Source organism: Chamaea fasciata, unplaced genomic scaffold (assembly GCF_029207755.1).
Source record: "Chamaea fasciata isolate MVZ Bird 193981 ecotype frontalis unplaced genomic scaffold, bChaFas1.0.hap1 SCAF_6, whole genome shotgun sequence".
NCBI lineage: Eukaryota > Metazoa > Chordata > Aves > Passeriformes > Sylviidae > Chamaea > Chamaea fasciata.
Window position 1 is genome coordinate 28,722,306 of NW_027094091.1, and position 144,179 is coordinate 28,866,484.

General features: G+C 35.6%; 1 protein-coding gene across 2 annotated transcripts; it reads left to right on the top strand.

Annotated features, from left to right (window-relative positions):
* The first annotated feature begins 1,982 nt into the window (after positions 1–1,982).
* TUSC3 (tumor suppressor candidate 3) lies at positions 1,983–108,089 on the top strand. 2 transcript variants are annotated; one of them, XM_066184966.1, is made up of 10 exons: positions 1,983–2,121; positions 39,070–39,239; positions 46,988–47,105; positions 49,447–49,587; positions 50,161–50,301; positions 57,569–57,658; positions 86,218–86,281; positions 97,609–97,683; positions 99,988–100,078; positions 107,431–108,089. In XM_066184966.1, the coding sequence occupies exons 1-10, from the start codon at positions 1,996–1,998 to the stop codon at positions 107,444–107,446; spliced, it is 1,032 nt and encodes a 343-aa protein (XP_066041063.1). In that variant the 5' UTR covers positions 1,983–1,995; the 3' UTR covers positions 107,447–108,089. The 2 variants fall into 2 exon arrangements, with proteins under 2 accessions (XP_066041063.1, XP_066041064.1); XM_066184967.1 differs by lacking the exon at positions 107,431–108,089 and having other exon boundaries at positions 97,609–97,706; positions 99,988–100,071.
* Positions 108,090–144,179: the final 36,090 nt, after the last annotated feature.

Here is a 144,179-nt window from a genome sequence, read left to right on the forward strand (position 1 = left end):
AGCACTGCACTTCTTTCCAGGCTTATACTCCTTTCTCTATCATTCCTTGAGGAAAGAATAAAGAGATGTCTTCCTTTCACTTAAGGCTTTCCTTACCAAGTCCATGTTCATACACACTATGGTGCAGCACCTATGGTTGCACATGGAATCTTTGAGGTTCGTTCTATCAGCATAGACTTCAGATACCTCAGAGTATTACACGTGTGGGAAAACACTTTGCAGTTACAGGTTCCCTGGATCACTTTTTGCATGCAAGTACATCCTGGTTACTGCATCAATTGTGTGAAGACTTCTTTATCTAGTGAACTAGATTAAAACAGCCAGGCTATGAAAGTACTGGTCTATATGAAACTCTGAACAGAAAAGAAATAAAACAAAACTTTCCATGTTGCTGTTTCCTGCTTAAGGTGTGGACTTCAGGTGATTGAAAATTGAGATTACTGATTAAAAAAAAAATGTAAGAAATTCAACAGAAATGAAGCTGTGTCAAATAAGTTTTGTAGTCTTTTCAAGGAATGAAGAGCTCCCAGTTGCTTTCATGTTCTCAGAAGTTTTAATGCTTTTTTCATACAGTGACAGTGTGAAAGGTCCAGGGTTTATTAGGCTCAAGAGTTTTTTCAAACAAGGTCCCACTGAAAACATCTTTGGATTTAGCAAGAGTGGCCTGAGATTTTCTAATGAAATGTTATTTTTAGCACACTAATTAGCATATGCCTCTTTTGTTCCAGTGCAAAGTTTCCATTGAGTTTTTATCTCCTACCTAAATAAAGACAAGGAAAAAAAAAAGGGGTTTTAAAATCACACAGTTCTGATCAGTACAAATATCCTGTTTCTTTAGAGCAGATGTCTTAGAAGTCTCTGTAATCCAATATCATGGTTGCATACCATTTTGTGGTTACTATTATCGCCCAACAATAGTCAGAATCTGATGGATGTGGACAACAAATGGTCTGAACTCTCTTGAACTTATTAAGTGTTTGGTAGATTATTTGAATACATTCCACTATTCCTAGGGATAGATGTAACTTCTGAACAACGTGTTGCAAATATAACCAAAGAGAAAAAAAATAAAAAAGACCTATTTAATTTTTAACTTCTCAGTGCTCAGATGTCAGCTGTGTCATCAGGGTAGCATCTGATATTATGATAATAACACCTAAAAATTCTCTGCCCAAAAAAATGAAATACTTTTAAATATGTTCTTGGGACCTCAGCTTTCTATTTCATTGTCGTGTTTTATTATAAAATGCATAAAAATTTCTAATGATACAGCAAGATCTCCAAATAAATGAACAGTTCTGCTTTCTGAGTCTTCAACACAGCTGTGTGCAAGTAACTAATGTAGCATAAAGAGTGTTCTTGGAATGCTAGGGAGAAAAAAAAGAGAAGTATTTACTCATTAATTTAACATTACCTATGCTGTGCACTGCAGTGTGCACTTTCAAGAAATACACAATCACTGATTTGAGGACTGTATCATGAAGCAGAACATCAATTTACAGCTGCACAGTTAATACTCTGGGAATTAAATTCGAATTAATTGTTTCAGCATATTGCATTAGTAATATTTTCTGCAAAGATGGTTTTGTGTGTGCATAATGAAATCTGAAAAGTGTGTGCGCATAAACCTGTAAGAAGGAAGTCTTTCTAGTTTGGGTCGGGTTTTGGTGGGTTTTTTTGGTGTTTTGTCTTGTTTGGCTTTACAGTCTCTATTCACTGTGTGCTGCAGGCAGCCGAGAGCTGGGAGCAGCAGTGAAGCAGCAGTGAGCCCGAGCGGGCAGAACCATCGGGTGGGCAAAACCCGCCGGGCCGGGCCGGGCCGGGCCGGGCCGATCGCCAGCGCTGCCCGCGGCACCGTCGCAGAGCCGAGCGCGATCCTCCCCCGCCACAGAACTACATTTCCCAGGCGGCGCCGCGCCGCGGGGCGCTGCGATTGGCCGGGCGCGGGCCGGCTCAGCGTGGCGGTGCGGCAGGTGCCGCCGGCGGGGGCGGAACATGGCGCTGGGTGCCGGGGTAGCGCGGCGGCTGTCGCACCTGCCGGCCGGGGGCTGCCTCCCTCTGTTGCTGCTGCTCCTGCTCCTCCTCTGCGGACAGCTCGGGGGAGGACAGAAAAAGAAGGAGGTAGAGACGTTCGCTTCTTTCGCCATCGCGCCCGGCCGGGGGTGCCCCGTCGCGCTGCGTCCCTGTCTGGAGTCCCCGTCTGGAGTCCCCGTGTCCCCGTCCGCCCGGCGCCCCCCGCCCGGCCTCCCCCGCGCCCCGCCGGCCCCTCTCCCTCGCCAGCCCCGAGCGGGGGCGCCCCTGGGGCGGGAGGCGCCGGGCAGCCGCTGCCCCTGCCCTGCCCGGGAGGTGATGGCCGGCGGCGTCTCCAGGGCAGCGGGGGCGCAGGGGCGCAACGCCGGGATCGCGGTCCCCAGCGGGCTGTACCTGCCCAGGCCCGTGCCCTGCGCTGTCGTGGGCCTTGAAATCGCAGCCTGTGAGCCAAGAGGGGCACGGGCCCCGTCCTGCGCCCGGCAGGGCTGGGCTGCCCGCTGCGGCGGGCCGGGGGGGCCTGGCAGGCAAACGGGGCGAGGAGATCGAAGTTGAACCCCATGTTTGTGGTGCCAGCTGAAGGAAATGCTCAGAGTTAATAACTAGATGTAAAGCGATGGCGGCGGTCGTGTGTGTGAGTGCAGGTGTAGGTGTAGGATACTCGAAGTATCCTCCGAGTAAGAGAAATGTGGAGGAAGGAGCAGTTTTAATTCAGACTCATATTAACAGCTTATCTTCACCGACTTTTGTATTTAAATAGGGAAATGTGCAAAAATATGTACTGTACACGCTTGCCTTTTCCAGATTTTAGTGCTGCTAGAGCTGGCTACGCTTCTCGTCCTAGGTCGCCTTAGATTCCAGGCCAGGCTTTTGCATACCGAGTGCAAAAGACCCAGACCCAGTAGTGTCTTTACAGTTTCACTGTAATTTCCTTTATGGGAGGAGTTAGCATTTAACCAAACTCTAGAGTTTTGTAATTTTGGGGATTTTTTGGGGGGTTTTGGGGATTTTGTTTGTTTGTTTTGTTTTGGTTGTTGTTGTTGTTGTGGGTTATTGTCTTTTTGTTTGTTTTTAAAATATCTGTTAGTGTTGTGGGGAGGACTTAAGTTTTGTGGTGGTGGAGGAGAAGGAAGGAACAGTTTTTATAGCTGAATCTTTCTCTGAACTAGCAGTTCAGACAAAGAGAACGATGGTCAAAATTTCTGGGTTTTGCTTGGTTTGTTTTTCTTTAAAGAACTATGTAGTTTATTCAGGCTTATAGGCCAAAGACGTAAAACAACAGGGATGTCTTCCCACTGGTGTCCAGTGACAAAAGTGGAAGGAATGGCTTAAATCTACTTCAGTGGGAGTTCAGATACGATATTAGGAAAGAGATCCTAAGAGAGAGTGGTTGGGCACACAACAGGGTACCCAGGGAACTGGTCATTGCCCCAAGCCTGTAGGTGTTCAGGAGACTTATGGACAATGTTTTTGTGCATATGGTTTGACTTTTAGATTGCCCTGTGTGGAGTTGGGAGTTGGATTCAATATCCCTTCCAAATCATGATGTCCCTTCCAACTCACAATATTCTATGATTTTACAAGGCCGAAGTTAGTATGTAAAATTCTTATTTAAATATCTAAATTATGGTCTGACTGTGGTTTTACCAAGATAAGTAATCTCATCATTGAAATAAATCTCTTGGGCATCATAGTGAAAAATGAACACCTTCACTCTAGGAATTAATTGTCTTTTCCAATCTTTCTGGAATGAGTAAGCAGTAAATGTGTTGCCCTTCTGCTGCTATAATTAGCTTCTTTTCAAAACTTTAACTTATTAGGTTTTCTTAATAAAATGTGTTTAATGTTTGACACTTGATTCTCTCTTGCTGTGATGTGCTGGCACTGCAACTTTTGTTGACACTTTCATGTAGAGTGCCAGCTGTGCTACCAAGAGAGCTGAAATGATCTTTCTTTTAAGTGAAATCCTTTCCCTAAGAAGTAAATAATGGCAAATTAAAATGGATATGTGCAACTACTTTTTAGAAAGTTTCCCAGTCGTGCTGTGGAGGTGGTACGTAAAAGGATGGAAGCACTTTTTTGTCCACCTGTTTAGTATTACAGTTCAAGCAGTTATTTCTCCTCTGTAAAACTTGTTATTCAGTGTTTTCCTTTTTAAGTGATTTAAACTAACACATCCCAGTCTTCTGTTTCTTCTTGCTTCCATTTTTCATTCCTGTTTAATATTTTGGATTTAACACAACGGACTGCTCATACAGACAAACCCTTGGCGTTACGTAGACATAGCGTATCTATGACTGCATCTTTACAGAAACTAATGCAATATTGTCAGTGCTTGCTTCACTTTAAATGCAGACTTAAAATAAAGTGTAACTTGGTTTTTATCAGTTTTATACATTGTGTGTGTCTGTGTTGTAACTGTTAGAGCTAATGTCTGACTCTTCTTGCCCTACAATGTTAAAAGCTGTAGTAGTTTACCCAATATATGTAACGAGGAAAACATCTGTATGTGAAGAATGAAATCTCTGCTTACAGCAAGTAGTTTGGAAATAACATTTTAAAACTGTTCTGAGGAAATTTATGTGAATTGAAAGAGTGCAGAATCTTGTGCTGGGGGACATTCCTGTTCACACCACTGTCCAGAAGCACAGTCGTAACAGGTAAAGGTGATGAAAGTTCAATGTGTAAAGTGAACCGAAGATGTTCTATACAAAGACTGGCAAGATTGACACAGCTGGTTTTTTTGGAAGTTAGAAAAATGGTTGAACACACAGTGACTGCTTCAAAGTGAACACTGCAAGAGAAAAGCTAATGCAGTAGGCTTGAAATGTGTATCTCATGAGATAAAAGAAACTCACATCTCTGTTTCGTCTTTTCTCTATGTTTTGCATGTGCCTTTGTGTGTGACATCATTGTCCAGAAGGAGAGGTAAAGGGCTAGAGAGTAGAAACTGCTTTCCAAATCAAATAAAAGAAAACCCCAAACCTTGATTACTTGAAAAGTGCTTCAAAATTAGAAGAGCTTCAGATGTTTGAGTTAAATCTTAAGAAAGGAAAGTATTTTTGGTGAAAACAATGATTTTATTATTTCATTAATTTATCTTTTCAAGTGTTGACTACATAGAAAAGTGTGCATAAAGTCTGGGTGGTTGGAGGTGTCTGGATCAGTTGTATGAGCTTGGAACGGTGAAGATGCCTTTGCAGGCAGGAGAGGACAGAGTTAAGATGTTAGTTGTTTCTGAAGGACTTGATGCTAGCAGAGAAAATAACCAGGAAAACTGGAAAATATTGTTACAAATTTCTGTGTTGATTGTGAAATACTGCATTAAAGCTGTGTTTAGAAAATATGCAAGTTCTTAAATTGCTAAAATACATTGTCCTATACAGTAAATTATTCTTAATGATAACTAAAGAAACTGTCTTCTCTGGCAAATGACTGAGAAGTGCTAGGGTTGGTTTTAAATTTGATTAAATCTGCAAGAACTTAAAGAACTATTTGAAAATAGATTTGAATTAGTAGATTATTAGTCATCTGGTTTCATGGAAGCTATTTTTAGAATATTTGGGATATTGAATCCAACTCCCAAAGCTCAGCCATACTTGTATTATTTCTGACACATGTATGTTTTGTGCCTGCAGAAGTCTTTAGTGGTGGTGACTCTACAACTTCTGGCTTTTTCTTTCCCCCTAAAGATATAACCTAAATTTCTGTGTTCAAGGCCTACATTTTTGAGCTTGTTATTTCTTGTCCTCATCATGACCATATAGAACAGATTATTGTTTGTTTGGTTGGGTTTTTTTAAATAAATAGAAGCAACTGTGTATTAAGGCTTAAAGTATTAAATATGATAATTTTTCTGACAGAATCTTCAGTCCTGAATGTACTTTTCTGTTTTATTTGAAATACACTGTATTAGATTGACACTATCCCCTTGTTTATGCACCATGTGTTTTCGTTTCCATTTAGGTTTTCCTAATGAGCCTGTTGTGTTAATTCACAGTTATTGATTATTACCATGTTGCAGCCAGAATGGCATCTTCCACTTTAAAATGTCTTTCCCATCTGATTTCTGGTAGTGGTTCACCATAAAGGTAGCAATTCTCACCCATTCAGAGCTTGAGCCAGCAAAACCTGCTGTCCTTGATCTTGCTCCAGAAATTGAAAGAATACTACTTAGTTTCTTACTTTATCTCTTGGTGCTGTTTTCAGTGATCTGTAACATTCTTTTCTTCTGATCAATGTTCTGCATGCATTTTTAATTGAAAGAAACATTAGGAAACATGGTAGACTGAGCAGAGAAGAGGAAAAGAGGAAAAAGGATTTGTGGTGAATGGGGAGTGTTTAGCATATATTCAATTTTGTGTATAGTCTAAGAAATAAATTCTTCCTTTTTCAGGATCTCTGATACTACTTAAAATATATAGTGATCATTAAAACTTATGTTTCTTCTCTTGGTCTATTGAAATTTTATTTAACATTAAACTTGAACATAAAGCCTTCTTGGTCTTGTAATTGTGAAAATTTTGGGTTTGGTCTCCAGACTGTGCAGCACTGCATGCTTTTGCTTTCAACACAGGATGCATGACAGCGTTTGGCAGTTATGGCAATTATTACACACTGCTCTTTAAATACTTTATTAAAAATTGAGATGTAGTAAATGTTGAATCTGTGGAGGGAAACACAGGCCTGACTGTAGATTTGCCTTCAAGCCACTTTGAAGATGTATTTTAAGTGGAGATTTTATATGCATTTGTGGAATTGGACATTTTAACTATTGTTACAGTAGAGAGAGGTTTTTTCAAACAATGCTTAAAGCTTTAAAATTTGTGTTCTTGGTTTGAAGTGAAGTAACAGTTCTAAGCCATGCCTCAAAATGTAAAATTCATTAAATGCAATTCTAAGTGTTTTTCTCTACTCTGTCCTAAAAAGAATGAGGAGAGTAGAGAAAAAAAAGAAGTCTGCAAGAATTCCTTTTTTTCTGCTGTCTTTTTACAACCCCATAAAACATGTATATTCCTCTCTCCTTCTAATTATTTCTAATAATTTCTGATTCTGCAAAAACTTGGTAAAATTGACTAGCAGTTCTAGCTTTATCCAATCTGTATAGAAAACTTCAGTGACTGCATACAGTAAGTGAAATAAAGGATGCTTATGGCAGCCTGATAGCATTTTGTGACTGGATTATTGAAACTTTTCTGTCCCAGATGTCTGTTTGGCATCCTTGCTGTCATAAGACAGATCAGTGACATAATTGATCCTTTCCCCTGTTCTGTTCTATAACCGCTTATACAGCACATCCTGTGCAACCACATGGAAAATACAGATTGCGTCTGCTTGAGTTCTACATGCTCTGGAAAAATCAGTCAGTAAAATTAGAATGGGAAAGCACTGGGTTCTTTGGATATTGGTTTAGGTCTTCAGATTTATTCTCTTAGTTTTTAAAAGTGTTTTTAAGTCACATTTTATTGGCTAAGATAATGGTCAGAACTGAAAAAGGATCTTTACCTGGTATTTGGTTTAGGCCTCGTTCTCTTATTCTAATAAATATGAGGACAGTTAAAATTAAAAAAAAACCAAACCAATGTTTTCTTTTTATCTAATGCTATGAGGTTTTATAAAAAATATATTACCTTCTTCATTGTATATATAAATTGTAATAGCTTTTTTTTGTTTGTTTTTGTTACAACTTTCAATAATGAGGGATTGCCATTAGCCAAATGGAAAGATATTTTATAATGAACCTGAAAACTGCATTTCAGACCGGGAAGCTCATATTTTTATCTGTGATTATCACAAGTCTTTCATATTCTGAGGTATATAAGCAAATAGATACATGTATTGAGTTGATTGCTTCTGTCAAAATTCAATAAAAGGCCTGGCAGTAGTTTGGTTACAAAAAATAGTCCCATGACATGGAAAAGATGTGTACCCTTGCCATTGCAGTGTTCTTCATGAAAACACTCTTCTTCCTGAGTGCTGAAGAAGTGGCAGGACTTGAAGCATTTCTCTGGACAGGCTGTTCTCTCACCTAGTAGGATTTTCTATTAGGATTTTACTTTCTTCTGATGATTATATCTGATAAAGCCATTCTGGAATACCCCAGGTTCACAGTCTCTTCTTAAGCAGTTGCAATCCTTAGCCTAACTATGCCATTCCATTAATTTTTCTCATTCTTTGCTACTGAATCTAAAGCAACTAATTTTTGAATTTCAGATGAACTGGTCATTAAGCTTAACAGAGTTTGGCTGTGTTGCATAGAACATTTTGTATATGAAGTTCATAATGTAAGTGGTAATTACAGTTATGCAGTCCCTCTGGAATGACATTTTGAGCTCACAGAACTGCTCAAGGTTATAGCCTGTAGCATTTGCTGCTTGAATGATAGATTTTCTACTCTGCTTTTACTTTTGCTTTTTTGTAGTTTCAAATCACTATTGCTGTCTTCTTTACTGTTACCAAATTAACATGTTCAGCTGCTTTTGATATTCAGTTGCCTTTAAAAGGCCAGTTATGACAGTCTACTGAGTCTTAGGTATTGACATTTCTATTTAGCTTTTTGGGATTTCGCATGTATTCATGTCTGAGCAATGTAAATGCCTCTTCAACGTAGATTTTTGATCTTGTCAAGCAAAAGTTTAGGTAATACTGTAAAATTCCCATTTATAGTTTATGGTTCATTTCTAGGGTTTGGGTTTTTTAATATAATTTATACTAAGCATTTTTGTCAACTTGGTTGTGAAGTCTTTTGATAATCAGCCTGTTTTTCATGAAAAATAATTGACAGTTGTTCAGGTAGTTAATTAGCTAATTCCCTTTATATTTTCCTATTTTACATACATACACATTCAGGCTTTTTCACGCATTTTTGTTTCTCAGATCTTGTCAGTGGCTGGGATGCATTCTGAATCTAAACTTTAGATTTAGCCTTTAACTCAAAACTTTGCTGTCCTGCAAGAGTCCATTTAGTATAATGAATTGTTATATTGCAGTGGTTTTTCTGCACTATGCTGAGGAATATGGTTATTTTAAAAATAAAGTAGGAGAGGTATTTTTGGTTGGTACTGCTTAAACTTTCCTTGGTAATTGTAGCTGCTTTGTCTTTGGTTCAGCGGTTCAAATTGTTATTTAAAATATTTTGTTCTTTTTACTTCTCTTACTTATCAGGTCCATAGGACCCTCTTCTGTTTTTGGTAGTAAACTGCAGTGAAATGTATATTGCATTTAATCCATAGTTTCAAGATTTACTGGGGTACTGATACATTAAAAGTATGAAACTTAAATTTATTTTTATTTTTAATTCTATAAAGTATTTTAGTGTGAATCTTTGCTTTTCTATAAAAGACATAGCTAGAGATTCATATTCTGGATGGGAGATAAATGTAGGGAGTGAGAAAGCTGAGCAGACAGAATTTTTTGAGATACAGTTCCTTTCCTACTTTGTTTTTTAAAGGTTATCTAACAGGATAAAAAGGGTATTTGAATACGAGTAGAATATGTTTCTGTTTTGACTGACACAGGTAATGCTCTTCTAGATACCCTAGGAGAGTATCAGGTATTGATAGGAGTTGCAGGGCTAGGGCTACATACAGTAAAGGAATAAATTAACTGTATTTACGTATGTGTAGGTGTCTTTCCAAAGAGAGAAATTCAAGCTACAGTTAGGTGAGAGAATTGTAGAGCAAGTTAATTAACAGGAGTAGAGCATGTCATCATAGGTCACAGTATCAAAACTCTGTGTAGTCAGAGATCTTGAACTAGGGAATACAAAATGCTAAAGGATGTTTCTGAAATGTCATAATTCTCCAGAATTTGAATGCTGAAGTCAAACCTGTAAAAGCTGTGCTATTCAGAATATGTGCTGGTAAAGTATTGTGTAGACTTCAGCTACAGGAGTAGAAGGTAGTGGTGATAACTGTACTGATTCTTCTGTGAGGATTATGTACATGATCCTTAAAAATAATAACCAAAAAGCAAAATAATACTATGGTAACTTAATTAGAGTAGTAGGGTTTTTTTGTCATATGGTGATGCATTTAAGGTGATGTGGTTAAGGTGGTATATTACTCTGGTTTCTGTTCAGATCGTGTGAGGTGGTACAAGCGTGCTTGTTGATAATGGTTTACAGTGTACATTTCAAGGGTTTCTGAGGTGTGGGACCTGAATACTTCCACATGGATGAAAGTGATATTGAATGCACTTCCCCCTACTTGAGTCAAACACTGAAACTTAGAGGAGTGCAGAAACTCACAAAGTTTTCAAATGAATCCTTTGTGATGCCTTTTACCAGGATGTTTTCAGATACCGGGTATTTTCAGATGATGCCTGGGGGAACTAATGCACTTGCCACCTTCTTTTTCTGACTCTTAAGTGGGGCTATAACTTGATCTCATGGCCAAGTCTAGCATGTTTAAGTGCAGAGCATTTTCAGAGGCCTAGAGATCATTGAGAATTCTTTCTCATCCATTACTGCTATTTCTGTGCAACTTGAAAGTTGGATGTGAAGTAGAATTACTGCATTGCAGATGCCTGTGGTTGATGAACTTGGTTAGCTTCTATCCTCAGATCTAGTCAGTGAAAAACATAGTTAGCCTCTTGAGCAAACCTCCTTTCTGGTGTAACATTACACATTCTTGTGTCTTAAATGGAAATCCCATCGCGTTTCCTGAACATTGTTTCCTGTTTTTCCTGTGTTTTAGAAAATAAAGAAAACTTGCTGAAATTAACTTCTTTGATAAAGCAGGATTTTTTTTTTTTTTTTATCACTGGGCTGAAGGATAGAAAAAATGTGTGGGAAATAAAAACTATGAAGCCTGGTTCAATGATCAAATGTACCCAGAAGTAAGTGTCCTTAAATCTTTCTGAAATCTGTCAGAGGGTAGAAACTAGTTGTGCGGAGTTATCTAAATTCTATATTATTTTTGCATCACTCTTTGAAATAATTTAGTCATGGTTTGCACTCTTGATAGCTGATGGCTCAGCTCAAAAACATTTCAGTGGAAACTTCTTCGATTTTTCTGTCCTATGCCTGATTTCTGTTAAAGCTTCCAACTGAAATGGAAAGTGAATGGCAGGAATTTCATAGGAATTTCAAGAATGCCAGTCCCAGGAAGTTCAGTCCAAAATTGAAGATGTAGGACTGTTACGCCTCTTACTTGTCCATAGCTGGTGGATTCAGTTAGTGACAATGTGACAACACATTGAGTAGATGAGACAGGAATTGTTATGAAAAGGACAGGAATGGTGCATTAATGCTGAAGTTATTGCATAAATATTCTCGTTCTGTTGTGACATGCTTTTTTTCTAAGATAGGTATGAATGGAAGCTCTTGTCTAAATTTTTTTTCAAATCTCTGTCTATTGATAGCAGTGCACTAACTTGTTTAGTGAGCAATTCATTTAGAAGAAAAGATAAAGTTATCGATATCTGCTAGACAGACTCCAGATATTACAGTTGTTTTTCATTTCCTTTATGCTTTTTTTAGTTTTGGGTGATACTGAAATCAGCCAGAGAATAATCTTTCTAGCACAATTTAAAGTATTAGAAAGCAGGCATTCTTTATTATAGTGCTGAACACATTTGGAGGATTTTTTCTCTTATTGAATGTGTATCATGAAATACTGCAATGGGTTATTTATTCCATCCTGACAACATATAGTCACAACAACATACTTCCAAGCTAATACATAAACATCTCTTTTCCTAGAATAAATTTACATGTCTCTTCCCCTTACTGGAAGTCTTTTTGTGGTCTTAGAGGGTCATCTAAAGGTATTCACTGAGAGCCCCCAAAATTGTAAGTAACCTTGCCTTGAACTTCTCTTAGGGCATGTGCTGTTTTTTCTTGTTACATAACTGCCAAAAAACCCGCTTAGATTCCTCATTATCTGTTTATCCACTGATTCCAGCAACATTTACAATCTACTGTCTACTTTTACATTCTTTTACCTAATTTCCTAGTTACTCTTTAAGCTCTATTTTGCAACTTCAAGGAATCTGAAAATTTCTCCCTGTAGTCTGTCAGGGGCATTGCTAATCATTTTTCACTTCAGATGCATTGTAAGCTTTTTCATTTTTTGTTCACTGTAAGCTGAATAAATCAGTCAATGATGTGAGGGTGTGTGCCTGTATATGCACACACATATATGTACACACATTGATTTGCCCTGGTATAGATGAAATAGCATTTTCCTGGGTGTTGTCATCTGTGGGTTTTTGTCCTGTAACTCCAGGTGCTATGAATAGTCAAAAGGCTTTATCCAGACTTCACGGAGAATGTAGCTTTCAGAGTAAAACTTGAAACTAAAATACCCTCATGTAACTGCATATTGGTTCATGATGCTGCTGACATAATGCAATTTCTTTAAAAGTAATAGTTACCTGAAGTTCTGCTTTAGAACGTAAAGAAGGACAGTCCTCATCTGATTTGGCATCTTGCATTTTAGCCCATTTTAGCCCATTTTGTGCACAGACGCTAAGCTTCTTTAAAGTCATTGTATACTATGAACTTGTAACATTCACAATAGGAGTTAAATTTTCAATTACATGTGGCATCTCAGCCTTTTCTAAAGTAGAATTATGGTTAAAGCATGTCTGGGAAACTGATACAGTGGGAGCAGTTGATATTAATTTGATTTCTGGGAAATTCTATGCTGCTTCACATAGAGTACCCTGAACACTTTGTCTGTCTGTTTCTTTGTGTGCTTGGATCCTCTTAAGATGATCTTCATTATTGCATTAATTCTAAAAGTTCCTGCTCTGAAGTATATCAGTTGTTTTTCCCCTCTAGAGCATTGTTTGCACTCTGAACTGTCCTCTTACACTGACACAGAGGTCTGGAGAACGTCGCAGAATTCACTGTGCCACAGAGGAGTGACAAGAGGGAAGATAATTTTTCTAGCTGAATGATGATCATTTGAAAGAGGAAAGTCCTGGGTTCCCACAGCTATTTATACATTTAATCCAATAACTGTTCAGTGTAAAACATTGTAATCCAATCTGTTGAAGTAGGTTTTCTTGTCCACCATCTGGACATGAATACTGCCTGCCAAACCCGTTGGGAGGGCAGTGAAAGAAGTCAAGGTTACTTTAAAGTAGTGAGGACTTCTCAGGATAACCTCTGCACGCTTGCTTTCTCTGTTTGAGCAGCTATCACCTTCTCAGTTGTAACTTTCTGTCACAGCAGAGGTGGAACTAAGGAACTGAAGGAACTAAGTATAGAGTGCGCTATGTCCAATGCTCAAAGAGCCAGCTCTGGAATATTTAAAGATAGTAGAGGTCTCTATGGGAACATAAAGGTTCCCAAATCTGCATTTTTTTCGGTATTCCTGGCCATTTGGATAGTCCAAGAATGTAACATCCAAGCAAGGAGAGATTCCACAAAACCAAAGTATGTTTTATAAGTACCTGGTGGCAGACAGGAAAAGCTTGTTCAAATTTAGAATTGCCCACTCTGGTTTCTTTTTCTGTTTGCTGTAGACCCAAATTCCTGCTCTGTGTGAATTAATCTGAGTACCTCATTACTTCTACAGATACCAAGGAAAAGAGAGTATAGCACAAGATTATAATGATTTAATCTATAGGTGGTCAAATACCATGTTATTTGACTTTTTTTTTAATGAAATGATAAATGAGAGGAGAGGCACTAAAGCTGATAAATTTTAGTGCAAAATTTTTTTTACTGTAGAAAACCTATTAGCAAGTGAGCTACACTAGAAAGCAATGAAGCATAAAGTCACCCCACTCTAGAATTCTGTTATGTTAGTATCTGAGCTTTAGCCACCTGTGGGGCCATCAGTAGCAGTACTGATGAAGATGGTCCCACTTGTGTAAGAACTGAATATTTCCCTCCTTATCCCCTTCATAAAGTTAGGATAGTTGCGATGACACCTTAGGTGTGTTCATTTTACAAGAGCCATTACAAGTGAGTAATGTTAGATAGGTTGTAAATTCAAGTATGTATTGCACATTCAGATGATGTGTAGAATCATGGAAAATAGAACTTTAATCTTTCATTGCATTTTTTTCTGTCCTACCATATTAAAGTGATATAGGTATGGTTGTGTTAGTGTATTCGTCTATTGGCATTTGTCTTAAGTGATTCAAAATCTAGCTGAGGCTGTTCAATTATAGCAACATCAGTATTTTTGAGCAATGAATGTATTGTGCTGTCATGCAGAACTCATGCTTGCTTGGCTGTGAGGGAGAAAATTACGAGTTCATTAGCTGATACAGCAGCTTTGTTTTCAAAAGTAATTTGATGTCTGTACTTCTCCCAAGTGAAAATGGAACTTTTCCTGAATCTAATGATAGTAAAAATGTTCTGGAGGAAACATGTTTTTATTCAAGTCTTTACACTGAATCTTGACTCTGCAGAAAATTTTTAAAATGTGCTTTAAAATGGGCTTCGAGAGACACTTTTATCTGGTTTCCATCGTTAGAACTATAGTGACTTTTTCTAAGAATGAAAAATGCATAAAATTAGAAATTTGGTTTTGTGTGGATTTTAGAAGCTGATTTCAGAAGGTAAAAGTTTAGACTTCATGATATTATGAGAATGAAATGTAATTTTGGGAAGCACATACTATTTTTATTTTTCTAACATAGACATTAATTCCACCTCCAGTTTCCTCAATATGAGTTATTGAGTTATTCACTATAAGGTACCTAAATTTTTAATGTTCAACATAGAAAACAATGCTGAGTATTAGTGTTTAAACAGCCATTTCTTAACCTATTTAAACCATTAAGTTATGCATTAAAGCTTCCTGACTGTTTGTACAGTCATGATTTAATATTCCACAATGAACTTCTGCTTTAGTCTTACTAATCGCATTTTTTTTATTTAGATAAAAATTATGTGCTGATATCTGTGAATAGTTTTCCCTTAAACTACTCAGAAATAGATCTAAAAGTGTATAGTAATTATTTTATATTAAAGGGATTAAGTGCTTTATCTGCCACTAGAGATTGTCTACCTCCTGTTGAACCACTGAATCCATTCATTAACTTAGCACCATGCTATGTCCTTTCTCTTCTAGTGAAATGCGTACTGGGGAAGTAGTATTCTGATTAAAGGAATTCCTGCTCGGGAAACTGTGATACTTCTGTTTCTTAATGTGTGGGTAACTGGCAAGTGTGCCAGAACCTCATGTGGATGGCTGAGAGAGCTAAAAGGTTTTGTTTCTTGAAAATGCTGCGGTACTAGGCAGGCAGAAGAATGCTGAACTTAGTAGTTCTGTCATATTTATATGTGTGTTTTTGCCTCCTGTGAAACAGAATTTGCTAGGAAACTGACAATAAAGTGACCAATGAATGGATGGCAAAATAAAATAAAACTATGGAGAGTGAATGTCAGAGGTAGCAAAGAATTTATGAATAATGCTTAGCAATCAAGTGACAGTGAAATAATGTGAGGATAGATGAAGATTTCTCTCACAATGACGATGAGTTGTGATGAAAAGTTTGAAGAAAGTATTAGCAGACATAGTACTCTGAAACGTGTATTAAAATAGATGTAGTGGCTGTAATATACAAATTACCTAATTTTTAAAAGTGAAGCTTACACTCAACTAATTGTGATGCCTTCAAGACTTTTTCTACTGCCTGCTTTTCTAACTTTTTAAAATTGTTTGTGAAATCACTTTACTGAAATGTTTTATCATAAGAAAAAGAAGGAAAAGGATGGTTTTGCATATCCTGAAAAGAAAGAAGGAAAAATCAACAGTTTGAACCTGCATCCAAATTTTAGTGATTAAATAGTTGTGTCAAATGAACATTTCTGTGTTACAATTTGTGATTTCTGGCACAAAGAGAAAATGTGAGTTTTCCTTTGCACGAAATAGGATTTTTATTAGTGTCGATGCTTTGCTTTGGACCCTTCACTTTCTGGTCTGATAGTAGCTCGTCCATTAAATTGATCATGTTGCCACTGTTAACCATGTAAAGTGCTGTAAATATTTTTGATTGTCTTTGATAATTATTTTTAATGTCCTAAAATTGTACCTCTCTTTAGAGAGGCAGATTGACTGATATTTGGAGAAAAAATAGTTGAAATAATTTCTTCATCCTGGAAGAGTTGACCTTGAGACCAAAGTGGGCTTTCATTAATTTCATGTGAAGCAATGAACAAGGTACTACTTCCTGAAATTCTTGTAGAAGAAAGGAATTTGCTGTCTTACATTTTCAGCTTGAGAGAGAGACATTGGTAGGACTGCCCCCAATATTAAAGTCATCTTCAGACTTCAGGTATTTGAATTCAGTTGTTAGATATGTAACTGGTTTCCTGTGTAAATTCTTTGGTTGCTTGTTCATTTTATAAACTGTAAAGGTTGGTACTTCCCTTTTTTTTTGCTTTTTCCATTTCATAACAGAGGTATGTACATTGCTTTTTTTTTTTTTTTCTTTTTTTTTTTTTTTTTTTTTTTTTTTTTTTTTTTTGTTATTTTTGAGGTATGGCAGCACAAATTCTTTTTAATTCTTCTTGGAAAAAGTAGTGATCTTTATGTGCTCTGTGCATTTCTTAGTTGCAAATAATGTGTCAAGTTTAATATATTTAGTTTTGGAAAAAAGTGCTGTAAGTGCTCATGATAGGTTTTTTCAATCTGCAAAAGTCTGTTAGACTTAAAAGGATTTATGAAATTTAGTTCCGTATGTTATGATATTTTCTGAATGCATAATAAACTGAATGTATAATAGAAGTCCATCAAATATTTATGGTTGCTCATGGTCAAAAAAACCCAATTTCTGGTGTCTTTTGGAAGCTTTGACAATGGTCTTGAAAAGGTGTGGATGCAACGGTGCGTATTTTTCTAATTTTAGGCAACTCTAGCCATAATGCTCATAAAGAAAAAGCATGATAGTGGGACTGTCTCCTATAATCTCGTGTCCTTCCTCTGATAGGGATTCTGCAGATTTTTGACATTTCTGGTCATCTTCTCAGACAGTTTTTCATTGCCTTTTCACCTGTTTTTTTTTTTTTTTTTTTGCTTTCAAGGTGTAACTTGGTTTTGAAACCCTCTGGGTTTTTATAAAATGCAGATTCACCAGCTGCAAACTCAAGTTGGTACAGGAAAAATTACTTTTTTTCTTCCTGTGACTACATTCATATTCCGTTTAACCTAAAAGTCTCCTTATTTCCTTCCTATATCCCAGGTAGTGGGGTTTTTTTCTTTGTGTATGGATTGATTCCTATAATTTAGTTCCTTTTGTTCTTAGATTTTGTTATTATTTTAGCTTTTTCTGTTTCCTCTAGAAATAGAATATTCACATACATTGATGCAAACTTAAAGCCTGCTCAACTCAGAGAGCAGACTTCTTTCTGGAACATTTGTGGCTGCCCTGGGGAAAGTTTTGCATGTATTTTCTGCCAAAAATTGTTCTCTAGTATGTTCAAAGTCAAATTTCAGACTGCCCATATTTACTTCCTATATTAGGTTGTATGTCTCTTGCCTTCAGTGTAATACTGCATTATTTTTCTTCCAGTCTGTTTATTCATGTTGTAACTCCCAGTGATTCTACTTTTTGTTCATATGGTGGTTTTCCTTCATATGTTTTTGTCATCACACTTCTAAATAGTTGCACACTTCTGTGATTATTTAGATATTTTTCCTTGTAGCCTTTAGTTTAATCTTTTCTACAATATTGTCAAATTTCTTCTCAAGAATTTTGGTATTTTTAAATTTTCCCTTCTTTTTTGATATTCTGCTCTTGGTATGTACAGATCGATTTTTAAAGTATTCACAAAATCTGTTTTCTATCTGTTGTTCTAAGATAGATTGTTACATTTTGCTCTCCTCTAAGGAGAGAGATGAATGAAATGCAAAAGTAGGTTGAGTAAAATTTTGATATCTCTGAAGAGGTCTGTATTGTTTAGACATTTTTCTTTTGTTCTTTCCCATAAAACTCTCTGGATTTCTTTGGAGTGGGAGAGGAAAGCACACTTGTAATCATTATGGTACCTGGAGACAAATGTAGAAAGGAATCAAGGGTTTGATTTCATTATTTGGTACTCATCTTTTCTCTTCTGATTGGTATGATGTTTTCTAAAATCAGAGACCACTTGCACATTTAGTGCTGATATTTATACAAATACATCCTGTCAGGACCCAAATGGGTCAGTTGACAGCATTCAAGAAAGACTAGATCATACTATTTTCTTCTTCCTCCTAGTTGCCATCAGCCTATTTCAGCCACTATTTGAGTTCCTCCCAATTGCTGAGTTGACTGAATTCTGGATTCGTTCCTAATTCAGTTATTTGGCTCACATCAGCTTTCCTTCCAGGTCTCTACCCCTTGTAAGTATAGATATAAATTTAGGAATTCCTTTTTTTATTATTTGTTTTTCAGCTTTTAACTTTTTAAACTTGCCCTTGAATCAGTCATTAATTTGTTTCCAGGCTGATAAATCATTGTTTTAGAAAGTTATCTTGCAGCTCACACTGCAGAAGGAAATATTCAGTTGTTATTTCATGTGATTCAGGTTTTCTCTGTGGAAATCCTACTGATACTGTTCCGATTAGTGTCTTAAGTGTCATGTGCTCTCCTCATGTTTCCAAACACTGCAAAGTAACAGCAAGGATAAATCTTTCAGGTACCCCAATTACTGTTTCTAACCATAAGATACTAAAGGACATACAGTTTTACAGATATTCAACACAGGTTGTTTTTCTGTTGGACCTGACTTTTCTAATCAGGGCACAAAGTGTAGTAGTTCTCAGAGACTCAGCATGATGTTTCTTTTTCTCTGTAACTTCCTTTTGTCTTTGAGATTTAATAAATTCCTTGCTTTTGGCTTGGAGGGCTTCATTGTGACTTGTAGGATTTGAGTTTGCATTTCTTCCCTGAAAATTCAAACTAGGCTGCATGAATTAGCTCTATAAACTCTGCATACTTTGCTACACTTTGAGAAGAAAAATGGAATGATGTGGTGTGAAATGCTATCAGAACAAATCTGATATCTTTTAAATGCTTTTATTCTTCCTCCTTCAGTCCTTACTGCAGTTCCCTGAAATACAAAAGGTTGGTAGTGGATTCTGATCTCATCATGATCACTCTCTGCTCTAATCTTTAAAAGGGGTGATTCTCATTCATTAAGCTCTAATCATTGCCTCTAGTTATCCATCTATTGACAGGAGCCCTCATGGAAGTGATTTTTGTCCTCTTGCTGTGTTCTGTTGCATGAAAATGGTTCAGATGATATCTCTTCCCAGAACAGGAAACCGTGTGCCATATTGTGATAATCAGAAGACATCTTTTCTTTTTTAATTCCCTTCTGAGCAGTGGTTTAAAACGACTTTGTGCTTTGAATATTTTAGAACATCAAATCATCTAAGATCTCAATATAAGATGGGTAAGAATGGCTTAACTCATTCAGTCTGAGTTCACTTAATGCAGTATTTTTTTCTTCTAACAATATCTGCAAATGAGTACCCAGAGAGAGGAAGCTTTACCTTCTTACCAACCTGTAATCTTCCACCCTTCTGTTGTTTTCAGCCCTGGTTTTCTTGAGCCTCATGTTTTCCACTAATGGATCTCCATGAGGAATGCTCAGTTTTGAGTAGTTCATCAGTCCTAGGTTTTGCACCTCTCTTGCCATGCTTTACAGAATGAAGGAATCTACATCTGTAGTTACAACTGCATCAGGAGAGGATTGACAAGTCTTTACAGCTCATGCGTTGTCATTTTATTGATCTTTGTCTTTTCCAAGTATTTTGCTGTCAAAGAAAGTGAGTGCTTTTCATCTCTTCTGCTATCTAGAGAAGTGTTGTTCATTTGACATAGTTCTGAATTTACTGAATAGTCATCGTTCAAAAAACTTTACAGCTGCCTTGCTTCATAGTTAATTTGTTCTTTTACAAGAACCATTTCTGGCTTGAAGTAGATTTTTTTTCCCCCCACTCTTAGCCATGAATAGTGAATAAAGTGAAACTGCCAAATCAGTTATATTCAAACTCATTGCATAATCAGACCTATATTTTGCCATGCAATTGGATTGCAATGATGATTTTACCATCTCTGTTGAGGGAGTTTGTTTACATCTTAATCAGTGTAGTATGGAAACATGTTCTTCACAGTGGGTCAGCATTGTTAAGAGTAATGTTCTCCTTTTTCCACTGTATGCTGCACTAATACTCTACCAAATATTGGCCTCTTTACTGCAGATGCTGAAGAGCCCATTCTCTTACTGAAGCATTTACTTTAATGGTAATTATGTTGATATCTGGACCTATTATTGATGGTGGTCCTAGACTGTGAAGGCAGTTTTAGCTTTCTGGGACTGAGAGTAATAAAGTGACATTGACCTTGGAGTAAATCTTTGATCGTTTGGCCTTTGAATTGGACGTTATCCATTTGACTTAGAAGAGATTGGAATTTGCAGAACTGGACTTGCATGTTACTATTATGATAAGCACGTTTGGTTCTTTCTATATACACAAATAGCTGATAGGGCATATCAGACTTAGTCAGTTTTTCAGATCCTACAAGTTCTATACTGTACATTCTTTGAGCAGGGATTCCTCCCTTCTGTGGATAACTGACACTATGCAAATCGTTCAGTTTCTGATTTGGTGAAAGATCAGAGCTCTTCATTTCTTTCTCAAGTTTTTTTTCCAAGAAACACAACAAATGGATGTATTATTTATAGTCTAGTAGTTTGCATAGTGAAATGACAGAGAGAGCCAGAAGGTATGGGAAGAAGGAAATTTTCAGTGGAAATTGAAGGGGAAAAATAATTAATAATGAAGAGGATGTCTATAAAAGTTACAGAATCTCCATCCTTACAGATTTTAAAAACTCTACTGGACAATGCCCTCAGCAACCCATGGAAACTCCATGATTTGAGGTGAACATTGAATGGGATGACCTCTGCAACATGTAAAATTGTAAAAACATTAAGTATCAAGAATGTATGATTTTTAAAACTTTTTAATTGAAACTGCATTACATCTTGATAAAAGGAACGGTGCTGCAGTGAATAGTCATTAGGTCTTGAAGTAACTAATAACAGATGCTCATTTCACGTGATTGTTTTGTGTGAGATGAGTCTAGAAGTCTTTTTTCAGTGTAATATACTGGTCATCTTCCATCAGTCATTTGGAGAGAGACAAGTAGATTTATGCATGACATGGGTTATTTCCTGTGATTAAAAACTGATGGTGCATTTCTCTATGTTGTACCCACCTGATTGCTGTGTGTGCTTGAGAACAAAATGTGAAGGTCACTTCTACAAGACCGTGCTGGAATACTGTGATGAGGGGGGATGAGAGAAGAATGGCAGCCATTTGCAAATGAATAGCAATTCTAAGCTGATGAGGAGAGGGCAATTTTTGAGTGAAGAAATGAGGAAGTAATTAGCCGATTATATTATTGCATATGCTTATCATACTGGCATGGGATAGACCATCAATAGATAATCATAGCCATTTCTTACATCACTGCTGAAGAACAAAACATGCACTGCAGAGTGATAGACTAGATCCACTGTCTTGTTAATCATTGGGCTTTGGGTATTTGAAAGGTGATTGGATGCACAGATTTTTAGAATATTAGCCAAATGTTTATCAGGGTGCTCAGCACTGAAATTTGGTTCTGACATTATCAGTGCCATTTGTAGGTGTCAGTTAGACCAGATGAATAATGCAAGTCATGCTTTCATAGCTGTTAAATTTTCCTTAACCCAAGGAAATCAACAGTGTGCAGATGTCTAATCAGTCAATTAATTTACAGGGTTTTTATCACAAGCCTCAAAGTTGGGATTAATATTATTTTTTATTTTAGAGCTCATGTGATTTCTCCAGAACTAGTGCAGTTTTTCTGTTCTTTGGAACATTTGAACATTGTTTTGTCCTCTCTCCTCTTCCGTCCTCCTCTGTCCCCTGGGTGACTTAAATATGCTAATATTATTTGAAAGGAATATTTGTTCTTAGGATAATTATATTTGCATGCATGCAGCCATAAGTATTCAGTTCAGTGATCTGTCATATCTATCTTATAATATTTGGTTGTCAAAGAGGTCTAATGAGTTACCTGAAGTAACTGTATTGGATTAAGTATTTCTAGAAATTGCACTTATACTATCACCAGTTTCAACACCAGAGTTCATACTTATATGGTGGTAGCACCACTAGAATGTCATTGGCAACTTTCTCAATGAAGTTAAGCTGCTTTATATGCTATAGTTTGATCAAGAATGAAAATAAGGCTGTCCACTTGCTGAGGGTGGGTAGATTTCATGCTTAATTTCACACAATGATTAAAATAGCAATATTTTAATCAATTACCTGAGGAAGTGATCAGCTGTGGGGTTGATACCAAGTTCTGCAGACTATATTCAGATGCTCTTTAGTACCAAGGTCCCTGCCATGAGAACTAATAGATGGAATTATTGCAAGAAAAGAAATTGGTAGGTAAGCTGAAATCAATTTTTTCCATACTATTAATTTGGGGAGAAATGCTTTAGGGTTTGCAGAAATTTAATAAATATGCACAAGGTGATATTTTGTTTTCCACATCCTTTACATTTATACTGGCTTATTAAAGATTTAATTAAGTTTTCTGAAAAGGGAGAGGGTGCAGTCTTGCAAAAAAATGTAGATGACAGTGTGGGTTCACAATAATTAGGGCTTCGGGGATAAAATAAAGATTCTCTACCGTTAATGAATATTAAGGCAATGGCTGCTTTGAAAACTTGCAAAAATGGCAGTGTTTTACTTACCACATCTGTCTTCTGTTTTTTTCCTAGCCCTAGTCCATCAATATATGTGACAAATTACATATCATTTACTTCTGCAACTATGAATAGTAAACCAACGTTACACAAGATATTTTATTTTACCCTTTTTGTGCATAAGCAATTTTTTTTTTACCGACTTCTTGCTCTTCATTATCCTGCATCTTCTTTGTTGTCCATTCATTTAAATATCAAAAACAAGTATCTCTGGATTAATTTTATTAATATCGTTCTATTGAAAAAGCACATTACAAAGCACGGCAAAACCTGTTTTTTTTAAATCCTTCTTTGAGTCTGTTTTGCTGTTAAGGTTCTAAAATGTCGAGAGTGGTTAGACAAAAATTGTGGCAAAGCAACTGTGGACCATGTTAATCCATGGTTTTCATTAGTCTCTTGTATTCTATGTGTAAAAATGTATAAATAAACAAATGACATGTGTTTTGTCTTCTTTGACTTGTAGCTTCCAAACTCTTGGGGACAAGAACTGTCTCTAATGTGCTTCTTCAGTAACACACAATTAAATTCTGCTCCTTGGTTAGGATTTCTTAGTGCTCTGATTACATAAATAACAGCAATACCAAAAGTATAATTCCTTTGCAAAACTAGCTCAGTGTAAATGGAACTATAATATTATACTTGAATGCTGAACAACATAATTTGGACTATAAATTCTATGTAAGTGTACTATCTAGGAAATAAATTGTTTTGCAGTTCAAAAGGTGTATTCAGTTGCGAGTTCAGTACAGTTGTCTGTTATAGGCTTTTGTCTAACACCTTGAAAATAACTTCTAGTTTATTTCAGCTTTGTAGCACATATTAGAGTATACTGTTCAGCCATATGCTGTACATATGGCAGAAACTTGCTTTCTGTGCCCTTACACCCCTCAGCCATTCTGCAGGTCTGCTTCCCTCCCTCTATCATTGTTGATCCTGTGTTCCTTTTAGGATGTCTCCTGGAAATCTTCCTAGAAGAAGAAATCCAATTTCTTTTCCATTCTCTATTCTCCTCTAAGAGTTTTGGTGGCCCACTCTGCATTCAGTTAGTCAATAGTACTTACCTGTCTGTCTCGTCATTATTTTCCATGGGAAGAGTGGATATTTTCATCACAATGAGTGATAAAAAGGGATAAAGTGAAAAAGGAGCTGTAATATGGACTGTGAGGAATGAGCAGCAGATAGTGGAGCTTGCTCTAAAGGATTTCTACAGTTTATTGAGGAACTGGATTCTCTCTAGGGTAATTTTTCTTTAAAACCTGCAGTGTCTCTGAAAGCATTGGCTTGCCTGTGGTACATAGCTTTTTGCATCAATGTTTTTAAAATATACCCTTTCCTGAAACTTCTTATATTCATTGACATTTTGAGTTTTAATTGTCTGAAAACTGCTTTATTTGCAACTTGCTACTTCTCCCTGATGGTCTGTTTAAGTGCCTTTTAGAAGTATCGGGAGTAAATTTTTCTCATTGGTTAACTCATTGGTTATCTCTGTTCTAAATGGGAACTGTTAATGTGCCTCAAATAGAGTATTTGATTTTGTGTGAATAGGAAGCTTTACTTTAGTGTTACAACTTCTGCTAACTTATCCTGAAGACAGAACTGTGTATCTGCCAATTGACTTAGTCATGCTACAGATTATTTCTCCCAGCACCTTTTACAAGCAGCTGGTAAAAAGCCATCTGGCTCACAAGCCATGTCTGTTCTATATTATGAAATCTTTAAATGCTTCCCTTTCTGCACTCTTATTTGTCTTTTGATCCATTCATTTACATAGTTTTTGACAAAGCAGTACTTTTTTCAGAAAAATACGGTCTCTTCTAACCTTGTACCTCAACAATAAATTATTAGATACTGGGCCAAAACCAGTGAGCCAAACTAATCATAAGTCACTTAGGCAGTCAGATGATTTCAGTCAAGTTGGACTGCGTGTGTAAAGCAACCTGTTTGTGTTCACGGTTAATAATCATCCAGTTTCAGTCCTGAGTATGTAACTCCATGTGTGTACATAGTGCAGAATATTTAACTATGTTATTTTTAATATTTTTGTATTTATTGTGTCCTATATACATTGTTTTGCGGAGCAAATTCAATTCAGTTTAGCTATATTCTTAGAGTGGGAGATAAGGACTTGTGTTCCAGCAAAGTAAATTGGAAAGTAATGCCTCATACTTATTTTTAAATGTGATTCAGACCTAAAACTTTATAGCAAATCATGTTGTGTTCTTGTAAAAGGATAGGTTTCTGTCAAATGGAGATAAAGTGTATTCTCAGCCTTTGTGTCTGTAGGGATTAGGGCAGTAATTGCATCTAATTTCTGGTGATGCTTTCTCCTCCCTGTGGTCACTGATGTATTATTTCACTGAAAATGTTCTGGGAGGAGTTGAAATGTCTGCAGTGGATTTCTTGAACCTGAATGTAATTACTATTACTTTACTCATCTCTAGGCTTGTCATAATGAGAGCTTTTCGTAACTGTTTTCTTTTAAATATAGAGGGAGCAAACTCATTGCATAAGTTGAGAATTTTAGTTAGGGGCGTGCACATATATAATGCAGGGTGACGGAAATTTTGATAGAATGAATAGTACAGTTCTGTAGACAACTGGGTTTTTTAAATGTCCAGTTCTTGAACTGTGAAACCCTGACTCCCTTGAACAACATGGAGTGTAAATTGTGCCAGATGAAAACTGGAATGAGCTGATAAGTACTATCTGCTTTTTCTCCAGCATGTTCTTAAGACTGCAAGAAGTTTCTATGATGAAAATCTCCCAGACTGACTGTATCTAAGGTGGTGCATCCAATGTCAATATTCCTGATCGGCATTTTTCCTTGTGTCATCACCTTGAGGTGATTTACTGTTTGTTCTTGCATGTTCTGTGAATGTTCACCAATTTTGTTCCTAAGCATATTGGCGTACTTTGCACTTACTTATCACGTATAATTGGTTTCAGGGTTATCTAATCTTCCTCTCTATAGCAATTATTCTTTATCTTTTAGAAGATCCACCCTCTTACTGTACTCCAGGGAGCAGGAGGGGAGTAAGCTTATCAAAGATTTTTTTCTTACTTGATCTTTCACTAGTTAACTTGCCTCTTAGATTATCTCTCTATAAATGATTTTGTCTTGTAAAATTGAGAAGTGAACAGATCAGAACCATTCTGTGCTTTTGGGTTAGTTACTGTTTCAGTTTTCCTGGGTTTTCCTTCCAATAGTACCTCTTTTAGCTTAAATCATTGTGCTACTGTAAGAAATAGTAGTGCCAATGTATCCTGTCTTCTAACTGGCAAACATCATTAGTTCTTTATTATGGCCACTGTTGAAGCATTTGTAAGGGAACTAGGGAAGTGTCTGTCTTCGAGTTCCATGGGAGAAAGTGCCGTACTGAAGACCTTCATACTGAAAAAGGAAAGCCTTTGTAGGAAACTATTTCTGTTGATTCCCCAGGCTACAAGTAAACATTTCTGAGGTGCACTTTTTCTTTGCCAAACTGACTTCAAGATCTAGGTTGAATGGGAGTTGAAAGGGGGGAATTCTGGAAGTTGGTGTGCTTAACTAGTGTCTAATATTGACCTTAAAGAATGCAGATATCAAATCTAGAATATTTAAATATAGGATAATATGTTGAATTAGCTATGTTGAATCTTTTTCAGCTAGCTTCAAACCGAGACAGGACAAGAATGTGTGTAAATTTTATTCACATATGAATGCTTTGCCTTTTAAAGATTTTGTAGCCTTGACTTTGGTAATTTTTCAGTGTTATCTCTTTGTGGAGTTATTTGAAATACAAAGATAGTGTTTTCAACCTCAGGATGTCCCTGAGATGCAAATGGTGAGGGCTGGGAAATTATATAGTATATATTAGATATTAGTATATCTAATTTGTTTCCTTAGTACCTGCACTGTTCTGTGGAAATCCACTCATGCACATCAATTAGGCTGACTTGTGGCCTGAGCTGGTACTGTCTCTGTTATGGTCTTACAATGATGAACTTGGGATCTAAAGAGGACTTCAGAATATATCTTTGTGCATTTAGGTAATCAGGAAAAGTGATTCTTGGGAAAATTAGAAGTGTCTCTTTTTCAGCTGGGAAAAAAATAGGGAAAGTGCTTCTCTGATTTATTCTTCTAATTGTTTTCAAAGCAAAGCTCTAGGATATGTCTGTGGAATATCAAATTTTATAATTATGCTTCTTTTCTCCATTAATATTTCTCTTTATTCTGTATCAACAGGCTCCTTAAAATCAACCACAGAAAACAAACTGCCAAATAATTTTTTCTCCCTCTTTTTCTCTGTCCTTAAGCACTCTACACTCCAAAAGTGCAAGTATTCTTTTTGTTTACTTTAACTTTAGATGCAGAATAATCATAGGTATTTACTTGGTCTGTTACAGAATTGAAGCTTTTTATTGACTTGTTTAGGTCTTGAAATTATGTCCCTCTTTAGCAAAAGAATAGTCTAAGGGCGGGTTTTCTTTTTTGTTTGGGTGGTGGAGTTTGTTGTTGTTGTTGTTTGTTTTGCAATGTTTTAAATCTGCAGTAGTTTTTAACCCTGATAGGTCTTATATCAGCCAAGTCTGGAGTTATCGTTTTTACTTAGTGAGAATAGTAATGATATTTTGCGTATTCATTTCTTTTGTCGGTGGTTTAATCCTATGAGTGCTTGGGTTAATGGGTAAAACAGAACATGTGGAATTTTATGGAAGAAATAAAACTTGTATCTGCCTTAGGTAGTTATAAGATGTGTCAGTGCCTTTGGTAGTAACAAGTTTTTCCACTCTAAAGATTAATTATTTTGTCTGCAATTTTCGATTATAATTTTTTAAATTCTTAAATTTTAGACAGACTAGTTTGTGCATAGTTAGATATCTTATTTCAGAAAGTACTTAACTGCCTTGTCACAAGATAGAAAGTGTTAATTACTTATCATCACCACATCTTTCCTCTGACATTACTCTCATAATTAACTTGCTGTAAAGAGGCAAGTGAGAAATTTAATTCTTTTTTGTAGCTTCCCAGTGTACTAATCAGCAAGATACCCTTTTGTATTAACACTAAGGTGCCAGTAAGAAATAGGTACTTGGGAGTCCTCTCAGTAATACCAAATAGACAAATTCATGATGGATGCCTATGTGTATTTTTGGGGTTTGGGCTTTTTTGTTGTTGTTTTTTGTGTTTGTTTTGGTTTTCTGATTGGTGTTTTTGGTTTTGTTTGATTGTGGGGTTTTTCTAATATGTTGGAAGAGAAAGAAGCCAGAGTACTCATACCCAGAATATTTTCGAACTAGATGCTTTATGTATTCCCTGTATGGAGTTAAATAATTGTTCTTTGCTTGTATGGAGAACTCTGCTTATTTGTTGATTTTGTTGAAGGTTACACATTTTTTTCTCAAGTTCTTTTGTGTTATATACTCTCACTTTAAATGTCTGTTATATAATAACAAAGAAAGTTGAAGAACTCTTGTATTCCTTGTTGGAGCAATTTTTAAAAAAGGCAAGCGTTATTCTTAAGGAAATTCTGTCAAAATTATTTCAGTATGCTTGATTGAGCTCAATGTTTTCCTGTTCAAGCAGTTACATTTCTGATTACTGAACAGTGCTTATGTGCCATGCAACAATTGAATTTCTGCCCCTTCCTTCTGGTATGTTTTCACTTACGGAACCAAATCTTCTCTAATTTCTTCTGTATTTACTCTGCATTTTACATTTTAAATGGTTGTTGAATTGATTTGTCCTTAACTTACTTTCTTTTAACAGTAGGTGCTACTGCCCCTTCCCAGTCTTCCTTTATAATCTAATTCACTTTAAATTCTTGATGCTTTCCCTAGCTAGCCTTACATAAGTTTTTTTAATAAAACTTCTTTTTGTTGTCGCAGTTTAGTCATCTATTCTGTACTCCCAGGGACTGGAAGTACAGCATCTATATTTTAACCTGGTGTTTGGAATAACATAGAAAATGAAGAAGAAAGCTAAGAAACCATTTTTTGGTGGGTTTTGTTTTTTGTTTTTTTTTTTTTTTTTTTTGCATTAGCCACAGTTTGGTTGTCTGGGTAATTCTTCAATGTAGCACAGTGCTTAAGGGCTTTGAGGGATTAGTCTCTATGTGGTGATTCCACAGAGAAGAGAGCTGAGTTATCAATGGCTTTGTAAAATGTCTCTCTAGCATGCCTGTTTACAGAGAGCAAAAACGATCCAGATTCTAAAATTAATTTTTTTTTTAATTTTTCAGGGAGAAAATCCAGTAAATACTCTGAACTTCTGTTGCTCTTTTGGCTTTTTGACCTCTTTCAAACTGATTTATTGGTAGCATTCCACCAAAGTCAAAGCAACCTCAAATTTCTGAGGTGAATTACCTCTGTGTGAAATTACTTTCATCATTACTTTATCAGCTTTCAACATAAAATCTTGTCATTCCACAAATATGCAGAGAAATGGGCAGTAAGAGATAGAGGGGGAAAGATGATTGGCAGTATTTCAACTGCAGTTTAGTTTGTGAATTACTTTATCGTGAAACAGGGAAAAAATACACTTTGAACAAAGGAACAGTTTTGTTGGTGTCTGTCCAAGTCACCTTTTCTCTAGATGCTAATTGCTCGGTAAAGTAGAACTTGCTTTACATTCATTAAATAAACAAAAAATAGGATGGAACCACTCTTCAGTAAAGTGATGTCTTTTCATGCACATCCTTTAAAATATCATGCTTTCCACCTAGTGTTCTGAAATTGAAAATGTTCTGAGGAAGGGCTGAGAGAGTTGGGAATGTTTATCCTAGAAAACCAAAAGTTTAGGAGGAGTTACATTGATGTAAATAAATACCTTAAGGGCAAAGTGTAAAGATGACAGTCAGAATCGTTGGTGCCCAGTGACAGGACTGGAGGCAGTGGGCACAAAATGAAACACCAGAGGTTCCATCCGAACATCAGTGAGCACTTCTGTACTGTGAAGATGACGGAGCATTGTTAGCAGGTGCCCAGAGGTTAGGGGTGGCTGGTTGTTTTGTTTGGATGTTGTTGTTACTTGTTTTGGGGTTTTGTTTGGTTTTTGTATCTTTTTTAATTTGTTTTTGTCTCATTTTCTTTCTTTGTTTGTTTTCCCTGAGGAACCTACTGTTTAAGTTACTTGAATTTTTCCTCATTTGGGGTGTATGGGGTCCTAAAGCTACGTTCTCTGGTATGTACAAAACTAGTATGTGAGCAACCTGATCCTGGATTATCAGGTTATTATGGCTTACTGCATAACACTTCCTTTTTTAATAGTTAAAGAGATTCAGCTGGCAAAAATATTTTGCAATAAAGTTGAGAGGGAACAGCTGGTTATATAGCACTGTATGTAGCACATTCAATTTCACATACAGTGCTTGAGAGTAGAAGACCTCATTTTTGCACTTTCAAAGACACTGTGGACTCTAGTTTTAGAATGAAGAAAAAGGAGGAGAAATATCTTTTGTCTTCCTGTTGTGTCAAGCCTTTGCTTTTTAGTACAGAAATACAAGTTCTTAAAATGATCTAGATTAAATAAAGCTGCCTGCTGATTTCAGCAAACACTAAAGAAGTGAAGGGAAGAGTTACTTATTTTTAAACATAAACACAGTGTTAACAATGTGTTGAACAGTCAATATTCTTTGTAGCAAGGGAAGGGCACAAAAAGTATATATTAGTTCCAGAATGGCTTTCAGTAGTTAATTCATAACTCTGCACTGTAAATTGAACCAGGCTGCTGAATGCTCTGAGATGACTCTTGCAGAAAGCTGAACTTAACAAAAAAATACCCTTGGGGTCCAAACACTCAGAATGGCAATATAAATAGCAGCTAGTTTAAAAGGCTGGTATAGCTAAGTTTAATTTTACCTAAAAATCAGAAATATTTTAAAATAGCAGGCCAAATAAGTTGATATTAAACATCTTGATAATTTGTAGCTTTGAGATGTGTTCCTGGATTTAGAAAGAGTTTTGATTTGTGAAAAAATTGTGCATAAAGTTAACTTGATTTATCTGGTTGAAAATCATAAACTTGGCACTCTGAAAGGTATGGCTAAATCCAGTTCCCAGGAATCCAGTAGTTCTGAGTATTGAAAAAAATTATAGTAATTTAGAATTAGGAGTTTGATCATAATGAATTGAAATATATGTGCAGAATTAGTTTTTAACTTTTTGTGCATAATTTTAATATTTAGCTAAAGATTTCCCATCTTTAATCAAGAACTTCTGCAATATTTTTGCTAGGTCACCCTGAATTGTTTTCCACTGAGAATAGATAGAGCTTTTTTAGCCTTTGTGTATAACAAGTACTCTTGGAATCATCCTGGATGTCCTATATTATGCTCTCCTGAGACTAATATCCTTCCAGTATAGAGGTGACCTAAGCAAAATGTACTTTGAGGTTTAGCTGGTGCTTTTGTTGTATAATCTTCTCTCTAATTCGTAATTCAGCCTTTTGATATTTCTCATTGTATAATTAATTACTTCCATGCTTATAAAGAAAAAAAAAGTAAAATAAAATACTAGGGGAAAAGCCTATAGTTGTATAAGGCTTACCTAGGCTTATTTCTGTAAAACTTAAATGGTTTAACTTGTGTTTATTTCATGCAATACAGTAGGTATTATCTTCCCTGAAATAAGCTGTGCTGCTGTTTACAGTACTAGAGTCTTACTCTGTAATTCATGTTGTTGATCTTATACGCTTTATTTAAATCAGATGAACTTTATCTTTTAATGAATGTAAGCTACTATAAAGTTTGTGACAAATTGTGAGGTTTTTTAGAAGTATTAAATACAAAACAGGGTTAATTTCTTGTGTTTTGAAATCAATTGTCAATTTTTGATTGTACTCAATGAAAATTGACAATCTGTAAAACCAACTGGACAAAATACATCCATGTAAACCATTATGCAGGTTATTTTCAATGTTGCATTTTACACAATGTAAAATATTAATGTTAATACTTTTCTAATGTTTAGAATATGACAGCTTCGTGTAATAGGAAATCAACCATATTTTTCTGAAACTGCAAATAGAACAACTTCTGGGCTAAAAAACCACACCAAAAATAAACAAACAAAACCCACAAAAACAAACAAACAAACAAAACCACAAAAAAACCCCACAAACCCCAAACCAAAACACAAGAGTTTTGGTTGTCTGTTCATTTATCTACTCAGCCTTAAAAGGACATTTTTAGGTATAAAGCCACAAAATGTGGGCATTTTACATAAAGATGAAAATCAGTGTTTCATTCCTAAAAGCAAATCCTCAGTCACAGCTAAATGACTTTGAGTCAATGGAGCATATTAAATCAGTCATACTGTGCCAGCTTACATGGCTTCTCAATTATGTTCGGGCAATGGTTTTTTTGACAATAAATAATCTGAGAAGGAATAAAAGTATCCAAACAGATTTCTGTATATCTTAGTGGTTAGTAATATTTGCATTAACTCATGCTCCTCTTTCCTTGCAGAGGGAAATCAGAGGAGAAAACATTTGCTGTACTGATAGTCATTCTCAATTGAAGAATTAGTTTATGAGTGTATGGCTGCAGAATAACTGTTGCTCACCGGAATATTGGGATAGTTAATCCTGGGGTTCTCCATTAGGCCTCGGGTTGTGAATCAGGAAATTACAGTTTGTAACTTTGACATGACTCATGGTTTCTATTGCTATTTAAAGACAAGTTCAAAATAGGGACCAAGTATTTTTTTATACAGCTACTGGTGCTGCTTGCCTTAATTTGAAGAGGAATAAATTTTTTAAAAAGTGAAACATATTTATTTTTTTTTCAGACATACATAATTTTTCCCCCAGGTTTTAGAATAACGTAGAAAATATTAGAAGAGTGAAGATGTAGACAGATCAAAGAAATTACCTTTCTTAGCACTTTCACGTCCATTGGCTATTTGAAATCTTGTTTAGAGACTTATGCAGGAAAGTAGCCTTCTATTTTCCCCCTTAGTATGTAGGAAATATTATATGAAATTATCTAAATATATGCCATTGTTGTGTGTTGAGTTTTACAAATGGTAAAAACATTTTTATGTGTTTTAGGATGCTGATATGTTGATAGCATAAATAAAATTTTTATGCAGGCATCAGGTGACCAAGGGACAGCATAGGAATAAATGCCTGTAAGAACAGTGTGAATGTTGATTCCATCATCTTTCTGCCACCAATTTACTGGGGTCAGTAATTGCATATCTGTGAATGTTTATCAGACACATTTTGAGAAGTTAACTGTCCTTACAACATACTGCTGAATTTTGTTTATTAGTGCAATTAGTTTCTCTGTACTATTATTCTTAGTGTAATTAAAGACTAAAATGGAGACTGTTAAAATAAATTGGAATTTAAGCTACATGCTTTAGATAGGTTTATAAGATACTTTACATGCAGTAACATTGCATTCAGTTGTCCTGAAATAATTGTGTACAGAGCTAGCATTTCTTGGGGATTTGATGCACCTGAGTGAACAAAGCAGAACTTTCATCAAGAGTCGTTTTCATATGGCTTAGCTAGTTTTGGTAAAATAAACACGAAGGAAACATGGAAGTCAAGCCATCTTTTTCTTTTTTTTTTCTGCTTCATTTCAGAAGTACTTTTAAAAAATCTGTAGTTAACTCATGTCCAGTAGCAAATGTAGTATTAAGTTATTAATTAGAAACTCCCTACTTTATTTCTTTCACTACAGAAACTGAAGTTGGAGGTACTGGAGTGCATTTGATTTTTTTATCAGGAAAGTGGAATGGCTCAGTAATAATCAACGCTTCAGCCTTATTAGTAGATTGACTCCCTGGCTAATTTACACATTTCCTAATATAGGTATCTCATGGTACTGCTTTTGATCCAATCTTCCTAGAGCTGAGGTCTTCCAGGTTCACATATTGAGCAGTATTTGGGACCCTATTACATCAGAAAGGCCTGAAATCTCTTCTGAAACCCGAAAGGTACAAAGTGTTAGAGCTGGTGTGCTTCAAAAGGGAAGAGTTTAGTTTGAACACTGAATCATTGAGTAATATTTTTGGGACGTACTTCTTTGCTCTTTTCAAATAGCCTCTTGTGCCTTAAGTTACCTGTGTCAGGTTATTCTAACAGAAGGCAAAGTAAATTAAAGGAAGTCTAAAAAAAAAATCTTGAAACTATCAGGGACATCCACTGGACAGACAGAGCAAGTAGCACGTAGGAAAATATGTGTGATATTTTGGTTTTTGTTATTTGCTACCCCCTGCCTCCAAGAGTCTGTTTTGGGCCAAAAGTAATTTAAAAAATCTGGCCAAGAAAGATTAACAGTCAAGTGAGGCAGCGCAAGGTGATTCTTGTTGTTTATGCTTTGTCTTGTAGGCACTGTGTCTTGGGAGAGTGAATAAATAAAGCTGGGTTTCAGTAGCTAATCTGCTCGTCACAGAGTATGAAAGGGAAGACTTGTAGATGTCAAGCTCTATTGGGTTACGAAGCAGAGAGGAGATATGGGGGATCACTGGGAAGCAGTCCCTAATAGGGAATTGCCTCAGGCGCCGATGCCAGAGGCTTGGCCTACCATCAGCTTTAGTTTCATAACTTGTCACACTTTGCTTTTTGACAGGTAGCTTGGTTGTTTCATGACATCACTGGAAACCAAGATCTGTAATAGACGAAATTTACTTTTTTTATTTTGCGTTCTTTGTGACTCAGTAATAGGGGCAGCTGCTAATGGAAAAATATTTTACTAGCCTTAGGGAAAAGAAACAATTTTTTAGAATTGTTTTCCCAAGCAGTTTTTTATTTCAGTGGGGAGTGCTCATCTGCTTAACAGGATTGAGGAAAAGATGCCAATGACTGTCGCTATTTCAGGAGCAGAGATAATTTTCATAGGTGGTCGCTTTATGAAGTAATCCCATTTTCTAAAAAATGAACAGTTTACTTGTTGTGTAAGAAAATTCCTGGATTTTGGATTTTCTCAGTTAGATTTTTAAGGGTTATTTAGTTTTGTAAAAATGTTGATGTGCCATATATTTTCACTTGTTACAAAATAGTGTAGGAGCAGCAAGTAATGTTATAGTTCTGTTTGTTTACAGAAATTAGCATTCATTTTGTTTCCACCCATAGATCATACATATCCTTTTATTCTGCTTGGGGCATCAGCTAATGTAAATAAGTAAATGATACATGGCTACTTCGTCATCCATTGATTTAATGTGCTCAGTGTTTTTACAGGCTGTTATCTGTTGAGCCTTTTGCAGTTGTTTGCAACATCAAACCCAGAATTTTCTTTGTGCAGGAAGAATTTCCTTTCTCATACTTAGGCTTTGCATTGGTTTTTTGTTCGTTTGTTTTTTGGGTTTTTTTTCCCCCTAGTGTTTCAATTAAGCCCCCTTCACTTATCAGCATAAATCTGGTAAGTGCTCTGAGGAATTCAGTAAACAAATAGGTTTAAACTTATGTAGGGTCTTTCCTTGTAGAGACTGTGGAAGGGAGCAGAAAATGAGAAATCTGGAGTGAAAATGAGGTAGCGTTCCTTGTTTTCTGGATTTGAGTAACAGTTGTGTCTCTGTCATCACAAGATGTGTTTTGTTAGATTTAGCCATTCTCTCCTAGTTCCTAATTTTCTGTTGCAGAAGACTTTTCCCAGGGGGTGGAAAAGGGAGTGGAAAGAGGCAAGTTATTAAAATTTGTATAGGTGTCTAGAATCCTAATGGGAATTCACTTTGGTGGCAGTTCTATGTATGGATTATATGGATGGACAGTAAAGGGTGAAAGAAAACACGTTCAGTTTCAGTATCTTCGCAGCAAGAACAATTTGGAATAGACCATTGTCTTTTCTAACAGTGCTTTCTAGGATATTAGTAAATGATTTTTATTAGGGTAATGTGAAAAATTTTGTCTTTTGGTTCTACATGTTTTTCTGTCAATTTTTCTTCCGTTTTCAATGCTCTTTCGCACAGGAGATAATTTTTGACTTAGGCAGAGCTCATGCTTTTATTCAACAGTATGTTTTTCTGTTTTCTACTGTTTATCTTTAAAAAATAATTTTTTTACAAAAATACTGAAATTAGATTCTGAATTATTAAATCCTTAAGACTGGTCTGGTGGCTTCTGTAAACTTAAAACACTTTGCCCTGCCTGCCTGCCTGCCCACTGACCAATTTCCTGAGTATAGTGTCAGTCAAGTGGGTGCCTTTTTGATCCAAAGCTGAGTTAGACACTTGGAATTTTACAATGTGCCATAATTCCTTAAGACTCAGCTTTAAAGTCAAATGCATGGCTAAATTGCAAACTTTTGCTTCTCAAATTTACTTCTTAGGTTTCATTATTAAATAAAATGAGGAAAAGGTTGCTAACTTACTCAGGAGAATATATTGTGAAAATATTTTGTAAATGACAAAACCAATATCAGACCTTCATCTTTTTCTAAAGACTTATAAGTCAGAAAGACTGCACTCTGAATTCTAGAGTTGTCAGTCCCAAGGTTTCTTCAATCAATTACTTTTTAAAAGAAGTCTTCTGAAATAAAGTGTACAAAAAAGTTGGTAGGATACTGGAGTACAGTCAGTTGCCTAAGAGAAGTGTAGCCTATAGCAGAAATGTTTTATGATGCAAGCCACTATCTGCAGTCTATTTAATAACTTTCTAGTTGAAAAAAAATAGATTTCTTCTGAATCTATTCAGAAGCAGTGAAGCAAGTATATGCATTGTACCTAATGACTACACTCCTGAAATATTAGATTGATTTTACCTAGTGTAGTACACATATAAAGTTAGTTCAGTTACTAGCTTTTTACTTGCACATATAGGAAAAACCAAACAACAAGTGATAAAAGTGATTGAGAATATTATAATGAATATTGCGTAAGAGCTATGTAAAGGTGGGGTTACGTGTGGCTGAATCTAAAGGAGTCAAGACTGTTTTTTATTGGCAACTATCTTCCAAGTCAAACTAGAATTGGGACTTGTCTGAGTAAGATTCTTCCATATAACTGTATTTTATAGAAGCAAATTATTTAGTACTAATACAGCTGGATTTTTTCCCTCTCCTGTTTTTTCTTCTTTCTGTCAAGATCATGCTTTTGCTTTCATACCCTTAATGCTATTTCATGGGTTTCTTTTCTTTTATAAGGCCTATTCTGAAAAGTATTTGTTTTTCTGTACCAAGTAGGATCTTATGCACCATTCCTGTTTTAATATAAAAGTTATGTCTTTTTATTAGTTCCCTCTGGTTTATCATTCTGCTTGATTTATTAAAGGTTTTGGATATACTAGTTCCCATCCTTTTTAGTTCCTTATATTTTATTGTGTATTACTGGCTGGAGTGCCTGATGCAAAAGAAGCGAATCTTTTGAAATCAACAAAGATTTAATTCTGGCACTGCTAATTAAAGGAATCTTACAAATGTGTGGGCATCATTTTTATGTGATTTGCTTTATCGTTCCTTTTAAAGAAAAGAACTTACATATTATCTTCTTGAAGCAAAACCATCAGAAGCATATGTCTTTTAGAAGAAGAAAAATTATAGTTTTAATTGTATCATTGATATTTACATGATAAACAGTGTTGTAACCTCTCCTTCACATTTGTGATTACAAATACCAGCTAAATTCTGAAAATAGGAACAAAAACCTAAAGGATTTTTTTAAATAGGGTCAAGTTAATGCAGGTATTTGAGAACTGTTCATGATCCACACTCATCAAAGCTTCTTTTGAATTCAAACCTTCTGATGACTTGTTGCTAAGGGGCACAAGCCCCTAAGGGGCTCTAATAATTTGAAGGTGGAGGTTCTGATAGGCAAAATATAATTTTTCTTTATCCTTGCAGTTCATTCCTTCCTTCCCTTCATATATCTACTCTCATTCATAGCATTACAGATTTGTCAAAATGTTACTACATGACCTAATTTTTCTACTTCATTCAATTTTTTAAAAAACCCTCAGTAAAGCTACCTTGTCTTCTTCCTCAATTGTTCTTGCACAGTGTTTGGCTTTTATTCTTGCCTTGCCTGTCATCATGCTCTCTTTTCTGAGAGTGTCCCTAATTTCAGTATGTTTTTTAAGCTAGTTTATTCTATCCCTTGTCAGTGGAGCCTGATCAATTTGAAAACCCTTTTACTGATTTGTGTATTTTAACAGAGGTCTTGCATCTTCAAGTTTTCTGAAGTTAGTTTCCTCTTTCTTTGGTGTGCCTTCCTCACTTTCTGTTCCTGTCTGTCTGGCCCCTACTCTGTCCTTCTCACTTTCTCTCAGCACTCAGCTTCTGAGTTGTATATTCCAGTTTCCTTCACTCTTTTTTTTAGTTTTTATTTGATATAGGCAGCTTCCACAGGGCCAGTGAGTGGGGAGGTGAACACTTAAACCAAGATAGATGCATTAATCCTGATATGCTGTATGCAGCAATCCACCTAGAGTGTGATCAGTACAACCTCACTGCACCTAGGTAACTTAGGAAACTAAACTGAGCATGTGTGGAATCAGGCTTACTTGATTTAAAAAAAAAAAAAACAAACAAAAAAAACCAAACCAGCAACAAAACAAACAACAAAAAAACCACTAACAAACCAAAGCAACAACAACAACAACAAAAAACAACCCTAAATAGATTTTCATAGGAATAGTTAGATAAAGAGGGCTATCTTATTAGTATGTCTCATAGCTTCCTTTTAAATCATTCATGTGATGGAATGCTTTCAAGCAAAAGACAATACGCAAGTAGATTTTTCTTATGCGATGGTAGTTCAATCAAAATATTTTGTGCTTCTCAGTCTTGAGACCAGCTTAAAATGTTGATCTCATAATAGAATGTACCTAGATGAGTTTATATGACAGTGCAGACCTGTCTGTAGCAAAATACAAAACCGGAGTGAATTTAAATTCAGTATGATACATTTGTAAGAAATTCTAAACATAGTAACTATTTTTCTCTCTTTATAGGTACATGTGTCTTTCATCTTTATACTCAAGTGACTGACAATATCCTGATGTGGTTTTTACTAAATAGAATAAATACAACATAAGGCTGCATTTTCTAAAACTTCAGTTTTTTAAGTGGAAGTGAAATGATTGCTGTACTGGTAGTTTTTATTTAGGCAGTGATCCTTACTCCTTTGCCTTCGATAGCAACCTGTTTGATTTTACTTTATGTATTCTTTCTGTTTAAGACCACATTAAGTTATTCTTTTAAATACTTAAAAGAATACTCATTGACTACATGAAAGACTAAATTGTGCTATATGCTAAACTCTGCTAGATACAGCTATTTATAACTTCCATCTTGAGTCCAAAGGAGTTTGGAGGGTACAAAGGTAGAATATAGGTACAAAGCACTTAAATTTTAATCTTAAACATTCCTCTTGCTTGTCTTCAATTACAGAATCTTTTGGCTGAGAAAGTGGAGCAGCTGATGGAGTGGAGCTCAAGGCGTTCAGTCATCCGCATGAATGGAGATAAATTCCGAAGATTTGTGAAGGCTCCACCTCGTAACTACTCTGTGATAGTGATGTTCACTGCTCTCCAGCCACAGCGGCAATGCTCTGTTTGCAGGTAATTTATACCTTAGTGACCTTTCTCATCTTCCTTACCTCCGTTTGCAAGTGAACCTTGGAATCAATGTGCAATATGCCAAGTAGGGTTGTTCTTCACATGGGATAGATGCTCACTAGTCAACAAGCTTGTGTGCTTGTTACAGTATCTTTTCAATTGCTTTTAATCTAAATGTCACATTTTAGAATTCTTCCAGGGTTTTTGTTGTTGTTGTTGTTGTTGTTGTCGTTAAATTGCATTTGAATAAAATGTACACAACTGAGGAAGACTTTCTCTTCAAGAAATCAGCTTTATTTTATTATTGGTTAACCATGATCTTTCCAAAGATATTTTGTGACAGAAGTGATTCATTACCCTTTATTAATATGACACTTCACTGATTTCTTCTGTTAAGAGATGCCCAAGGTACTCATGCAGATGTGACTTACCCTCTTATTTCACAGCTTTGGACAGTTCTTACATGCAGGCGCATTTTTCCATGAGGTCTTAGGTATTGTGGAATACTGTCTGTCACAGCAATTTGATGTTTTCTGGTACCTCCATTCTGAATATGTGTTAGAGTGCCTCTGGTTGTCTTCTAAGTTCATGATCTCTCTCTGTAAGTTCTAGTGCAATAAGTTAATCCAAAAATGACTAATGATAGGGAAATAGGGCCAAGGCACTGAAACGTAGATATGCACTTAATTACCTCACTAAATCAGAAACTGTGCTAATAAAATGTTCTTCAGCCAAAATATGCATTAAAAATGACTGTGTTTAGCAATAAATGGGATTATTGAGTAGAGAGCTCTAACCACTATTTAAATAAGGTAGCAAAATATTTTGTAGGACTGAAAAATGTGGCTGTATATGAGGTAATACTATTTCTTGTTTTTAAATACACTAATTTAATCTATATAAAAGGTGGTAAATGTAACAGCTTGTTAGATTTCTGATCTGTTGGAATGTGAAATTTACAACTGAAACTTTAATTTGGGTATCTGTAGTTGTATATGGTTTTTATTAGGTTTTTGGGTTTTATATGTTAATTTTCTGTCACTGAAGTCAGTTGGTCAGTTTTGAGGGAGAGTATATAAATTATTGTCTTTCCACTTCACCCTCTGTATATGAACTGTGAAGCTGGAGGATTAGGTTCAGAAGTTGTCCAATATTCCTAAGTGAAATGAATTTTTAGTTCAGCACTTTCTTTGCTATTTTTTCTTCTTTATGTTGTCATAAAGAGGCTTCAGCATGTTCAGCTTCAGGAGATGACACAGGAGTTGAAAGTTTACCATATTGTTTTATATCGTTCTTTATTTACGCAGTGGGTAAAGCTCCAGGAGATGCACCAAGTTCAGCTTTATAAGCGTCATTGTATTTGTCATTATAATGGTCATGGCAAATTCTGTCTCTGTTCTATGTACAGGTCTTTTGTAGGGTGTGTTAAACAACATAAATATTGCTGTTATTAAGGAAGTTAATTTTGCTTGCAACTGCATTGTTTACTGTAGTGAAAAAGAGCTTGTAAATATCATCTTAGGAAAGACCACACTAGGTATCTTGTACAGAAGCAACTGAAAATCTTTAGGCATAAAATGAAGGAAAAATCAGCATATGACTTTCAGTTGGGTTTGTTTAAATAAATGTGAAGTTGCGATCCACTTGTTCTTGTGAAATAAAAGGAATTTAATGAGGTTGATCATACTGCACATAAAACCATTATCAGGAAAATTGACATTTTCAAATCAATGGCTAATTAATGGACAGGCGCACTGGAAGGATATATAGAACTGAAACGCATGCATTACTTGTTAGCTATCCACTAGCCACTTTGCCTAAGGGAAAAATAGATTTTTTTAACTTAATCTGTAATGTTGTGTGAAGATGCTCTTGTCCAAGATTTAAATTACTGCTACTTGTAAAAATATTGTTGGAATAATTGCATAGAAAAAAAAAAATCAATGTCATATTTCAAATACGAAAAAGCATCTAGTCTGAAACCTTTGAATAACTTTGTCACAAGAATGAGAACTTCTTTCTGTATATAAATTGAGCCTGGTTGGTTTATATACGACAAGACTATTTAAAAAAAAAGGGGTTTGTAAAGTTTTTTTCCTTTTGGTGTCTAGATTTGACACTTCTGTATTTTATCTTTCTATGATATGTGCAGAAAGATGACCAGATTTGTCTCAGAAAATGTAAGGATTTTCTCTGTGTGGCAAGGAGGATGTTTCAACATCAGTCACACAAATCACGTGATTTCTGAAAGCATATGGAAAGCATTTCATCTTAGTGTTAAAATGCTGCATACAAAGAAGTCTTGGGGACTCTAGATATTTAGATAAAGCTTTTGTATGTAAAAAATATCCTTTCAGTTGATCCTGTATGAATCAGTCTAGTTCTAGCACATGAAGGTTTCTGAAAACCAGGAGCTATGTATATGTATTAGTAGAGCCTCTAGTCATGCTTCTAGAGTTTTTTCCAAAGAAATTTTGTCTTTATTCTAAAGTAGAATTTGGAGTAAAACTCTTTTATCTAACTTTGTTGACAAAGAAGTTCCAATTTTCTGATCTAAAAGAGTATTGGAAGCCATCTGATGCCTTCACAACTGTGGTAGTGGTAGCATAAATGTCAGTTTTCCTGTTGTCCCAGTTATTTAAGTTCAATATGACATATCTGGTCTTGGGAAATGATGTAAGAATAACTGATTAGATATTCAATGTGCTTTCGAATGGGGATGGAATGTGTTTCTAATGGCTTAGGATGGGGTTTTTTTCCATGTATGTTTGGAAATGTGTTTGATTAAACTGTTCTGGTTCAAGGAAATTAAACTTAGTTTTAATTGATTTACGTGTTACTGCTCTTCTTTGGGGTATATATTCTTCAAAAGCACGTTGGAAGCAGATACTAAAAGGCCCTTTGATACATTGCGATGATGAATCAGTTTGGATGAGCAGTCAGAAATAATCTCACTCTAAATAGTGACTCCTCAGAATGTAAGACTAGCTTCATTTTCCCTTTGTCCTTGGGTCTTCACTCAACTAGATAGTTTATCTCTGTTACCCAGATCAGTCACGCTACTGAAAAAATTACTTATGTACATAAGAAGGAGAAAAAACCACATTCACTCCGATAAGAATATCATCACAAAGATGAAGGGACTGTTTCTCAGCTTGAACTATGTATTGCATACAGGCAAATGGTAACTACTGGACTAGAATGCATTTTTGGCTGAAAATCTGCTGCCAGCTTCTATGCCTTTCATTTCCTTGCATCTCACAATGTGTTCCCTTATTACCACTGCATTTTTCCAAAGTGGTCAACACCTTTTTACCAGCCAGAATTCAGTGACCCTCCTACCTCACTTGATTATTAGTGTTTTGAATTTCAGCTGCAAAAGGGCTTTAGCTCAAGCCTGCTGATGCTGACTGCTCTTCTTCATCTGCCATTGTTGTATTTAACAACTTCTTTTTTGTTTGTTGCTGTACTATCTGACCACTCCATAAACACATTATATGAAGTCTTTTAGTTTGCTTACTAAGCCCTCCTTCTCTTACCTGACTGGCAGAAACAACCATCTCTGCTTTGAGTACAGGTGCATACGAGAGGAGTTTTGATTGTTACCAAACAATTCACTTTTTTTGTCTGGTTCATTTTTCAAATTCATTGCTGAGGTATTTTCATTTAGAAAGGGATACCTGGGCCAGAGAGATGAGACTGGTCATTGAGCTTTTCTCCAGTAACTGTAGCCCATCAACAAAAGATGCATATTTTGCATTGATTTTTTTTCTTAGTATTCCTTGAAAAGATAAGAGCTCTGTGAGAGGCTAAAGAAGCTGAATTTCAGTGGGTAGGTTCTATACTTTGACCTGTGCCACTAGATTGTTATAAAATAATATACTTTTATTAACATCTACCCTATCAATGAGACCTCCAAGAGAAGGTTTTTTAATTCTGAAAAAAGAGAATTTTTTTTGGTTTCTCTGCTTAAAATGTATCTCAGAAGAGAGATGTTTTCAAGTAGCTGGCACAAGAGTAGGTCAGCAGGAAAGAGAATTGTGACAGTCAAGGAGCATCATCAGAAAGAAGAGACAGGATCCAATGTCTTTCAGGTTTTGCTGGCTGATAAAGAGCAGATAGTGAGAAAATTGTTGACAAGTCTCTTAAATGTAGTGTGAGGGAATAATGGTTTGAACTTTTGTTCAGTGGAGGAACAGGAAATTTGGAACGAGCTGTTGAAAGTTCTACAATTGCTATTCCTGTGCACTTTAGGACCTTGACAGAAATATTAATGAGTCTTGCTTAATGTGGCAGTAATTTTATACTTGGATCATAAGGGACACCTTATTCTTCCTGAGATCACATTTTTTTATTCTTTTACTTTGCAACTTCTACAAAAGAGGACCTAATAGCTTCTTTTCTTCTGCAGAATATTGAAAATTTAATTGGATGGTGTAAATAGAATACCATGGATTTTAGCTTGCTTTCCTCTTTTATAGATATCTAGATTGAAAAACCTGTGTGGTTTTCAATGAGTGTTTACACTCTCCATATTTAGTGAATTTGCTGGACACATTTGTAGTTCTTTCAGTGCTTTTCCTCAAGACATTGAGTCATCCTAAACAAAATCACATAGGCATTCTGAATTTATTGTCTTTTTGACCCTGAGAAGATGTGAAAATATGCATTTAACCCATTTTTCCTTTAGTTTTGGGGAACACCATTCCAAATAAAAGCCAGAAGTTTTATTGGGAGTAAATTGCAGCACTGGTCACAGTTTACTTTAAACAGATGGATAAGAATGTGTAAATAACTTGGTAGTACTTTCTGTGCCAACTGTACCTTTTTAAGTATTGTACATAGTGTGCCAGAAAATAATGCTTTACTGCTTTCTCTCTCAAATAATTCCACACTCTTTTATTATTTTCTTAATATTCAGTTTGTGTTTTCTGTACTATAATGTCAGACCAATAGAATAAAATTAATCTCATTAAATATAGCTCAAGTTATACAAATCTGATTAACTTCTATAGACACACACATAATTAATCTTTTTAAATAAAACTTTTAAGATTTCGTTAGCACCTCTTGAGTAATGGAAGAATTTCTGTAGAGCATTTGCTTAGCAGCTTACTTTCCAGTATATTGAATTTTCTGAGTAAATCTAATAGTACCATTCCCTTTTGATCTGGCCACTATTTTCTGGCAGCTGGTCAATATTACTGTTGTTGTTGTTAGCTCCTGTGTTGCTATTACGATGAAATTTAAAGAGCTGACTATAGCAGCAATAGCATTCAAATTTTCTCCATCTATCAAAAAATCCTGTCAAGCAAATGAGCAGTGCTAGCATTATATTCTGTTGAGTTCAGACTAAGAGTAGTTCTTCGCTTTTATGCCTTTATAGATTTTCGCGTAATTATTCTAGTAATTTTTCATAATTTACATTACTTCCCAGAAACAAGCTGATAGAATGGGTATGAACAAATTCTAAAGATAGATAAAAACTTGACAGTTGACATTGTCAAGTTGATAATTGATAATTGAAGACAGGATTTTTTTTCAGTCAAGTGCTTATGCTTTTTACTGATATTGTGTCTGAAAGGGAATGAACCAGTGCTACAAAAAGTTACTAATGCTTTTCTATCAGAAATTTATCAATTGGAAATGATACAACTGTGTGTAGGATAATCTTCAGTTATGTGTGTGGTAATACTTTAACTTTGTAATCCTGCTGCTCCTCCTTTCACTCTTCACACTCTTCAAGAGCTTCTAGGAAGGTGCATTATAGAATGGTTTGCTATTTTCAGTGTGAGGATGAAATTGTCCTTTGAGTCTGTTACAAAAAAAAAAAAAGGCGCAAAATAATACTTTAAATGTTAACCATTAATTCAAAATAGTTGAAAGATGCAAAATACATGGAGATCAACAAGAACAAGAGTCCTCTCAAATAATGGGGCCATAAGTGGAGTATCTGAATTTCCCAGAAATACGGTTTCATCACAAGTGGAAGGTAGATAAAGAGGAATTGTGGCATCAAGATGAACTGATTTTCATCTTGTTCTTTAGTAAAAATGGCTCAGCCTAAATACAGCAGGTTTAACAGAGGAATGCACTACAGATATTGCTTAAGATTTTGCAGCATTCTTTGATGTTGTCTGACTGCCCTCTTCAGGATGACAATGAATATGTTTGTCTACTTAGTGATAATATCTCTTACTAGAAATAACCAATCTAATGCCTAAATTGCTTCTTTTCTTTTTTTAAATTGCAAACTGCCCATTGAGTAAGGATGTTAAGTAGCAAATTTTACCGAGTCAGGTAATAAGGGTAAAAGTTGAGTTTTACTGTGCTTCATGTTATTTAATTCTTTGCAGGACTAAAATGTCATCAATTTTCATTTTAACTCTTGGTGTTTTACGATTTTTTTTTCATGTACAGTAGATTTCTTAGTACTACACAGCTGTGCTGGTGTTTGTATGTAATATATTTAATGCCTAAGCTTGATCTCAGTGATGGAGAAATGGGGACGGTCTTATGATATCTGTGATCCTGTGGTTCTCTTCTCCTTCTTTTCTCTCATGTCTGTTTAGTGCAGAGTTTCTCTTGAAGCAAACAGATTTTTCCATTTACAACTTTTAAATAGTTCTGCACCATGAAAAACATAGAACTGTTTTTCTAGAAACACTGTTTTGAGAAAAGCTGAGGAACACATTTATTTATACTACTTCTATATCTTACCATATGCAAAGATGAGTTGTCAAGTGGTAAAACCCTGGTTTGGACTCTACAGTGGATGTGATTAACCAGTGATATGGAAATTAGCAAAGGAGTCTGTCTATATCAGAAAGTACTGCAAGCATTCCTTCATTTGGTTTTGGGGTTTTTTTTCCTAACTTTTGTTGGTATAGATTTGTCCTGTGGAATAACCTGTGGTTTTATGGTACTGTGTGTTTAGAGGATGTCTCTGCTAGTATTATTCTCCTGGAATTCCCTTTATCTTTCCCTTCCTCTTAGTGAAGTCAGGGCAAAGATGTTTGTTTTGGTTTGTGTTCTCTTTGGTTTTCTTGGTGGGTTTGTTCCTTGGTTTGTTGGTTTTTATTTGTTGTTTTTGTCATTTTATTTAGGAGGATATTTAGTAGCAAATCACCTTCTAGTGCTGATAGAAAAGATTATATGTTGTACAAAATTTCCACATTTAAAACAACGTCTAGAGAAATAATCTGGAGTTTATTATGCTTCTTACAAGCCTGCTTTTTATTCTGTTAGGATCATTTCCCTAGTGCTTAGCAGTTTCTTTGGCCGCCCCTCTAAGGCTCTGCTATTTTAGGAATATAGATTTTCACAGTTGTGTGTTATTTGTCCCCTAGTTTCAAAATTCCTTATGCGTAGCTTTTTCTAGGAAGTATATCCTGATAGCACACTCAAGAGCCACATAAGCATATCCTTGCATGAATTTGTTAGCAGATTTATTTGATACTTGCCACTCAGACCAGTCCTATTTACTGAGACTTTTAAATATGGAAAACAATACTTTTTCTTAATATCACCTTGGGATTTCTCTTGTATAGTTTAACTTAACACATTCCTAATTTTGGAGATGACAAGTTTGAAGCAAAAAATTGCATAACGAGCTGAAACTTTTTAATTGATAGTGTGGATGTTGAGAGTGATACTGCAAATGTAATTAATATAACCATTAAAGCTGATTATAGGATATTTTTTGCGAGTGAATGACATATGGACATATATTTGTTTCTTTTCCTTAACAGGCAAGCTAATGAGGAATATCAAGTGCTGGCTAATTCATGGCGCTATTCATCTGCTTTTTCAAACAAACTGTTTTTCACAATAGTGGATTATGACGAAGGGGCAGATGTTTTTCAGCAGGTAAATGTTGAATACTGTAAAGCATTTTTAATTTTTAGAGCTACATGTCAATTTGTAAAATAACACAAGATAAATTATTTTCTGTATGTATGTGTGTACCCTTGTTTTGTGTACAATTTCTTGCTGGTTAAAGACACAGCAGTTTCTGTGACATCAGTGAAGACAGGCTCTACTAATAACCACTTATAATATTTTCCTGGTGTAGTTTATAATCTTTGTTTATAGATTGCATTATATATATATATGCAACTTTTTTCTAAGCAACTGTTTAGTCTATTTTTAGAATTAAATACATTGTAAATAACATTTTCTTTTAAAGATTTCCTTTATTTTCTCTCTAGGAGAAAAAAAAACCTCTTTAGTAAAATAGCCTTTTAATTCCTTTAATGTAATACAATATTCTTCAGCTTCAGTAATATTTAGTCTTGAAGTTCTTCATGAAAAAGAGAAGAGGCTGTTTTACATTTTATTTGTTGGCTATGAAGAGTGAAAGTTGGAGAATAATTTAAGGTCTGCTCTGAAATTGAGAAGTCAAGAAAAAAGGCATCCCTTGTAAATGAATACTAAATACTGCTCTTTGATATTTATCCATTGATTGAAGTTAAAAATGCAGATTAGGGGTGAAAAACTTTGAAGTTATTTGTCTGTTTTAAATACCTTTTGGTGGAGTGTGTGACTTAAAATGTTCAGGGGAAAAGATTAATATGTCTTTTTAAAATACTTTAAAAAGTTGAAATAGTGTGTTTAATAAATACTTTTACTTCCAGTTGAAATATTAGAATGCATTGTATAAAAAAATGTTTATTAGTGGCTTAAGATTTTGCTTAATTTTTTTTTTTTTTGGCTTTGAACATTAAAGGCTTTATAACCTATAGATTATATAGACCTTAGAACTTTATATATGTTGTAACCTGCATGGTTATAATAATACAAAATATTTGGTTTGATCTTTCCTTAAGCCAATCTTCTACCAACACATGGTACAAGAGTCCAGTTCAATTTATTCATTGTGCAACAGGGCACAAATTCAGTTTATTTCAAATGGTATGCATTTAAAGTCATGTTTACATTTAGACAGTTAAGCATAAAGGTGTAAGGGAGTTTTTTAAGACGCAGAGTGTTAAGAATAATTTATATTAATTACTATTTAAGGTGGATTTGAGGGAAATGCAGTTCTGACTTTACATTTATGTGTGCAAAGTCATATAATACTGATGCCATAACAAAAAAAACCCAAAAAGTAACGTGATTTTGATTTTTGCGGCTTTTGCCATGTCTATAGAGAAACAATAAAGCAGTTCCAGATCAGCTGCCTCCAAACTGTATATAATGTCTGAATGTTTCTGTATCTTATATTTTTTTTAACTGTTTCACAACATGAAATATTCTAGCCTTTCTTGGAATATTTTTTGTTTCCAAATAATTTCAGAAAAGAAGAGGCCTTTTTTTGGGGTTTTTTTGTTTGGTTTTTTTTTTTGCTTAGATGGAAAATATTTTAATAGTTGGTAATTTCTATTGATAAATTCAATAGAAATTGATTCAGTATAAAGTTTTGCTAATGTGTGAAATTCATTTTTCAGGAACTAAACAGGCTTACTTCTTTTTTTAAAGAGCTCCATATTGCATCACTATTAAGTATTACCCCTGATTTTGTTTATGTTCATTTTCATTTTTTCAAGTGCTTTATTGCATGATTTCTGAGATGACCTGAATACAGAAGAATTTCATATAGTGAAATTACATTTTCTTATACCACCTTGCAAAGCTGAAGTCAAAATTTTAAGTAGCAAATGTATATGTAGATTTGTTTATCACTTTTGAGGATTTTTTTTAATATACTGTGAATAGTTCCAGTGCCATCAACACATGAATTAACAGTAATTTCTAGGGCAAGTAATGTAATTAAAGCTAGTTATCTGATCCTTTTTGTATTCAGAAAAAGCCTAGTCACCAGTGGTTAGTCTCTAGTAGCCAAACAATGTCCAGCTACTTTGCTCCCTTAAAATTATAACTTAATATACTTAAATGGATTGGTTGGGTGCAGGGTCTCTGGAAAGGTTTTACAGTGTGTGAGACCTTTAAAGCATAAGATACTCTTTTATAGAAAAGCTTGTGGGTGAAACATTCTAAATAATTAAAACATCCTGAAGAATCTACTGGAAGGAATGTTCTGAGCACTCTTTTTAGAGGACTGTATATGAGGATGTTTCAAAAAATGTAATGTATGGAGGCAAGTGATATTTTTTTGCTAATTAGATTTGTGTCATTGAGGATATTGTGGTGTTATATTTTGAGGATAGAGTTACTAATTTTTTTCCTGCTGTTTTTCCTGGTTTTGTAGCTGAATATGAACTCTGCTCCGACTTTCATGCATTTTCCCCCGAAGGGTAAACCCAAGAGAGCTGACACATTTGACCTGCAGAGAATCGGATTTGCTGCTGAACAGCTAGCTAAATGGATAGCTGACAGAACAGATGTTCATGTAAGTCTTTCAACAGTTTTAGAAGTTGAAGGTAAATGTATCTTTGTGGTTTGAGACAGGTTGATGATAAATTCCATCTTTCCGTAATAAGTTTTTTTGTCAAGTGAGGGTTCTACAACACATTTTAAAAAAATAACATTTTTGGTACTTGTAAGAACTTCTGCCGTCTGCAGATTATATTCTATTCTTTCTTTGTTAAATTTTATGTAGTCTAATTCTGGATAAAAACAAGCAGTAATAATTAGTTGTTAATAAATGAAATGTGCTTTACAAAAATATGTACAAAACACTTAGATTTGAAGGTAGCTGCTTTTAGTTCAGACACAACCCACCAATCTGTTGAGGAAATAATGTTTCAGAGTTGCGCAGTTCAAAATTAAATATAAACTTTTTTCATAGTTAAAGAAAAGAAAGTACTTATTTTAAAAAGTACTGTTTTTTCTTACAAAAGTAAATTTAGGAAATAGTCTTGCTGACTCTGAAACCAGATTTCAGGTGTTCCATTGTGTTTACATGGAAGATGATCTGCATGTATGCGTTTATTACAATCTGTATTTGCATTTTTCCTTCCAGATCAGAGTGTTCAGGCCTCCTAACTATTCTGGTACAATTGCACTGGCTCTTCTGGTATCTCTTGTTGGCGGCTTGTTATATCTGCGAAGAAATAATCTAGAGTTCATTTACAACAAAACTGGCTGGGCCATGGCAGCTCTGGTATGCAGGTTTTCCTTGCTAATATGCTTTTTATTAATTTCTTATCTTAGCATATATGTTTTCATTATTTACATGGCAAATTAAAAACCATTGCATTAGTACATTGTTTAGAATGATACTGTCAGAAAAAGATCTGTAATCCAGATTTTGGGTCTAATTCTCATAAGAAGTGAGTATCAGTTACTATGAGTGACTCACTGAAAATGAGGAAATTCTCTGATAGCTGCAGTTTTGTATTTGAACTTTTAATATGAAACTATTTCCAGTAATTGTTACTGATGTTTACTGCTGTGGCTCAACTTGCCTTTTTTTGATAAAATCCAAAATGTTGATCAATTGGTTTAGCGTAGATATTGATGTCTATATTGCTTTAGAGTGATGAACTATATCACTTTAGAGTGATAGACTATACCACTTTGGAGTAATGAAAGGTTGAGAAAAAAACAAAGGTTTATATGTTTTTAAGACAGTGATAAAAGATCTGAGCAACAAATAAGAAGAGGGAATTGTTTCCAAAACTGTTTTCAATTGTACTGGTCTTAGCATTCTACTGTTAATCTAAATGAGAATAGGATGATCTAAGTGTTAGCTCTGAGGAAAGACTAGATCTAGCCAAGTCTGTTTGAAATATTAGTTAACTAAATCCTCAAAACCTTAAATAATGAATCTAGCTTTAATTTGCCTAATAGTGTATTGCAGTGTGTTTATTTACATGGTGGTTTTCAAATAACTGAGTAGACTAATGAAAAATGTGGGATGTCCAACTTAGTCAGCTGTCTCTGTTTTAAGCAGGAAACAATATTCAGAGGTGGTCGATGTTATAGTGTATCAACAAGCACTCATTTCTCTGACACCATTGTGACTGACTGGAGAAAAAAAATCTGAGGAGCAGCATCAACCACTTAATTTTCAGGGACATGGCATCAGAAGCATGGATTTCAACACTAGGATAATAATAAAATAGAAGCTACAGAAAGCCCACGTTTTCAACAGAAGTATTGACAATTATTTTGTTCCTTATTGGCAGTTGTTTTTTCAGATGGTGTAGAGCTGAGAAAGCACAAAAGCACTTTTCTAAAAGCTGTAGGTTTGGGGTTTAAATGCTTTTTGGGTCTACTACTAAGTAGCTAGTATTCATTAAACATACTGTAAATATTATTTTTTTAATTTCAACTGAAAAGTTTTTATAGAAATTGTGGCATTCAGTGACTAAAACTAAAGATTACTCTCTTGGGGTTTTTTTGTTTGTTTTTAGAGCATCTCAGTTTGTTTTGAACAGTTTTTATGTTCCCAGACCTTATAAAAAAGGAAAAAAAGTTGGATACTTTTTATTTAAGTGAAAAATGGATGGTGTCACTCTGCCTGATTGAATGATCTGTTACTAGAAATTAGAAGAAAATTTTCAGCATGAAGAGTCTGTGCTGTTTTGACAGAGGATCCCAGAAATGTTAATTTGATAACTCCGGTGATATAAAAACATTGTGTCTCATAGACAATATTTTCAGTAGTGCTCTAGAAGAATATTTAGGAATACAATTTTTAATGATGCATCTAATCGTTTTGGTAGACTTGCAGAAGCAAGACACCAGGTTTCATCTCACATGAAGATTCCAATGCTAGCTCACACAAGACCATTGAATTGGCTTTGCCCTCAGCATTAGATTGCATGACAGCAATATTTGTGGTTTCATCCCCTCACTGAAGCATTGCAGGCTCTGGTAGTATCTTGTATGCCTTAGGCATTTTCACTTGCAATATTGCCCAGAAGACTTTTAGGATGGCAAACCAGGATGACTGAGTCCCAGTACATAATATCCCAAAAGATGTCTCTTGAAATCACATGCAAAATTTATCCCCTAGATTATCGTGGGCTTTAATTCAAATTCTGCTGTTCATCTGTGGATGTTTTTCCCTCTGACATGCCAACACAATGATGATGAAGAACTTCAGTCCTTAAATATTTGCAGACTCTTGTCCTTTTATGCTGATAACAAGAAGCAATTCAGACTCTCCAGGACTCTTCATTTCTTAAGCAGAAAGAAGAAAAGGTCAGATGGTATAAACTAGGCAAGGTTCTAACAGTTTACATAAGGAATTGCTTCATTTTAGACAACTGTAGGTGTGCCGAGAGTTTCTGTTCTGTTGGCTAAACTGTCTTTTGTCAGTGTTTTCCTTCCCAGGCTGTTGTTTTCTACATGTATTTTTCAGTTTTACTTTATGTGTATGTTTCAGATTTGCCTATATACCTGTGGAATCAGGGAAGACAAAATCTATGCTGAGATTAGAAGGCAGCTGCCTTAACTCTGTTGGGCAAAATATGGCAGGTCACTTGAATGAGGAGACCAAGTGTGTGTTTACTGTTCTCATAACAGTTAATGGGCGTGAGAAATGTGTGCTGTGCAGATACACTCCCCAGTACTTACACTGCATAGTACATTCGTCAGTAGGTTTTGGTGCAAAAGAGCTTAGAGGGTTGTTTGGCTACTAATGACTTTTTCAACTCTTTCTGAAAACAAGGATAAAAGAATTAATGTGTTTTATTTGAAGATACACAGAAAAATGAAGGTTTCTCTGTTTGACTAGGTAGGCATCCCAAAAGAACATCAATAAATTTTGATTGTTAATTTCCTTTTCTTCCTACAGTTAGAGGTTTGAAAGATCCGCATTTAAAGATACAAAAATCCATTCTCTTTGCTTGTGTTGTACTCTGTCCTTTAATTGTTTATCTCTTATTGGAGAGTCTCATGACTGATGGATTTAGAGATGGAGTACAGATTTTGTATCATGAGAGCCTTCACTGAGTGCAAAAGCAAGGCTAAACTGGACGAGAAAGGATTACATTTCTTTAAAACAATAATTCTGAAATGGTTAGAATTTACATACACAGAACAATATAGAAATAAAGTGTAGAACTAGCTGTCATGTTCTACATGTCATGTAGAACATGTGTCCCGTTTTTATTGAACCTATGCTGGAATTCAACTATATTCATAAATGAATCTAAAATTTCATTATTTTTCTTACAAAGTGTTTTCCATGTTCTGGGGTCTAAAGTTGGAAAGAAATGTTATTATTGCCTTTGTATAGGAAGGTATAGGAATATAGGAGGAAGCTTCTCTTCAAAATGTATACTAAGTGACTTTTTAAGTCTCTAGCAGTTTAGTTTAATGAACTAGTAGAGTGCTAAACAAAACTTAGGCCTTTGAGAAGGGGATGTATTAAACCCAAATAAATACTTTGCAAAGTTTGCAAGACCAAGAACAGTTGAGAAATTCTGCCTATTTGGCTGTGAAGTTGTGTCTTGCTCGCAGTTCAGTGTTCTTCTGGGATTCTTGTTGCTTAATTTATCTTGTACCTGTTCTTAGAAACCTTGTGATTTGCACACAGATGCACCACAGGTGAGCTTAAAGAAGTCTCGCCTTAGTGAAACTAAGGATGGAAGCCATCAAGGAAGCATCACTTGTAATTTGTTAACAGGGTCCTGCAGCAGATCCATCTACACAGAGTGTACTCACCCAGGGCTGGTAATAGGGGTGGACTGAATTGCCACTGAACAAGTCATTTGGGCATTTGGTCTTGTACCATACTGTGTTATAGCAAATCACTGTTCTTTTTCTTTCTACTACACCAGCCAATATACCAGTATTTCGCTACAGAGCCAAATACTCTGGTTGCTTTTATCATTTAGATGCAGAATACGCTACCTAAATCTGGCTTCTCTTACAAGAGCTTAAACCCTGAAAAAACCCCTGAGCTCCATTGATAAATCAGGTGGCATGTAGCAGTTAGTGCTGTTCTTGGAGTCTGAAAAGGAGAAAGAAAGGAGCAGATGAATGAAAGGTGTGTCTCTAGTATTCCTTTCTGTAGAACTGCTGAAATACAGACTCTGCTATGGAAAAGTGGCATTGTGATCAGGGATAAGTGCTCGAATCTTCTTTACTCCTTTTCATCCTTTGTACTTTGATAAGATCCAAGAAAACTGCAGAAAGGTGCCGTTTCTCTGCTTATGAGAGTAAACATGAACTCATTAACAGGTTGATCATTTGTAGGAATTAATTTGGCAAAGTTTCTAACTGGGAAAAATCAACTCACAATAATGGTTAGTTTGGAAACTTTTAGATCCCATAATATGGGAACCTATGGAAACTATGCCATTTGTAATATTAAGCAGTGTGTATCATCGTGAATTATAGATGCATGCATCTGTTCTACAAATAATGGTGCATATTTTACAAACAGTAGAAGCCTGTAGTTTCCAGTGTTGGGTTTTTTTACACAGATGGTTGTAATTGAAGAATGTAGAGCACAGCAAAATGAGCTTTAATGTGAAGCACTATATGTAGCATACGAAATTCTTGCATAAGGAAAATGATGAAATGCTCTATTCCTAAGATACTTAAAATAGATGAAGATAGGAAAAGAACAGGGGAGAGCCTGGAAAATGTATTTTGCCTGCTGAAAAAGGAATTTTGAAAAACACTATAAAAAGCATTAAGGAAATCATGGCAGATCCAGTGTGGGGTAGACCAAATTAGTTTTTTTGGTCACTAACAGTCTGAACTGAAAGAATATGAAAGATGCCTTCAGATTAAATAACCATACTGTTGAGTCCTTGCTTTTCAGTTATGTTTATACTTGACACTTTCTTCTCCCCACTCTTGTGTCTCCTAGTTACTTTTTGTTAGATATTATACTGTCTCACACTGTGGTACTTAAAGCATTAAACATCTTCAGTAATTTCATTTATCATTTATAAAATATATTACTATATATAAAATGGTGTAGAGTCTTTTTGATCTTCCCATACGGAAGCAGATTTGGCCCTAGAGAATATAAATTATAAACAGTAATTTAAAGCTGAGAAAAATTATTTCTCATGGAAAATGCACTTTTTGAGAGGCACAGTTTGTGTGCTCTATGCATGTTATCTTTCAGTGTTTGACTTTTCAGCTAATTTTTGTCTTTCTAAATATCTTTCACCTCACTTTTGTTACCCATATTTTCAATTTCTACACTTTTGTGTTTTCACATAAGCTACCTATTATGTGATTCATTACCAAAATTGCGGTGTAAGTTTCTCTGCTAAAACAATCTGCAAGGTATAGACATAACTTGTTACTCTTCTCCCAGTGATGTCACTGTATACTCTTCATTTTGTTGCATATTATTTATTAAAACTCAATACATTTACTAGTAATCACTACCACTATGTCTTCATCTGCTATGTTAATTGTTACGCTGTTACATTCCAAATCCTGTTAAAAGCAAAATGAAACACATATTAAAATTAAGAACCTGTTCTTTTTAATTAAAATCATAACACTACAACAAAATGTAATCACACTGTATTTGAAAATGTATCTTTTCTTTCTATTACAAGAGAAGTCTCAATAATAACACCACAATTAAATCGTTTTGCATGCACTTTTTGGTATCTTAGACTTTCTCTCATGGTTACACTTCCACTGCTTCTCTCTGGATCTGGAGATCATTCTATTTGGGGTGATGTGGTTGTATGGTGAGTTGTCAGCATTCCACAGTCTTTGCTGGGAGGACTGTGATGCTGCTTTTTTCCTCCTTGATTTAGGGTCCGCTTGGGGCTATTTCATGCTTTGTGCTAATTCACCAGTCTGCAACAAAATTTTACATCAGAATTTACAGGGTAAATCAAGTTGGTCTTAAATACATTGGATGCTTGTCCTTTGTTTTCTTTGTCGGCTAATACTGTTTTCAACGGGCTCCCATGTCTGTGTTTCTTTATTCACTGTTGCAATATTTATAGGCCTGGGATCTCCAGTGTAATCCTGTGCATCCTTTCTTGTCATTCCATACTGACACATTGTAACCTATGTTTACACTTTGCTGTCTCTGCTGTCATCTCATCACAACTGTACTACATCAATATGTTGGTCCTATCTATTTCATTGTAAACAGAATAGGGGGAAAATAATAATATGCCAATGTAATGTAAACTAGATACAGTCACCTGGTATTTGGAAAAATTGCTGTTTTGGCTAAATAGGTAACCCCCACTCCCCCAAAAGAAACCTATCCAGCGTCAACAGCAAAGACAACCAAACAAAAAAAGCCACCCAAACCCCAAATGAAAACAAAACCCAAAGCCAGGAAAGCCAATACAAGTTTAATAAAGCTTGACAAGATTCAGTAGTAAGGCCTTGTTCATATTTCTACAGGTGGCAATGCTGCATTTACAGGGATACAGAGCTACACTAGCTTGTATTTACTTCACAAACATGTTACTGAATGTTCTTTAAAGAGAACACTAAAGGGTTTTAGTAAACCCCAGATTAGTTAGTCACTGTGGTACGAATTTTTACATTCACGATCCATCTTCCTGTATCTCTGTGATTTTATGATGCTACTGTGAATGTTGAGGTACAGTAAAAATGAGCATGTACATAACTGTACTTAAAATGTAGCATTTGTAGGGATTATCTGTACTGATAAAACAGATATTAGACAATTATATTTAGACAATATGTTTCCAATTTCTCTCACTTGGTAATCAAAACTACTATATTTTCCTCTTTAAAATAGTATTAATGACTCTTGTTTGGCTGGTGTTTGTCATGTATATTCTACAATATGATCTACAAGAATTAAGGTCTGTTTTTACAGCTGTCACACATCCCTAACCTAACTTCACACTTTTTTCTGTAGGGAATTTTCAACCTTTCCAACAAATCAACCATTTTTTTTTTGTCATAGCTAAAATGAATCACACTCATATAGGACGCACCATGAGAATTTCAGAAAATAGGAGAGATTTTTGTTTTTAATACCTGGATTTTTTTCTATTACTTTATATATAAATTCAGACACATGAAAGCAAAGGTGAGCTAAATATTTGTATAGGATTTAGAGGCAGAAGTATTTTCATGGGAGGTTGTATAAGTCTTGGGTACTTGTTGCCAGAACATTTGCAATGAACGCCTTCTATTGCTGCAAATACTTGCTGTCATGTAGATGTGTAAATGTGGCGTATAAATTTAGGATTATTTCAAGTGAGATTTGGAAAATCTGGCTTGAGCTCACTCATTTTTAGAATGGTAGAAGTCATTAAGAATTTTATGAAAGCAACGCATCTGAAGATACTATCCTAAAATTCAAATTGAGGTAGATACTGTGTCTGGTTAGTGAAAAAAAAAAAGGCTTATCTAAAGCAAGAATAACCAGCGGAATGGTTTCCTGTTCAGTCCCTCACAGTAAATTAATGTTAAATTGTTGTTTTTCCTATTTTTTCTAGTGTGTTGTATTTGCTATGACATCTGGTCAGATGTGGAATCACATCCGTGGACCACCGTATGCACATAAAAATCCTCAGAATGGACAAGTGGTGAGTTGGTGATTTTAATTTTATTTTGAGGGGAAATGTGTAGAAAGTCACTTGCTACAGTGAGCCTACAATTGCAAATAATTGCAGTTCCATAGATCTGTATGAAAGTCTGTCAGAGTCTTAAATCTAGTTGCAAGCAGAGTCTGTTCTGGAATTTCAGATCTTTAGAAGGTATCAACATCTCTTATTTGAGCAACGAAATGTATGGTTGTGTTGTTCAAACTTTTCTCTCTGCAGCTCCTAGCTGTAGTGAATGTTTTAGAAATTGTTCCATACCACACAATTCCCGCTGCCCAAAGGTAAATGTAGATACTGTTCTTTTTGTAGGGATGTGCTTCCTCACACAGTGGAAAACAAGTGTTTTGTTTCATCCTTTTAGGCTACACAAACCTTTTTTTATACAAACCTTTGAAGTGTGAAACCTCTTACCTTCCTCTCTCAATCATTTTGGTTAGAAGAGGAGATGCCAAGTATGTTCATGTGCTTTGTACCATTTTCCATCATGTCTGTAACTCTTCCACTAAACTTTACAGAATGCTTTGTTGCTGTATCTCTGTGCTCATTCACTTTAAACTCTTTATCAGCTTTACTAAGTAGTTGCCACTGACTATTGCCAAAATTACCTTTATATCCTGCTACTGCTGCCTTTATACCTCATTTGCTTCTTCCTGCTCACATTTTAGCAAATGTTCATCAGATCTCAGAAGTACAAACTCTATGGCCTGTTGGGAAAGTAAAAATGACCTTGGCTAGCTCCTAACCACTCCTCATTATTTACCACTTTGAAAGCAATTTATTGAGATGGAATCTATGAAACTTGCAGGAAGCTTTTTTTTAATAACTCACAGCCCACTGAGCTGTTTTCAGTTTTGTCCATCACTAGTTAAAGGAAAATATTACATCTTAAAGAAAAGACTTATTTTAAACTCTCTTTGTGTTATATCTTCATTGGAGTAGCAAAAAATAATGATTTGAAATTAATTACTGATCTATGTTTTATCAGGAGTGAGGCAGAATATTGATGTCATAATATGACAGGATTTCATCTGTGAACTTTATTATTCAGAAATAGATTTGATGATACATAAATAATCTCAATAAAATGCTGTTTATGAAAATTTGGAATTTTTCATTACTGCTTTGCAGTATTAAATTTATGACACTTTTCTATGGAGTGACAGAAAGATTAAATATTGTATACGAAAAGCACTTTCTGTGACAAATTAGTTTCTACCTTATCCAATTTTACACATGTTGCCTGTATTAAACCCCTGTTTTGGAAGTATACCCTACATTTAATAATTTTGAAATATTCTTGAATTTGTGCTGGCTTGTCTGCGTTTTCAGAGTGTGAATTCACATCCTCTGTGACTGTAGTGCTACTACTTTGGGAATGTTAGTACACACAACCAAATAATGGAAATAATGGTAAAGATGGTTTTAAATTCTAGATACTAGTCTATTGTACTGCTCAGCATACATTCCTTTCTGGCTTTGATGCATTTTATGACTTCAGGTAAGTTATTTGTGCCTGTGATTTACCTGTCTCTCCTTGTTCATATGTGTCAGTACTCTGACCGCTTTGGAGCTTTGTATGTGACAGTAAGTAAAACCAGTTATATTCTAAGAATTAAAAGAAGAATAAACACAGGATTACCAAGATCCTACTTTAATTAAGCTATCACTGACCAGTATAGTTGTCATTTAAAGCTCTAACTTTTGAAGTTTTAGAAGATCAATAAGTAGGCTATAAATCTTTTCGTATTTTTCATTGTGGTTTGGGTTTTTTCCCTTCAAATAACACTTGAACATTCTCCTGTTTCATTTTTCTAACACTTATCTGTGTTTCTGCGAATTTGAAGCAATAAATGTGCTTATCTAACCTTCTGTGAGATTTATTCAACCATGATAATTCACTGTAACACTTTGTGAATTGTCAGCAACTGCTGTCTTTACATCTGGATGAAACTTAACCCATCACTTGCTTTCCAATGTCTAGCTTTCCAAATTTGCATGGCAATTTTTTGCAAGGATTACTTGTATGTAATACTCTGAAACTTTGTTGACAGTCTTACCACAGAAATTTCTGGTTTCAAGAGGACACATAGAATATTTCACCAAGCTGAATAGTTTAATTATTAGGTTCAAAATTATGGATTCTTAAGTTTTCCTTATTTCACAGAAGTTAATGGTTCAGTTCTATACTAGCCTGATATGCCAGCAGACCTTGAAAATGGTAATACTCTGTCTTCATAAACTGTTCTTTGCCTCAAATATCTCCTATTATATGCTTTGTTCTTGCTGTAATTTTAGATGACACTTAATTTGTTCTTATATTCCCGGGGGTTTTTCAAAAGATGAAAGGACATCTGTTTCCTTTGCTTAGGCAACACTGCTTACTCTTGCCAGTATCTTGTGCATGTAACATCACCAGTTCTTAAAACTTTTGACTTTTGCATTGTGTTTGTGATTACCTGAGCTACTTTAACTGCATGGTTGTACTCTTTGAAGTTTTGAAACCATATTTTTATATTTCTCTGTTGTCCATTCTATAAAGATGGCCTCTCTTATTGTGGTTGTTGTAGGTAGTTCCTTAATTTTCTACGGCTATCAACTAATTTCAGGTTTTGCGTCCACATGGTACAGCATCAATTTTTATGTAGAAAGCAGTAACACAGTGACATTGTTTGCTATTTCAGTTCTCGTTTAGGTTTATAAAACTGTGCTAGTCTTCTGTCTTGGCATGTACTTTATTTCGGTTTTATTTCTCCATCTTTTGCCAAATAATTTTGTTGGGATTGGGCCCTTACTGACTGTGTTAAGCTAAATTCCAAACCTGTTTTGCTGGGACTGAGTGATTATTAAACATTCTGTTGGTGTCTGTGTGTAAAGTCTTGTGAGACTTCTGATTTTTATTCAGAGCTTGATCTGTATAGAGCTGGTGGTGAGAGAAGTAGAAATGGAGAAAGCAATTACATGGGTTTGAGCCTTCTGCAGAGGTAGTTCCACTGCTATTTAATTGACCTAACAGCTACGAATTCTCACTAGATTTTCATCAGCTTTTAAACAAATAGCAGTGTCTAAGAGAGCATTTGTGTATATCTGCCCAGGAGTTAGCTGCCTTTTATTGTTCTTATTATGCATACAAATTCTACAGTTTTTGTTGTGCAATATGCTCAAGATTGCATCTTTAAAATGGTAGGAAGTTTTCTCTAAATGAGAACAGGGAGAAGGACAAGCTTGATCTAAAATTCTGAGTTAACAGGGTTTCCAAAGCTCATAATTTTCTTTCCTTCTCTTAAAAGAAACCATTAGAAGTTAGAAAAGTTTTTCTGGCAGGAGGAAAATATGGTGGTTTATTATCAGATGTTAGGTAGTTTTCCTGCGTAAATTGATGCTTTGTGAAATGGACAATGGTATTATTTGCCACTATGTTAATTGCATTTTTTTTATTGTCTTATATTTAAAAGATCTTTAAAATTCCTTAAGTGCAACACAAGTTGTGTCCTTAGGAAGCAGTTTGTATATTATAAGATCTTTTAGATAGAACACCTTTTATTATCACATTACATATAAATATTTGTTTAACTTTAGATCTTATTCATCATGGTTTTTTCCCATACTTACCTTTTGTAGTGTTATAACCACTGATCTTTACTCACTTTTCTTGCTGATCCAGTTACGGAGTAATCTGTATGTTTCTGAAGTTAAATGAAAAATAAATTTGAGTGCTGGTATAATTTTTTTTCGTTTGTCAATACAAAACAAAGGTAGTCTGAAAAAGTTATGCTAAGAATATTGGGATTTTTAATTTGCACTAGACCTCTACTGCTAAGCAGGATAAAATGTCACTTACCAAGGTTAATTCTTCTGTGGTTTCTGATAGAAATCTAATTAAAATATATGGAATTATTTCTTGAAGCATTTTTAATGAACAACTTACCCTTTCAAGCTCAGTAAGTCACAGTAAATTCATTGTCCTTTGGCCTTCAGCGTATCGGAAGCATGCTTGAAGTACAATTTGCCAAGATTGTCTTTGTAATGCCTGACTTTTCTGAAAGTAGCCATATTGATGGTAGCAGTGCAATACATACAAAAAGTCACTTTACTGTGTGATATGTTACTATGTTTCTCTTGCTTTTGGATAAAAAAGAGTTCATACAGATTATTATCAGTACGTAATGTAAGGTATCCGGATTGGCCTGACTTCTACCACAGCAATGTTTTGGTGCATCTGTTGCCACTAATCACAGCCATAGTACTGTTGAAAATACATCTTAATTCTTTACTGGAATAGCCAATTATTTATAATGGCATGCTGGATTGAAATGAGTAGTGCATTACTTATGAGTGTTTTTAATGAAATAGCTTTCCTGCTGTTTTCAAGGCTGTGAGTCTGTTCAGAAGCTCCAAGAAGTAAAGGGTTTCTAAAGCTTTTAAATTAAATTTCTGTCATTATTTAGTCGAAAAAGTTACCTATTGGCAGCGTAACTCAGTTAAACTCTCAGTTTTTGAGATTGCAAGGGTGATTGTATCTGGCATTCTGTATAACCTGTCTTTCTACATTGACATTAGAAAAGGAAAACCTTACACAATATTTGGTACTCTTTTTTTATTGTGGGTAGATAGTCAGGACAGAAGTGTTGCTGAGATGAGGAATTAGAACCTCTGTGTTCTTAAATGGTAAATTCTGGACACATATATGCCGTAGAAGTTCCCCATAATGTCATTCTGTTGCTGTTATTTTGTCTGAGTAAAGATGAAACATGCTCTCATGAAGTAAACCCAGTTTTCAGACAAGTAATCATGCAGTAAATAGTCTATCATGATAACATTCAATGAAATAAAATAAAAGTTAAATAAGCCTTCCAGATTTTAATTGTTTCTTGTAACAACAGAAATTTTAATTGACTAATTAAATCTACCAATTTGAACTACTACAATAAACACTCCTTACCCGTGCTCCTTGCCTTCCTTTTGCTGAGTGTAAATGTGCTCCTAGAAGCCATTTACTTTCATCTGGAAAAACTATTTTCTGCAGAACAGCTCTTATGTCAGAAATCAGTGAGGCCTCAAATACATGAATTTTTGACGTATCTGAAGATAGAACGATAATGCAATACAATAAAATATACTTCAGGGCAGAAAACCAGAATTGGCACATGGGAATAACTGGTTCATGTTCTTCTGCTACTAACAGAAGAAGAGTCATTTTTGTAAAGCCAGCTTAAATGCCGGGCAGAAGCCTAGTTTTTTCTGTCTTCCTGGACTTTACTGGTTGTGGAGATGTATATGGTAAGAACCTTATCTATTAAAATATTTCTAACTGGAACGTAACCTTGAAGATTGCATAGTCCAGCTCCTTGCTCAGAGGTTGCTCAGGGCTTTGCCTAAGAAAATTTTAAATGCCTCCATGGTTAGAGATTTCCCAACCAATTCCAGTGTTTAACCATCCACGAATTCTTTTATCTTTTCATTTATTTTTATCTTTTGTTTTTAATTTCCCTCAGGAACAGTCAAGGTAAATTTTGTCCTTCTCTTCATTAAAGCTGATTTAGCTGAGTTCTTAATTAGAATTTAACATTGACTTTGATAAAATTTGGACTTAGATCAGTGGTGCAGCTTTTCAGAGCTTCTGACAGCATAGTTTTGCTTAAGTGACACTATGATATCACTACAAAATCCACACTGAAAACAAGAAAATGTTATGCCTGGGGAAGTCTGAGATTTTTCTTTGTATAGATTCTGCACTCTCAATAGAGCCACATAGATGTTCTTCCTGTACTTATTAAGCAGTTGTTTTCTTCTAAAATCCTGCAACTTGGAGACTGGGGAAGGCAGAGGAGAGGAAAAGAACATATTTTCCTATATTGTGCAACACCATCTTTCACTCTTTTGGATGGATTATCTGGTGAATCTTATCTATTCCCTGTAGAAACGTGGTCTATAGTACAAGGGTGCAGATGTTCTTTTTCCTGAAGTAAAATTTCAGTAGTTGGGAATTGTCTTGTGAACTACTAGGAAAGTCTCAAAATATTTTCTATCCTGCAGAGCCTTTTAGAGCTGGTGTGTTTTTATGTTGGTGAGCTCTTGCCTTTCCTTGTAGTTTTGCTAGTTAGCTCTAATGCTGTCATTTCAATGTAACAGATTCACTTCTCCTATGCATGTGAACTGTGTCAGGAGAAGGAACATGCATTTGAGTGTGTTAACGTAAATGAAGCAGCATATTTCAGATAGTCCTTTATGGACTAATTCACCCATAATCTCTGGTTCAGAAAGTTACCTTTTTATTGTCATTATTCATTTTTTAGGGTGTTTTTTTTTAATTGAACATAAGGAACTTTTGGTTGGGTTTATGGGTTTTTGTTTTTTTCTGCAAGGCAGTAATTATTTGCTACTAGATATTTTATTAAATATAAAATTCTTTTTGTACGTTTTCATGGAAACAAAAATTATTCTGACATTTTTTTTTGTCTAGCTTGGTGCCAGCATTAATTCCTTTCTTTGGCTAACCTTTCATGTTAACTGACTGTTCCTGAAGGAAGATACAGTAGAAGACATAAGGACTAAATTAAAAGGTAAAAAAACTAAAAGGTTTTATTTTATATGCAGTCTGTTCTTCTGAGCCTTCAACGGCAAGTGGGGTGATACTATATACCTCACCTATTAGATATCAAATATTTCTGAGTTCCTGGGTATTGAGTATCAATTTATATGTTTCTTGTTTTTCTGTTCTTTTAATCAGTCATAGGACTTTTAAAATATTTTTTTATTTACAGATGCTGCCACACAAATCTCATAATATAGTCAGGAGTAGACACACATATCTGCTTTCATTATTTTCCTTACATATTCTTTTGAAGCATTATAAATATTTTCAAGGTTAATGATGCTGCAACTACTGTTAGTTGTTCCATTGGGTTTGACACTTTAGAGTCCTGTTCTTGGTACTTTCCTTTCTTTTCCCCTCACTTCCTAGCATCAAAACTGCATTAAGATTAAACAGAGTCCGAACCCTGGTAGCTGAGGAATCAGTTCTGACTTCAGCGGGTGTGCTCAGATAGGCAAAATCTATTCCTATACTAAAATTAAAATAGAATAAGCTGGAACTTGGCAGGGTTATACATACGAACAGAATGTGAAAGTAGGTGCTCTGGTAAAGGCAGGAGTTGACTGTTGGGTTCAACTGTTTTTGTAGTTGCTTGGAGCAGAGGAGGAGTTGGTGGTGTTCGTGACTTTTAGAACAGTAGACCTATTCAGAGCAACTGTGAAAATCAAGGAGGAACATGTGTGTATTCATTTTTCTTTTGGCACAGCAATGCTTCAGTAGCAGAAAGAAATTATTTTCTAGCTTTACAAAAAACAATGAGAATCTTCCAGAATCTCGTTTCCTGGCATTTTTGCATTTCACAGATTAATAATTTATTTATCTAATGTTCATTGGTTGGTGTTGTGCTTCTGTTTATTGTAATGATTGTGATTATAAATAAATTTGAATGTATACATATATACTTTTGTCTTCTGGCACCAAGATAGTCACTGTAAAATATACTGGAAATCTGAAAACTATTTTGCAGATTCTATAAAGCTCGTGCTATCAGAAATACCATACAGCATGTTAGTAATATTAAAGCTTTCTGCTCTTCTGTTATGTCCAAAGGACACATTCAAGCTAAACTATTGGGATTCTATTCTAAACTATTGGGTGAAGAGTTTGGTTTATATTCCAATTAACTCTTGCTCCAACGGAGTCCTAGTTAGATCTTGCTCAAGAATAGCTTACATGGCTTGTACATTATAAATGCTTACATTTAGAAGGAGACATTGCTAGATCAATTGTCTTGCTATGTAAGTGGCAAGCAGTGTTTCTCAAAAAAGTCACCAAAATATTTGTGAGGGAATTAATGTTTTCAAACTGCTTTGTCCTTATTCTTGGCGTATGAGGAGGATATAATTTAACTTCTCCCCTAATTTCTGGTCAGCATTCAAAGTTTTTTTATGCCCACACTGTTGAGAAACAAGTTCACAAAAGGAGTAGGCTTTGCACAGGCTTTACAACAAGGAATTTTTTTTGTTTCACACTAGCGTTTAGACACACGCACTTCTGTCAGTCAAAAAGACATTGCAGAATTATAGCCCATCTTAGCAGAGTTTGTTTGTGCATAACACCTGTGATCTGCTCTTTAAAGATTTTAAAGGCATCTTGTGTCAATCTAATATTATGTACCAAAGTGGGTTGAGGAGCAGATTTTATGTGCATCACCTACTCTCAGTATTCAGTACTCACAGAATCAAACTTTCATATCTATTTGAAATACACTGTAGTTCTTTTGTACATGTTTGTACTGCAAAAAAAGGAGGCATTTTTAACTGTTCCCCGTAGAAGTCTATCATTAATATTTAAACCAAAGCTGTTAAAGGCTACGATGCTTTAACTTCAGGTACAGTGCAAATTTAAAAGAGTTCTTAACTGACAGACTTGCAAGTCTAGCTTTTGAGCAGTAAACAAAAGCATGAAATAATCTTTGTGTTTACAGGTCCTGGGGTCATTTAGCATGGCAGAATGCTCTACATGAAATAAAAATAACACTACCATTTAAAAGCAGGAAGTATTAAAAAAAAAAAGTAGAAGGAAAAAGTATGCACTTCTAATATGGGTAAATGGAAGGAAAGAAGAATTTGGTTTATGATTTTTTTTTTAAAGTCAGTGTTCTAAAAAACATTTAAAAAAAATTATTTGCTAGTTCATATTAACCAGAGTAATTCCTCTTCCGTATATAAAAGTAGGAATTTTTCCATAGTTTTCTGTGTGGCTAAATACCAGACGAAAAAAAAATTCAGAGTAGGTCTATTATTGATTTTTTATTTGTTTTGTAGACAGAGAACACTTCAATTAGTGTCCAGTACTGCCATTTAAGATACTCTTAATGCTGGAAATTTGGAAATTACCAAAGGTAAATGAGTATACCAAAGGATAAACTTCCTTGTTCCAAATTTGTAAAGTGATTTTGTTGTTAAGAAGAGAGTCTAAATAATGTGGTGAGGAATTGGGAGGATGCCTATGTGTATTTAATAGCTAACTCAAAATCACAATAATTTTAATCAGTATTTCAATTTGATGCATCTTGATATCTTACAATGATAACAAGATTTAGGTCTTTTAAAGACAGGTTTGATAAATTTTTTGTTTAATTATCAAATTTAATTTCTCAACTGAAAAACTGTAAAACTAACTTAAATGCTATTTATGCATGATAGTAATTTTAAAAAATCATATGTATTGTGTCCTTTGCATGTGAAAACATTTCATTGTGGATTATCTTTCATTTTTTGAAGTATTACAGTTGCTGAACCCTGGCCCCTTTGTCATATATCCATTTTTAATATACTATGAGGATATTTTGCTTTTTACACATGCTATGAATACAGTTTTTCTGTATTTAACAGGTCACAGCATAGAAATATTGTTTTATCCTGTTTCCTCTGACTTTCCAACACAATATGCAGTCCTTTAAGATTTTTATAATTCTCAAAAACTCTTTGGAAATTTGAATGAAGCTACATATTCAAGCTGCTGCTTAGATCCTAGACGTAATCAGTTTTAAAAGCTTAATCTTTTAACATAACTAGCAAATATTTTGTATATATAGGTATATTTCCTAATCGCAGTGCTGCTTCTTTTAATTTTAAAGGTCAGTTCTATTATTCCTGAAGTTTTTATTTTAATATGGCAAGTTAAAAAAAAATGAGTAGAATACTCTCCATCATGCAGTAGTTGCATTTTAATATCTACCCCAAAAAGAGTGCATTTCCAAAGAAAGAGTTTCCCAGAAAAGGCTTGCTAGATGGTATTAAAAATACCAGTTTCAAGGGAGACAAAAGAATGACCTTCAAACTTTTTCTGACTTTGTCTCTTATCAGTCAGCAAGTGTCAGAGTCATAATGTGAATACTCAAGAAGGCTTTGAATTGTCAATAGAGGGAAGCTTCCTCTTTGAGGTTATATTTTCTGGAACAGAAGAGATAACACTATTATCAGTGCTTTTTTAGTGTAGCCAATTTCTCATTGCATGTACTGAAATTCACTTTTTAATACAGTTTTGATATTAATGTAATGATAAATATGTCAGACTGGTAAAATAAATTCTGAATGTTTCTGTCAGTCCTGATACAGTATGAAATAACACATTTCTAACCTCCTCTTTAGAAAATTGACATTAAATATGTGTTTCTTTCTGGGGTGTGTTGAATTACTAGACAGTTGGAACTTAAAAGTTTAGCTCTGGAATGTGAAATACAGAATAGAAACTAGCACACTGTGTAGTATACAAATACCATTACATGCTATTTGTGATTACCATTGTAGGAATGTATATAATTTTTTTTTAATTAGACATTCAAGGTCTGTCTTTGAGAATTGGTTTGAGCAGCTCTTCATGGGCTTGTTACTTTTATTTCTTAAATATTGTAATTTTTTTTCTATAGGCTAGCTAATGCACAAAATAACAGTACATTCAAAAGCATTGTGCAAATTTTGCATGGTAATAAAATTGTGTTCAACCTTTATGTGGCCCACTTCAATATTGTTAGTATTTACACTGAAATTAATCAAGGGCTTAACCCCTGCTGATGGACTGTAGAGAGCTTTGAAGACTGTCTTTTCATTTCAGTTGACTTATTGGTCATTTTTAGCAATACTTCCTTATTATTTGAGATAATTGCTACAAGAATGATGTGTTATCTCAACTAAAAGATATAGGTAGTCTTATGAATAATTACTTCATCTAGATACTCTGAATTAATATTTGTATTTTGCTCAAAAGAAATTCCGATCTTCTAATGTATAGGTTAGCAAGTAAAGATTGACAGGACTTAAGGTTTCACCAGCAATCTAAAATATTTCAAGTGTGTGGAAATAACTCTTAAGATCTAATAAGTCATTCTTAGAAAATAAAAAAATCAGCAAATATGTTAAGTGCCTGCAGAATTCTGTGGAGGCAGAATTGTGGCTTTGCTGAAAGCTAGACCTTGTTAGTATCACACAAAATAGACCTTATTTTGTGATGGTTCAAATTTTATCACTGAAGTTAGTTCTACTTTTGGTATCCCATATCTTATAAAGTTGCCTGTTTTTTCTGTTTGCACACTCAAGAGGCTGATAACAAACATGCTGTTTTTAACAGGAAGATTCCAAATTATATTGTACAATGGCCTTTAGATGAACTTTGGATGTTGTGCTAAGAACTCTGCAAGATGGAAACTTCGGTTAGAGTATTACTGATTTTAGTAAGGTACATGGTTGATAATGCATATTTTACACTACATGAAAGGTTGGACTACAGTATTCTTCTTAGAGAATGAAGCCAAATTTGGGGTTATTTTTGCTTTGCTGTTCTTATCTCTTCTCCTGCCAATCTAGCTGCCTTCAGGAAAGCAAAAATGGTTCAAGCAGTGGTTAAGTGCATTCTTTCTCAATTTTGCTGTTTCTGATGGTGTAATTATTATTCTTATTAATAATAATATTAATATGATGTAGTTTGTCTTTGCACTAAAAAAAGATAAAAGTGCATAATGCTAAAATTCTATACCTAAACTGGTATTTTTTTTCAAATATATATTTTCATATTTCTCCTCGTACCTTAACAGGTTGAATCTTAATAGATTTTGTAGTTCTAGAAGGTTCCAAAATGTAAAAAGAAAGTAAAGACAAATGAAAGAAATGAAAATGCAGACACAAGATGAGATGAAAAATATTTCATTTATTATCCAACTTTTCTTTCAGTTATTTAGTTCCTATAATGCTAAAGAACACTATTCTTTGAGGACCTTCTGAAGACTGTCATCTACCAGAGTAATTCAGATAGTAGTGGTTCAGTTAAGCTTTTCTGCTAGAGAAGGTAGTTGTTTTGGTTTTTTTCCCAATGTGTACGTGAAAGATTCTCTTTAAAGTTCCAGGTACATAGGGAACGAAAGAAATTTTATTCAAAATTCTCTGATAGCAGCACAGGCTTACTGGTAATGTTTTACTTATGATATCACAGACTAACTTCTAAAAATAAAGTTACTGTGTCTTTAAGATATCTAAGCAATTGACATCCATATTTGAAGCTGCTCTTAGCTTTTTTTGTTAGCCAGCTTACCTATTTCAAAGGACATCCTAAATCATTTACATAGTGTATATACTAATCCACATTCTTTGGAGTTAGCAAGGTGTAAAGAGGAAGAAGAGATATGAACTAGTGGGGAGCAATACACGGTCATGCTGATACATGCAGTTGTAATGCATGTCAGCTGTTCAGATTAACTTTTGAGGGAATATAGATCACTGGAGACAGATACTTAAAAACAGAAAAGATGTTCACTAATAGGCGACTCTTAAACAGCTTAAGGAAAGACATAAAGATGTACCTTCTAGTGCTGAAAATAGCTTATATTTTGGAGTACATTATCAAGGCAGATGCAACATTCCATACCACTTGAAGGAGTTTTAGGACATGTAAAAGATGATTAGATGGAATTGGCAGAAACTTGCCATCTCCTAGCAGTTGTTGAGAGATAGTAGTAGTACTTAAAAGACTGTGACTGTTTATTCCTGATGTATGATCAGACCTTCATAATCTCTGAGAAGGGTGAGAACATACATTATATACAGAAGCTTCTAGCTGTCAGTGTTCCTTGTTGAGGAAGACACTGCCATAAAACTCAGAGCTCCATCTGTTAGTTGCCTTTTGGAGTAAGTTACATTAACTCATGTTAGAATAAAAAAAAAAAAAATAAAAAAAATTTTAAAAAAAGGAATTCTTATACAAGCAGAGAAGAAAACCTCACTGCAGAGAAACTTCAACTAAGTGTGTGATACCAGATTGAATGTGGAACATTACCAAGATGTTATTAGACTTTTCTTACTTTTTTTTTTTTTTTTTTTTTTTGTGCAGTTACTCAGTGTAAGCTATATTTTGGTTCAATAAATAATTAATCTCCAGGTCAATTTAGAAGGAACTTGTGAGAGAGGCATTTCTAACCACCAAAAATGTGGCTGACACATTCTTACCTGCTGAATCTCTTGCCCAAGGTTATTTGCAGAACCTATTTTTCTATATTGAAAGCTTGATTTTTCTTGTGACAGCCAGTTTAGCCTTCTGCAGCTAAATGTTATGTAGAAATAAATGTTATATTGAAATTCTTTAATAGAGAGTAAATGGTTTTACTTTATAGCTTGTCCTGTGCAATTAAGTAGCTTACTCAATATTATATATCTTTCTAAATATTAATGTTCTGAAATTCTATCAGCAATAAACCATCAGAATGAAATATTGGCTCATTGAAATCAATAGCAAAGTGCTTATTGACTTCCTTTGAATCTTTATTTCATCCAAATTATTTCAGATACAAAGAAACTTCTTTGCTCTTCTACAAATATATGGGACTGGGAATCTGCTTAGGTCAAAGTCACCTTGAGGTGTTTTAACTAGAGCTTCATACCTTGTATAAACTAAAGAGGTGTGTGTTGAAACCTTTTTTTTTTATATAATACATCAGTATTTTGCCTATTTCTGGTTAGTTAACACACTGTTCTTATAAATTAACCATCTTAGATTTTTTTGGTTTTCAACAACTTTGCCCAGATTAGTAGTACTTACTTGCAAGCCATGATCTACTAAAGCCAAGTAACAACTTCTCTTACTGCAGAGAAAGAGAATCATTTATTGTGAGGTATTGTTTTTGCTCTCAAACTTCTGCTTTGCATTTCAGTCTTTGTTAATGAAATTCTTTATTTAATCTTTGCCTTAGGCCTGAAAACTTACTTCTTCACAGTCACCTGTTTATTTATTTCAAAACATTTATTGTGTTGAAAAGTACAACTTTGTTATTTTATGAATCGAGGCACAATAATCGAACATTAAATAACTCTGATATTTGTAGATTATAACTAAGCTTATTTTTTTCCTTTCTGAGCTGGAAGTATACTGTAATTTCGCAATGAAGTACTTGTAATGTTCTTAACTTCCTTGCAAACTGTAGTCCAGGTATCAAAGTCTCACATGAACAAGCCCTTAAAATATCCTAAGAGATTTTTTTTTATTTCACATCAAATAATTCCTAGTTTTCCTTCTCCCAAATACATGGACAAATTCACTGTTCAATTAACATTTTTTTCTCCTCTTCTAGGTATTAGTGTATTAATGTTGCTTCTTTAGTAAAGCTAGCATTTAAAAATTTCAGTATAAGCTTGTATGTAATGGTAATTCTGAATGTCTGTAAAACTTGTGTTGCTTTTTGCAATCTTGGAACTTTCCAGCGCTTGCCTATTTGGGTGTTTTTCTTGGTGACAGTGGATAGAAGAAACTTGAAATGCAACTTGTCTTGCTGACAGCAGTATTTGATATGTATTAATTTCAGGCTGGAATACTTGGTAAGGATAATACAGCAAGTAGGTCTGAGGTTTTGTGTCATAACATAAAATTTTTAGTTACTGGTATTTATGTTACATTCAGTGATTGCCTGACATCATAAACAAAACTTTATAAAAGACATCATCACAAATGTGATAGTTGCTGAAATACTAGATGCTTAATGGGCATGCACATTCTTTGAAAAAAAAAAAGTTCTCACTCTTTATTCTAATAATTAGGAAGCATCTGCCAGTGCATTAAGCAATGACTTTAAATAAGTGACTCTTATAACTGCCTTCATAAATCATGAATTCAATGAGTTTGTTATTGTGAAATAAATTCCTATTTGTCAGGTGTGCTTGCTCTCAAACTTTATATTCTGAACATGGAGTGATTCCTGTATTCTCAATTTGTCCTGCTAAAGGCTTCATTTTACTCAGTTGCTATGTCATGTCAGCAGTACTTCTTCCAATTTGCTAACTAGACCTAATATACCATGCAAAAATTGCTCTGGGCAACACTGAACATTTTTTTAATAATATTTCAGCTGTACAATTCCGATTAATATAGGCTTATTCTAGGATACTGATAAAATTTTAAAATCAAGTGCAGCAAAACTTAATGGGAATTTGGTTTTGACCCTTTTTTTAGGTATTCAGTTCTGTTTTGAATTTTTTTACAATCATGCTAAGCCTGTATTTTTCCGTAGTTATTTTCTCCGAATAACTGCTGCTTTGTGATCTTAAGTGTTAATTAGCAAAAACAAAGAGCAAATGAGATGTATTGGGAAGATAACAAGCTGTTAGCATCCAGTTATTGAGAGATGCCTTGTTGGGGGTTAGGTTTGTTCCTTCTTTCTCTAAAGAATTTTTTCCCCATAAGTTACCAAGGAGACCAAGTGTTGGATACTTGAGAGTACTTAACCGAAACAAAGAGGTGGACAAAGTTGGAAGCGGGAGATAACGCAGGTAAAAGACAGAGCTTGAGGCAGCTGCGGGCTCTTCTTTTTCCGGCCTTTGGGGAGAGAGAGAACGGCTGTTGCTGGCTGGAAGAGTTTCACTGTGGCCAAAGGGATCCAGTCCTGGGAAATCTACTATCACCGGTTCGGCCTGAATCCTGAGTTTTCCCTGCCACCCGCGGGAGCTGGTCCAGGCCCTGCCTCGCCTTCGGCTTCTTCGGCGCTGCTCCTCTTGCTACAGCGTGACCCTGCACCCCCTGCGCTGCCGGGACATCCTGCCCCTGCCTGCCGGGACACCCTGCCATCCCAGCTACCAGCCCGGGACTTTTCCACTGTTTCAGCTTGGTGCTCTGAGGATGCTGCAGGGACACCGAAACCAAACTGCCCTGGGTTTTGCGAAACAAAGCCCTCAAGGTTCTTGGTACTGTTTTCATTTGTTATTAATGCTGTAGTTGTTTGGTGGGGTTTTTTTGTGTTTGTTTGCTTTGTAATACATACTAGTAAAGAACTGCTATTCCTATTTCCCAAATCTTTGCCTAAGAGCCTCTGATTGTAATTTATAATTGAAAAAGAAAAAAGAGGGGGTGGAGGGGTGGGTTTACACTCTCCATTCCAAAAGAAACTGCAGTTGTTTTTTTTTTATTACCTGGCAGATACCTGTCTTCCCAAACCAAGACATGCCTCTACCAGAATTAAGGTGCAAATGATTTTATTCACCTGTAAAATGAGAGGTAAAGAGATAAGAAAGAAAGGAAAGAGAGGAGAACAAGAGAGAGGCCAGGAATTGGGGTTAACTCATTTAAGGCAATCTTTGGTTTGCAATGCTCAAAAGGGGAAGATCGACAAGGAGCCTTACTAGTTAGGGATTTTGTAATTCAATACATTACTGGTTATAGTGTACCTTCAATAAGACTGCTTATGCTTACAAAGTTTTCATACAAAATACAAAAAAGTTCCTGTATAAAAGGTTTTCATGCAGACACATATTTACATTGGGCCTATGCTGTATTCTCCAGGACACAGAGAACAGCTCCATGTAATTTATCCTGACACAAAACAGAAACTGTGATTTTACTATTCATGGGGTCATAAATGAAATTACTATCCTTTTTTAAGTTTAGCTGTACTATCCTTTTTTAATTTCAGTGAGCAAATTGCCATGATCACATTCTTTTACAGTTGCTGCCACAGTAAGTTGCATCCACAACTGAGAGGCGTGTGTGGTGCAGCATGTACTGTAGTTGGCCATATTGATTAGCATAAATAAAAGAAGTAAGGTCAAGTTAAAATACCCTTTTGGCACACATGGTAGGAAACTCAGTAGTACATCAGACGTGTTCAAGTGGAAATACAGCTCTGATATACTTTGGAATGTCTAATGATTGATAAATGCATTTAGTTCTAAAAATGGTTACAGTTAGAGTTGCTTGAGAGTTGGTGAAAGGCTTTCCTGTATTTTACCCGTGTCCTATTTGTAGTACATGGCTGTTCCCCTTTCTGATCTAGGAAGGGGTACTCGACCATTTTGTATGTAGCATTTTCTTTTGTTTTGTTAGGATTACTTAGTTCACTTGTTAATATCTCTGAAAAATTTAGTCAAAGCACAATAAATCTAAACCATTCCAAGAAAGAACTGGGAAGCTTTATACATTTTCCTTGATTCCAAATACGAATTTTTGTACCAACTGCCAGGCTAAATTTGGTTGAGACAGAATTATACATCCATAAGATAAGTGTAAAAGCTTTTCCTCAAACCATTTTTTTCAGTAAAAAGACAAAGTTAGCAAAAATCAAACTAACAATACATAAAATGTGCAGTCCTACTAATATTTTTTGTCTCCCAACAAGGCGCTTGTGATGAAAACAGAAATCACAATCACATTAATAAACTGAAAATACAGGCAGTTTGGTGTCAACTGAAAGTTTCATCCATTCATCACAGCTCAATTTCATGTCTTAGCAGGTTCCTATTAAAAGAAAAATGACAGTTTGGCCTACCATGGACCGATTATTAAAGAAAGGAACAATCCATCGATTGTGATAAAGTTCCTGTGTCTGCCGGAAAAGTAACCAAAAAGTTAAAAAGGCCTAAATAAAAGTGATTATTGCATCATCTTGTCTGTTTTCTGTGAGCTTTCTCATGTAAATTGAGGGAATGGCAGCTCCCCCACTTGAAACTGGTTCCTTTGTTCTGCAGTGAGGGTATTCTGGCTTTATTCCTGGAATAGGAAAACAACAGTCTCAGAGGGGTTTGTCCCCACAGATCGTCCTTCAGTGTTTGTTTAACTGCCTGAACTTATATCTCTCAAGGTGGAGTTATAACTTCTATTTCATTAAATGCTTGCTGCACTGCTGGTGGTGTGTCTCCCATCTTTTCAGGAGGGTCTTCCTTGTTTAATTTTATGTCTGGAAGGAGTGAGATAACTTGTGCAAGTCGGGCAAGCATAGCTTCTGCAATCATGGGTGAATGGTTTTACCTATGCTTAACGATGTATTGTCCTCCCTTCCATATTGAGCCTTGTCATGTTCTGCAGCATTGGCATTAGAATTAGGAGAATGTGAAACCACCCCAGGTGCTTTTATTGTGGCTGTTAGGCTTCCTCTATTTGGTATGGAAGCTGTTAGTGGCGCCAAAGCAACTACAACTTCGTGCATTCGTTTTGTGCTGCAGCAAAAACGCAGCACTGTGATACTCCAGCAGTTCTTGAATTAGGGAGTGCAGGCGTCACACGGAACAAGTGCACTTCAGTCACTGGATTTCTTTTAAGGTTAAGATGAGAAGACTCTTACTTCTTGCCCAGGAGCCACAAATTAACCTCAGCAGTTTGGCAGATAACACTTCTTGCTCCATTTACTCCAGTGATTTTACCTCTTTGCCATCCATATTGTACACCCAGCTTCTTAGCATCCCACTGCGTTAATATTGGTTGTTGTCCTCCCATACTTATTAGAAATTTTATTAATTGGTGACAAGACACTACTGGAATCTGAATGTATGGCGTGCATTGATACGATTCCACTTGCTGGATTTGAGTCCCACCTGATTTATGGCCAAACTTTGATATCTCTGTAGCTGTATGCAGCACTTTTTTAGTAACATTTTGCTGACTCTGACAATCATCTGTGGTTTCTAAGGGTTGTTATGTTACTTCCTAGATGTCAATGCAAATGTTTTGCTCTTTATCAGAACAACAGACTCATTCACTGTTCCCAACTTCTCCATTGTTGTTAATTGGATCGTAGCTTTGAAGTAATTTGGCATTTACACCTGCTCTTGCTTCTGCTACAAAGTAAACTTCTTTTCATTTGTGTTTTTCACAGCCCTTTGATTTCAGCATACTTTCAAACTAGTGTCATAGAAGTCTATCTTCATTTCTGCTTGCAGCACTTCAGTATTTAAGTGAAACTACTTTCTATGCCTCATAGCTTGAAATCCAATCAAAATAACACTTCGAAATTTCAAGAGAAAATATTGCCGTTCCTGACTAGGAAATTAAAAACACCTTTTGAGTCTTAAATATGAAAAGGTATATAGCATTATGCTGAAGACTTTATCCAAAATGGCTGTAATTTCTTTGTCAAAAAGAAAATATTACTACATACCCAGGAGAATAGAAACTTAAAAATAATTTTTTTTCCACTACCCTTTGATTCTAAACTATAATTTAAATAACACTAACAATGTGAGCTTAGCTGAATGTCTCTTTCAGATTTTCTATCTCTATAGTTTGTAAGGAAACCTTCTGTTCTACTATACCGGAACTCTCTTTCCTGTTTTCACATGACCATTCTTTATCAGAATGCTAATTTTGTGAAGATCATCACACTTCCACGCTGAGGAATAGATAGTGGCAGAATCCAGGTGCAAACTTTGCTTTGAACTTTTTTTTTGAAACTAATGAGATTTATCCCATATTGTGCTCAGCATCAGAGAGCAAAAAGTAAAGAGATACTTGTGAGTTCGGAAAATAATTGTTATTACCAATGTTATGTTTTTAGAGAAATGCTGTTCCTGAAAATATCTCAATTTCTTTTGTTTCCTAATTAGAAGTATCATGGTTTTGGCTTCCCTGTGTTAAACAAGCAGTCCATACACCAGAACAACTATTAACAGTTGAATTTTAATCACAGCTTTTCTTTCAGTAGAATCCCTGTTTGGTTGTCCAGCTGTAAGGAAATGAGCAGGAGCATCACTGTTCCCTGAGATATTTTTGCTGTTTTTTCTTTATTTGATTGAAAGTAGTCAAATTGTTAAGCAAACCATCACAACTGCAAAAAAAATTTATTTCCTTAAGCAAGTAGGCTAAGCTGTGTCACTCAAACTTCCCCAAATTACCAACATGCTGTTTCAGAGATTCTGGAAATCTTCATCTCTGTTGAAGTCTTTGACCTGGGTACTGTGTGTCATATTGCACTTTTAGAAGGAAGAAATTTATTGCATTTGTTCCACCCATTATGTAACATGGGAATTAAGGCTGAAAGAGTAGCACTGTTTTATTCCTAATGAGAGGTTTAAGCTCTGGGTTTTTTTCTGAAATCCACAAAGTATGATTATTTGAAGGCTTGCTGCATCTTTTGTTCTCTTATAATTTTGTGATTAATAAATATTAAAGAAGTCCCTCAGAATTAATTCTTATTCAGTGGGTTATATCACAGCCTCTGCATATCTGAGCAGAGTGTTTGCGGTTTCTAGATTTGTGAGATAATCTCTACTAGTGGACTCCTTTGATAGTACTTCTAGAAACCCTAAATAATGCAGTATAGCTATAAAAGCTGTCTAGGAACAACCAAAGCAGCAGCATAAACCAGGTTGTATGCTATATTTGTATGCTATTTGCATTATGCCAACTACCCTATACAGCCTGCTAGTCTTCAAAAGTAAGGCAGCATTTCTCCACTTTTGTTCTAGGGCTGGAAACTCAGATCATATTCTGTGCTTGGTGCCAGATGGACTTTGTGGAAGGCAACAGCACAGGCTGTTTCAGCCAGCCAGCCCTATGAAAACTGGTTGCTGTCTCTTGTCTCAGTTTTTGGTTTGAACAATGGTGAACACAGGAATGAGCTCAGGCCTGGAAAAATCTAACTCATACTCATTGAATTTAAATACGAGGGAATCAAAGAGTCTGTATGACATTGTTGTGTGTATCTGTATTACATAGTTTCTTAAAAAAAACACCAACATTAAATATTTCTTAAAAAGGGTTGTTTTCATCCATAGCTAGTAAACCTACCTGTCAAAAGTGTCTGGTATGATTTATGGTCATGTTTAGTGAGTCTGAACACTTGAACTAACTGTTACACCAAGGATGATGAAAAAATAATAAACACATGGAGTTTTATTTAGGGTCCAGTGTTGATTTTCCAGCTATCCTATTAATTTTTAGAGTAAGGTGCTTGAGTAAACTGAATAAAATTACCTGAAGTACATAAGTACGAGATCTAATAATTCTGTCTATTCCTCACCATTTTGTATGTGCTGGTGTATGCACTTCAGCTGTTTTGTTAGTCCTGGTCTTGCTGGTCTATAACTGAGCTAGATGGCATTTCATGTAGAGATGTTGCTTAGAGAGATTGCTTGCTAGGATTATAATACATGAAATTTTCACCAGGCTGGTGGACTGTTGGCTTATATTTGAGTTAGAAATGTTCATAAAGCTAGTAACTGTTCAAAAGAAAATGTTTATTTCAGGTGGGTTAGTGTTAAATAAAGTTTGGTTCTGTTTTTTTGTTAAATAAAATGAAGATTCCTAGGAAAAGTATTTCTCAAATAGATGACTGTACATTTCTTACTGTCATATGTTGTCTTCATTTTGCTAGAAATGCAAATTCTTTTATTTAGGATTTCTGTTAGCAGTAGTTGAGTTTAGATTTATTTTATGTTTAATTTTTGAAGCCATTAAGCATCATTTGCAAGTGCCCCTTTTATATCTGGTTATCTACAATAAAAGAAATTGCCCTATTAAATACTTGGACATTTTCCTAACTCTTAGATAATAATATGTGATTAGACTAGTCAGAGGTTTCTTTTAGTAAATTAACTAGCTTCAAGACTTCTTGTCTTTCTTTAGTTTTTGAGATGGGATTCATATATTTGTTTACTGAGATTCAGCATTGTTTAAGTCCTCTAAATTAAACACATACCCATATTACATCCCTCTGTCCCCCGAAAAGGTTTATTATTTGGCAAATTGCATCCATATGCTAATAGATGTTCCCAGTTGGTAGCCATTCTCACGCATGTGGATACGTTAAGCCCAGACCAGAATCATCTCAAGGTTTTTCACATCATTGGTCACAAGAAGAGCTTTGGAGGGTTGGCTGCTACAGGGGAAATAGGTCACTGAACATTTGCTATCCCCAGCAGATTGTAGTATCTTCTGTGATGGAAAGAAAGCAGGGAATTAGATGAGGCTTCTATTCTGAGATTTTCACAGACCTGACTTGCCAATAACTTTATAGGAAGTCCCCTGTTGGGTTTGTAAGTTAAAACTCTGATTTGCGTGTATGAACTCAACAAATACTACTATGTAGGAATTAAAGAAGCATATTTGGAATGCATGCATCAAGTGAAGCTGTGTGAATCAGTGCTCTGCTGGTTTTAGAAAGCATAATAAATAAATAGGTAGCTTCAGTATCAGAGTCAGAAATCTTGGGCTTTTGAGCTGTATAAGATTTTATTCTTAATCTTTCTAGGTAGTTTAAACTGCTTTTGAAGTGTTAGAAGAAAACCTATCTGGAAAAATGCAGGTATGATCATGAAATCATCCTATAAAACATTTATTTATATACCTTGATGTTTGGTTTCAAAGTGTTTGCTTTACTGAATGAATCATTTGTCCTCCATAAATTTTTTAAGCTTTTTCTGCATTCGTACTTAAAAGGAAAAGGTCTTGAAATGGTATTGTGCGACAGTGTTTTAGAAGTTCTGCTTTTTAAACATTTAAATGTGGCTGAAAGTCCTACCATTCCTGGACTTGGAAAATATGCATAATCTGAATTCATAGAGGATGCTGCATGGTTCTTTTCCCCTTCTAAATTAAGAAAAGATAACAACTGCTTATATCTAATGCATGTTCTTGGCAAAATTGGTGGTCTTTAGTTAAAATATTCCATTCTGAAGGCTCAATCATAAATAAGTAATCCATGGCCTTCTGTAATGTTCCCTTCTCTGATGAATTTCACCCTGAATGTTAATGTAGTAAAGGAAGACCGATTAATGGCACTTATCCTAATGGTGTGGAATTCATAACTCTCTCTTTGGGGCAGTTAACTGTTCTGTTGCTTCATTGCTTTCTACATAAATATTAGCTTGAACTTGGCATGTTGTTTTCCTTTCAGGGCACAGTCTCCATCTAGGGATTTCTTCAACATACAATCCAAATTCAGCTCATCTTTTTCAAGAATAGTTATTAGCAAAATTTTGTGCTTTTGATCAGTTTTCAATACACTTTTTAATTAGATGTGTGTTATATCTCTTAAACTCAAGATGATTTATTTCTGTTATCCAAAATTATACTTCATGAAGTAGCTTTGTATTTCAGGCTATTACTAAGCTCAGCTTAGTTTAATCAGCTCCCTTCACCATAGCATCCTTCTTGTACATACTAATGGAAAATAAACATTGTGATGATTGTTTTAAGAAAGTACCTGAAATCGTGTTTTAATTTTGGGTAGTCCAAAAAGTCTTCTTGCCTTAAGAATTAGCGCATGACTTGCAGAGGCCTCATTTCTTCTTACTTTGCTTCTGATTTATTTATATTGCATTAACAGAAAAGGATAAAAGAGCACAGATTATATTTAAGTATATTACTGAACCATGGAAACTATTGCTCTTGAAGGGAAACATACACATGTGCTGCACTTAGGGAAATTTTAAATGATATTACATTGCTGTTGTCCTTGAGTATTCTGGTGTGGGATTTTATATATATGTGTGTTTGTACCATCTGCAGTTCAATAACACTAAATATTGAATGAGATTATGAATAGTAGATAAACATTTAACACAGTTTTGTAAGAATATGCATGCATTGAACTGCATTGTCACTGCCAAAGAAAATGGCCTGATTTAGGGATATGATTATTCCAGTTCAAAATTCAAATAGCTTATTTCAAAGAAGACCTGAGATGGGAGAATGTTGGAGCTAGAAAAGGACTAGTTGTTCAAAGTATGAGTTACTCAGGCTCTGGTTCCCCTATTAGTCCTACCACCATGACACTTGCTGTTGTCTGTTGTGTGGCAGTGTTAATTGTGTGGCTGTCCAGTCTTCTGCTCAACGTGTGGTTGCTCTCTTCTCACAGACTTCATCTTTGCAAACTTTATCTTAGCTGGTCTTCCCTCTTGCTGCCTTTAAAATGAGAGAGAAAATCTGAGTTTATTAATGAATTTATTTAAAGCATTTGCCTAAAGCATTTGCAGCCAGATAGACTTCACAGTGTTTCCAAATATTAAGTGGATTCACTGTCAAAAAGCAGAGAAGATAGCAAAACCAGAAATTGTACTTCTCGGTGTTTTAATGCTTTGTAGCTTCCAATAAAATTTCATGAGAGTGTGTGCCTTGCCATGTGGGTCATTCAGCAGTCTTCTTATAGAAGGAAAGAAGTAGTATGAAAATAGAGAAACCTCACAGGTGACTAGTTCCTGTCTTTAGTTTGAGAATTGTTAAATAGCTAACTCTTCAATAGTCCTTTAAATACATTGTATTTTGGGTAAGTATGAGCCACAGATGGCCATGAATTTCAAAACTTGATGAGTCAGTGGCCATTGCAGTATACCAAACTGGTGTGTGGGGGGGGTACATTTGCATAAATATGTATCAATACACATCTAATCCATGCTTCAAGTGGCCTCAGAGTATTGTCATGTGCCTGTAGGGAAGGACACAATGACAAATGCTACAGTTCTCACCATTCGCTCTTCAAGAAAAGTTGTTTGCCATATTTTTTAATGTTAAAATCTGTCTTCTGAAAACTTCTACGGTGTTTGTTTTGTCTTAGAAGGTAGGTCTGAAGGTTCACTGAGGAAAAAAAACCACACCCTGTAATTCTTTTGTGAAGTGGGTAATATCCATTCCTAATAAGAAATGGGATGAGGTACTGTAATAAATTCAGGTGATTCACAATACATTGTCAAATACAAGTTATTTTGGTTAATCTTCATCCGTAGAATACTCCGTCACTTTCTGTACTTTAAGCATTGCTTCAGATGACCCACAGCTATAGAGGAGATGTGCCATGCTACTGTCTTGATACTTGGAGAGCAATGTCTTGGGGAAGTAATTTGGGGACCCTATTGATCACACACAGATCTATTGCTACGTAACTTTTAAGAGTAATCTATCTAAGAACATTTGTAGTAGAACAAAGAAGTTGGTAGTTAAAATGATGATTTGTCCTTTTTTCTTTTGGTTTTTTTGTGTTGTTTATTTTAAGGCAATACTGATGCCTTAAGTTTTAGCTTTCATATTTTCCAGAATCTGTACTGCATTAGTATATAACTCTGAACTTAATATTAAGTGTTAGCAAGTTCACATCACGATGTAGTTAGACAATAGAATTCTCTTCCAGCCTGAGAACCAAGGACACCTTTGCAGCTTCAGGCCCAAAAAGTATAAAAAGCAGTGAATTGAGGAGAGCAGTCTGGGAGGATGACACTGCATAACCTGAAGCTGTAATTGGACAATCGACCCTAATATGTAAATGAACAAAAACTTTTAAAAGTGTAAAAACATGTGACCCATTGTCCATCTTGAGTGTAACCATGGCTGGGCTCTTGTACTGCCCAAGGTGTATCCTTTGAAGGCATTTTTAATAAATACTTTCTTTATTCCTTTAACACTGTCTAGCCTCTGTTCTAGGTAACCTCTCAAGGCATCAATACTGTACAGTAAACATCTGCCTTATTAAATACTTTAACAGAGTGGCTTTCAACTATTCCTTTCAATTACTTCAGCTTTCTCTGTTGACCTGAAGTCTCTTGCCCTCTTGAAGATGAAACTTGGCTTTTGTTTTCAAGGTGGCTACTGCCTTTGCTTTTATCCATTTCTGTCCCCTCTCTGGGAATGTAACAATTGTCTCCTACTAGCTTTTTAAGATATCCAGAACTAAATCAAGAAACATCCACTTCCTTGTAAGCAAGGCTATGCCTTTAGGAACTCACAATTAAAGAAATATAATTATGACGTGTATGCCTATGAGACATTTAGCCAGAAATTCACATTCTAGTTTTTTTGTCGGTTTTTTGTTTGTTTGTTTGTTTATTTTGGGGTTTTTTTTTTTCAGATTTTTGTTTGGATTGTTCAGGAATCACATTTGCAAATACACTATATCTAGTTTTGTTTTTTTCTTTATACTGAGTATCTGGTGACAGCTATTACTCTTATCTTTCACCTAATTAAATTGATAGTGATTATATCTTTGTTTTCATGATTTTGTTTCCTAAGGACTTTTATCTTTGGAGAGACTGTTTGAATTCTGATATAAATATGCGTATTTTGCATCATGTAAACTAATTGCTCTGTTACTTTTACCAACAGGCAGGAGAAGATACTCTGCTCTAAATTCTTTGTTGTTATTAGGTTTTTATCACAGTGATTAACAGTGAATCAGAAGAGAAGGCTCTGGGGAGACCTTATTGCAGACTTTCAGTACTTAAAGGGGTCTTATAAGAAATATGGGGACAGATGTTTTAGACCTGTCGCAATAGGACAAAGGGTAATAGTTTTAAACTAAAAGAGGGTAGATTTAGACAAGATACAAGGGAGAAATTTTTTATCATGAGGGTGGTGAGACACTGGCATAGGTTGCCCAGAGTGGTGAGAGATACCCCATCCCTGAAAACATTTGAAGTCAGGTTAGACAGGACCAACCTAATCTAGTTTATGGTCCTACTTACTGCAAGGGGATTGAACTAGATGGTTCTAAAGAGCCCTTCCAACACAGACCATTCTATGATTCTACTATTCTAGTGAGAGATTTCTGAGAATGTCATTCCAACAGCTATATATTTGTATTATTGTGATGCCAGCCCCTGCTAGTGCATTACATTAAATCACTATACCAATTCAGTAACATGCAAAAACTTGCCATAAAGTTTTTTAAATCAGAATTTCTTCTGGTTATTCTTCTTTTTAAAATCAGAATATGATTTTAAAGGCAGTAACCATGTAATCAGTTTTTAAAAGCTTTTAGTATTTTCTTTGTGGTGTTTCAGCTTTGCATTGCAATGAGTCTACACAGACCGTATTGCAAACTAGGTTTCCTGCAAACTCTGATCATCCTTAGATAATAATTTTTAAAATAATTAAGATCCTTAAGATAATTCTTGAGTCAATTTTTCAAGTGTGAATAGCCACTGAAAAATCATATTTGAAATTTTTAGAGTTGAGGGTATATTTGCTGGCATTTTTAAGATCATCATTACTGTACAGGTTTGACAGCTACATGTTTATGAAACTGTCCTATTTCATTAATAAAATTCTTTGTAGTTTTTTATTCCCAGGTGAAACCAGAAGTCACACAAGCTTGAGCAATATTTTTAAATAATTATATGAGAGGCAGTGAAGACCAGTACTTAAAATGTGATTCCTCCCCAGCATGGAACAGGATTTTTTCATCAGAAGCAGTAGCATAAAATTTTTGGAACTTACTCTCTTCACTCCTGTAAGGAGGAAAACTAAACAATATAATGACGAAAAATGACAGAAGGTCACTGTTGACAGGACAATGGTCACAACTGAATCGGAATACACAATCTATCTTTAACTTTGTCATTAATATTTATTAATGTGAAATATTCCTATTTCCTTCCTTTCTGTTATGTACATGTGAGCATATGTATATATATGTGGAGAGGGGGGTGTATATGTAGCCTTAGTGAAATTTATAAGTCATGCAAAAAAAAAAAATCAAGAAATACAGTTTGGCTTATTGTTATATCAGACATCAGTGAGATATTCTTATGAGATCAGTGATTTTTATCTTGTTAAAGAAAGAGAAAAATGGAAACTTTAGGTGCATGAAGTTTGAATGGTTTAAGTTTGTATTGGCTATTTGAATGAGCATAATATGATTGAATTTTGAAAACAATAGATAACAATCTACTGAGTAAATATAACTTAAATGATCTGATACAGCATCAATCAGATTTTAACTAGTGTGGGTGAAGGCATTTTTTATATGCTGAAGCATCCAATTATTTCAAATCTGAGTTGTTCTGAATCATGACAAGGGTGGTATTAAGCCAGAATTATTCCAAATAAACTGAATTAAAGCAACATGTATGAGTTAAATAAACAAACTAATAAAATCGTGCATTCAGACTGAGGGCAAAAAGTTTTCTGTTTCTTTACCTTACTAAGGAGCATTTTTCTTTCCATTTAGTTCAGGTGAAAATTTTATTTCTGCCTAAGAAGAATATATACAAATAATATATTTAATTTCACATAGCATGCCATGACAAACTGTACTCAGTGTTTGTAATTGATATAGGAGAGGAGGAAAATCTCCCTCATTATGTGTGTGTTGACAGTCCTTCACATTTTTGCTTCCTTTATTGCTGTCATAGATAGTTAATAATAAACACAAACAGCTTTTTTCTAATACACTACAGATTCTTAAAATAAATGTACAAAGGGAGCCCATTAACAATAGTTCTTTGGGGTAGAAGGCAGTAGACTGTGTTTGATGTAGTTTTAGTATTAACATTTATTTTACAACATTTCCATATAAATAAGATGGTTTATGCATTAGGAACTTTAATGGACACAATTGTACCTTACTGGAGAAAGGCGAAATAGACTTTATGTGAAGAAACTTCACTCAATCTGAGAAGGACTAAAGTAGAATGATTTGTTTAAGGCAGGCTTTAGTTTTACTTTTGTAAAAAGCATGCTGTGGCATGCCCTTGATTTTACCACTTCCCTTCTGAAAAATTGTATCACCTGAGCAAATAAACACATGTTCTTTATTCCACAGTAGCAGCAGTGTGGAAAAGATCCCAGCCTAATGCTTTTGTGTTTGAAACATTATGTGCTTTGCCTAAATTTTAACATTCCTTTTTACTAAACCTACATACATAAACTGTGCTATTAATTTCTAGCTGTTGCTGCCTGCATTTTTCTGCAAAATAGATTTTATTCTCACATATATGGTTGTGCCATTTTCAATGTGTTTCTTAAAGAGGACTGTTTTTTCATTTTTATTTTACAGAGTTACATCCATGGAAGCAGCCAGGCTCAGTTTGTGGCAGAATCACATATTATTCTTCTGCTGAGTATCCTTCAAACTGGTGATAAATATTAAAAAACCAAGATGAGTCACAGTGTGCTGTTAAATAAAACTGCTCTGCCAGTGAATATCATTGAACATTTTAGCAGGTATTGTATTTTGGCTTACTTATTATATGTTGAAATAAATATTCATTGTTGTTGCTATTTACTGCCAAGTAACACTGGCATTGCTTTTCATCTCTGGGCACCTTGTTATCTCCTTTGTTAGTCTTGTGCCTGGTTACTGTTCTAAATTTTTTTTTTCTTTTCAGTGTTACCTTTCCAGTGGCAAAAACTAATTTTCTTCTGTTTTTAATCTTTTTTATAGTACTTTAAAATTCAATTAAGAATAATTTTATTTCTTTTTGCTTACAAGATAAGCATACACAAATTTACCAACTGTGCATGAAGATGATTTGTCTTCCAACAGCCCTTGGATTTTTTTCCCCCACCTAATCTAAACTGTTTACTACTACTTCTTGAAACAAATAACTCAGTCACATCTGTTCTGACATCACCTCGTCACAGAAAAAAACTTTGAGACCTACTTTTACTCTTTCAGTCTTCCTGAGTCAGAGAAAATTAAGTTTGGTTTTGGTTTTTTTTTTTTTTTTTGGAGGGGGGCCGGTTGGGTATTTTTTTGTCAAAGTTTTAATAAACTGTAAGAAAAACTCCTAGTCTCTCTGCGGTTTTTAAATTCTGATTCTTATCATCTTTATTCATTGAATGAGAATTCTAATCACCATTAACCATTTTTAAAGTTTAGTATTTCCATCACAAATACCTTTCTCTAAGGGGAACAAGCAAAAGAGAATAATATTTCCCATCTTCAGTAATAGCTGGATCCCAGTTTTATGATCGTGGCTACTTTCTTGTTCTCTCTCTGAAGTTATGTTGCCTTAGAACCTGACATTCTTTTGACTTCCCTATCTACCTTCATCTTTGGCATTTCCTATCCAGAGACAACACCATCATTACACCTTCATTACAGTCATTTTCCTGGCATCCATTTTGCTACCTGTGAAACTTTATATGCTTCATAAATAGCCATTATTAATTTAGTTTCAAAGTTATGATCATATTTTTCAGAGCAAATCTAATATTTGCCATTGGACTGTAATGTTGTTTCCAGTTCTGGGTCTCCCAGTACAGGAATATTGCAGACTTAATTGAGCGAGATCGTCACAAAGATGATTAGGGGATTATCCTGTGTGAAAAGGCGGAGGGAGCTGGAACTGTTTAACTTACAGAAGACTCTCAGGGAGATCAATGTGTGAAGAGATATCTTCAATACCTGATTGAAGGACATGAGGAGGAAGGAGACAGACTTTCTCAGTAGTGCCCTTTGAGAGGACAAGAGGCAGTGGGCTAAAACTGAAAACCCGGAGAATCAGTCTGAAGACAAGAAGATGCTTGTTACTGTCAGGGTGCGGAAACATGGAAGCAGGTTACCCAGAGGGACTGTAGAGTTTCCATCTGTGTAGAGTTTCCATCTGAAAAACACCAAGTCAAAACTCAGTGATTAGTGCTTTAAATGCTACGTTTTTTTAAAAAGGTGCACAGAGACAGCTATTTCATTTCATATGAAAAGTTTCTTGTTTATTAGATAGAGTATGCATCTTACTGGTATCATCTTTATCCTTTCCTTTGTAGAGCTAAAATTTACGTTTTCACGGTTTTCTGCTTTTTGTGAATGGCCACTATTTAAACAAATCTGTTATCTAAAACAATCCTATTGACTTGTTCAGAATGAGAAAAGTAAACCCCCAAACCAGAAAATATTAAAAATAAATAAAAAATTAGTTGATTAAGTGTTTTCTCTGACTCAGGCTTGAATTTGATATCTTTCTGTTGGCAGAAACTGTCTTTAAACCAGGAAGTTGGCTAGCTACATTAATGCAGCTATCTGAAAGAATCCTTTCAGTGGTGTTGTTTGTTGCCACTTACAGAAAGAATTCTCTAAGGTTTCATTTCATGGCTCAGTACTGTTGAGATGAGTTTTTGGTTACGCACAAATTTCACAATGAAATCTTTCACATGAAATCTTGACAGACTTTAACCTTTACTCATGAAAATTAATATTCCTTTATTCTTTCAGTGTTGCTAGTAATTACAAGCTGCTCAATTGCTTCTTTGTTATTTTTTTATTTAGAAAATGTATTTAGAAAATGTGGGAAATAGAAAAAAATATGCCAGATTCATTTTATCCTTTAAAAGATGCATTGAATTTTACAACAGGACATTACTATTCCAGTAATGTGCGTGTTTCATCTGATTCCTTCTTTTTACTTTGTAGTAGTAAGCTTGTCACTTTTTGCCAGATTTTGAAGTGCAATGTTTTCGTTCTCTATAAAGTGAATTTTAAATACCTCAGATGAAAAAAATTGAATTTCCTTTGCACTTCTGTATTTTGGTTTAGACAGTGATTCTACTCCATCTGCTACATGATTTCTATATAAAGATCTGGTTTTCCAGGGTGTAGCTACATAATTAGGACTTGGGTAAGAAGGGCTTGTGAAGATGTCAGATACTCAGTTTAAGTAATTTTATAAGGCAGAATTAAATTCAGTAAAATATATACAAAGTTACTGATTACATACCAGGTATATGTACACATACAATGTATTCACTGAGGACTGGTGATGGGGTGAACTTCATTTGCACTGGGGGTGGTCTGACCCTGGCTGGACAGGACCCACCAAAGCCACTCAGTCTCTCTTCACTGGTCGGGGGAGAGAAAGTGTAGCAAAAGGCTCAGGGATCAAGATAAGGATGGGGAGAGACTCAGGGAAATTAATTGAAGTTACTGCCAATCAAATCAAAGAACGGTAATGAGAAATAAAAACTAAATCTTCAAACAACTTTCCCCCCAACCCCTCCCTTCCTCCTATGCTTAACTTTGCTCCTCGCTTATCTTCCTTGTCTCCCATAGTGATGTAAGGGGATGGAGAATGGAAATTGTGTCCAGTTCATCTCACTTGTCTCTGCCTCTCTTTCTTTCTCAGGATGAGGCCTCATCAAATTTTTCCCTTCCTTCTTCCTACAGGAGAAAGTTCTCCATGAACTTCTCCAATGTGAGCCTTTCCTGTGGGCTGCAGTTCTTCATGAACATGTAGCAGAGAACACTGGAAAGACATTGTTGGATATCAGTGAATCATTAAGGTTGGAAAAGTCCTCCAAGGTATCATCATGCATGTATATTATACACTTCTGTGACTTCCAGGCTATTACTTTGAGCACTTTGTGTTATCCTGACAAGATGAATCTTACGCAGTTTTGTTCTTTGGCTCCCCTTTCTCTTGTGTTGGAGAATTGACTTCAGGAAATAATTACGGAAGTCATAAAAGTGTAAAGTGTTGGTTGAAAGGGTTCTTGGAAGGTCACATACAGCAATCTTCCTGTTAATGAAGGATTATCACTAACACTAGGGCTTGTCTTTCTTGGTTTTGTCGGGTGCAATTTTTTCAAAACTTCAAGAATGGAGATCACATAATCTCTCTGGACAATTTTCAGATGTGAAGTTGTTTTTTATCCAGTCTGAACCTTCCAAACTGCAGTTCATGGTGCATTCTGGTGTGAATTACAATCTTGTCTGATACAACATTTTGGCTTCCCTTTGGATTTCTTTTGCCAGACTTATAGAACTGGTGGAAAACCTTTAGTGAAGCTTTTATTAGGAAATGAACGGAACACTCTATGGAATGGAATATGAGGTCCATTATGTTTTAGCTTTTTATTGCCTAGGAATAAAACAAAAGCCAGGGTTTGCTTTTATTCATGCCCCAGTTTAGCTCATTGTTCACCATAAATCAACAGGTTAAAAAATTTTTAAAAAGAAAAAAAATTATCATTATTTACAGAGAAAAAGTAATAGAGAATAAGTGTTTGGTATAAATTTAATTTGAGGGTATATCCATAAAAATATGCTGGACTTTTCAATCTGCTTTCAGTTTTCTTTGAAATTGGCCTATTTTATGTCCTCCCCAGAAACAAAAAAACCTTGTTATGTGCAATTGAGAAGGCAGTTTTATGTAATATATATCCCCATATCAACTTGATAATCAGTGCTTCAAGCAGCTGGGTCCAGTTTACACACATAATACTTTGAGGGGGTTGTAGAATTATTTCAGTATAGAGACTTCTTGATGAAGTAGAAAATATCAAAAAGTCATTACAAAAATAGAAGTGCAACTGCTGTAGAATAAATATGGCAGATGACAACTTATTTAAATAAGAGCATGGAGTAGAGTTTTTAAAGTGATTTTTTTTGATAAATTATATAAAAGCAGTAACATATGTGGAACTATGAACATGCTAGGCACTGTGCAGTTTGTAATTCAAGGTTTTGCTTTTGAAGAGTTCAAGTATCTCTAAAGACCCTAGGACTACATAGTTTACAGAGAAATCACTTTGTTCACAGTCGCAGTCCTGGTAAGGCAGTCTAATTGTGTGCTAGATATCCAACTCTACCATGCTAAAAGAGCTAATATCTAAACACATTTTGATTTAGCGATAAAGTTTAGCATCTTCTCAAGTTATCATCAGTTTAGATCCACGTGTATTAGTGCAGAAATTACTTTTAAGTACATAGGGAAAAATTATGGGGAAAAAAAAAAAAGCAAACCAACAAACAGATGGAATAGATGATTCAGGGATTTTTTAGCCAGATTGACCATAAAGAATGTTAGAGCTTCTAGTCATCAATTAATAAACTCTTACTTCTTTTTAATTCTTTTGTGAATTAATTAGGGGGTGATGTTCTGTAGAAATGAATTTTCAGTGTAAACTTCATATAATGTGCAGAATTTATTCCTTTAGGATTTTTTTTTCAGCCTATAATTTGCACAATGAATTTACTGTGTGACATCAGTATATAAGTCATTGGAAGTAGTCCATTCTCTCTCTTTTTTCCCCTTCTGTTTGGAGCTTTATAGAGTTCACAAAAGATAATTCTCTTTTCTCCTTTCCCAGATGAAAAATTCCCTTTTTCAATGCAGAAGATGTTACAGGCTTGTAGTGTCTATTCTTGAAGCCCTCTTCTGGCAGAAATTGGGTCATAGATAAGAGAAGTCAGGAGAAATTATTGGATACTAATACAGTTTTTTAAATGCTGAGTAGTTTGACATTCTTGGAGAGACAAAAAGAGAAACTAAAGACAAGAGTATTGAAGTACTGCTGCTGGAGTTATTAAGAAGACATAAAGGCAAAAGAGAGATAACTTTGGAATGAAGAGCTGTCATTGCCTGAGAGAAATGATGTGCAGTAAACTGCACAATCAGTATTACTTTTGTAATTAACTACAGTTGAATACAGATAGTGTGTATGGCTGTTATATCCGAAAAGGCACTGAAGTGTGCAGTGTTCAGCTGTAAATATTGCTATGGGTGTCAAGATACTGCAAGAAAGATAAGGAATAATAATGTTGGATAGGCTGTGTCGAATTTGAAAGATTTCTTAAATTCTTTTATTCCTCCTTTTTATAGACACTACTCAGTATTTCTAATGAATTTTCATCAAGTTGTTATGTCATTCCCTGGAGAAATAAAACTGTTTTGAGTGTAATATGTCATAGTTTTTTCCCTTTTGTAGTAACAGTGGATTCTTTAAGGAGTAAATCTAAAAGAAAATATTTTCATTTTCAAAGGAGTTTCAGTTATTAAGCAAACTATTTATTTATATATTTCTTGTATGTCCTATACAGGCGATAAACCTAAACCATTATTATAGGAATTAGCAGTTACGATTAACGTAGTCCGTTTTCTCATTATTACTATTAAACTTAACATTGATGCTGATTAAACACATGCACCTGAGTAAAAATGAAAGTGTCTTTCCAGTTTCCTAATTTGAATTCCCAAGGCAAAGTTTAATGGGACAGCTGTGTAGATGGATAGGAGATACTGATTGAAAAGGAAAAGGACAGATCTTTTGGTAGCATTAAAATGACACCTATTATGAAAGAGATTTCCTGTCCTACAGCGGGAATTTAAATTAAGTGTATTAAGTGCCTCTGGTGTGAGGAAACTTTTCCATAGGATGAATGTAAAGAGATGACTTTCCATGTATCAGAGTCAATGAGCATAAGAATCTGGAATTTTGAACGAAGTCAGTAGATTAATACTCACTTAGCTCTCAGTAGTAAGATTCTTTCACTTGCTCATCAATATGCACAACTAGTTGTGTGTTCCCCAGAGATTATATGGTAAAATGAATAAGGATGGTAACTAAAGCAGTGAGACAGGATTATTGTATTCTTGATCTTAAGGATAAGAAAGAAAGAAAGAAAACCGTGGTGGGTAAAGTTAGGACCAAAAGTGCAACATTATGGCATATTTAAGCATGCTTCCTAATTAACTTCAGAAATCAACATCCAAAGCAGCAGAACATCCTGCACATTTTCTAATATTTACTTGCATTAGCTGCCAGTACTGCCTGTTAACCTTGTGACTTACTCTGATTCTTCTGGAAGCTGTCTGATTCCTCCTAAATGTAATGAAGCATAAGGAGATCATAGCTAGAAAAATCAGGACAGTTTTATTTACCTAAGTCTCCTACTGCTTGACCTTAAAACAATTCATAATATGACCATTTAGAAAAGACATTAAGGTCCCTTAAATGTGAGAGAGATATGCAAAGACCTTAAATTTACAGTTGGGCATTTGTTAACACAACATGAAACGTATTTCATAATCTTTCTTCAGCTAATTGCAGTAACTGGAATTGATGAACTACCTTCACATATGGCATGTGCCCTCTGCATGAATTTACCATTAATTTACTCTGAATTTCAGTGATTTTCAACCATTTTCAATTTCTGGTTAAAATTTTCCAATGGAAGTGCAGACCCCTGCAAAGCTAATTTAGCTGTCTGCTGTGCTCTGGCAATTGGCGCTTTTTTATTTGCGTTGCGTGAACAGCTGACTACTAGTCCATGCAACAGGAGGCATTCACTGACCACAGGCTGAGGACATTTTTAAGGGTTTCTTTAGGCTTCAGTTAACTATTGTTATGGATATTTTAATGATTAAGAAACAAATCTGCTTGAATGGCTAAAAGATGCTGAAATCTAGTCCAAAATTAAATGTTTTACCTTTTGGATCCACAGATACCTTCTACTAAGTGGAGTAGTCCTCAAGTGCATTCAGCTAAGAAATAGGTTGTATTGCCTAGATCCTAGCAATGATGGAGAATTAAATTACAGCCTAGACTCACATTGCTGATGACTTATGAAAGAAGAATGTGTGATGTTCTCAAAAATATATATAGGTTTTTAGAGAAAGCAGGAGAGGTTGTGTCTGCATGCAAGTATCAAGTGTGTGCTAAGAAGCAGATGAGACACACTAGGTCTAGTGTTGGAAATAAAGTGGTCAAAAATAAGGTGGATGTTTGTAATACAGTGTTAGAATACTAAGAGAAAATTATATAACTTCATAAATACTTAAAAATAGCTCAAGTGAAGTTTGTTTTAGGAAATGTGTCTGTGTTTAAAAGTTAATTTAAACTGTTAAGAAATTTCCGCATTTATTTGTTTCTCTGTATGCTTAGCATTAATGAAAGTAAAGTACTGTTATACAGCTACCTGTTCTGGAGATGTTTATACCTTTCTGATTTGAATATTTATTTGAAATATATGTTTGGAAATTAGAGAAATTGATTACAAAATATAAGTAAAGCTAGAAAAAGATATTATGGGGCAAACCACACTATAAAAATTTGCAAGATGGACAGTATTAAACCTGAAATTTCATCAGATGTAATCTATACAACCAAAAAGGTCATAAATAATAAATATAAAAATCATTTTCCCAGTGTTAGTTTTAGCTAATCCTGAATATGAATAATTAGGATATAAATCAGGCTGAAAAACTCTGAATGTTTGATTAGTGATTTAACATAAAGTTAATCAGGTATCTCTATGCTCCATTTTGCAGCTGAATTAAAACAGATTCCAGTCTTTTTCTTCTTATGAAGCTTTTATATGGCCTTTCCATCCTCAGGTGTCTAAGAGCACCACAAGAGCAGTGGTTCCATCAGTCTATCTGTGGATTAGAAACACCGGTTCATAAATTGAAGCTGAAACTAATCAAGTTAATAATAAACTTTTTCACTATAGGAAATTCTATATTAATATGAAATCTAGTCTCTGCTCTGTTAAAATGGTGAAAAGGCATCAAAAAGGAAAGTGGTATAGTATAGTTGGCATTTCAGTGGTTGAAATGCAAACTTTGAGCTACTTTACTTTATTCTGTTACTATGGATCATTTTCTGTATAAGCTTATAAATTGTGATGATTACTGTCTTTTTCATCCTACTTTAAAACTGTTGTTCTTCCTGTATCAAAATTCAAAACCTTTTCAAAAGCCCTATGTAAATACCATGTTTTCAGTTTTTTTGAAAACATGTATCAGCTGGAAAAAGGAAAAGCAGAAGTTTCATATGTAAAGGTGTAATAATTTGAGAAGGTATGTAACAGGATTTACACAAAAAATTCAGTAGAGGAAGAAATTTATCAGAAAACATGAATGTCTGAATTTAAAACATTTGCTTGCCATGGCTTATCGGAGAGCCACATTGCCCCCATCTTTTCAGCATAGTTTCACATTGCGTAGTGAGGCAGATAAAGAGGAATTGGAAAATAAGTACATCTTTTGATGCATCATTTTTTGCAGATGAAAAACTGTCCAAGTAACCACTTGCTAAAATTTTACATTCTGCACTGTTAGAGAGATGCGATACTGTAAAAGATTATTTTCAGAGCTGGGACTGTTGCTTTATATTGTAGAGTATCAAAATAGTGCAAAGGCATAACACAGAATTTTAAAAATGAGTGAAAAGCAGTAATAAGCTATATATTCTGTGGCAAAAAGCTAATTCTTGTATCGAAATGTCAACTCAGGTTGAATTTTTATTTTCGCATCAGAGAGCTGAGGCAAGTACCATGCACAGTGGTATAGTGTGCCTATGAAGCTGATAGCATTGAAGGTAGAAGGCAGCCAATGAGGCTGAAAGCTCAGCAATGATGACCAAAGTTAGAAAGCAACAACTGAAGCAAAAATAGTGACAGTGTGAGGGAGGTTTTAGGGGTAATGATGTGAAGCTCCAAAAGAGAGGGGGTGAAAAAAACCCAGCACAATTCAGGTGGTTACAGATCTATAATTCTCAGTTGCAGAACAAACAACTTACTTTTGTGAGATTGTTGTTCCCGATGGTAAGAAAAGTGAATTAAACTCAAGGTCTGCTAAGAAAATAAGAACTACGTTACAGAAGGGATGTCTCCCAAATGGCTTTTTAGTGCGTGGTTGGTTGGTTTGTTTCTCAGAAGCAGCCAGGTAAGGGAAATAGCAAAGAACCACATTGTGTGCTGATACTGCATGAGATAATCAAGCAAAAAAAAAACCCCAAAAAACTATTTACAAGGCATTTCAAAACCTTTGCAAAAAGGAGCGCTTCCCCAAGAGGACCTGGTGAGTTACCTTTATATCTTGGGGCAGAGTTGTTTTTTTTTTCCCATGACTGTTAAACTCAGGTGAAAATCACTACTATAAATCTAAGTGAGGAATTGGTAAAATAAAGTTATTATATAATGCTACCTTAGGGGGTTTTCTTTAATAAGGTAGAAATACGTGTGTAATTTTTTTTCTCAGCCGTTTTTGTGACATCTGCCCTAATTAATTTATCTTCATGCTTTTGTAACACTGGAAAATAAAGAATTCAATGATTCTCATGACATTCTCCCCAGTTCTTTTTCCCTACAAGAAGCATAGCAATAGAACAGGAGATTCCCAGTCTCATATAGTCATGGATCTAATTCTTAACAAGTCAAGTTTTTAGAAAGCAATCGTTGTGTCATGGACTGCAAGATTAATTTTTTTCACAATTTTTTTTTTAAATATTTTGTCAAGTGCAGTCATAAGCTTTTGGAAGACTTGAACGTAACCAATTATACATAGACTGACTCTATGCCTTGCAGTTTTTACATGTGTGAGGAATTTAATTTGAGCTACTAGCGTGATTTTAATTCGAGCTTAATTTAGGACTGCAGGTACATGTCTGCGTCAAAGAGGTGATGTTAAAAACAATATTTCCTTCCTGTTGCCTATTTGCTTCTGCCATCTTTCACCATTGATGTTACTCTTTAAAATTTTGTTATTCTTCATTTGGCTTTTCTCAGTTTGTGTGTATAAAATTTGAAAGTCAAACCTGAATCAGGCTGCTCATCTCTGATGAAGTGTGATTGTGTTAGCACTGACAGTTCTAAATCCTTTTGCTCAAGTTCAGCTTAATTAAAATTTTACAATGAAATTTTCAGATGTCTTTGAACATTTTGGTCTAATTTTGAACATTCCTAAAATGAAAAATATTACTGTATTATGATTAGCACAAGTGTAATGTTGCAAGATGCAGATATTTCTTATGGGTCCAGCACATTTGAAATATTATCTTGAATTGTGTGCATAAATAATATCTTATTCTTGAAGTTTCTAGTCCTCATGCCCTGGGTTAAGTAATGTTGAAAACTCCAACCTTATATGACCATCTGTAAAGTGTGTTGAAGTTTTTGTTTCCTGCTATTGTGACCCATGATATCTCGTGATTCACACCTCCTTCAGAGTGGCATTCAGGCTTGCCTCTGCTTCAGAACAGATGTGATGCACAGTAGAAACCGTTCCTTTTTGTTTACGCAGTTTCAAATAAACATTTAAGAGAATGGCTTAAAAGCTTGCTAGATTAGTGAAAATGTTTTATCGTTATGTACTTGTTCACATTTGTGACAGTTATAATAAGACAACAAAACACTGAAAGTGACTGAGGACTTTGCCTCTGAGATGTTTCTCTGCTGAACTGTTAAGCAATATGACACTAAAGAGGGAGTTAATGTCTTATCTAAATGCAGAGGAAGATAAACCAGTCCAACTGCTTCAGTTTGTGTCAAATAATTGGTGAATTGTATGCAGTTGCAGTGACTGGTTTCTGGATCTTACAGTTTTCATTTTTTAAAAATCTTTTGCTACCAATATACAGAATATTTTAAAATATTGAGAAATGGCTATTTCTATAACTGTCTAAAATTTGTGTCCTACTTGATAACTTGCCCTTTAAAGCTCCTTTAACTTTCTTTCATTTTTTTAAAATCCAGAATGCAGAAAGAAAATTCCTACACATTTTTGCCACAGGTGAGTGTATCAGCACAGTAGAGATTGTGATATCCAGTTGTTACATGTAAATACCTTCTTTTGTTTTATGAACGTGAAGGCTGTAGTTCATAGATGTACCTTTGTGACTTTCTGAGGTATGCACACATCTGCTGCTTTCCTTGACAATGGCGATACAGATGCTGCTATCACCATGGGAATGGTGCTCCTGAATGAAGCTGCTACCTCCAAAGGGGATGTTGGAAAAAGGAGAAGTAAGTTGTACTTTATAGCTAAGGTAATGCTTAGACAGTGAGAAGACACTGTGAAATTACAAGTGAATATCTGATTGTTTTCAGGTCTCTGCCTTAAACCAATGTTTACCTTTAGTTGTTTGAAAAAGAGAGCATAAAAATTCTGTTGATAAAACTGCATTCACATGAAGTAGTAGCAGTGAAAAAAATTCTTTACGCATTCACGGCCAAGGTACAGCTTGACACAGTATCTCTACTACATTGCATAAATGCTTTTTGACTCTTGAATTATATCAGAAATCAGTGATATGAAGAACAAGAGTTTCAAAACATTTTCGAAATGAATTTATGCATTTAAGATGGTAACATCCAAAAGAGTGTGAAAATGCTTGTATTTGGTACCTTTGCCAGTATTGTGTCTCTAGAGGAAGGTGGAAACCCAGCAGTAGGTGTAGTACAGAACATACCCTAATCTGGAATGTCTAAAGATATTTAGCTTGAAGTGCAATTTTTATGTTTTTCTGAATTTTGTTGTTACTCAGAATATTGGTGAGATTTTTTTGTGAACGAATCACATAAACACAGAATTTGAAAGTGTTTTATCCAGAAACAAACTTCCTCACTGTTCTGTCAAACAAGTTTTAACTGAGTACGACATAGGTTGAAACAAATAAGCCCATCTGCCTTTGTACCTTTTGCATCCCCTGACTTTTCTCATATAAGCCGTTGAAGGTCTTTGGAAGATAACACGTTTCCTACAGTGCCTCCTCTTACTTTCAAGATCAGTTCTTTAGCTTTCCTGTAACAAACAGTATTGCAGATAAAGCTGGCCAACTATTTTCTTTAAAAGCATTCTAGAACTCTTCATAATAGCTGGTTGAATGGCTAGAGATCTCTCTAATCTATAGTGATTTGAGGGTCTCCTTCAGCAAGCTGTAGATGTGTCATTAATTCTGCATATCTTCTACAGTAACTAGCTTTAACAGTGGTGTCAAAGGATACAGTGACATTAGTTTAATTGGAATATGATCTTATATCTGTGCCTGTGAACACAGGCACAGTGAGATGTCAGTGGACTGCAGTAAAAATTCAGGCTCTTTGCTCTTTGTGGCCATTATGTGAAGGCTTTCTGTGTATCTGCCTTGTACTGTTCATGCTTCCGATTTATTCAACCATGCTTGGAAATCATATTTGTGAGTGATGATTTCTTTATAATGAAGTGTGTTTATTAGGTTTGTACATGGCTAGTTTTCTCAAAATAACTGTAGAAATTTTATATTCCAGTTGATATGTGTCACTTTCCACATGGTCAGTTTTAATGAAAAAATGCATCATTGTCAGTTTCCTTGGCTTCATGTTTTCTCATCCTTCACTCAAAGGCAGCACACTTTTGAAGCATGAATATTGCAATTAAATAGCAAAGGGTTGGCTAAAGTGGGAATAGTATAAGAGGAGTTTTTAAAATCAAAGTGCCTCACTAGAATCAAAACATTATCTAATGTAAATGAGCTTCATCTCAATTTGTATGAGATGTCCCCCTTTTTAAAGAATTTATTTATATGTAATAGAGTGGGCTGTCACAATAAAGAAGGTTTTAAGCTATTATTCCACAGGATGCCAAAAGATGTTCCAAATTTTGTTTGTTAATTTAGGCATTTACTTTGTTAGTTCATTCTTTGTCTGAAAAGGTGCATAACACTTTTCACCTGGATGGTATCAGAAGAACTGCATCATTGTTATTTACCTTCAGAACCTGAACATTTATGTTGCTAGTGAGCTAAGAGTAAAAAGTGATTTGGCTGCCAGCCTTGAAACTTAAAACAGTGAAATTTTTAGCCATTAATAGCTAGATAAAGTAGTTACTAAGCTGCCTTTATTGCTACTTCAGGCATATATGGTTGGCTAGAGAGAACATGATTCCATTAGTCAAGGGACATTTTTCTAAATGTAAATTTTTTTCTTCCAAAAAGAGCAAGTGAATACCTGAAATGACATTATTTGATATGTATAATTTAATAGGTTATTTAATCCATTATCAGCAGTAAGGTGTTTGCATCCACATATATTTGACTTTCAAATTTCTACTTTTTTCTTGAAAACGCATTTGCCCTGACAGGTTATTTTTTCCTAATAACCATAAATATTATTTCTGTATCTGTTTGAAATCCTGTCAGAAGATAGTGGGCTTCAGTAGTCAAGGCAGTTACGTTTTGTATTTAACTGTGTCAAAATTCTCAATAAATGATTGACATAAATAATATTCTTTGTAGGGATTGCAGTTTTAAATCTTTTATGTGCTAATAAACAAAGTTGTTTTCTTTCCAGTAATATGTCTGGTAGGCCTTGGTCTTGTGGTCTTTTTCTTCAGCTTCCTGCTGTCAATATTTCGCTCCAAATACCATGGCTACCCATACAGGTAATGTCTTTAAATTCTCATGCTATAGATTGTAATAGGCTTTGTAGAAGTTTAAGAATTGCTTTCAGTTAAACAATCTTTAATCTTTACCACTGAAGTCAATGAAGGGTGGTAGAAGCAAGAATTGTGATTAATTTAAGCAAACCAAAAAGGGCTGGCGTGCTACTGTTGGCATGAGTGTTAAAGCAGACCAGTTAACAGGGTTTGAGCACAGATATGTGGCATATGCAGTGCCCCCTAAAAAATGTAAAAAGAAAGCATGCTTTTGTTTGTAAGGCTTTGTTAGATATTTATTTTTGTAAAACTAGGATGTACATAAGACAGGACACAAAACAAAGAACAGTATGGTGCTAAGATTTTACTTCACTAAAAGAACCCTTTTCTTTTGTCAGCCACTCCATGGAAGAGAGAAAGGATTATAGTTTTTCTAAATTATATATATACACCTGTCAGTTAAACAGCTGCAATTTTTTTGACAAGTGAAAAAGTAAATTTCTCTGATTAGGCCACATGATTAGTACAAGAGCCAGTTTTGTATTCTGTGTTATATTCCACTAAAAAGGCTTCAGTCTTGCAAAGCCAAGTTAGATGTAAGATTTCAGCTATTACCTTTCAAATTTTCTATTAGTTTTTGCTCTAAGACTTCAGAATGGTTTTCATTTTTATTTTATTTTTTATTTTATTCTCATTTCAGAGCTTGGTCTCTTTAGACTGTTTAATTGACATTTATGTTGCTTCAGATGAGTTTTATTATTTCATTACACCATACTGAGGACAAGGAAACTCTTCCCATTGCAATATGTGCACAAGGTGTGCTCCTGCTTTTTCTGCTAAATTTCTGCTACCAGGTCTATAAAGGGCCCAGTAGCATCATACTGCAAAATTTCATCAGTATGAAATAAACAGTTTGCCATTTGGCATAGTCTCTTCTGCCTCCCAACATCGTCTCTGGAGATTCCTTCTAGCTTGACTGACTTGGGGTGAAAGGCAGGATCCAGTTTTCCTAAGTGTGAGGTATTCTTACCTTCCATTAACTGCTTAAGTCTTAAACTTTAAACAAGGCAGATTTATGAGCATAATCTGCAGCTCAAAGCTCACTTGAGAAGCATTGCCAAAGAATGGCAACCCATGGTCTGAGCTCCCTTCCATCTTCTCATAACAAGTTCATTAAATGGAGAAGGCAGTGGTGGTGGCGGCATGTTCCTTGCCATGCAATTCATCAGTTACTAAAGAGAACCTAGCAATTGTATTAGTTTCATTTTTAGTTCAACTTAGGAATGTTCACCTATGTATCACCTATTAACAACATGCTTATATATCTGTGCCAGACCATGCATTGCTTCTGTGAATGTTTGCAATAGGGGTTTTTGGCTGCTGTCTGATACCTGGATGTCTGGTGCTGAACAGCATTGTGAGCATTAGTATACTCTGTGAGTTTGCATGCCAACACGATACCATTGGTGTTAGTGCAAACTTAATCACTGAGTGTATCATGTAGTATCAGGTTAAAAGCTTTGGGAATCTTAATTTAAATAATTTAGGGCTTTTCCCTCCTTTCCTGCTAATCTTTCGCTGTAAATACTAGGTGGAGTGGATTTTTTTATTTTATTCTCCCCACATTTAATCTAGAATTTACTGGAATACCAGATATCTTTAAATGGGAGTGTCTAGCATAAGTTGGAGGCCTATGTAGATTTCTCTTTTATCATCCAAACTAAGAATAAAGGACTGAAAGATTTGGGGCTAGGGGTCAGAATTCTGTTAAAAGTTTAATTTTAAAAAAAATAGTTTGATAAGTGATGCATATCAAAATTAAGTGTACTGTTAATATGCTATAGCTGGTTAAAAAAATCAATCCAGGACAATGCTGAAAAGAATAATTCATCGCAATCATGATAAAATGAAACAGTGCCACATCATGTTGTTACTGTGAAGAAATTATCAGATCCATGAACCAAATTCTGTCTTAAGGAGCTAGGTAGACTCAGTACCACAACTTACAAATCAAGTAAATTCATAAAGACATGAACAGTGTGTATGCATAAATATATAGGAAACACTTAATAGCTGACTAAGTGTTCTGTGGTTTTCTTGGGGTTTTTTTATAATCTTACTGCTTCTGCATGATTAACCAAGATCTTTTGGGCTTAGTTGGTGTTTCCTAGATTTTTCCAAGTTTTCATGGTAATAAATTAATCATTCAATCTTAAATCCTCACTCAATGCAGAATTATTGGAAACCATCACTAGAGCTGATCTTTTTTCTCTACTACTATCAAATTTCATTTACTAGTTTCACACATGTAATTTTCTTACCTGATCCGTTCCAGTTTTAAATCTTTCATGTTTCTGTTGGTCTGTTGGGTAGCTCTGACCCAATTTTCTGTTTTTTTAAATAAATATAGTATTGATTCTTTGACATTTCAGCGGTGTCAATGTGTCATCTTCAAAATCCCAGAGCATTTTTTAGAGAGGCCTCTTTGTGTTTTGTGGATAGTTCTTATGAATTTTAATGAACATGCAAAACACTAAGGAGGACCAAGTATCTAAACTCTGTTCTTTTCTCCTTCTCCTTTTAATTTAGTGTCCTGCATTTTAACTTCAGTCATATTTGCTAAAATACATTATTCTTCTTGTCTGAATTCCTTTAGATCTTCCAGGAAGTTCCATGCCTCATCACTTGATCCCAGTGCAGATATATCTTAAGATGTGAAATATGTCTATCCTTTTCCTCTCACTGTTTGTAGATTTCACCTTGAAACTGTGTGTGATGCATTGTCCTCAGGCTAGTAAAGCTTTGCCTTTAACAATACTAACAACAGTGCATACTAATGATCTGATGATCTGTCAGGAAAAAAAGTAACATTATGTTGGCCTGCCTAAAGCAACAGTTAAAGAAAACTGAAATTGCTTTAACGCTATATGCATGACCTCAAACATCAACTTCACTATCCTACTTAAAACATAAAAAAATTCAAATGTCCTAAATTGTTTCTGTTCTCTCACCCTGAACAACCAAGTCAGTTCTTTGTGAAACATCATGCATTGGTAAAAAGTGAAACAGTAACACAACCTGCTGTGCATCCTCTTTTCTGCAGTGACCTCCATGTAGCAAAGTTAAATCAAAACAGAGGTGGATAAACCTAAAGCCAGAGTCAAAAACCAGGAGAGAGACCATTATTTCTTTTTCTAATGTGGTCTATAAGGTGTTCTTTAGAGGGCATGTACATAGGAAGGGACATTAATTTTGACTGACTCTTTTCGATCCACTTCAGACATTTCCAATTCTGATTTGATTCTTTCTTTCACAAGATTTTCTTTTTGAAGGCTAGGGTTGGGCAAAAAATTTGTTAATTAATATGCTGGTAAAGTACTCTTATGCGGTATAGGATTGAAATGGTAAAGGTGATGCAAAGTGGGGGTCATCATGAAGGTTACTCACTGAGTGAACACAATCATGATGGATGAGCTCACATGCAGCAAATGGTTCTCCTAGAGCCACTTTTTCCATGGCAGGACTTTTTTGTGGCTGTACTAATCCACCTTTTTTATGGGAACACGATGAGATATTTCATTTTGCTAAAGCTTTCACTTTAATTGATATCATTAACTATTGAAAGATAAGTAATAATTTTATTTTATACTGTTGAGCATTTTGTCTTTATAATTCTTTTTGGATAAGACAAGAGTTGATACATATCTTAGACAATGTTTTTTGGAAGCTTTCTCACCCTAGTATTTAAAGTGAATAAATGATGTATTAAATGTCAGAAACTCAGTGACTGAGCAATACAGTGTCATTATATTAACACAGATTTTCATCTGTCAACTCATACACACGGGAGTGACACAGAGACTGTTCTTCACAATTCTTCACTATAAGCCAAAACCATGAACTCTAAGTTTACTTTGCTAGTCAGGAAAGAGCTTGGCTCTCTGGAAACCACACCTTAGGCAGTTTCAGCCCCAAAAGTATGCAGAATATGAAAAAGAATGAGAGAGGATGCTAAGAACAGAAGATATCAGTACATTAGCACAGTATTGTATTACTGGGAATTTTGGGCATGTAAATATTTGTAACACTGCTTCAAGAGGACACAGGGAAAAGATCTATCCATACTTCAGTGATGTTAAAAAAATTTCTTGGATTTTTTTTTTTAACTTTGGCAGCAACTAATTAACTGCCCTATATTGTTTTTTCTGCTTTTTTTCTGAATGAAACTTCTAGCACAGTTTCATTGCTCTTAACACTTTAAATTGTTCTTTCAAGCCTACATTTTATCATTTGTTGTTTTAATCTCAGTTTAAGTGAAATGAACACCTGAAAATCCTGTTTTCATAATTTGCCATTAAGTAGCTTTTGAATTTTTTTAGAACGTGCCCTGAAGTTGAATGTTTCATTATTCAATTATCCTTCATATCCCTTATATTTCGGTATTATTTATAAGAGTAATGTGATTTTTTTAGCTAAACCATAAAAAATAATCAGCCTTCTGAACTATATATTGATGGAATGGAAAATACATTTTCTTTATTGGCTAGCAGAGAAAATGAACTAAGCTGTGCACAGCATGATAAATAAAAGATGCCTTATTTTCATCAAAAACCCATAAATGTTAAGTCAGACATAAAGTATTCATTTATTGCTTGGGGAAGGACAGTCAACGCAACAGGACACACAAATTGCAAGATGCCCCAGAGCTTGAAAAATCCTTACATTCACTGTATACACATCTACTCTTGCTGTAATTAAATTAGTTTCAGTAAAGAAATCCTGTATAATATTGAAATTGAAATTAAATGCAAGTGAATAAAATAGAATACTTATTTCTTGGAAATATACGGGGAAAATATTAGTATGTAGAACAAATAGTATTTACAGACATGTGAAATTAAATTTTTTAAGAAACATGAGCACACTACTAACAGCTTTTTAGATCTTTCATGCACAATTAAATTGATTCACCTTAAGTTTATGAATTGGTAAACCTCATAAATACCAGAATTCACAATTTGATCTGTAGTGCCCAGCCAAATAGGCTACTTTCTTTAAAACAGCTGAAATGAGGATTCTTTTAAAAGATGGGAAAACAATAATACACAGTTGTCAAAACAAAGCCCTTACATTTAGTATTTGCTCTACCACTACTGTTAATGTGGCTAAACAGTCTGTTGTTCAGGAAATGGAAGGCAACACAGTATAGTCTTCCTCTGTTCATCTAAACGATCTAACAACATGCTGAATTCATGAAAATTCACAAATCTCCATGTTTTTCTCTATGGGAAGTGTCAACATCAGTGCTGGTTTCTAATCCTGTAAAAATGGGACATCTGAATTCTAGATGTCTGGACCCACAGCAGGTCTCTTCGGAAGGATGCGCTTCTTGCTGTGGCAGACAGTTTGGATGCTTTTCTCCCAGTAGGACTGTCCTGTGATTATCACCATTGAACATGCCTCTTTTTGCTTGTATGCCTTCCCTGTAAGTCTTACAGTTTGCCATATACTTTTACTTATTTCTATCCATTCCCATCTAGTTTATGGCTGGAGGGGTACAGTTTATCCAGGCTTTCCTGTTCTGCTTCACCCTGGTTTGCAAAAGGGAACATGTTTTCTTTTGTCTGGCTGCAGATCTAACCCAACAGATGTCCAGTTTGTTACTCTTGATTTTTTAGAAACTGCCCACCCCCCATCTCCTTCTTTGTGGCTACTCTATGTTTTTTTCATGGTGTTTTGGGTTTTTGTAGTTTTCCATAGAGTCAAGGAATGGTTGAAGTTGAAGTGATGCCTGGAGATGAATCATTCTTCTAAAGTAGGTTCACTTATGGCAGGTTGAACAAGATCACTTCCAGACAGGTTTTTTGACAGAAGGAGCCTCTACAACCTTTCTGGATAGCCTGTTCCACTGCTCTCTCACCCTTGAAATAAGAAAGTTTGTCCTTATATCCAGAAGGAACTTGATGAATTTCTGCTGTCTGCCTTAGGGTTTTTCTTTCTTTGCTTTAGTTTCTTTCTCTTACACTTGTTGTAGAACTTTCAGTGTTTCTCTTACCCATATTCTGTATCATGTCTCTTAGCTGCTAAAGGTGCAGTTCCCTTATAGACATAAAGTAAGGATCAATAGCCATGGTAGTAGCATGGTGATCCAACTGCTGTATTTATATTTCTTTGCTGTTACTCCACTGAGTTTTTTACACCTCTTAAGCCTATCAATGCTAACTCCCTGATTGTTGAAATCTTCAGCCTTTCCCATTCTTCTCTCCAAACTTTTTCACTGCTATTCGTTCTCTCTCTTCTCCTCTCAGATCCTTTCCTATACATGGCCTTACACTGTTCTAGACCTGGGTTATGTTTTTGGTCACATGTGCTTAGCATTATTCTCTTACTTCCCCTTCATCCCTCTACAATTCATCTCTTCATGAAGTTGTTTATGCTAGCTTTTCCCTATCGTTAATCCCTTCACCCTCCAGCACCCAGCCAGTTGCCATCTGTTTTGCCTTGGTTTGTATGTCTTGCCTAATGAGCTTGTCAGCTTTTTTGCAGCAATGAACATCTTTATATTGAGACAGTCTTCTAAGCTTGTGGCACTTGTATTTATATTTTGTAATGATTAATTAATTAATGCCATGAAATTACTACAACACATATGCTAGTGTACACTTCATATCTAGGTGTTGAAAGACCTACTAGGCTAAGCTAGAGGCAGTGCTTCCATTCAGTAGTTCCTTGCTTGTGTATTTGCACAGTCCATAGTCATGCACAAGTCTCTCTCTGTGTTCCCATTTCCCAGTCTATGGGACTTGGTAAAGTACTTAGAAAGGTGTGACACATAATATATAGCTACATTTTAGAAATACAGGTTTTCCTTCCAGGTGTAAAGAAACAGCAATATCGTTCGTACCTTCTTAACTTATTAAATGCTAAGAATTTAAGAGTCTGCAACCCCACAGAGCCTTGCCACTCGCTCTATACTCTCCCAGCTCTGGGGCCATTTCAGCAGTAAAAGATGGTTTTAAATAAACCTGAAACATCCCCTGGGAGAGATTTCTCACTTCAGGTATTAAGAGCAGATGCAAAACTTGATTAAAGAAAACAGATGTCTGAAGAGTGTTTTGCTTTTTAAATTTTTTTTTAAATAGGCAAATTTAAGTTTCAGTCACTTATGTTTTATTTGATAACTTTCATGCTTGCTTAGTAATCACTAAATGGAATATAAAAAGAGATTGTTACACAAATGTCAAATCACTTTTCAAATAAATGTTTTGAAGTCCTTGTTTACTATTATTTTAAAATAATTTTGGTGCTATGTTTTTTTTGCATTATTCAGCATTTAATCATGTTTTCTTTCTTTTCAGCTTCTTAATTAAATGAATTCAAGAGGGATTCATTTAGAGCTGCTTACCGTGAAGATGAGCTTAACTGCTATTTTCAGCCCACCAATGTTACAAGTATTCAAGAATCTTTGTTGATTTATCTGTTTTTGTGATAACTTATAGGGTATGGTGATAGAGAAATGAATGGAGTTTTATGCAATGAATGCGTAATTTATAGAAACATATAGTAAATATCTCATTGGGAAGTCCTAAAACGTTATGAATATTGTGTGCTCAAAAATTAAAATAAATTTCTGTATAATGGGCTTCTGTTTAAGTCTTCCTTATTAAGTGTACTACATGCATCCAAAGGGTGTTTCTGTGATTTTTCACCTGAACTTTGTCTTGAAATGTCTTTTTGAACTGAACAAAATAACAACAGTTCTTTAGCTGCTATTAAGAGATATACCCTGGTGGAAACTTACCATTTAATGACTAGGCTTTACCCTCACTTTGCTTTGTAACAGAGTATTTGTAAAGTCTCTGATCGCCTCTGTAACTTACCATTTAATGACTACTGGTGGAAACTTACCATTTAATGACTACACTTTACCCTCACTTTGCTTTGTAACAGAGTATTTGTAAAGTCTCTGATCGCCTCTGACATGCTAATCCATTAACATAAAATTATATTCTATGCATTTTCGTCCTGCAGTTCTTTTTCTTGACTCAGCAGAGTGCAGAATACATACATTACAAGTTCATCTCCCTCTTATGCCAAAGGAGGAAATTCATTGTGGAATCGTGAAGACGAGAAGGCTTACTTCTGTTAAAACTCAGATCCTTTTAAGCTGAGTCTTTGGTGACAAAATGGGAGGGTGGCAGGCAACAATATTTCATAACACAAAAAATGCTCATTTTCTGATGTAGCAACAGGAGGAAGGTATTATCCTGAATGATGCTTGTAACACAGTACAGGTGAGTCTATTGGAACTGGAGTAACAACAGTTGCCAGTTTTATGTGTCCACTGAGCTTTGTGAAAAGCTTATATAGGAATTAGGATAATGCCATTTAAAAATGCCATTTTTTTAGCTTTTCACATCTCATATTATGTGAATTACCCGTAAATCCTTGTATACACCTACATAGTATATTCACAGTGGCTCAGGAAGCAAGAATCATCACAAGATACTCTTCCCCAGTCCTACTTATTTTCCTCCTTACTGGTAGTTTTCCAACTGGTACTTCTCCAAGTACCACTGTCAGTAGCATTAGGAATTTCTTCATTCATAATATAAAAATGCGTCTAAATAGGAGGATAAGATTGACTAGACTTTACAAAACTCACTCCATCTGATGCTTTTACCTATTCCTTCTCCAGAAATACTGGTATGTTAAGAACTGGGAAACATTTTTGGACAAAAAAGAAAGAGGAAGGACAGCTTATATCTTACACAAAAACAGAGCAAGACCTACTAATTACCCTAGTGAAAACACTAGAAGGTTGTAGAGCAGTTTTTAAATTAGAAGCTGAGTAAAAACTGAAGCTCAAAGCATACAGTGGTTCACAGACAGATGTGGACTGTGAAGGGGGTTGCAGCCTTTTCACAGGTACTTCAGCTGTTATTCAGGAAGGCAGATCATCTTGCCCATAATTCCAGTTGACTGGCTCATGCCCGTGCAAGGAAGCCAGGACAGAATTTGCAAGAGCTTTATGTCACTGCTAGAAGCTTCAGAAAGGGATCGAAAAATTAAATTGTATGGTATTGAACAACAGCCCTGGTATAACAAGCATTCAAAGCCCTGGTAGGACAGTTACCAGGCTCATGACTTAATGATGGCACAGCTTGATATGCAGGTGACAAAGTGGGGCTGTATGGGAAAGATTACATAGAGTGCAATAGCATGGACATCTTACAGGAAAAACAAGAAGCAGAGCAGTAGGTCTCCATGGTTGGAAGTTGTATTCAAAAAAAAAGAATTCAAACTGTGCTACTTGATCAAGATGACAACAGTGACTGGAAAGTGAAAAAAGAAAACCTGCACGTTTCAGACGGGAAGTAGCAGTGAGAGATCTTGAGACCTCATGCAAATGGGACTAAATATTTCATCTTGTGATGAGGTAAAGCATTTCAGTGACACATGACTGCCTTATGGAACTAATAGATCTCAAATAGTATCCAAATCAGAAGCAGCAGTTTGAGCTGTGCAAGGATGCTAACATAATATATAAGAAGTATTCATGGGATAGCTACTCTGTAACGGCAACACAGTACAGTAGGGTAAATGTTGTTGCAAGACTGGGCAATCAAAGTGAAACCTGCAGTAAGTTGGAATATATTAATAAAGGCAGCTAATAATGCAAACAAACCTACCCCCCCCAAACAACAACAACAAACAATAGGCAAAAAAGCAAGACACCTACAAACAGCCTGGTGGCTGTTCAATACTTCATTAGAGCACAGATAGAATATGTGCCACAATTCAAAAAGAAATAAAAACACAGCAGCACACAGGTGAAGTGTAAAACAACAGGTTCAAAAAAAATCATCTGAAAATTATGCTCATCATGGTAGCGTGGTAGCACAGACTTACTAAAATGCACCCAAAGCAGGGACTAATCAGAGAGTTGATGACAATGGTATTAGAAGGGACACCCATTGATAGGCTGTGACAGAGAAGCCAAATTCTCAGCAGCAGCTAGGCCAAAAAATTTAGGTCAATGTGGTCTGGCATGTTCTGTGTAATTGTTTTAAATATGTAAGGTAGGTGCTGGTTAGATCTTGGGACCAAACGGCATTTATCAAAGAGGTCTGAAAGAAAACACATGTGAGATTGCAGAACTCACATGAGTTCTGAGAGCTGAGCAAGGTGCCTTCACCTATCATTAAAGATTGCCTCTGTGTCAGAGGACTGACAGATTGCCAACACAGCTGTCACCTATAAAAAGAAGAGTCTAAAGGGAAAGCTGAGCTACAGACCAGTGAACAATTTCCAGTCCTGATGGGATGGTCAAGTTGGCAATAAAGAGTAAGCTTACTGAGAGCAAGGATAAACATAGTTATCTGAAAAAGGTGTAGGACTTGTATAAAGGAGAATTTAAGTTCACAAAGCTTGTAGATGGCTAAAATAGTGTCTGAAAAGCACAAGGATAAAACCCCCTTGGTAAGGATTTATTAAAGAACCTAATACGGAATTGGAAGAGATGTCATTCTCATGACTTGAAAACCAATTTAAAGATACCAAGAGAAGGATAGGGCTTAACGGTCACTTTTTATGGCAGTAAAGTCAGAAATACAACCTTCCTGAAAACTGGTGCTGGGACCACTTGAACACATTTTCACCAGTGATGTGTAGAAAATGCATGTGTAGTGCAATTACTGTGAGATGAGCTTACAGTACTGTGCTGATAGGGAGAAAAGTCCACTAAAACTTTGATGGGTAAGACTGGGATGTTTTGTTGGGTAAATCTTGGGAATACATCTAGAGGAAAAAAAAAATCATACCTTGTTCAGCTAACACTCAGGAAAAAGACTCAGTCATAACTGAACATATTTTAGCAGAGTTGTCAGTATGCTGCTGACAGCCAAAGAGAAGATATTTGGTGTCATCAGTAGAGGGGTTTCGGTAACAACGGGACAACGCTGCAGCTACATGAAATCTCAGTGGATTCCTATGGAGTTATTTATGTAGTTCTGATCTACACATCCAAAGACTGGGCAGTTCAAGGTACAGGTGGAGATAAGGAAGTGTCTCTTAAAAAAACTCAGATTCTAAATATGCAGGAGTATGTTACTAGAAAAGGCATTTTTCACTAGTTCACATTTGCAGCAGTGGACATCAAAAAACTTCTAATAAAAGAAATGCCTACTTGAGTATCAAAGTATAGGAGATTCATAGAACCAAAACCCTGCAAATGAAGTTGCAAAGAAAATGTAAAAAAAACCAAAACAAACAAACAAACAGAAAAAAAACCAACAAAAAAAATCCCTATTCTTTTTTGAATTAAATTTAAATTTAACTACAGATACTCTTCAGAAAAGCCTCATAGATCTCTCTCCACAGTGATGTTACGTGACATTAACAAAGTTCAGTGTCCTGTTAAGGACACTGTTAAGGACTAGAAATGACCTCCACGTGGTTGCAGGTTTCTCACCAGGCCAAGTCACACACGAACTCAGGACCTCATTGTTAAATGATTTAAGGTGTCCATTGAGCAAGTTAGAAACTCTGGGAGTTATTCTTCCAGTTCTTTGTAATATATGAACAACTCAGTATGATTTTGCTCTCTCTGGTAGTACTGAATAACTATATTCAAGAAAAAAATGTAATATAGATGTATTCTCTAGTGTGACCTAAAGATTTTATACTCTTGTTGAGGCTTTGGAGGGTTTTTTACTCCCCTATATTTCTGTCCTAGAGAATTTTGACTCCCCATATCTTTCATTTACAGATTCACACACACATGTACAAAAGAATGCCTCCTTAGGAGTTCTTAATGAAAAGACTTCCTGTTAGAACATCTCAAATCCAAGAGCAGGCATTCCCCTGCACTCAGTCCATGTATGAACAGGAGCACAGCTTTTCTCTGAAGTATGGGTACATGCTACATACACTAAGAGCTATGCAAGTTCAGAGCTTCTTGTCTGTCATGTGGCAAGCTGAACCCTCATCATCCATAAAGACAGGTCAAGCAACTCAAGTTTGAGTTTCTTTGACATTGTGGTATGGAGACAGTGGAACAGACCTTTATGGAATTGGTTTTAATTTTATGTTACCTATGCTAAAAATTTTAATTCCATGTCCTCCATTTATCCCAGTTAGAAATGATACTATGCACTAAATAGGTAACATGAATAAGCAAGGCCAGATTTCTTTATTTTTGCAACACAATAAATGTATGATGCCCAAAGAAGCATCGTGCTGTATTTTCAAGGGATACTTTTACTGTGTGTTAACACAGGTCTTTAATATTTTGCGATTAGAAACTTTAATAGCATTAGGTGGTGCTGGTCCCTCTAGAAGAACTTGAATGAAATGGAATATTTTTCTGGTTTGTATTTAGCCTTTCTGCCTTGCATTTTAAAAATACATCACAAGTATACAGAGTAATGAAGAAGCCTTAGAAGTTCCAAAGTTGGAAAGCTTTGTTTTGTCTTCTAATAGTTAAATTTTTGCTCCAGGAGTCTTACTCTAGAGAGAAAAAAAGCCTCAAGGTAAGTCATTACCAAACAGCGCTTCAGGCGAAAACAGTGCAAAATAAGAGTTTATCTAGGCTGTAAAGCACACACTACCATAAGCATTTGTTTCCCCTCCAGTAGCACTTGGTGCAGGAGTTTCATTCTTTGGTTTTAAGAATAAAGAACAGGAAGCTTTACATTGTGTTTAAAAAGCTGATTGAGTCCTGTTCAGTTTTATTTTATAATAGTATGTATTTTCATTAGCAAAGGAGTCATTTAGTCATTTAACATTCTGCTAAATTACTCCATTGCTAATGAAAATATTTTTTATGCATTTATCTAATTATTTAAATAAATAAATTTATTTATCTGAAAATATTTTCATTGGTCAAGGCTAGTGGAAGCTACTGTTTGAATTAGAAGAAGGTTGTAGCCAGTTTTTGCCCTTAAGATGGCTATCTACCACCAGCACATCTAATAAATCACCCCAATTCTGAGTTTGGATGTGGCCATCTATCTATTCCAATAAAAAGTCTTCCCTAGTCAAGGCATTTGAACCCAAGAATAATCACACCTGGTGCTGAACAGCCTTTAGCTCTTCCTATTCTATAATTTCTTACTCTCCTCAGCTGTGTTTAACCAGTTCTTTCCTCCACCTCGGATAGAGCCGTGGCAGGTTGATGGCCCAACTATGATGGCATTTAAAATCCTCATCAGATAATTGCTCTTTAGATGCCCTGTTTTTGCCAGGCTTTTGAATCTCTGTGTTGCAACTTTTGAGCAAGAGCCACAGAGCTCGACTGGATTGTTCTGTGACTTCTCAGAGAATTGCATTAACTCAGATTTTAATGAGCCAGTCCCAGGCCAAAACTCCCTGCCCTCATACACATCCCATGACTGCCTGACCCAAGGAACCTCTTTTCCTTACCAGTTTCTCCGCTGGTCTCCTTCTAAGGTGATACTCTCAAAAGAGGGGTGGGCTGGCCGAGTCCCCCTGCACTTTGAAGCAGAATGATCTTTCCTTGCCACAGCTTACATATTATAAAATACCAAGAGGAAACAAAGCTAAAAATCAGCCTCTGCTCTACAGAGTCACAAGAGTCCAGCGACTTTCCTGCAGTTAGCAGCCCATTGGTTTCTGGAGGACAGGCTTAAAGCACAACAGAATAATAGATGCAGCTTGGCAAAAATAAAAGTTTGCAGACAGTACTTTTCATGCAAATGCTGCGATTACTTGCACCTAAGATGTTCAATTAACATATAATGTGACAAAAACTTCAATACAGAGAATATATAGAAAGTGCAGAGTAAGCATTTCTCCAGCACTTCTCATTCAGGGAGAGTGGGATATAGTCACAGTTCATTGCTTTATAATGCTGCCTCTGTCCTGAAGCCATTGTAGGTTCATTTCAAACTTACCCTCACAGCTCAGTTATTTAGGAATTTTTATAAGTTCTGGGAATTTTAATAAGCATTTTAAAAGCCTCAAGTTAAGACATTACTGACGGTAATGGTACAACTTCACCATATATCTCTTCTGTAATTGCATCTATCAAAACCTTTAGCCCAGCTCTCCTGCAAGAGCTCTCTTACCAGAATTTCCTAAAATAAAGTAAAATAAAATAAAACAAATATTTTAAAAATTGTCTAAACCACAGCCACACACATTACATAAAATCTGAAGACTTTTAGTCTTCAAACCAGAAAAATTTTAGTTCATTTAGTTGACAGAATCAAAACAGTGAAAGCATTCATGTCAGTGCATTATGACAGTGAACAAAGCCACTATAATGTATAATTAAGGCAGACAGATAACACTGAAAAATCTAGCCACCACAGATCTAGAAACAGGGTTTTTCCATGTTTTAAACTGTTGTCAGGTGGGACAATTCTTAAGAGGGTCAAGAAAATCAGTCTTAAATGGCTACATAGCTAAATATCAAAATATGATCATAAGATCCTAAGACCTCTTTCCCCACAGAGACTCCTTATAGGAGAAATCTGAATATAATATACCTACAAATAACCTACACCTTTTTTCCTCTGTATTCAGGGACATTTTGAATGTCTCCTGAAACTCTGCTTATTATAAAATGTAGTTTTATGAAAAACTGAAAAAAACCAAAAAATTATGATCACTAAGAGCTCTTCCAAAGAGGTGCATAGTATTACAAGGCACAGCACAATAAGCCAAGGAGTCCACTATCCCATATATACATCTGACTTTCCTTAAAATCCCCTAATTGAATAATCTTTCGTTCATCCTTCCTTTCTTGCCAAATCTTAGGTATATTAAATTGCACTCCAAATTTACTGTTCCTTCAAGAGACTCTCTATTGCTAGTAGTGCATGAGTACCATCGCTTTTCTTTCTGAAGTGTCTTGGTACTTTCAAGTGTCATTCACACTGAGGGATACCTTAAGAAGTGCATTAAGAGACCTTGTTTTCACTTGGTTGTGCTTTCTGGGTCACATTTCTTTTAAACACCTCTTCTGTCTGATTCATTTCAGGAAAACATTAACATTTAATGTCATTACAGGCTTAAGTAGATATTTATCATCCTCCTGAGAGAAGGAATTTCCTTTTTGCAGGCTGCAATTTTTGTGACACTAATATAAATCAGCACTGAAAGGTGCTCTAGTGTGTCATGTATTAATAAAGACAAAAAACTAGGCAAGATAATAGAGATAAATGAAGATGTATAACAAAATGGCTTGAAACAGACTAGCTTTCAAGCACAATTTTCAGGTGGGGCAAGGTAAGCATCAGTATTCCAGGAATGTCAGAAGTCTAAAAGCAAGAGTACTGCTCAATATTTAGATTTATAATATTGTTATGTCAGTGGATTTGTAGATAAATTACAGGTACAAAATGTACTCTTAATACACACCAGCTTTCAATTATCACATGCTAGCTGCAATTAAATAAAATGTATATCTATGCAAGCTTTCCTGGAGTCATACTTCCCAAGACAATGTTTGCATTATGAAGAAATAATGGAATTCATTTATAATGGAATAGGTTTAATTCTCCCCAGAAATATTATTTACATTCAGATATTCTATGTGTTGATAATCTTTTATTTAAACTTCCACAGGTTAGTTGCAGTCAACAATATCTGGTATTCAGGTAAGTAACTGATAACTACTCCTAAATAACACAAGTAAAACAAGAAAGGTGTTATGTATGTGCATATGATGTAAGGAACTGCTGACATTCAGTGCTCAAACATGCACAAAGAACCCAACTGCACTATTTTTACAAGACAGAACACAAAATTAGGTTTTTACATAGTACTGATGATAGGAAATGTCTGGGAAGAGCTCATTCAGCATAAACTCAGTACAGAGAGGATGCTGCATGTGATTTGAGTTTAACAGAACAACCGTAGGAGTAATTTGGCTTGTGAATCTGACATGTAGCCTTCTATGTAATTAGGATTACAGCTTTATGAGATACAAAACAATGAATAATCCTGGCATATAAAAGCAACAATTACATTTTACAATCATCTTTTCTTATGCAAAGTAGTTGTCTTCCTACTTAGGAATAATTGATTGGTTTCCAATTTGCTTCGTTTAGAAGACTGCCAGGCTGAGTTCTTCTTCATGCATGCTACCAGCAGGCACACATTTCTGCTAATTACCAGTATCATCTTCAAAGTCCTGATAAAAAGTGTCATGGCAAGAACAAGAGCACTTAGTGCTTCTGATAAAGAAATTAAATCAAGTTTACAAGCTCACAATAGAAAGCACCTTTATATGTACAGGTTATGTTTCCTATACTTTCCATTGCAGTTACTAGTTTCAACACAGGACTATAACAGAAAAAGAGATCAGACAACATGAAATATAGAAACATGGAAAAAATTCCAATTATGAACACAAGTTATAAGTTTCCAGTATTTGCAAGCGGATGTGAGCTCCAGAAGATGGTGAAGGTAACTGGAATGTAAATACATACAGCTGATTAAAACAAAAATAGAAATACCTCAGTGTATCTATACACTGGTTTTCCCCTCCAACTGCATGTAGTTGCATGTCACAGGTGTTGTGATGGAAGGTACAGGCTGCTTTGCTCCAGGCAGATGCGACACCAGGAGTGAAGGACATGGCTCAATTTCCAAGAGTGCTGCACTCCCCTCCTGGCACAGTGTCAGGCAGTAGGCTGAGGAGAGGCAAAGGGAGCAAGCATCTACAGCACAGACTGACATTTAAGGCACTCTTAAGAAGCAGAAGAGAGAAGTTATATACTTAAACCCCAGACAGGTTAGAGCTCATCTTGTCCAAGGAGAACACAAGAGACCATATAGTTTTGTGGGATCTAAGAAAATCATCCATTGAGCAAGGATACAGTGGGAAAGATAACTCAAATGACTCATGTGTTGATCCATTGTCATTGTAGCTCCACATTCTTAGAGTACCTTCATAAAATTCAGCCTTTAAAAACTGCATGGCCTTTGTCATCCTAACTTCAAGGAGAGAATAGAAACAATTCAATTTCAGTTCTCTCTGATCAAGAAAATCAGGAATCTCAGATAGACACAGCACTTGAAGTGGCTTTACATGTCCTGTACAGCAGTTTTGACACAAAGACCTCTACTTTGTCCTGTTGGTTCCCAGCTTAACACAAAAAAGTCTGAGTAAACAGGATGTGCAAGGAATGCTTTGATAAAGTTATAATGAATGTTTACATGCATGTTCATATACCAACAACTTCGAGAAAGCAACTTACCAGACTTTCCACCCCTGGGCTGAAGTCCCTCAGCTGTGCCTGGGACAGCCTCTGCCCTCCAGAAAAGCCTGTCTAACAGTGAGGACAGCTTCTGTCACACAACACTGTTGCTTACAGAACCCACACCATCCACCTCTCTTAGGCTCCCTTGCTGTCTACAAAGCTTCAGGTGCCTCCTCCTGCTCTTTTACTCCAGGCAGCTGAGCCCATTTCCTTTAGCTGTACTTTGTTCATGAGGTTTCCCCTGGCCTTGCCCCCAGCATGTTTGTAAATCCTAGTGGTGCAAGTAGGTGTGTTAATCAGAACCCTAACAGAAGCTGAACTTGTTACATGTGTGAGTGTGGCTACCTTTTAGAGTAGCTAAATTAAAATTAGCATCAGCTATTTTGATTTGAAAGTACTTTCCCTGAAATATGTATATTAATTAATATACTATTGTATAATTAGATAGACTTATTATCTTCCTAATTATACTAATTATATTAATATGCTTCCTCTTTTTTATAGTTATATTTTATTCAAAGTAGAGAAGTTTTAGAATTCAAAACACAGAAGCTTTGAAACTATCAATATGAACACAATAATGAAAGACACTGCTTGCCCTTCTTTTTTCTTTTTTTGATTGACATCATTGCACTTACTAACGCATCTGAGCTATTGCCAGTCTCCTGCAAAGGATGCGTTCGTGAAATTTTAAAGCTCGGGTGTGCAGTGAGTGACTGCCTGTGAAATGAAAACTCTGTTCTAGTGAAGATTCAAAGCTGAATACAAGCTCAAAGGAAAATTGCTTCTCTTGTCAAATCCTTCTTAAAACTGAGCAGATTTCCACTTAATCGTCTTCAAATTCACTTGCCTACTAAAAACTGGTAATGCTTATTTGTAGCATGGCCAACACTATTTTGTATTTGTTGTTGAAGTTGGGCACTACTTCCAGGTTGATTGTCAATAAGTGGATACCTTTATCTGAGACAGTTCTGGGAGGGGTGTTTGAAAAAAAGAAAAAAAAAACAAACAAAAAACAAAAAAAGCCAAACAGATAATCTGCCAGACTCTAGGTATAGGAACGAGGCTCCTATTTTTCAGGCCCTGGCTACAATTGTATGGTCAGATAATACTTTTCACATGCTGTTTCAGAAAGTGTCATGCCAAGTACTTTAGCATAAATGTATTGGTCTTTTTCCTTCTTTGATCTAGCTCCCTTTGATCTAACAGCTAGTGTTTAATTAAGACTAATCTGCTAATGAAGAGGAAAAAAAATTACAAAAGAGAAAATTAACGGTCATGCTGTCACACATAGGTCACCCTCTGACAAGGTCTGCAGCTTTTTCAGTGTGAATCCTTTTGATGGACTTACTGCCTGCCATTAGTGCTCTTGTCCAATGTCACAGGGGCACAGTCCATCAAAGTAACTGTTCACAAAGTATGCTGTACTGGTGCAAGCCTCTAGGATGAGAGAGCAGTTACACCATTGAGCAGTAGTGTGGCTGAATCCATTTCCTTCTTTTCCCTTTAGGCTAACAGGGAAAATGATTAAGAGAAAATGCTAACAACTTTGAAGAATGCTACTGTCCTTGCAACTCCAAATATTAAGCCCCTGCATCCTATTTGTAATTGCAATGAAATGAAAAACGTGTGAGAATAAAAATAAAATTATAAATAAATAAAAAAATGCACGTTGAGTTGCTGAGAGGTCTGAAGCTGTAGGTGACACCCTGCAGTTGCATTGCTCTCTGCAGAACCACCCAGGTGGATATCCCCTAACTCCTGTCAAAGCCCTTGATGAGTCCCTGCAGGGATATAGCACAAATCTAGATAGCAACTTCACATGGTATCCACTCCCTTTCCCCACCAGTGCTTCCTGGCCTGCACCAGGTGTAGACACCATTATCTGGATCCATCTCAGGGATCAAAGAGCAGCTGCCACATCAGGCCCAGCTGACACAAGCTCGATGGATAAGAGAAAGAGAGAGCACATCACTACTGAGGGTGTGTGGAGCGCACCTTTTTTGCACACCACTATCACAGCTTCTCTGTCTGTAGGGCTTCTGGAGGAGTGTCCATGTCTTCCCCCACCTCTCCACTCCTTACCTGCAGTGTTTCCTTCCTCTGGCGACAGCTCCAAGTGTGTCTACTCAGAATGGGGGAGCTTGCTCTCCGAAAGCATAGGCAATTCTGTATGGAGCAGTTTGCTTAAGTGCTTACTAAACTCCAATCATTTCGTCTTAATGAAATAAATAATTAAATAATACTAAAAACCTTGCAACATTTCCCATATTGAATCCTACAAATTTCATTGATTCTGTTACTTGAGGAAAGGTAGGCCCTGAAGTTATCTAAAGGAATAAAAGATTTTAGCTCTTTCTGTGAACATGAAGAAAATGCAGCAAGTAGCTCAGCTATCCTAGAGGAATGTGCAAGTCACAGTTGTGGTTTTCCCATTTAACTGGTAGAATGTAATATGGCCAAGGAAAAGGGAAGGTTTTAGGTGCCAAAAACAACTTGGGATTATTGAGCAGTTAAATCAATAAAATAAAGCAGAAAATAGAATAGAATAGAATAGAATAGAATAGAATAGAATAGAATAGAATAGAATAGAATAATTGAAAAGACAATAAAGTGAAATGAAGTGAAATAAACAAGATAAAATAAGCCAAATAAATAGAACCCCCTCCATATTAAATGTAATAACTGCTTGAGTCTAATCAATATCTTAGAATTGTATCAAATCTACTGAATTCAGTGGCAGTGTTACTAAACTGTGTCTAATAAGCTGTAGTGATTGATAAAATTATCCACAAGTTGCAATTACACATAAATATTTTATGGAAAAACCACAGTTGCAAGATTTGACTGCTAGACAGAATTACAGTTTGTGTACATATTTTGAGGAAATTAGCTGTAAATTGTAAATAGATGTTGATTATTTATGTGTTTTTAATGTTTCTTTAAATGCTTGCTGATAACCTTTTCTGCTTAGTTAATCCACACATCTGCAAAATGTCTATTACTGTTGTAAATAAACATTCTATGTGTTAACTTTGAGCAAAATTGTTGATCATTTCATAAAGAAACTTGAACAGTTTAAAGGTTCATAAAATCTGATTCTAAAAATCTCTTCACATGCTGATAGCATGTGGAATAATGTCTGCATTTGTTGTCTTACCAACATGTTTGTAAAGTAATAATCTGCATAATTGTTTGGCAGAGATTGATGTGGTCAAACTCTTACCAGGAGTCTTTGCCTTTTGACTTTTCTCCCATCTGCTCACTGCACAGCAACAACTTCTCTATGTTGCCTTGATAAGTGTTGTTTCCCAAATAATATAATGAAACATTGCTGACTACGGATTTTTTTCCCCCCACAAAATGTTTTTTTCACATTTATTTTTACCTGCTACTATTGCGGATGCACTCAGGCAGGATTGGTGACATGCACTGTGTAAGTGCATGCAGCTTCTGGGGAAATAGCTGCAGTGTTCTTCCTTTTACCTCAGAGTGGCACAAAAAAAATCAGTGCATGAGGTGTGTGAGCACATTTTGATGTATTTGAAAATATTTATGGCTGGGTGTTCACAATAAAGTTCCAGGGATCTGGAATTGCCATCCTGATTGATCTGAAATAATAAAAATACAATGAGCCTCAACTAAATTCTGCCACTCATTTCACCCTTCGAACCTTTTAAACTAAATAAAAAACTTTGCAGATGTTTATTTTCTAAGCATGCAAATATTCTGACTGAACAAAATGCATCTGCTTCACTTTGTCTGCATCCCATGAAATCATTACATTGTCCTATCAAACTCTTCTAGATCCTGAAGGTCTCTGTGCTTGTTTGACAGAATAATGTCTACATGTATCACTTGTAAGGGACCTTGGGAAGTTCCACACAAAAGAGCACTTGGCCCTATCTTTCCCATACTTCCATGATTTTTCTGTTTTGTCAGTCACTGATATTATCAGAATTGTATTTCATTACTACTTCTGTCAATGCCTCAATCAGTTCTAATGTTTTCACTCATCCATGGAGGAACAGTAGAACAATGGGGGGAAAGTTATGAATATACTTGAAGAATGAAGATAAATTTCTCTTCTGATTATGTTGTGAGATGTTTTGCTCCTGACTGCATCTGCCTCTTAATTTGCATTCTTTTTCTTCTGCAAAGAGAATGTAGCTAGAATTCATAACTACCTTTATTTGCTTCTCATCAGATTCCTTGGGATTCACCCATCAAAGAAAAAGGCTTAATTGCATTGTCAGGATTTATTTAATTGCCTTTTGACTTAAAATTCATTTCCTGGCATGAATGAAAAACTTTTAAAAAATTATAGGTCCCCTAGGAAAATTATTCAAATTCTTTTAACAATGACACTGATATTTTACAGACTAAAAAGAGGCAATAAATCTAACTTTGTAAACACTTGGCACAAAAATCGATGTAAACAATAATATGAGCAAATATTTATAGAATATGAAAAGGAAGTAAATGTTGCATAAGCAAGAGAAGAAAAAGGGCCTTGAGAAGGGAAGGAACTGTCAAAATAAAATAAGCTACTGCTGTCAATAGCTTGGCAAGAGAAAAACTGCTCCCTGACTCACCCTCTTGTCACCAGCACCGGCTGAGCTCTGCAGCCAGGATGGAGCAAGCAAGATGAAAAAATCCAAGAAGAACCAGGAAATGCCAGCAGCAAGGTGTGGCAGGTGACCACCGCCTCCTATGGTTTCCTGACCATGTTTTAAAGAGAGATGTATTTATAGAGTTAACAGTTGTGAGTACACAGAAAGCCTCGCCTATCTCAAACACTATTTCTGTTTAATCTCTGTCAGGCTGTTTTTCTTAATTCTTGTGCTAAGTGGTGGTAGGAAGATAGAAATGGGTGGCCTCAGGTGGTCTCAGAGAGAGTGTGAGAACCCAGCTTATGGGTCTAATGGTATCTACATTCAAAAACCCTAGGTAGAGGAAATAATTTGTTATATTCTCCATTTATTCAAATTTCTGCAAACATTCTGTTCTCTGAAGTCTAATCAACCATTAGGTTATAGATATTCTTTTACATCCAGGACCATTATAACGATCCCTTACGTATTTAACATTTTTGGATACCCAGTGTACTTTACTTTCTTTCTTTCTTTCTTTCTTTCTTTCTTTCTTTCTTTCTTTCTTTCTTTCTTTCTTTCTTTCTTTCTTTCTTTCTTTTTATTAAATCAAGCAATCAGAGAAACCTGGCTAGCTTTAGACACTTTGGTTATAGTTTTTGAACTAAGTCTTTGACTGTTCTTTCTGCTGATTTACAGGAGCTGACAGATGATTAAAGCTATGTGTGTCCAATCACCAAGAAGTTATTTCCCTTTCTACATTACCTGATTGACATGAAAGGTGAGAAATGAAAAGCTCAAACAGACAGTGGCAAATTATATAATTTTAAATTTACCACTGTGAAGAGAAAGCAGCACTTTGCATTACCAAACAGACAAAAAAATAGTGCCCCAAACATAAAAATTTTGACACTGTGAGAATTTTTATCCAATTATGGTCTTGACTATCTTTTTTTTGATAGCAGGAACTAAGACATTATTATGTTGTATCCTAAGTTCACAAAAAATGGATTACATTATTATTTTTCTGTGTGTCCTTTGGAGACTTAAATGTGTTTTAATGCTATGCAAAATTCACAAAATCACTGGGGAGGGGAGGGGAGGGGAGGGAAGGGAAGGGAAGGGAAGGGAAGGGAAGGGAAGGGAAGGGAAGGGAAGGGAAGGGAAGGGAAGGGAAGGGAAGGGAAGGGAAGGGAAGGGAAGGGAAGGGAAGGGAAGGGAAGGGAAGGGAAGGGAAGGGAAGGGAAGGGAAGGGAAGGGAAGGGAAGGGAAGGGAAGGGAAGGGAAGGGAAGGGAAGGGAAGGGAAGGGAAGGGAAGGGAAGGGAAGGGAAGGGAAGGGAAGGGAAGGGAAGGGAAGGGAAATCTTGAGATAGCTGTAAAAGTAATTCCAGTTGAAAAAGATGACTAAAAGATGGATGACATAAAAACAGTAGAATAAAATCAGAAGTAGGTGTACTTGCTCTTGTAAATTGTTGAGGGCTGCTGAAGCAGTAACTGCAGTTTAAATCCTGGGAATGCATTAGACAGGGAGGCAGAGAGACTCCTTGCAGAAATGGAGACTGCTGTAGCCAGTCTCTCATGGCTGCATGTATTCAGAAGTTCCATACGCAGAGACTTCTGTTCTTTAATCCCTAGTGGTCCTGGGTTGCAAAATACTGCACTGGGATTATGTGAGTCAATCTATTTGAGACTGACAACCTGTCACACAAATGCCTGCATCATGTATAGATGTGGACAAATATGCACACAACTATGATGAAAATTTAGGTGCCTTTGGAAAGAGTACAGAGACTCATGCTTCTTGATTATGCTTCTCATGTGACGCTAACTCAACAATATCCATTCTCAGTCATTATGCTGCAATTCTATTTTCATTTAAGCTAAGCTTATTATGTTTCTTCTTTACATAGCTAAACTTAGAAGACAACAGTTTAAGTCAAATTTGGACCACTGTTCTTGTTCAGAAAAACCTTAAACTCAGTATTTGAAATTGTCATTGCCTGATCAAGTACTTCTAGTAATTTAGAGTGCAGCATAGTTGGTCTTCTCACCATGACAAAACAGGTAGATAGTGTTTTTAAGACATTTAATTTGTTTGGTGTTCCTGAAAGGATGTTTGTTGTATGTCAAATTCTTTAAGCTGTGACATAACTAATACTAGAATTTTGTGCTTTGTCTGCAATATTATATGAATCTATTGGAATATATGTTCTAGTGGTTATCTGTGTCTGCAGAAATAATTCATCCTATTGTCACATTTATATATCAGCAATCAAAAACAAGGAACAAATCCTGATGAGTGAGATGCAAGCAAATTCCTTTTGTCTTTGTGTCTTAGAGCCTCAACAGGTATGCACAGCATCCACTCTTTTTTAGAAGTCTCTAGAGCAATCAGGATTCCATGAGATTACATTTTCTGCTTCAGTGAATATTTGGGAATTTATTGACCTGCTTCGTCTCATTTGGGTTTATTTCAAGACTTGGAAGAATGAGTAAAAGAGAAAAGTAATTAGCAGGCTACACCTGAACTACACAGTGTTTTGATTCTCAAGAAGGAAACTAGTGGCAAGTGACTAATAAGCCCTGTAGAGAGAGTTATGCTCTTTTATTACACATTCTCTGAAAACATTGGACCAGCTTCCCACTACAGAGGGCTCACAGTGATGCAGAGAAGGAATTCAATGCCACCTCGCTTTCAGTATGCCTCATAGTCTCAGAAATAGATAGGCAGTTTGCCCAGGGAGCCTATATTGGTTAATGCTATGCTTTAGACACAATTTTACTCCATGTTTTCAACCCTGAGAATAATTCTTGTCAACGAATTCCCCTGTGATTTTGGGTTCAGCTGAAAATGCTAAAGCATTGGAATGCATTTGGTAGCAGAATAAGAAAGAGCTTTTATACTTTATAGTCACAGATTTTTATTTCAGTCCAAATGTACCTCTATAATTCAAACTATTTGACTCTTCATCTTGGAGATAAATGTAATAACATTAACGCAAATTTTTATCCCAGCTATTGTAGTTTCCATGTACACTTTATGCAGTGTTGGATTTGGTCATGTTCCAGGCTCATAAGTGCCTTACAGCAGGACCTTCTTTGAGAGTGCTGTGGGATCTAACTTTGAAATACTTCTCTGGTAAGACAGTAATTTTTTTTACTTTTCCCAGAGGTTAGCTACTTGGTCAGGCTTTCTCTTTTTCTAATGGCAGTTTTACATCTTCACAGCTCATGATACTACTGAGGCCACCTCATTTTCCCCATAACCCAGTTGGTGTGGTGGAATTTGAGGAAACTGCATCCTCCTTTCTGTAATGAGTTTGAAAACAGCCTTACACCTCAATATTTAAGTGATTAACTTAATATTTCTTGCCTATTAAAAATATATTAAAATTATGAGGCTATAGGGATTTGTATGAGATTTCCTTTAATATGTCAAATAATTCTCACTTCTGGCATTATCCATGAAAGACAAGAAATGTGAAACATAAGCTCTGTCCTCTGTGGGCAGATTGCCTCTGGCAGCTAAAACTGAAGGAATGGACTTCGTTACCCTACATCTCCAAAACAGCAATAGTTGCAAAAGTCACAATATTGCCTTAAGGTTATTTCTTATCTTACAAAATGCCTTGAGGGGGCAGTCAATCTTTGTTCTCTCACACACATTGAAATACAGCTCACATTCATTTTTTAAGGAAAAGAAAGGTAAGAATTTTTATATTTTTAAAATTCTTTAGACATTTTTAGATTAAATATGAATAGCTCTGGTGCCTGGGTATGAGCAGACACAGAAGATGTCAAATATAGTGTAAATATTTTGTGTTTTTCTATTAACTGTGCAGTGTATTAAATTCTAAAGTTAAAGCAATGATGAAATAGAACTATATTTATCTTTTATTTCTTTATTTATTTATATTATTTATATGAAAAGTAAATGCTCTGGCCTCAGACAGAGGAGAGTCAGGAGATAATGTGCTATCATTTTAAAAGCATCTAAGACACCACAAGGGCTTTACAATGGTAAGCAAACCAAACCAGTGCCAATGTTTTGCCATTTTATAGTCTATAGGTCGAAGTTTCCAAACTTCTTTTCTAAAATCAAGACCACTGTCATGACTGAATGTCATGCTCGTATGGCAAATATAAAGCATGTCAGTGATCTGATGATTTGCATTTAGTCATTTAGTTATACATTTAGTCATTTTCATTTAATAAGAGGGTCAAAGTGGAGAGAAACAGCTAGAGAGAAGTAAAAAAGGTAGAAATGTGCAGTAGGAAGGACTTTCCACCTCCAAGGACAGTCTAGTGAACAAGCTTCCTTAAAAGTTGAGCTTTTCATCCTAGGCGGAGAGAGTGGGGAAAATGCCTTTAAAGTCAATACTACATTAGTTTCTGTGTAGGTAAATGTCATTAGGAAGAAAGATTGCAATTGAGAGTCAACAGGAGGTTGTGGGCATGCTGGAAATGTTCCTGTAAAATCTCTAGCTAGCTCTGAGAGAAGTGAGAAATCAAACAATGAGCCAGACTGAAAAAATTAAAGGGTAAGTTACCTTCTGAAAATGTGGAGAGAACAAGAAGTACAGAGAAAGCTGTTTTGTTAGAAATTTCATCACTTCTCAAGATGATGTGTGCTAGCTGTTTTGCCAGCCTATGATCCAAGAAGGGAAAAGTATCTAATGTATCCTGTTGTCTGCTTGGGATGTAGGTCTTTCATCTGTTCAGACATTTCAAAAAAAATTCTTCCAAGTACTTTTTTCCTGCTTCCTTTTGTGATCTGCTTGAATGAAGAAATATCTTCTGAGATGTAATTCAAGCTTTCAAAATGTTTTAAGTCCTAGTTCAGAAGGACCCAGGCATAAAACATCTTTTATAGCAGAAAGAACCTGCCACCTTGACAGCTATGGCATCCTTGTTCTTTCTGAGCCAGAGGGCTGACAGGAGCCAAGGAGAAACCACTTTCCATAAAGGTTCTTTCCTCTGCAAAAGTCTGTGACTTCCACTTCGTTGTGTGCCTTCCACTCTGTCATGAAGTATTCATAAGGAATACTGCCTCCCACGAAGTAACATACTACACCTAGAGATAAGTGCTCCTGTCTTTCTGCTTCCCTTGGATTCACATCTTTGTGAGTACAGGGTTGCAGACTTGGGGTGAGCCTGAACTGAGATCCAGGATGGGTCTGAGGCACTGCAGATCATCAGGACTTGGCAAGTGGGAGAGCTGCTCTGGAGCCTGTCTGCTCCACCTGGGGCTGGGTTGGTACCACTCCTGGAAGCACACCAGAAAGAACTCCTGTCTCCAGGGTGAACAGGAAAAGGAAGAGCACATCATCAGAAATATCATTCTCCCATATATATTACCAGTCTATCTCACTTAATTTTCTAGTAAGTGCCATATTTCTAGCCCTACCTTTATTTACATTCTATTTTGAAAAGCTGACCTTGGTCATGAGTAGAGCATGCAGGCACAAATGAGAGTACTTTTTGTGATAAAGGCTGGAGCAAATCTGGAGCCATGTACAGCACTGTGTGATGTATTTAATGTTTATCCAGATCACAGCAGTATTTATAATGAGAGCCATTATGCAATTCTCACTTAAACTAAAAGAGCTAGTGAGACCTGATATTTTTTAAGCAATGTCTGACTTCCTTCATTATCCTGCTATAAGGAACGCCATCAGCATTTCTTCTGCATGGCTGTTGCTACCTAGGGTAACAGCCTATATGAGTAAATACAGGTTCCAATCTTATAAAAAAGGTAATTTCCTGTTTGAAGAGCATAATGAGGACGATCAGTAAGTTTCACAGGAGATGAGTTTTTCTGCTAATGGCAATCCCCGGAAAAGGAAAATATGATAGTACCTATGAATTGTATAAGCTGTTCTATTCTGATGATTCAGGATTTTAATGCTCCTTTTAATCTTCTATTCTACAAATACCTCTTCAAGTTAAAAAAAAAAAAAACAAAAAACAAAACAAAAAAAAAAAAAAAAAAAAAAAAACCCTCAGAAATTTTCCCAAAAGACAGAAATGCTGTTACTAAGAACATGGCTTTTCTGACAAGTGCCAACTGACATTGCCAATGATTATAGCTGCATACATAAAATATAAAAGCATCTTGCAAAGAGTGTGATGTTCAAATTCTGTTATGAATTTTAATCGTAGAAAAATATGGTAGATGACTGTGCAAAAATAGTTGCTTCTATTTGCCTGTGTACATCAGCCTTGTGAATTTTGAGAGACAGTGATTATGTCAATATCTAAGTATCAATGCAATCAACTATGTTCTTCAGTTAATTCTGATTTATTTTGCTGATGAATATTGAAAATGAGTAATCCAAGGCATCTATTGTGACAAAAAACCTAAGCTGACTACATATGTACCTAGCACTGAGGCAGGCAATTCTGCTGTGGATCAAGTCTAATTTTCAGTTTGGGGAAGATGGTTGTTGCACACAAACTTGACTGAATATTTAATGACATGGGAATCCCCTTGGATCAATTAGTTGTTTTTTTGTTTACATTTCCCGGTTTGGCATTGCTTACCACAGTTATAGAGTCTATGCAAGACTTATGCTGCACATGTTTTCAGCAATGACAAATCTAGTATATTCAGTGAGATTTTTCTCCAAAAAAGAAAATTATAATTTTTTAAGCTGCTACTTCTTACTGAGTATTAGGTCCAAGCTTAGGTTCTTTCTGTCACCAGCATTGATGATGTTTGAAGTTTTGAATGGAATAAGTATTAACCATTAACTTACTTTGGTTTGCATTGAATTGACTTTAGAAAGAGTGTGTGAGCTGAGAAAGGATATATTGCTTTTAATACCTCTAGGAGAAGTAGTTGGATAGAATGCCACAGAAGGACATAATCTTGCAGAAGAAATTACCTCCAGTGACATTACACCAATAAGAATGTTTACCTGCAATTTTCACTCCTCTCTGAATCATTTAAAGAAAGGAAAACACTACAACTTTCATTTTCTTTCTGTGACACAAACTTTACAAATTTTTTCAAACTGCAGTGAGGTTTTTTTAATCCTTTATCCATTTGAGGGTGTACATTTAATTCAAGTGGTGCAGCTGACACAGGTTAGAAGGCAGAAACCACAGATTTTGTATTTAATAAAATTAAAAGAATGTCTGATTATTCATTCTTAACAAGGATCTTAAGAGTCTTCAGAAAAAGCAATTACTGGAAGAAAAGGAGATAAGAAACTGGATGGAAAAGACTCAGGCACTGCTGCTTGGTCATATGAAACTGGCAATAAATGCTGAACATGAATCAGGTCTACATGCACAGGAAAGAAAATTAGCATATTTCAAGTATAGGCAAACAGTATCCACTTCAGGGAGTCTTATCAGATATGGTAGACAAAACTTGGTGAAAGGAAAATGAATGTAAAATGAAATAGTAGTAGGGGGTTGATTTGTTTATTTGTTTTCACTTGAATTGCTTTCAGTCCAAGGAAGTACAGTAAGTGCTAGTTTGAACTACCACTCTTTGGGAGTGGTATAGTTTATATTTTCATTTATACAAATACTCTAGTGAATGGCTATGTGACAGTTTCATATATCATTGTTTCAATATTGATCAATATTGCAGAGGTTTAGGTGTGCTGGAAGATAAAAAAATCATTCCAGCTTTGAATAGAATTGCCAAAATGAAACATTATCTTGACAAAGAAGTTCCAGATCCCTGGACTTGAAACTGGATTTCAGAGAAGCATAAAGACCACACCAGCCATGTTCCATAAATCCTACCCCTTCAGTTTAATTAATTTTCTTAGCTTTATTCAGCTTCAAAGGCATTTAATCAGGTATGGATTGAATATTGTACCTAGATTTTCCAAGATTCAATAAATATCTAGTTCTAATTTTATTGTGACCTAGGATCTATTTGAACTTACTCAAAAGGCAGAAGCATCATACTCCATAACAAATAGTTCCCTGACAGGCAAGGACAAAGACTAAAATTAAGTTTCAGTCCATAATCCCTTTACTCACTGGGCTTGGTCTGGTGGGGATGGAGTTAACTTTCTCTATAGCAATCACTGTGCTGCTGTGGTTTTGATTTGGGACTAAAATGCTGCTGTTCACACACTGATGTTGGAACTGTTGCTGAACAGGACTTGCACAGTGTCAAGGCTTTCTCTGTTTTTTACTCTACTTGCCCCCCCCCCCCCCCCCCCCCACAAGAAGGAGGCTGTGAGAAGGAGGCTGGAAGTGGACACAATCAGAACAGCTGTCCTGAGTTGACCCAAGGGTTGTTCCATGCCTTATGACACCGTATGCATAAGTAAAAGTGGTGGGGCATTCTTTGCAAGGTGGATGCTGTCCAGAGACTGACTGGTCACTGGTCTGCTTCTGAGAGGAGCTGAGTGATTGCCTTTTTATCACTAGTGTTCTTTTTGTCTTTCCCTTCATTTATTAAACTTATCAAGTGAATTTTTCTCAGTTTTGCTCTGCCTGTTCTTCCTCCCACCCAACGCATGCTTCCTAAGATGGACTTTTGATCACATATCTTTGCTGCTTTGTCACTGACAGCATCATCGTTTTTCTGTGTATGACATGCTACAATGCTGTAAAATGCCAACTGTGCTGAGAAAATTATTACTCATAATTTGCAAATTCAAGGTGGGTTCTCATTTTATGCTAGAAACATCAACGATTATGTCTGGGCAAATGTTATAAAATTTTAGTTTTAGAATTTAATTTTCAAAGTGGTGCAAACACCTCCCCTAAATTCTGGTTTTGATGGTTTTCTGGTAACTAAACTTTCCCCAAGTACAAATGCAGTCATTTGCTCAAATGCCAAAGTGCTTCAAAAAACTCATTCCATATTCCCTACCATAATATTCTTCCTCGTTTTTGCTTGTACTCTACATTATTGTGCTTAAAATTTGATGGACATTATGGAAATATCCAAATCTATACAGGGCTTAAAACCCAACCAGCCTTTAGCACTTTATTTTCACATAATTTGTGTTGCTTCAGGCAAACTAAACAAAATCACTTTCAATAATGTATGCTATATATATCAGATACACTTATATTTCTAAATTCTTAGAGTATATACATATACTTACACACACAGTTTCAAAATTACTGTTGAATCAAAGCAACATTTTAAAAGGTGTGATAAAAACCAGCAGCTCAAGGCATTTCTGTCCAAGTTGTTTCCATTAAAGATATTGTTTGATATCATTCATCTTCACCATGTTGTGTTTCCTTTGGGCTTCTATTACTATACCTGCTATGTCAGTCCCATTGTAGCAATGAAAGTGATTTATCAAGCACATTAAATCTGCAGAATCTCTAGCTAGAAAAGCTATTTTTTCAAATATTGTGTCTCAGATGTGTCGCATTTAACCTGCCCTGAACTCCTGAAACAACTCTGTGCTCCTTTTAAATGAAATCAAATTTGATTTTATTAGCAAACTTTTTGCCTCCGTGTAACATAAAACATCAGCTGCTGAAGTTAGATGTCTTGCAGAAGCTTAAGAATTATTTACACAGGGAAAGCCAGCTTATCCCAGAGAGTCTGTCCCTCTTAAGGTTATCTTTCCCTTTAATCTCTGATCTGTCACTGTCTCCTTCAATTTTCTCTCAACATAAAATTTCCTGGCTGTCTCCTAAGATGATTTCTGCCATTTGCCTCACTGGGCACAGTGTGCCAGGCTGTGCAGGCTAGCTTGTGCTACTTTGTCAAACCAATTCCTGATTTAGAACTATCTATTAGATCATCCTGAAGTCTTCCCTTTTTCTGTGAACACTAATTTTGACACATCTGAGAGAGCACAGGGAAGAACATAAAAGACTACAAGAAGATGCTGAAGGAAAGATGAAAAGAGCAGAGCACATTTAGCTTTGTCAGATACAAATGAATAGATGTAAGATGACAGATACAAGTGTGAGGAGTTAGAAGAATTTTTCAGGTTGGTCAGAGGAAATAATCAACATTCATGGAATAACTGTATATGATGGATGTTTTTTAATGGTGTATATAGTGGTGTCAAGTATTTTCTAAACACACTAATAAGGAAAGTTTTCTGTTTTGAAGAGCTTGAAAAGTAAGGTAGACATTTTCAGGAGTGGGGACAAGAGTGAATAACCAGCACCTATAGGCCTCCTTCTACTGTCTGTTGTGGGGGATATCTGCCCTGAAATTCTTTTCTCTCTCCCAACCCTTTTTGTTAATTTGATAGATTAAGTAAGAGGAATGAAAGGAAACAGAACTAAATGAATATCGACTGAACTAGATATACATGGAAGTGCATTTTCAGAGGAATAATTCACATTTTCTTTCACATACTGACAGATAGGTGTAAGAGATCCTCACTAGCTTCTTTTTTTAGAGTTGATAAGAATTCTTTTGCAGGAAGAGCAGATTTCTCCTTTGAAGGAAAGATATTAAGGTTATAATAACTCATCTACCTTTTAAAATTATTATAACATTTTCCAGCAGTGGAATCTCTAAACTACAGGGAGTAATATAAAAGCTTTGAGCTGACTTGATACACATGGGTGAGTTTCAGCATCTAATAATAAAAGATGTATTTACTATATCTCTGATGTAGCTTTAAAACCTAAAGTCACTTTATCCTACTCATAAGTAATCTCACTCAGTGCCAAATCTCCATTTTATTTCACTGAATTGAAAAACTCCTTTTACCTGCCATATAATAATACAGACCAAATAGATATAGCCTTTAGATAAGTTATCATCCATTCCTGTTAGGCATGGCTATCACTTTCAATGTAAGGTTGTATGCCAGTGGGCTGAACAACCAGCCAAGGAAGATGAATAATGTTCTCCCCACTGCCAGAGTTTCGGGGCTTACTGTTATTGATTTATAAGACAAAATATTTCAAACAAAAAATCCAGCCAGAAAGAGCCAGAAAATTTTCAGCTTGATCTCAACTACTTCTGCCCTTCAGGCAGGGTTGATAAGGTGGAAATTCTGGCTATTACCACCTTGCCTTAATAATTCTGAAACAGTCTCTGTGTTACCACCTCTGCATGTAGGCATTGAGGAAATTCTTTAATTTCTGTGGAATACTTTTCACAAAGGTGCAATTAATACTTATTTTATGTGGAACATAAGAAACAGACATATGATGAGATATGGAAGATACAGTCCTGCTTTTAATCTTGCTTTATTTGTTGGTCATTTAAAAACACTGAAATGCTGTTAATAGTTATCTTGGGCAAATAGTGAGAATATTCAGCTGCTGGATTATTTCACTGTACCAGCTCAACATCTTGGGAACAATCATGCACTTTTAGTTTTAAATCCATTCTCCGCAACTCTTTGATTACCATTGGAAGGTGGTGATGAAAAGCAAAATACTATTATTAACTCTTTCATTAACATATTTTCCCTGAACTCTGATATAAGTAGGGCCCAGATTGGAAATGAAGGTGAGAAACCAGGCTAAAGAATCACTATTTTACAAGCTCCAGTGGAAACATACAGCATGATGAAACATCCCTGATTCACTTGAATTTCCCAATAGTCCTACACTTCTTACTATTATTTTACAAATTGATAGTATTACATAAACACACATTTTAGAGCAAGCAGTTTCAGAGGTGTCCTGAAGGGCAGGAGGTTTCCACCTTCATTAACCTGCCTCACCTTTGGGAAGGAGAGGCAGGCATTTCAGGAGACTTAAAGGACATGGTAGTTTGCATGAAGATCTAATTCCATACTGTTTTCATTCACTGAGTAAAATTTGTTTAATTAGATGAGAGTTGTACTTCCAGGTTCAGGATGTCTAAGAATTGGAATGGCCCTTTCACCACTTCACTTTCTTGTGCAGTTCCAATCACATTGGGATAAATTAATATCTTACTCAACATATAATTTATGGCTGTTTTTCTAATTCTCTCATTATACTAACCTATTAATGCATAAACTCTCCAGATTAATTCATTTTTTTACACAAGCACAAAAAGAAAAATGAAATGGAGAGAAAATTACACCAGCAAAATCCTGGTTATTAGTTAATTTATTAAGTCTTCCCATGAAGAGTGTCTTCTCTACCAGTATAATTCTCTCACGTTTACAGTCTCTGCCAGAAACTTCATTTTGATTTGGGAAAGGAGCAGATCTGACTGGCAGGAGCAGAACTAAGTTGGGCTAAACCTTTCTTCTGATAACAAACCCCAAACCTCCTTGAACTCTGGCTCTACATATGATTTGATTGGGTCAGCCTGTCCCACTATCTCCTCAAGTACAGCAATCAGACAGTTGTCAGCCAGGAAAAAGTTATGTAGCAAGAGCAATGTAAATTTCATAGCACAGAGTAACTGCTAAAACTTTTCTACTTAAGTGGAAGCAGAAGGGAGTTTGGCAGCGAGAATGCAACATCCACATACACTTTGTGCTCCCTGAAGAAAAGATTCCTCGGGGTTATGTGAGGACTGACATGAACAGCTTTGAATATGAATACAGTTCCTCATCTCCTGGGTATCAGTGAGAGAAAATGTCTTGATAAGAATCAACATTACTCTTTCATATTTTAAACTTGTTATATGCATAAGTTTTAATCTAATGCTGTGGTTGTAAAAAATGACAAAAAGCTGTTAAGAAGGTCAGATACAGAACTTGTGGATGAGTCTAAACTTATACAGCAAGGTATTTTCTCAGATGTAACAAGCTTTTAATCTCCAGATACCAATGCCAAGTACATATCTGGACCATCTCCTTTGGACTAAGTATGGAGTGAATTGGTTTTCAATGAAGCCAGCAAAAAGTTGGCAAAGTAGCCATTAATTATATGGAAGGGACTCAAGCATCTTGTTGAATTGAGATAGGCACTTTGATTTGGTGTCAAGAGAGAGTCTGAGAATAACTGTGAATTTTTGGCATTCTTTGTCAAAGAGAGAGAGAAAGAAAGAGAGAGAGAGAGAAAGAGAGAGAGAAAGAAAGAGAGAGAGAGAAAGAGAGAGAGAGGAAGAAAGAGAGAGAAAGAGAGAGGAAAGAAAGAAAAGGAAGGAAGGAAGGAAGGAAGGAAGGAAGGAAGGAAGGAAGGAAGGAAGGAAGGAAGGAAGGAAGGAAGGAAGGAAGGAAGGAAGGAAGGAAGGAAGGAAGGAAGGAAGGAAGGAAGGAAGGAAGGAAGGAAGGAAGGAAGGAAGGAAGGAAGGAAGGAAGGTATTAAGACATGCCCATAACCTTGTACTAACTTTTCTGGGCTACGATTATCCAGCCTTCTCAGTAGGCATATGCTTTGCAGCAGTAAACTCCATCTCTGTGTTCATGTGTATGTCTGAATGGCCAACACTGTAACAAGTTCTGAAGCTAAATATTAACTCAGGTTAGGAACTATGCACTGGCTCTTCTCTCACATATCATTATTTAGTTGACCTCATACTGCACCCCAAAGACAAAGGTTGTTTTAATACTTCTCTGTGCTTCTTCACTCCTGGTCTGACATACTTGGCTGATCATCCCTCCATTTCCCTTCTCCTTTCAGATAACATATATATATATATATCCCAAGGTGTTCATGCTGTAAGTGTAGGGTGTTTTTCTCTAAGGTTTGCTCTGTCTTTTTCTGTGATTCAGATCCTGAGTATTTATCGTACCTTCAACTGAAATTAATTCTTGGCTTCTGTCACACTTCTGTCCCTCAGCAGATGCTTCATCTTCCCCAGCTTCCTTCTGGTTTCAGTTTTTTCTTTTTCTTTGTTGTGCCATTTTAAAATTACGTACTTTATTATTTCTACATATTTACCATTTAATTTACAATCTTGCAGCTCTAGTTATTTTTAACACCATGTGTAGTTTAAGTACTTACTGAAATGAAGTTTGAAATATTTCCTCTTATGCATGTTATTTTTTGAGTTAATCTCTCAATTGCCATGTCCAGGATTAAATGATTCTGTGAATATTTGCTTCCTTTATTTCTTGGTTTATATCTAGTAACTGAAGATTCTCATAGATATCTTATTACTGGAGTTATTTTTTCCCTCTAGAGACACCATGAAGCTCTGTCTGCTTATCTATCTGACCCAAAACTTCCCAGCCTCATGCTTGAAATTCATCTTTTATCATGTGTCCCAACATGACTTTGACTCCAAAAGATTGTGCTTTATGCCTCTCATATCTTTCTTATTTCCTGAAGTCTTTCATATTCTTTAGATAGAATCACCTTATGTCTTTATTTCTGTCAGTTCTGAGCAAAGCAAACCTTTTCATACCTGTGTTTCTGCCATGGCTGCTCTTCTAACATGCTTCTGCTATGTGGAGAAGGTTATTTCTCAGGTCTCACACTAAGAGCTCTTGTTTTTTCAGTTTTGCCACTGAGACTGCTGGCAATAATATGCAGCATTTCAATTGCTTTCTGCTGATCAAACACTAATTTCCTCAGCTGGATTAATCTTTCACTATCGGTTTCAGCTAGCTGGCTACAGCTCTCATTGTATGAGTACCTTCTGCTTACTATCCATTTTCCTGACCTCTGATAATCTGTTATGCACTGTTGTGCCTTATCTATCTGATTTCTTTTTCCCTGTATATTAAAACTACAAAAAGATGTGTAGAAAGGTTAATAAAACAGAATATTGATCCTCAGAATGGGAAGCAAATGTTTTTACTTAGTTTTAAAAGTCATCACAAAATTTGCTTTGCTACACCATGGATTTGATCAAATTTGATGGAAAGGAAGAAATTCTATGTAGTCATAAACTTCTTTTATCTCAAGAATATGCATTAGTGCAAAATTATAAACTTTAGAAACTTTTGTTGATCCTCATCACCCTATTTCAATCTGTTTTCAGTCATCATGAATTGAATCTGATCACAGTGAAAACTAAAGAAGGCTGTTTTCTTTCCTTCAAGCATTATGGTGGATAGTATTTTCATTTAAACTCCCTTCTGAAGTGAATGCAAACCAGGCATCTGTAGAACATATGAAAGCCAGCTACTAGTGAGATGCCTAAGAGGATATTTACAGGACTGTAAACAACTGAGATACCACCACTTATTGAAATACCCCTTGTAGGCATTTTATTCAGATTTACTGCAGAGGTGCAGTAAATGTGTACAATTTTTCCATTGCAAGTGTAAGATAAAATGCACTAATTTATATTATCTGAAGACTGTTTAAAAGTAAAGAAATAATTTGAAATTTTATTTAAATGTATGTCCTTCTAGTTTTAGGACTATGAACTGAAGGATGGCTATACTTTGCTTCGAGTAATAACCCAACTGTTTTAGAGCCAACTGGCTTACAAGACAATAAAATTTTGTTTTTCTTGTGATGTTGTTTAACTGTTAACTGCTCTGATGTAATTTACAATGGTTTAGTTCTAGTTTTTTTAATTCCTCCTTTTCTTATTTGCTATAAAACTGAAGTGGCATTGAGTTACCATTGGTTAAATGAGCTAAATGGGTCAAGATTACTTGACCCATCAAGATCTAGATGGGTCAAGTAATTCAGAAAAAAACCCACTTCCTTACATATGCCTATTGATTGTCATTACCTAAATCTTCTCTTAAAGATTCTTATTCACCTTTTAATACAACTATTTGGATGGCTTAAAACAAAAGATAATTTTAAAACAAAAAGTATTTATACAGTACCACAGACAAACTGCAAGTATTTATCTGGAAGAAACTACTGGTACTGAAGTTCGTCAGACTTTTCCAAATTAAGAGTTTGCATGGGGTTTTGCAGACAAGAACATTTCATTTTTCCTTTAAGCCTTCTGTATTCAAAAGATGCTACAACAACCACAGAGGAACCTCTCTCTTTTTGTGAAGTAGATTCAACCCACCCACTGCAAGGCTCTGATGGTTGCAGTGTGCTGTTTGACCTCTTTCTGTGCTCCCTCTTTCAGGGGAGAAGGTCTCTGGCACTGTCTGTCAGCATTGCCAGCAGGTCTCCACAGCTGCACCTGCCCTGCGCAGTGCACCTTGACACAGAGAGCTGCCAGAAGCCTTCTCTCTTCACAGCTCAGTGGAGCACTGACAAATCTGTCAGCAGTATGGGGCTTTCCTCTTATCCTTGCCACCTCCTCACCCCAGATATCACAGAATCACAGAATATGCAGAGTTGGAAGGGACCCACAAGGATCCCCAAGTCCACCTGCTGGCCCTGCACAGGACAGCCCCAAGAGTCATACCGTGTGCCTGAGAGCATTGTCCGAGTGCTTCTTGAGCTCAGTTGGGGTGGTGCTGTGACCACTTCCTTGTGGAGCCTGTTCTGCTGCCCAAACACCCTCTGGGTGAAAAACTTTTTTTTATAATATCCAAACTAACCCTCTCCTGACACGCCTTCAGGCTATTTCTTCATGCTGGTAGGTTGTGACCCAGCATTAGACCACGTAGCTGCTATGCTTTCACATGGCTTGATGCTAAGCATGATATTCAGTGACTTTCAGGTTGCAACTCACTTTATATATTTGAGGGGGGAAGTGGAGGAAAAATGAGTATTTGTGCAAACACAGGAAAATCTGGCTTTGAGGGTTTCAGTCCAAGGCTGAAAAAAAGTAGGACAAAGTAAATAACTGGTATCTGAAAATCTGTCTCACTGGGATGATAATTGTAAATTGACTACGGTTCCTTGTTCCTACAGTATTAACACATAAAAAATTACAGTAAATAATAATTGTTTTTCTAGAAGGATCAAATTCGTTTCATGCTACAGTACAGTAATACAGTAGCACACTGCATTAATACTTTAATTCAATTTTATAGAATTCTTTTATTGCAGAGATGTATCAAGGTACATAGCTTGGCTTTGCTAAGCTTTGTAGGAACCTCTTCATTAGTTTCAATTTACATGGATACATGTCTCTTGTGGTGCACTTTAATTTGTGAATTCAAACCCTCGAATAGCACCTGTGTTCCCTTCAAAACATAAATTACATACACAAAATTAGATCCAAAGGATTTATAGCAGTACAAAGTCAAACTCCTAAATACCAGCCTCTCTTTAATGCTGGAGATGCTTGAAAATTCCAGTCACATCAGGTGCCAATACTAATTTTCACTAAGTCTCCCAAAATCAGCTTTATTATAAGCCCTAAAGCCCTGACAGATAGTGCTGAACAGCTGGATATGTTGCTCATAGCCAGACTCTGCCAGATGCCCTCAGTAAAGATATTTCTCTTTCCTCAGAGGGCATGCCTTGGTCAGCTTGCTCAGGTCCACATGATGGGAGTGTCCTTAGTTCACAGTCCATGGCCAAGAGCACCATCCAGGCTGGAGAACTTGAAGGGAGCCCAAAAAGAGGCCAAATGTTCAAGGGAGCAGATCGTCAAAATAAAAATGTTAACACTGAGAGCATAGCCTCAGCTTACCTCCAGTTTTCTAGTCAGCCTCTGTTTACTGCTATTTGCTCAATCACCATCAAAAGAATAAAGAAGATTTATCTGATAACAACATTCCACCTACTCTTCTGACTATTGGCTTAAGCCAAAAAATAGTTGCCTGTTATGGCAATATTTGAGCATGTACATGGTGGGGGTTTGGAGAGAAGAGGAAGAAGATGGAAAGGAAAATGGCATATCCTCTCTGGGTTTTTTTGTCGTAATTGTGAATTTAAAAAAAAAAAAAAAAAAAAAAAAAAAAAAAAAAAAAAAAGAGAGAGAGAAAAAAAAAAAAAAAAAGGTGTAACCCTTAAGAACATAGTGCAGTCCTCTGATACCTCACTGCTGAACCAGTGTGTGTGAAAGTCCTCCTCGCCAATTAATCCTGGAATTTAGTGCAGATTCATTTCTCTCCTGGCTCTATAGGATGAGTTCAGTTCTTTGTCTGAAACAGGACTTTTATAGAGCTACTCTCTTTGGTGGAGGCAGAGAGACACACATGCACTCTTGAGATCTTCAGTGCCTGAGGGCATTTCCTATTTCTTGTAGCAGTGAGCTTATCTGTGCTCCTTTAGAGGGCAAAAAACAAGATGAAATAACTTCTACTTTATCACCAGCCTCTGAATGTTTCTGTGTTACCCTTTCCTGTCAACCAGTGAGGGCTGCATTCTCCTTAGTAGTCCCAGGTGATTAAATACTGATTTCTCTTAGGCTTGAGAAAGCTGCTTTTGAGTTAGGAGTATTAAAAACTAATCACAAGGAATAGTCCTACATGAGAAATCTTCAGCAAATTTCTGTCCTCATTATCAGTGGGATAATCAACTGAGTTATAGAATCAGCTTTTTTTCCAGACAATGAGCTCTCTGAGGTAAACAAAGCAAGTCAAAGGCTGTTCACTTTCCTCAGTGATTCCTCAGGGCCACCTGAATTGCATTTATAGTCTTAATTTTCCAAGAAGTCAGCACTCTCTCAAGTAACCTAAATGGCCTGGCCACAATTTTCAGAATTGGTGGGATCTACTGCCTTCCTGTATTTCCAGCTGTGCAGGATGAGCTTTCTAATCTGATCAAGAGAATCCAGGCAGAATATACATCTAGGTCACATAGAAAACATGCATTTGTGTTTATATATCCATATATTTTCCTAAGCTGTTAACCACTGTAAAATTCAAGGTCGTCCTGTACCTTGGTGAAGCAGGTTAGTATCACTCAACACTATTCCACAAATAAATTCTTTAAAAAATTTGCCATTCTAATTCTGTGGGGTTTCACTTCCCTAAGCAATTTCAGAGAACATGTCCCACATCTGTGAGTGACTCAGATACATTTAACACACTAATTCCCACTGAAAATGAGAGGTATTTTGGCATATGAATTCCATACAAGCTTTTGCAATATGTATCCTAAATAACTTGCTAGAGGTCACAAAGGGATTATTATTTAATGAAATTGGGAATGTCACTTTTATTTCCAGCCATTACATCTGGTGTTCTTACCACCTCCACAATCTGTCAGCAATTCCAACATTCCTCAGAAAACTGTGTTTCTGTTGATACTGTAGTGAAAACCACAGCTGTATTCTCATGTAGCTGTCTATAGCACAACTCAAGTCTGTTTTGCAGAGAACCGAACCTTTAAGGAAAGCTTTGTTGAGGCAGAGAATTTTTTTTTTTTTAAATGAATGCAATGTTTGGAACAGTTGAGTAGTGCACAGCAGGGAGAAATCACTTATGTTCTTCTGTCTTAATTTTAGCAGATACATGCTGATCTCTGGTTATATCTTGGAAGGCCCTCATGCAACTGACCACTCCCTCTGTGCACTTAAATAAACCCTATTTCTTCTATCCTGTGATATGCTGGCTATTTATGAGATTATTTAGGACATTTAGCATGTGCAAAGTATATTTTCTTGAATAATTCCAGATTTATATTATTTTAAGGCCGTATATGAGCCCAAAGATTATCACAGATCTAAAATTTTTGGAGAGGTGGTAGAAGGGAGATGAGTTAGATGTATAGCCCTAACTCCCAGGGAAGCTAGAAAGAGTCTGTTGATGTTTTGAACTGCAGTGAGCTTTTTTGAGCTGCAGTGAACTTAGAGTCAATCAAAATTCTAGACAAGCTCTAATACTGATGAGATTGGCACAGTTTAGTTAAAACCATACAGTAGGAAAGATAATTTGGATTATAAATTATTTTTATTAAATGACTTGAAGATATGTCTAATGCTCTTAGAGATGTTCCAGATTAATGGCAATTGAGTGACCAGGCAGTCAAGCAGCCCATAGCATCCCCAGGGTCTGAGACAATAGATGTCTAATGTGCAGCAGTTCCTGGTTTTTTTGAGGCCATGGTATGTCTGTGACACTACAAGGTAACACTGCCACAATTGTCCTTCAGAAAACTTGCACACCTGACAAGATGTCATCAGTTTCATGCAGGGAGTACATGTCATCGGTGCTTACGATGTCCTCACAATCCTGTTAGTGCTTTTTATGTTGCCTGTGTGTGGTGAATCAGGAGAAACCAAATTACAGAGGTCACGTTGGGCAGCAATACTGGACCTGGAGGAAAAGGTGGATTCTGTGTGGGTGTCTCAGTAACAAAGACAACTTGTTTTTTTCATATGCTTTGTTCTGTTTTTCAGAACAGAATAAACAGACAGAATTCCTGTTACATCTCCTGGAAGCTGGCTTTATTCACAGTGCATTTTAAATTGTCTTCTTTCATAGTAACTGATGAAGTTCTTCATTGAACTGAATGCCACAATTTTATTTGTGATACCATATTTATTTGATTTCCTAACCAACTGTATAATTTGATGTATATCTGTAATAAAAATGAAGCTAACCATACAGCTTTGAAACACAAATAAAACCAAATCCTGCTTCCCCAAACTATCTCAGCTTTAGTTAGGTATTTTACACTTTTCACAATAAGACTACTGGAAATCATCCCCGAGAGAAAAAGACTTTTTTGGCCTAAAAAGGCCAATACTGCTGCTCCTCAAAGTTAAACAAAAATAATAATAATAATGGTTAAAAAATATTTTAGCTCTTTCTCATTATCTGAGAAAGAAACTATTTCAAACTTTAGTTTTAGAAGCTTAAGAGAGATCAGAGCTGAAGACAGTCCTGTTCAAGTCACGATCAGATTCTTTTACCACATTCAGTTTTCCTGCTATGGTAAAGAATTTCCTTGAGGACATTTTTTAAAAAAAATTGACTGGACTGGAATGTTTTGTGGCACTGGGACCAATTTTTTTTTTTTTTATTTTTATTTCTGCACCATTTGTCATTTGTTTCTTTGTTGGCCCTAGGACTATCTGCATAAAACTCACCAGATCTCCAAGTTGCCCAAGAGCCCAACATCTCATTGGAATGTGAAGAAAGAAAAAAGAAGAAACTCAGAAATAAGTTATTGCAGAAAAAGCCCTAGTAGGGCTCAGGTACCTTTCAGATGTAAGAGCTCTTTGAAGAGTGTGAGGAGAGGTTATTCCTAGCAGGGCAGCCTTAAATATCTGGCTGTCAGTGTTTGCACTTTTGTTCATATAAAAGAGCTCCTCCCCCCACAAAGACATTTAAGTTTCTAAGACCTGATAACTGGTAACTGGTAGAATTTCACGGGAGACCAGGTTAGTTTTAAACAAGGAAAGTCTCATTTTTCACTGCATAAAAGTCAAGTTCTAGTTTTCCTTTGCTGGATATCAGCCAGCAGTGAAAAACAACTCTTAAGATTTATTCTAAAACAGGACTAGATGATAAGTGCAGGGTCAAAATGACTATGGAAAAACAGTACTTTTGAATCAGGGAATATAATTAGTCTGTTTGACCATCAGCATGTCATCTGATTTATGAGAGCCCAGAAGTCCCAAATGCAGAGGGCAACTAAAATATTTTATGTGACTGATAATGACCACACATTCACCTCCCGAGGTAGAAATGTCTCCTTTGTATTCATTAGATCAAAAGTAACTCTTTCCCAGAGAATTCCAGTCCTTTCACCACTGCAGTCTTTATATCCCAAAGGCAAGGGACATCTTGTTTTTATTAAAACAAAAAGTTTTCTGTTTATAAACATGCCAACTCATACAAGAAAATTGACATCTGACTATGGTGACATAAAACTGCAATAATGAATTGCAATATCTACAACAAGTCAGTTATAAGAGCTGTGAGTTTTTCACAAGAGCCTCCCAACCGGACAGAACAAGCTGACTTAGGTACACAGTTCCTGCCTGGCATTCTTTTCTTATCTTAAAGATATGTAAAACTGTTCTACATTGAAACTGTAAAAAAAGTTGTGTGGCTCTAGTTGGATTTCATTCTTCCCATAGCTGCTAGTTATTTTTTTTAATGTAGTAATATTATAAATTAATTTTTTCCTATGTTTTACTACTATTAATTTCCATGTATTTTGTAACAAGAGTCAATAGAAATCATTTTCCTAAATAATTTGGAAGCTTTCAAAAATTGTTTGCTATCAAACCATTAAGCCTATGTATGAAATAATGGATCCTTATGTTGTACAGCAGATGCAGAATCCTGAATCGTAAAACCATACATTTTGTCGACACTGCAGTAGAAAAAAAAACACTGTACAGAAGGAAGAATTGGGGCTATGGAAAAGCTCCCAGGTGTTTGAGTTTTATTGATAACTGTTTTGCGTAATTCTGCTGAAGGGTGAAAGGGAAAGGAATTATTTCACATGTAAACCATCTGCTAGGCCCTAGTCAAAACTAATAATCATCCAGAAATCATGATTTCATAACATGTAGGGCAAACTTTAAGTATACAGAAGTCACAAAGCTTATGGATTACTGGTAAAGGGAACTGTCAACCTCACTGTCCTTCTTCGCAGCATCTTCCCTATGAAACAAAGCAAAACCCCAAACCCACCATCTGATGGAAGAAACACAGAGTACTGTGTGATCAAATTCGTGGCCATGACCTTCCCTGCTT

Bases quoted from the DNA above. Each gene is read 5' to 3' on its own strand.
- TUSC3 (XM_066184966.1), top strand. From the start codon at position 1,996: ATGGCGCTGGGTGCCGGGGTAGCGCGGCGGCTGTCGCACCTGCCGGCC. The intron at 39,240-46,987 runs GTAATTTATACC...TTTCCTTAACAG, and splicing joins CGGCAATGCTCTGTTTGCAG to GCAAGCTAATGAGGAATATC. The intron at 49,588-50,160 runs GTAAGTCTTTCA...TTTTCCTTCCAG, and splicing joins CTGACAGAACAGATGTTCAT to ATCAGAGTGTTCAGGCCTCC.